This window comes from Octopus sinensis, linkage group LG11 (genome assembly GCF_006345805.1).
Source record: "Octopus sinensis linkage group LG11, ASM634580v1, whole genome shotgun sequence".
NCBI lineage: Eukaryota > Metazoa > Mollusca > Cephalopoda > Octopoda > Octopodidae > Octopus > Octopus sinensis.
Genome location: NC_043007.1, coordinates 28,237,482 through 28,381,660, shown reverse-complemented (window position 1 = coordinate 28,381,660; position 144,179 = coordinate 28,237,482). Strand labels below are relative to the sequence as shown.

Sequence of the window (144,179 nt, the reverse complement as noted above, 5' to 3'; positions counted from 1 at the left end):
GAGAAAGCTGTCCAATATTGGTGTCACTGGAAAGCTGCTGCAGTGGATCAAGTGCTTCCTGTCTAACAGAACCCAACATGTTGTAGTCGAAGGAGTCAAATCCAGCTCAGCCAAAGTCAGCAGTGGTGTCCCACAAGGCACTGTTGGGCCCACTTCTCTTCATCATCTACATAAATGATATTACTGACACCATCAAACACAGTAACATCAGAACCTTTGCTGATGATTCCAAGCTCCAGAAGGTCATCAATGGCGTGGATGACCGAATAAGCCTTCAGTCAGACCTACTGGCTGTTGTCCAATGGGCGGAAAAGAATAACATGTTGCTAAACGAAGACAAATTCGAACTGATCCACTTTGGAAGGGAGGACGCTCTGAAACTCCCATACTCCCTTCCATCTGGAGAAATTCTCATGGCATCCAACAACATCAGAGACTTGGGAGTAACAGTGGACAACAACATAAGCTGGGCTACACATATAAGCAACAAAGTTGACATGGCCCGCAGAATGTGTTCCTGGATTCTCAGACCCTTCCAGTCGAGAGATTCCTACACTATTATCCTTCTCTTCTCCACTTTTGCCCGACCCCACCTTGAATACTGCTGTCCACTGTGGTCTCCCTACACAAAACAAAATATTATGAGAATTGAAGCTCCCCAAAGGTCAATCACAAAAAAGATAGATGGCATGTCAGACCTTTACTGGGGTAGACTAGAGAAGCTGAAACTGTATTCACTCCAATGACGCCGTGAATGCTACATTATCTGTATGATGTGGAAAATATTCCATAAGCACTGTCCGAATGATGTTGGCATTACCTTCAAAATACATCCAAGGCTTGGACCACGTGCCATCCGTCCACAACAAAAATCTAAATCGCATCACATAACGACAATACGGCACAACTATTTCACCTCAATTGGACCCGCTCTCTTCAACATTACACCAGGACATGTCAAAAAGGAAACTGAACACACAAAATTCAAGAAATCTTTGGACAAATTCCTTCAAATAGTCCTGGACAAACCACCAACACCCGAATATGTCTCCGCAAACAATAACTCTCTGCTCGAATGGGCCTTGGTGCCCAAATCCTGAATTGAAAGACTTCGCCAGGTGGTGCTATTAAGTTAGACATGGCCTGGGCCAATACTGGCCAAAACCTTTCTAAGTTATTCTAAGTTATATGTATATATATATATGTATATATATATGTATGTATGTATATGTATGTATGTATATATATGTATGTATGTATATATATGTATGTATATATATGTATGTATATATATGTATGTATGTGTATATATATATATGTATGTATGTATGTATGTATGTATATATATATATATATATGTATATATATATATTCTTTTATTCTTTTACTTGTTTCAGTCATTTGACTGCGGCCATGCTGGAGCACCACCTTTAGTCAAGCAAATCGACCCCGGGACTTATTCTTTGTAAGCCCAGTACTTATTCTATCGGTCTCTTTTGCCGAACCGCTAAGTGACAGGGACGTAAACACACCAGCATTGGTCGCATATATACATATTCGGGTGTGGGTGGTTTGTCCTGGACTGTTTGAAGGAATTTGTCCAAAGACTTCTTGAATTTTGTGTGGTCAGTTTCTTTTTTGACGTGTCCTGGTGTAATGTTGAAGAGAGCGGGTCCAATTGAGGTGAAATAGTTGTGCCGTATTGTCGTTATGTGATGCGATTTAGGAGTGGCTGTGTGGTAAGTAGCTTGCTAACCAACCACATGGTTCCGGGTTCAATCCCACTGCGTGGCATCTTGGGCAAATGTCTTCTGCTATAACACCGGGCCGACCAATGCCTTGTGAGTGGATTTGGTAGACGGAAACTGAAAGAAGCCTGTCGTATATATGTATATATATATGTGTGTGTGTGTTTGTGTGTCTGTGTTTGTTCCCCTAGCATTGCTTGACAACCGATGCTGGTGTGTTTACGTCCCTGTCACTTAGCGGTTCGGCAAAACAGACCGATAGAATAAGTACTGGGCTTACAAAGAATAAGTCCCGGGGTCGATTTGCTCTACTAAAGGCGGTGCTCCAGCATGGCCGCAGTCAAATGACTGAAACAAGTAAAAAAAAAAAAAGAAAAAAAATACATATATACGACAGGCTTCTTTCAGTTTCCGTCTACCAAATCCACTCACAAGGCATTGGTCGGCCCAGGGCTATAGCAGAAGACACTTGCCCAAGATGCCACGCAGTGGGACTGAACCCTCAACCATGTGGTTGGTTAGCAAGCTACTTACCACACAGCCACTCCTGCGCCTATATGTATGTATATATATATATATGCATGTATATATATATTTGTATATATATATGTATATATATATATATATATGTATGTATATATATATGTATGTATATGTATATATATGTATATACATATATATATGTATGCGTGAATATATATATATGTATGCATGTATATACATATATATATGCATGCGTGAATATATATATATGTATGTATGTATATATGAATTTTTTGCGTAATGAGATAAAAAAACCAAGGCATTTTATAGTTATTAGAGCGTTTATAGATAGGTCTTACAGCTGTTTCTAGAATATTAATAATAATATCCCTTCATATATCTCATATATGTATGTATATATATATGTATGTATGTATATAGATATATGTATGTATATATATGCATGTGTATATATATATATATGTATGTATATGTATATATATATCTTTATATATAAAAGGGAGGTTGTGTGTCTGTCTCCTACGATTTAGATTCCTAACTACTCCCACATTTTGCGGTGCAGTTTTACCAAAACCGGGTATCTTATAGTCGTGATTCATATCGAGCCCTTCTGGGTATTAGCGCATGTCTACGATGAGTCTAGGATTTAAAAAAAAAATTATCATCATTTTTTTCCATTTTAATGCATTTTTTCGCTATTATATAAGGGAAGTAACTCTCTAAAAATGTCTACGATGAGTCAACGATTTAAAAAAAAATTTACCATAATTTTTTTCCCATTTTTAATGCATTTTTTTTGCTACTTTTTGGCTATAACTCTCTAAAAATGCTTATATAGTTATTTCCCTTACAAACCCGAGCAACGCCAGGTGATACTGCTAGTGTATGTATATATATATATGTATGTATATATATATATATGTGTATGTATATATATATGTGTATGTATATATATATATGTATGTATATATAAATATGTGTATGTATACCTTCCTTCTTGTGACACTTGTGAAGACCTGTTGAGACAAGTGATCAAATCAAATCAAATCAAATCAAAATAGATGAACATCAATGGAATTTGTATCTTTGTGGTACCAGTGCCGGTGGCACACAAGAAAACCATCCGAACGTGGCCGTAGCCAGTACCGCATCGACTGGCCTCCGTGCTGTGGGCACGTAACAAACACCATCCATCTGGCACCTGTGTCGGAGACACATAAAAACATCATCCGAAGACCCGACAAAACAAGACTAGTCAGGCCATAACCCGTGGCCCCTACCTGGGACGTTGTCAGTTCACCTGTGCATACCTTCCTTCCTTCTTGTGACACTTGTGAAGACCTGTTGAGGCAAGTGAAAATCAAATCAAATCAAATCAAAATAGATGAACATCAATGGAATTTGTATCTGTGGGCACGTAAGAAACACCATCCGATCGTGGCCGTTCGTCAGCCTCGTCTGGCATCTGTGTCGGTGGCACATAAAAACACCATCCGAGCGTGGCCGTTCGCCAGCCTCGTCTGGCACCTGTGTCGGTGGCACATAAAAACACCATCCGAGCGTGGCCGTTCGCCAGCCTCGTCTGGCACCTGTGTCGGTGGCACATAAAATCACCCACTACACTCTCGGAGTGGTTGGCGTTAGGAAGGGCATCCAGCTGTAGAAACACTGCCAGATCTGACTGGCCTGGTGCAGCCTTCGGGCTCCCCAGACCCCAGTTGAACCGTCCAACCCATGCTAGCATGGAAAGCGGACGTTAAATGATGATGATGATGATGATGATATGCTTGTATATATACATATCTATATATATATATATATTATATGTATGTATATATATATATATATAAATATATATTTGTTTTGTTTTGTTCTGACAACGTAATTCCTGGTTTTTCCTGAAGAGAAAGCTGCAATATGGTATCCTTATTTAATCAGAATTTGGAAAATTGTGGCCTTTGAAACATGTGTAGAATGTAATAAAAGGAATTCTGTACAATCTTCGTTCAACTCCATTTCTTCCATTCACTAATTGTGTATACATCTATATATATGTATATACATCTATATGTATGTATATACATCTATATGTATGTATGTATGTATGTGTATATATATATATATATATATATTATATATATATAATATATATGTATGTATGTATATGTATGTATATATATATATATATATGTATGTATGTATATGTATGTCTATATATATATATATAATATATGTATGTATGTATATGTATGTATATATATATATATATATTATGTATGTATATATGTATATATATATGTATGTATGTATGTATATATATATATGTATTATATATATATATATGTATGTATGTATGTATGTATGTATATATATATATATATGTGTATGTATATATATATATTATGTATGTTATATATATATATATAGATATATATGTATGTATATATATATATATATGTATGTATATATATATATATATATAGATATATATATATATATTATATGTATGTATATAATATATATATATATATATATATATATATGTATGTATGTATATACATATATATATGTATGTATGATATATATATATATGTATGTATATATATATATATATTATATATATATATATATGTATGTATGTATATACATCTATATATATATATATGTATGTATATCTATATATATGTATGTGTGTGTATATATATATTATATTATATATATATATATATATATATATATCTATATATATGTATGTATATCTATATATATGTATGTATATCTATATATATGTATGTATATCTATATATTTGTATGTGTGTATATATATATATATAAATATATATAAATATATAAAAACATGATGCCAAGGATTCAGCGGTACATATGTTCCGGGCCTTTATTAGACGGATTTATAACAATGCATAATGTGTGTTTATGGCCTTCTTCAGCCGCGCACAACTACTACCGCAAGGACATGTATTACATCAAAATTTTTGTCCTTGAGGTAGTAGTTGTGCGCAGCTGAAGAAGGCCATAGACACACATTATGCATTGTTATAATCCATCTAATAAAGGCCCGAAACATATGTGCCGCTGAATCCTTGGCATCATGTTTTTATTTTGATTAATTTACTCCACCACCTACACTACCAAACGGTATATACAGGTGCTTACAATTATCAAGTACTCACCCTGAATTTCTATATAAATATATATGTATATATATATATATAAATATATATATGTATATATATATGTATAAATATATGTATATATATATATATGTATATATATATGTATGTGTATGTATATATATATATATATAATGTATGTATATATATATATATATATATATATATATGTATGTGTATGTATATATATATATATATATATATATGTATGTGTATGTATATTATATATATATATATGAATGTATGTATATATATATTTGTATGTATGTATACATACATATATATTCATATATATATATGAATGTATGTATATATATATATATGTATGTATACATACATATATATATATATTCATATATATATATATATGAATGTATGTGTATATATATATATATATATATATATATATATATATATATATATATGCATGTGTGAATATATGTGTATATATACACATACAACACACTTTTATAGAAAGTTTTTCTGTTTTTGATCAAGTCTGTAAAGACTTACATCACTGTACTCTTTTTAGGATTTCAAAAACTAGTGGCAAGAAGGTAGTTACCCTTACAGAGATCTTGCGTTCAAGGGTCAAGTGGGTTTTTTTAAAGCAGGTGACATCTTAAACCAATAATTTGTTCAAGTAGAAATAAAAATATTGAACATGTGAAGTGTTAAGTAATTAATATTTATGTACATATTTATATACACATTAGAATGGCTATAACTGGGCACTCACACACATATAGTATATGTATGTATATATATTTCATCAATAGAGAAAGTTTAAGAACAGTTTTTCATTTCCATTTGATAGTTGATGTGTTCAGCGCATCTATGGCTTTCTGATGTAACTCAGCGTTTGCTGAAAATTTCTGAGCAAATATTTCCAGTTCTCGTCGATCTTTCATTGCAACACATGTTTCAATGAAAGTCTCATAACATTTTAGTTTTTGAGAAAGTTGCAAACACTTTTCATTGTCATTCATGGCCAACAGGTATTTTTTAATGTCAGCCTCCTCTGCTCCGAACTGATACAATAGTTCTGCAACCTTATCAAGTCCTATCACTGCCCTAAGTTTCTTGCCACTGAAAATATTACCTTTTGTTGTTAACATATCTTCAATACTAGGCCAGGCTTTCAAGTAAGCCCTGGCAGTTAAAGTTGTCCATAGAAACTGTTTTTCTGTTAACTGATGTTTGTTGCGCAAGATGTTTGGTGAGGCAAATTCGGCTTCTTTGTCATTGTAATGATACAAAGCACTGTAATATAAAGAATAAATCACAGACGTATCAACAAGAGGTTTTGTAGGTGGAATTTTTTGTAAAATAGTGTTACGTTGGTCACTTTTATCCATACTTTCAACAGTATTTTGCCATTCTAAAAGTGCAAGTTGACTTTCAATCAACCAAAGTTCTGTTGACATACCTGGGTAACTGGATTTGTATTCTTGCAGGCATTTTTTGAGGCTACTAAACTTATTGGCTAAATCCTTACAGCTGATTGCTTGCTTATACATGGTCATAGCAGCTTCCTCGTGCATATCCATTCCTTTTAGAAAATATATCAATTCAGAGTAATTTTTCAGAGCCCGCATATGACTGATGTAATGATTAGCAGCAATGGGATGGCTCTTGAGAATGTCATGAAATATACTATCTTTAAGTGTCTGACGAAGAAATAGGACAACTGTAATAATTATGTTACCATCATGACTTTCAGTAGCTTTATTTAAAATCTCTACCTTGTCTTCACGCGTTCGGTACATATTAATGCCAGAGTGGGCTTCGCCATCTCGAATTCTTTTGAGGGTCTCAGAAATCGGAGGTTTTAACCACTTTTCACGATCAGCTGTCCTTAGTGAGTGTTTTAAAGAAATTACCTCGGCTTCAAGTTTGTGGAGGGATGACGAAGATGCTGTTTTGGGAACAGATTTTTCGATTACATCATCTATGCTTAAGTTAGAATCTGCAGAACTGAAGCCAGGCTTAGGGAATATTTGGCTAGATGTGTGTTGACTACCTCGCCTCGTATTGGCGTGTGAATCAGGTAGAATAGCACTAGTTGTATCGCTTTTTGATCGGCCGTGACCATAGGAAGATGATCCTATTTGTTGTAAACTGTTGCTATTTGACTCAGTAGCTGGAGTCGAAGGAGAAGATGAACAATGTTGATTGCTACCTGGTAAATTAGAGGGTTTCGCTGGTGTGCCTGTTCTCGATATAAGATTCGCTTGGTTTGATTTTAAACTCAGATTTTTAGCATGTGCTAGTGGGTGGTCTCCAGGTGTTGTTGCAGTTTCACAGTCTATGAGAGAAGCAAGACTTTCACTTACTTCATCGTCTTCATCTCGACACGAAAGGATCTTTGAAGCAAAATTTGATGCATTGTCAACAGAGATATCATCATCGAATAAATTAAACTTGTTGGCTGAACGTTCAATTTGTGACACAGCCCAGAAGTCGTCACCGTCAATTGTGTTTTGGCGGCTCCGGCCGCTGTTCAGGTAAGTTGACATCGGCGAAATATACCTGTGTAGATACAACTGAAGTCAAATTATCCGGCTTGGACAAAAGAGACGACTGTAAACAATTCAGTAACGTGTATAGGAAAGTAAAGCGCATAAGACCAGTGGGAGTGGTTCCTCCCTCAACTTGGGAGAGAAAGACAACGTCAATGACATCACTTCCTGTCGACTGCTAACCGTCACCTTAGCGGTTGCCTCCCTTGGATTTCTTTGATGTGTGTGTCTTTGTCAGATGAGATTATTTCTTTAGCTCTGTAATTTTTAGTCACACACCCTCATTATCATCATTAACTAGAGGAGCGTAATGAGGTGTATTTTATGTTATTCATGTCGAGACAATAATAGCACATGAGGTAAATGAAATAACGAGATTTTATGGACATTAAAAGACTTAACTTCACATTACAATGTTGGACTAAGCATATAATTAATTATGAATACCCCTGCTCGTTCGCTTTTTGTAGAAGGAGCAATTTCCGTTTGTCATGAATCCCATCTGTTTCAAACGACCCTTTTTTAATTTTTTTTTTTTTTACCTAACTCATCTTTCTAGCTGTAATCTTATCATTTGGGCCAAAAAGTTGGTGGCACTCTATAGAGAGTCAGTGTATAATATTAGCAATGATGGCCTCAGACCGTCCGGATAGTCTCTATTTGAAAACTTTCAAATCAAGTATTGGGAACAATTACCCACAGTCTTTTGTCTGGCAGTGCCACGGGTAGGGAACATTGTTCGGAATAAACTCTACAGTCATGGCCATGTTTAGAGCTGTTGACAAGCGAACATGTACGCGATACACATAGGCCGTCGAAATTGACTATTACGAACTCGTTCAGTGTTAGTGCATTGTTATGTGGGTTTATGTCGAATAGTTGTTATTATATGTGGGACGGATCTAACTGTTGACCGAGTCTAATATCGAATCACTGTTCATTCGGCAAGGAAATGTCGGTTGTTTTCCTCTGTCTGATGGTTATAGCAAAGGAAGTTGTACGTTTGATATGGTTGAACGGTCTGAAAGGAGGTTTTTTCCTCTCAGAACAATCTCTCATCAACTTCTTCAAGCACCTCTCAGAGAGGAAGAAGAGGATAGAGAGGGAGGTGCTATCCTAATAAATTTCATGAAAGTTGGCTGCAAGAGATGAAATTAGCATAGCTAAATGGGTTGGCATTGCCACGGTAGACTAATGGTAACAACTATGAAAAAGTATTGTCCTTAGGTGTGACACAGTTAGCCAGGCTGGAAGTTGTCTTAGTTATCTGCCCTTCGTCTCAGTTATCTGCCCCTATCGCTCCTCCATGTTGGGACAGTTCAGGTAAAAAAATTTGGATTTCCTGGTTTTAAACTTGTTTCGCTTACTTTTAAGCGGAGAAACTTTTGATAATCTTACAGAAACATTATCTATCTGTCAGATATTCAATGTTTTGTTAGTATTTTGTGTTCTGCTCTCCATTGTGTTTGTCTCTGTAACTGTTTAATGATATTAATTACAGCACCCCATCTCAATCGTGCCACTAACCACTGATTTCGCTATTTTTGGGCCACAGCACGACTTTAATCATCACTGTATTATGCCATATCAACACTGTAGATAAAATATATCATCTGGGAACATATAAAGTCGAAAGTCCAAAGTGTGTGCACTGATTTCTACTTTTCATCGAAATAGTTTCAGTATTTTCACCAGCAGACGATTACATCTCCACCTATTGTTTGTTATAAAACGTATTAAACCAGAGATGAGCGAAAGCAGATCGGGTTTTTGGTGCCTTCTTAACTAACTACTAATCCTATAACGTCGTGTAAATAATATATGCTAATGTGGTGGAGGTGAAAAATACGCACACCACCCGTTTTCGGTGTAACCCTGACTCTAAACCTACCCTAACCTCCGAAAACGGGTGGTGTGCGTATTCTTTACCTTTGCTTATTAATGTTATGAAAACGTCTTTAATCTTGTTAATTTGAACATCTGTAACTAAAATATTTTCAAATGGTCGAACAATAGATCTACTTCCTGCTTTTGCAAGTCCTATTAGAAATAGCAGCCAAATTCCGTTGAAATACAAGAGCAATGGTAAAAGTGACAAATGTCAATAACGAGGGACATAAGGGAAAGGGAGTGATTGTAAGCAATACAGAATGGTGAAGGTGGTGTGTATTGGACACGGATCTGAAGCAATTCCTCTTTATAGGCATCTTGATCGGAGATGAGATAGAAATGTTGAGTAACGATAGGGAGCAAAGGGGATTGAATATGGACAAGCCCAATGTCATTTTTCTTTACTTAGCTAACTTGATGATTAAGAGAGAGAGATGAGAAAATATTGAAATGTTGCAGGGAGCTTGCATGGGTGTGACTGTCTCCAGCATTGCTTATCATCAATTTTCATAGTTCTTTGTTATCTTTGTATGGTCTCTTGAGATCAGTTTTCACCATTTAGTTCCATGTCTTCCTAGGTCTTCGTTTTTTTGCAGATCCCCTCCATTTCATACACTCGGCACTTCTTTATGCTGCTGTGATCATCCTCATGAATATCATGTCTATACCAGAGCAGTCTTGTCTTGCATACTTCATCTGATTCTTCTTGTATTTGATTTTCCTCTCAGCTCATTGGTAAATATTGTCCATATGCCCTTACATTACATATACAGCATGTTTGCATCATTTAGTTCTAATTTTTTCAAATCCGCTGTTGTTTATGTGCTATCATCATCATCATCATTTAATGTCCATGTTGGTATGTTTGGATGGTTTGAGTGGATCTGTAGGGCCCAAGGACTGCATTATGCTCCATGTCTGCTTTGGCAGGGTTTCTGTTACTGAATGCCCTTCCTAATGTCACCTACTTTACAATAAGTACTGGGTGCCATTTTCATGGCAGTAGCGCTATTGAAGTTGCCATGTAGCTTGCAAGACTATGAATCCTGAGGGAGCTGGAGTCAGTTTTATATCAGGGGATGAAGAGTTAGAGTATGAGAGAAGAGAGTGCAAAGCAGGTTCTTGTAGAAGATGTGCATGGTTACTTATATTTAGGGAAGGGTGAGAGTGATCAGTAGAAGCTGTGAAGAAATGAATAGATGAAGTGTCCAGGTGACTCCTCAAGGCATAAGGTAAGTAAGAGTGGATGGGGGAGGGCTATTGCAAGATTGTGTGGGGAGGCAGCCTGCAGCGGTAAAAGAAGCTGGGTAAGGTAAAGGGTTATAACTGATGAGTTATGAATTGGAGAGGAGGGAGATGAAGGTTGCAGGGAGAATGTCAGGATAGTAATGATACAGTTGTCAAGAGGAGGGCAAAAGTGAGGAATGACAAGGTGAAGTTAAGCTGCTAGAGCATGGAGGAGAGGTAAATGTTGTGCATGATGAAATGTAGTTTAGTTTCTTAGTTGGTGTTGACTCAATGTAATGCCAAAGCAGATGGGTTTCCTCAAGAACCTTGTATCACCAGACATCCTGGCCCATTCTCATCTCCTGCGTGAGGCTCAACATCTTGAGATCAGCCCTCACCACTTCATCCTACATCTTCCTGAGACTTCCTCTTGCACAAGTTCATCCACTTTGGCAATCAACACTTCTTTATACAGCTCTTCTCATCTGTATGCATCACATGAACAGAGACCCAGGAACAGTTGTGATGAAGTGGTGATGGCTGATCTAAAGATGTTGAGCCTCACACAGGAGAAGACCAGCCCACTACAGAAGAAGTGAGGTCATAAAAGTATTATGATTATATCTGTACATGATGTACCCTGCACTCAATTTGCCCGTGTCAAAGATTTCCTTCATTTCTTATCTTTCTAACACCCATCCTGTCATCACTCTCCTAACTATGGCATTACTTAGCTACTGTAATCATCTAAAAGTAGACTCCACTCATATTTCATCATCCTTTTTGTGTTACCATTTACCTCTTTCTTCCATAGAACCACTTCCTTTTAAACTCCATCCCTCACTCATCATCCCTGTCCATACTACTTTCTACCAATCACTTTCTTTTTGAGCTTTTTCTTCCTTCATAAGTTACATCTTTGTCTGCCACACCTGATGTTTAACATGTCTCCTATCTGCTATCAATCTCAACACTCTCCAGTCTGCTATCAATATCTCCTCCTTCTACCTTTGTCGCCCCACTCACTATTACCACCCTTATGTACTTCTGACCCCTATCTCTGCCACTGTTCATCATCCTCTCACCCTTCTACTGTCACACCCTGCACATCATCTCCCTTCTCTCTGATATCTATACAGATTTATGATACTCCTGCTCTCCATACTTCCTGTGCTGCTGCTTGTCACTTCCCTCCCAGGCTACTTCTATATCTCTCACCCCTCCCATACTGATATTTACCATCAGTTATACTACCCTTTTTCATCACTCACTACATTCACCTCCATCTCCATCTCTAACCCTCTGTTGTTCTCCTTCTACACTTTTATGAAATTAGCCATCCTTTCCTTTCCTCCTCATCAACTGTTTATACTCTCTTATTTTTAGAGTAGGATCTGGCACCTTATCATCAACACCTTTATCTCCCTTCCAGCTATTCTTATCAACTCACACACAACACTGGATAGCCACATGTCTCCTCCATTGTAAGGCACTTGTGCTTGTCTCTCTGTCATACTTTAGCCTTCAACATCTGGTGTAAAGCCACCACCTCTTCTCCCAAATACATCCCTACTCAGTCAAAGAGCTTTCTCCTTTTGTTTACTTTGTCTTGCAAGTTACAGCATTTGTCAGTGTTTAAGATATGCTTTCTTTATTTTTAAAATATCTAAAAATTGCTCCACATCTAAATTACAGATGGGAGATTGAGTGCCAGATGACCATAAGTCTGCTAGGCACAATGATTGTTACTAGTAATATTGGAAACAAACCAAATTATCACAGTTTGTTAGTGTAAACTTACAAAAAAATTGCTTACAGTTTTGTGGGGAGGTGACACCTGCTCATTGTACCTCCTTACCCAGTACAAATAACCCATACCCAATACATGTCTTACATTATTTAATGACTGTATTACCTTTAAGAAACATTTGTTTATTATCTAAATAAAAAAATTCACCTAGGACAATGAAAAGGATGTTAAATTTTCATTTGCCTGTCAGCTATTTACAACAAGTGGATGGCTATCTTTTGGCAAGTTTTACATTCTGTATGGCAATTCTCATGACTAAAATTCAAACAACTGTACAGTTGAAATTTGGTTTTCCCATAACATCATTTTGTTATCATCATCGTTAATTTGTTTTCCATGCTAGCATGGGTTCGGTTGTTTTACAAGAGCTGGCAAGCCAGAAGTTTGCACCAAGCTCTACTGTTTGTTTTTACATGATTTCTATGACTGGATACCTTTACTAAAACTGACTGCTTTATAGAATGTACTGAGTCCTTTTCATGTAGCACCAACACCAGACAGGTCACCAAGTAAGTTGCAACACAAAACCCCTCAACCGAGCAAAGTGGCTTTGTTTCAGGTGAGGAGAGATTAAAGTATGATAGAAGGATAGAAACAGGTGTCTTGCTGTAGAAAAGATACATGGCTACCCCAGTTGGAAACAGCGAGAAGAGAGAGAGAAGACAGTGAAGATGTGTTGGAGGCATAGCCTTAAGTTACTGGGAGGAGTATATATAAGTTAACTGGTTCAGAGGACTGTTGGGTGAGTAAGCAAGCATGTTCAGAAAGAGTACAAAAGGAGATGGGCAGTGACAGGGAGGGGAATGTAGTGAATGAACGCTGATGGCGGGGAGAGACATTAGGAAGATGGGATATGGGTGGGGGAGAGATTTATCAGGGACAGATTGGGTGTAAGAGCATAGACATAAATGCTATGCCTTAAAACTAAGGGCCTTAGTTTTGCTTTTCTGGATGAGCTTTCTCAAGCATGAAAACTTGTCAATCATGGTCTTTGTCATCTCCTCTCTGGAGCTAATTTTTCGTCATTTTATTCCACACCTCCCTGGTCTTCTTCTTCCATAGATCCTGTTCACATTTAGTGATCTATTGTCTTCATTCATACACATCACATGACCATACCAATGCAATGTTCTCTCTTGCACACAACATTTGATGCCTCTTATGCCTAATCTTTCTCTCAACATATTTACATTTTGTTGTACATACACATTGACATTGTACATCAACAGAGTATGTTCTCTTCATTTCTTTCCACTTTTGCATGTCCTCATTACTATGTAGCATAGTTGTTTATACACAAGCATCATATAATCTACCTTTTACTCTGGTGGAAAGGTCCTTTGCTATTTACTGGCACATAAAAAGCACCATTCAAGCATGATCATTGCCAGTGCTGCCTGACTGACTCCCTGTGCCAGTGGCATGTAAAAAGCACCATTTTAGTGTGGTCGATGCCAGTGCCAGCTGACTGATCCTGTGCTGGTGGCACATAAAAAACACCATTTGAGCATGGTTGTTGCCAGTACTGCCTGCTTGGCCCTTGTGTCAGTGGCATGTAAAAAGTACCCACTACACTCTCTGAGTGGTTGGCGTTAGAAAGGGCATCCAGATGTAGAAACTTTGCCAGAAAAGATTGGAGTCTGGCGCAGCCTTCTGGCTAGCCAGCCCTTAGTCAAACCGTCCAGTCCATACCAGTATGGAAGGCGGATGTTAAATGACAATGATGATGATGAAGACCATTCTGAACTTTCTCCAGAAATATGCAGATTTATATTTTATCCCAGTATGCTGTCACAATATTGTTTTCATATGAACTGAATCCCTCATTTCCCCCTACAAAACCAATTTTAAATATGAGTGTATGATCAAACATTGTTTTTTCCACAAAATATTTAAAAAATAGGGGTGCATCTTATGTGAGACTGTACCTTATATGTTGGCAAATACAGCTTCTGTGGAACTCACTAGTGCTGATGTCACAAAAAAAGCACCAAGTACATAGTATAAATTGGTTAGCATTATGAAACATATTCAGCTGTAGAATCTATGTCAAACCTGATATTGGAGTGCAGCTTGCCAGATCCTGTCAAACTGTCCAACTCATGCCAGCACAGAAAAAGAGATGTTAAATGATGTTGATGATTGTGTATACTCCTGTCTTGACAGCACATGATGGTTGTAAATGAGCATCACTGTCATAAAAGCAATGTTGTTCATTCCCAGTTTTTTGAGGAAAACATGTTTGGTTTTGGAGAAATATTGTGTTGACAAATTCCATTTGACCCACATGAGCATGGAAAAATGGGCATTGAAGGTTGATGATCATCATTATTTTATTAACATCTATATTTCCATGGGTCAGACAGGAGTATGTTAGGGCAGTTTTCTATGGTTGGGGACCCTTCATGATGCCACTTCTAATGTGTTTCTGAGTGAAGTAATAATATCTAAGTCAATTCAACAATAAACAGTCCGGACAAGTTTACATGGAGAACTGGAAATAAATACATCACCATCATCATCATTGTTTAGCGTCCGCTTTCTATGCTAGCATGGGTTGGATGGTTCAACTGGGGTCTGGGAAGCCAGAAGGCTGCACCAGGCCCAGTCTGATCTGGTAATGTTTCTACGGCTGGATGCCCTTCCTAACGCCAACCACTCCATGAGTATAGTGGGTGCTTTTTACGTGCCACCGGCACAGGTGCCAGACGAGTCTGGCAAACGGCCATGATCGGATGGTGCTTTTTACGTGCCACTGGCACGGGGGCCAGGCAAGGCTGGCAACGGCCACAAACGGATGGTGCTTTTTACGTGCCACCGGCACAAGGCAAGTTGGGGCGGCACTGGCAACGGCCACGTTCGGATGGTTCTCTTACGTGCCACCGGCACTGGTATCACAGCTGCAATTTCCATTGATATTGATCGATTTCGATTTCGATTCTCACTTGCCTCAACAAGTCTTCACAAGTAGAGTTTTGTGTCCCAAGAAGGAAAGGTATGCATAAGTGGACTGGCTACATCCCGTGTAGAGGGCACGGGTTATTGTCTCACTTGTCCTGCCGGGTCTTCTCACGCACAGCATACTTCCAAAGGTCTCGGTCTCTAGTCATTTCCTCAGTGAGACCTAAAGTTCGAAGGTCGTGCTTCACCACCTCGTCCCAGGTTTTCCTGGTCTGCCTCTTCCACAGGTTCCCTTAACCGCTAGGGTGTGGCACTTTTTCACACACCTATCTTCATCCATTCTCGCCACATGACCATACCAGCGCAAACGTCTCTCTTGCACACCACAACTGATGCTTCTTAGGTCCAGCTTTTCTCTCAAGGTACTTACATTCTGTCGAGTATGAACACTGACATTACACATCCATCGGAGCATACTGGCTTCATTTCTTGCAAGCTTACGCATATCCTCAGCAGTCACGGCCCATGTTTCACTGCCATGTAGCATGGCTGTTCGTACACACGCGTCATACAGTCTGCCTTTTACTCTAAGCGAGAGGCCTTTAGTCACCAGCAGAGGTAAGAGCTCTCTGAACTTTGCCCAAGCTATTCTTACTCTAGCAGTTACACTTTCAGCACACCCGCCCCCGCTACTGACTTGGTCACCTAGGTAACGGAAGCTATCAACTATTTCTAGTTTTTCTCCCTGGAATGTGGCAGAAGTTGGTCTCAGAGCATTTTCAGTGTTTATTGCTCCTGAGCATCTTCCACATACAAAAACTATCTTCCTAGTTAGCCTTCCTTTGACATTGCTGCACCTCTTATGTGTCCATAGCTTACACTTGGTGCATCTTATAGAGTTTCTACCTACACCTTTTCTACAGATCGAGCAGGGCCATCTACCTGAAGGCGTTTGTGATTTGTCTACCTTCCTACTTATTAGGACTTTGGTTTTAGTTAGATTGACTCTAAGGCCCTTCGATTCTAATCCTTGCTTCCACACCTGAAACTTCTCCTCCAGTTCTGATAGTGACTCAGCAATTAGAGCAAGGTCATCAGCATAGAGGAGCTCCCAGGGGCATCATGTCTTGAATTCCTCCGTTATTGCCTGGAGGACTATGATAAATAGGAGGGGGCTGAGGACTGATCCTTGGTGGACCCGTACCTCTACCCGGAATTCTTCACTGTACTCGTTGCCAACCCTCACCTTACTAGCAGCGTCCCTGTACATGGCTCGCACAGCTCTCACTAACCATTCATCTATCCCTAGTTTCCTCATTGACCACCAGATAAGGGATCGGGGGACCCTGTCGAAGGCTTTCTCCAAAATTTTATTTACAACCAGTTACCACACAAAGCCAAGGGGAAATATCAACTTACTTGTACAAACACACACACACACACACACTCAAATGATAGGTAAGGTGTCCAAGGACATATAGATAATCTGTACATAGAATGAGTGCTCAGGTGAAAGCAAGTACCTAAACTCTGACGTTAAATGTAAGGAAGCAGGATCCCTATGAATAAGAGTTGGCTCTCTCAACAAATAGTACAAGATTGGTAGGAGAGACAGGGTTGGACATCAAAGAAGAAAAAGAAACCTATTTTGTGATGAGAGTTTGGGATTTGTACAAGATGCATTGTTACGTGAGATGCCCACATCCCATGCAAATGGTTGGTGTTTGTCAGGTTACGGCTAAAGGGCATAGATTTAGTAGAGATATTAAATGAAGGATGTTCAAATGGAATGTGTCTGGTTGTTAGGCTATTAGTAACTCAGCAGAAATGTAATAACTAAATTTAGTTAATGTAATTACCTAATAACAATAGAAATAGATCAAAGTATGATCTAAGGCTTGAGGGTAGAATTTGTCATGTTTATATGTGTTTATATAACTTCAGTTTTTATATCTTGTTATTGTTTTTCTATCTTACTCAGCAGGTTATCAATTGTAATTTGTTGATACTCATAATCTCTTTGACTTGAGTAATCTTTGAGTTTTATTCTTACTTTATTTCCTTCTTGGTTAATGTTGTCTTTATTAACACTTTCAGTTACCACATTTTGTACATCTTGAAAGCAAACAATGACAAATGGATACAGACATTCAAGACTTAAAAATGAAATTGTCTGGCGAAGACTTCAACATGAAAGGAGGAAGGGGTAGCCTAGAAATAGTCAGCCTCATTTTTGTATTTACAGCTAATGTTCTCTACTGTTTAGCTGCCTTTACTCATGCTTGGTTCCAGCTGCCACCCCACTCATTTTATGGCTTGTGGTGGGTGAAGTTCTGTGATTACCTTCGATGTCAGATTATCCCAGCGTTTTATGCAGAAGAACCAGGTAAGATATTTCTATAGCTTCTAGAAATTTGTATATTTAACCTATGGATAGGTGACGGAGCACTTCACAGTGATACACTACCTCTTAATAATATGAACATGTAGAGATAAGCCCTTCCTCATTTCCCAGTAAAAGAATAGAAAATTACAACATTAAGGAATAGATGGGAATAAAAATGTTGGCGTACATGAGTTTAGTTGGTGATGAGAAATATGATCTGAAGGGCATTTCTTGCTGTGCCTTCCTTAAACTATTTTTTTGATTAATTGAAAGGTATCATTAGAAACTTTAAGCAGTATCCATTTCTTGTAAGTGTATGAGTTCAAACCTCCTCTAATCATTTGAGTGCTTTTTGCTAAAATATATAAAAAAAATTGTCATTACAAACTTTACATGTCTACTCTATCTCTCCTGTAGTAAATCATGGACTATCTGTGGGAGGCTGGTTTCACTATTTCTCCCTAATACAGGACCATAAAATAGATGACAATGATGACAATGTTCCATGTACACAGTGCCACATCAGGGAAACCCAGCTGATATTTTTCAGACAGTTGGAAATTTCTGAGCAGGTTACCAATGCTTTTGCTACCCTTGCTGCTATATGCTATCCCTCCATGAATTTAAATTCAATTCCCATTCTCCACTAGTAGTAGTGATTGGAACGCCCTCAGGAAAAGTTTTAGATGTCTGAAGAAATCTGGCCTTCTTACCCCTGTTGTTATATAGATGGCCACTAGTCACTGTTGTTCACATCCAGGATGAAATTTAAGGATTTCTGGAATAACATTGCCACTTTGCTATCTCATCTTGACTGACCATAAGATGAGAATGTTTTAGTCATCAAAAATTGTCAAGTGCATGTATACTTCAGAGATTCTGATCTTTCTGATAGCTACCGCATCTATGTCAAGTGACTTGAAATCATTGAGCAAGTGACCTTACTTCTAAGCTGATCCCAGGTTATATACATTTGTACACCACATCCTGACAACAGCCATGTTTGTTGGAAGAAGTCCCTCACCTTAGTCTTTGTGAAGGCTAGGGATTCCAGTCCTCTCTTCAGGTGTATGTTTCTTGAATGGAAATCCCTACACTGGAAGAGAAATTTATAAAAATTCTTTAGACATTTAATATCTTTTTTAGTAACCTGTCTTTGGAAGTTTTGAAGAGGAATTTTTGAAATTCCTTTCCTTTTTGTCTTTCATGTGTGAATGTCTGTTGCTTTTACACATTAGTGAAAGATGGGATACATGAATAAGACAACTAATAAACCTGTATGTTCAAAGAAAAATACTTTATTCTGATTAAATTGCACAGTCGAGTTTGTTAGTGTAACAACTGGAAATATAGTGAACCAGGGATTGGTCATTGGAAAGTTAATTAACAACTCTATTGTTTAGATACTTGATATCATAAAAAGATGTAAAAGAAAGTTGCCAGAAGATAAATCTGTCCTTGGATAAGATGTGACAGCTAAGTTTGCTACAAAATCTGGTATTGTTGTTTTGAGAAGTCTACTGTATCTATAGAATTAAGAGACAACACAATAAGTGTGTCAACTCCCATTAATTCTTGGGCTGATATTTTCACTCAGCCATTTTATCTCAGGTTATCATGTTTACAGACTAACAACCATGCATATTCTTAATAATTTTAATCTGAATATTGATAATTTAGGCATTCTAGAGTCAAAAATGTGCCTATTTTTGTTCTGCAGTATCAGTTGTATTTCTGGTAAGTCAAGACTATCAGTTGAATTAGTTAGTGATGGTCTTTAGTTGCAGGAATTAGATCCTAATGTGAAACGTTACTCTCAGTTTTATCTCATGGGAATGCCAACTGACACCCTTTATACTTTTTATTTTCATTTCAAGCAAGTTTTCTATCATTGATTTAAATATATTGTTAAAATAATTCATCCATATGCTCCTATCTCTTATTTCCTTTCTAGCATGGTACCATGTAATGCAAGGTCTCAGCCTCACTGGGTGGATTAGTCTTGTGGTCTCCATGATGATGCTTTTGTCCAAAAGAATTGATGTCTATCTCCCAATTATTTTGCGAACTAATCGCCAGGTGACTGTGTCTGCTCTGTGTCTCTTATCTGGTAAGTCTTTCGTGTTGTGATTTCTACAGACAAATAACAGCCCTATTCCATCTCATACATACTGTTGGGTAGGTTAAGTGCAAGGCTGGTTACAGTGACTTAAGTTTGTAAATATCTTAAAAAATAAATTACAGAATGAAAGAAACAAAACAAATTTCTTGAGAAAGAACAAAAATATCTTAGATATTTAGCGGTGATGTAACATTGTTGCTTATCCTGAAGTGGATCCTGGATCATATTTACAAAGATAATAATGATAAAAGAATTTTAACTTTGTTGATAGTAGGAGCAATAGCATCTGTTCTTGTTGGAGATCTGTGTCACAACCTATATTGTATACTTTAACAATATCATCATCTTCATTCTCATGTCTGTTTTCTATACTGGCATGAGTTGGATGGTTTGACAGAAGCTGAAGGGCTGTTCAGGCTCTATGCCTGTTTCGGCATGGTTTCTATGGTTGGATGTCCTTCCTAATGCTAACCACTTTACAGAGTGTGGACTGGGTGCTTTTGCACAGCACCAGTGTGGATGCTTTTTTCTCTCTTTTGTGGTACCAGCACTTACAAGCCTGAAGACAATTTTCTTTTGGAGATGTTTGACAAGTGACTGAGTGGAATTGTGGTTGTGGACAGGTCACAGAAGTGTGATAAACTCTGTAATACTTCATAATAGAGGGTCTTATATATCATCATCATCATCTTTTAATGTCTGTTGTCCATACTGGCATGGGTTGGACAGTTTGACTAGGGCTAGTAAGCTGAGGGGCTGCACCAGACTCCAGTGTGATTGACATCGTTTCTATGGCTGGATGCTCTTCTTAATGCCAACCACTGCAAGTGCTCTTATGTGCCACACGATGGTTTGGTTAGTTGTATGTATATTGGTTGTGGGAGGGGCATAGTAAACTCTGTTTACAATTTTGATATGTAAACATATATACATGTGTGCATGCACTCACTCATTCATGTGAACATATACATACACGTACACACAAATGCATATATGTGTGAACCTTTGCATTCACTAATACATAATACATGTGTATGTGTGTGTGTGTGTATCATCATCATCATCACCATTTAATGTCCGTTTTCCATGCTGGCATATATGTGCATATATATATGCACATGCTTATATACATACATACATATCTATACACCTGCATACATATGTTCATATACACACACAAAATATATTTATGCATACATATTACACATCTAAAACATGAATATGAATTCACATATATGCACGAGCACATGTAACTGAATAAATAAGAATAAATGCACATACATCTATATACTTCTACGCACATGAACATATTAGATGTATGCACACAGTAATGTGAAATATAACTGAATAGTGCATAAATACTTACATGAATAAATGTAGAAACAAATAAATGATTAGATTTGATCTAAGTGAAAATAAAATAAGTAAAAGAATAAAGTTTGTATAAATAAATATGTGCAGAAGTAAAATGAAAATGGATAGAAAAGATGGTTGAACTGCAATATAAGAAATGAAGTAAGATATATCAGTCAAGTGTCACTCTGCGTTTGATGAGTAAATGATTCTTCTTTAGTGTAATTGGCTCTATCGTAATAAAAAGTACAGAAGAGAGCAGTATAGCAAACGGTGATGTAAGGAAAGTGGTGTCCAAACTGTAATGTAAAATGTTGAAGCATGAGGTTGGCGTGTAATGTATTGAGTCATACCCATAAATAATGCAGTTTTCTCAATTGCATGAACTAAAAGTCAGAGGGGGATGGGATAAACTACCTGCTTTTATAGCAAGTTTTGAAGAGTGCAGTTCGATTTTAACAGTTATTTTTTCAAAGCTATAATGGAAGTGACAAAGGAACATATTCAGCATATTTTGCATTATGAGTTCAATAAAGGCAACAGTGCAACAGAAGGTGCAAGGAGTATTAAAGCCATATACGGGGATTGGACAATAAGCATAAGCCAGTGTCAACAGTTGGTCCAGAAATTCCGAGCTGGAAACTGCAGCCTAGAAGATGAACCTTGTCTTGGAAGATCTATAGAGTTTGACGAGGATGTTCTACAAACATTGGTGGAGCAAATTCACAGAACTAGCAGAGAAGCTTGGATTTGGTCATTCAACCATTCATCAAAAAGTCAGCAAATTGGGTCAATGGGTTCCTCACAAACCTTCTAAGTCTAATCACACAGAGAGAGTGAATGTGTGCTCTTCTTTGCTGTCACGTCCCATGAATGAACCTTTTTTGAACCAGATAGTGACTGATGATGAGAAATGGGTTCTCTATAAAAATGTCAAGCACTGAAAACAGTAGGTAGGAAAAGGAGAAATACTGGCACCCCAGGCTAAAGAAGATTTTCCCCCACGTAAGATATTGTTATATGTTTGGTGAGACATGAAAGGTTTAGTGAATTTTGAACTTTTAAACCCAAACCAAGCAATAACAAACAAAGGAGATCTACTGTGAGCCGCTTCATTGCTAGAAGGAAAATGACCATCTTTGGTTTCAAGACAAAAGCTGTTCTTCCATTGGGATAATGCTCAGCCACATACAGCGAGAATGACATTCCAAAGACTGGAGCAGTTTGAATGGAAAACGATGCCCCACCCACTATATTCGCTGGACATTGCCTCATCTGATTATCATTTATATCGCAGTTTTCAAAATCATTTGGGCAGAAAAAAATATGAATTCTGTAGACAAGGTCAGAACAGTACTGGAGGAGTATTTTTCATAATGGACATATGAATTTTAGAAGAGAGCCCTTGCAAGTCTGTTAGATAGATGGAAAATGAAGTGTATATTTTAGACTAAAAAAGTACTTTGTTTATCTTAATTTTGAAAAAATAGAAAAGTATAAAGAATTCATTTATGGGATGACCCAATGTATTAAATGTGTAAAGGCTGATATACAACATGGAGAAGAGAACATTTTAGTGGCAAGCTGAGAAAGAGTTTTGAATGGTTAGGGTGAAGTAATGGGTAGAAGAATCATACAAGGAACTTCCTTTGATGGGGACACGAGGAAATCAAGTTTTTCTGCTAAGCTGAGATGACACTCGTTATATTTGGTATGAGCTGGAGCAGATTCTAAAACAGACCATTTGATATTGTAGTTGATTCCTTTGCTTTATAAGCTCCAAATCTATTTTAAAAGTGTTGTTGCAGAATTTTTTCCTTATGTCTGAAAGTATATGCATGTATTTTACATTAGTATAGTTTTCATGACACATTGTCCCATGTATATAAATGTTTAAAATTTTTTTTTAAAGCCAAAACAATGTAAGTTAAAAAATTTAAAGTAAAGTTTGATGGATAGTACTATTAAATGGTAACAGTAATAACCATTGACCTGTATTATGAATTTTTATAATCTGCATTATTTTGGCTTTAAAAAATATTTAAAACATTTACATGTGTGTGTGTGTGTGTGTGTTTGTTTGCATACCAGTTATCAATAATTCCTCATATTACCTGTTACAATTTTTATATTATCATCATTAACTAATCTTTGTCTTTTCTTTCTGTCACCAGTTTCTGCTATCTCCACCAGTATTATAATGTTTTACTCCAAACTAGATGAATCCAGTCCAAAAGAAACACCCCAGATATCTTGGTCAACTGGATTAGCTGCACTTGCATGTTTCTTGGAACTGTTTGCAGCTATGCTCTTGTTGATTATTTCCTGATGGTGCCACTACCAAGATACATATTTCAATAGATGTATCTATCCATTCCAATGGTTGACTTCTTAAAGAGTTTAGCCTGGTGATTGACACACACACACGCACATGCACACACACACACACCACACACACACATCACACACATTGCACATATATATGTGCATAAATTGGAAAGAGTGCTCAGTGTATTATGTAAACATTGTATATTTGTTGGTAAGGCATATGAGTTAATAGTTGCCTACCTTCAAACAAAATGACTCGCACACACACACACACACATGTGTGTATGTATGTATGTATGTATACACACAGATATGCACATATATATAGTTTTTTTTTTTTTGAAACTTAAGCTGAAGGTTTGTCTTGCAACTTGTTTTCTGGGCCTGTTTCACTACATGTATTCAGCACTTCTTTCTCATTTGCTGAACATGTATGTGTGTGTGTGTGTGTGTGTATGTATATATATATATATATATATATATATATATATATAATATATGTATGTATGTGCATATTATGTTTTATATATATATATGTATGTGTATATATATATATATATATATATATTATATATATATATATTATATATATATACACACACACACACATATCTGTGTGTGTGTAAATTTGTATCGTGTGTATGTGTGCACATAAATATGTGTGCATATATGTTATAAAGTATGTTTTGACACTTTAAGTTTTGTCTGATGGTTTATTCAGCCAGAATGGTTCAATAAGCTGTCAGGTGAAACTTAATGCAGTTAATGCAAATTTGATATAAATTTGCCTCTACTTTCAGTTTTGGTTTTCCCCATCAGTGAATAATATGTTCTTATCATTGTTTTAAAATAATAACCCTATACATACATACATTCATATGTATATATATATATATATATATATATATATATATATATATATACGTATATATGTGTGTGTATATATATATATATATATATATATATATATATATATATATATATACATAATACATATATAAATATGTATATACATAATACATATATAAATGAGTATGTATATACGTAATATATACATATATATGTATGTATATATGTATACACACACACATATCACACAAATATATAATGTTTATATACTCCAATCACCAATACCTTTGATCCATTTCAGTTTGGAAACCAAAAGAACATCATTGAAATATTGAAGTATCTTTTTTCTTATGAGACACAATTTGCATACTGACGACATGAGGTGCGTGTGTGTGTGTGTGTGTGTGCGTGTGTGTATGTGTAATATATATATTATACATACACATATATATCTGTATAATATATATCTATATATATTCATACACACACACACATACACACATGCATATATAGTTTAATGACCCTGCTAACAAATAATGGCCCTGTCCATGTTTGTTTGAATAGGATAATGTGTCATGCACATCAGAAGGGCACGTTATGGATCACTGCCAAAGGTGACTGCTATGGAACTCCTGCATGACTGCGAATCAAAAATTTGTCTGGGGAAAATTCACTTTGACAATCCAGATCAGAAGAAATGGATTATTATATATGTGTGGAGAGGAAGGAAAAGACAGAGTTGTATGTGGAGAAAGAGGTGTTGGGAGATAAGAATAAAATATGGACAGAAATATTAAAAGGATGAAAGGCTGAATGAAGAGTCAATTGCAGAAAGCAGAGATGAGAAAGAGGGAGCAATGGTGTTGTTTCCCTAATCCAGACAGGACCGATATTTTAAAATGTATTTCTGTTTGGGTAAAGGTGTAAAAGCTTCTGACTTGTCATTTTGGTACATTTTAGACATGAGGCAGCTCTTAAGTATTTGTTTCTTCTCTGCTAAATACAATGCACATTTGCGACATCTGTTGGAACAAGACTTACATTTGTCCAACGCCTCCATTTGTTGCAGTTTGCAGCCTTCTTAGACTGTCATATGTGCTTCATCAGAGTAATGCTGTTCTACAGCAATGTTGTGTGGTTGTGCAAGCATTTATTGAAGTGGGGGACCTTTGGGATTCTAGTGTAGCACTTTTATGTTGGATGCATTGTTTGACCATCTCAACAGACTGTGCTGCACTGATCATTAAGCAAACAAAGGAATCTCTGCATGAACCACTTCAGTGCTTCACACTCAGCATTCAGAGTGGATTTGTGTGAAAGAAAACTCTTTATGTTTGCTGTGCAACTAATGGCAATCTTAAGCATATGTCTATTTCAAAGGTGTCTATACTTGTGTGTTTGAGGAAAATACTTATCAAGCAAATTAAGGAAGACCTTAACTATACCACATTTAAAATTAAATGCAATATGAACCAGATCAGATTGTGATAGTGTTGTCTTTTGGTGAGTTTGGGTTGTGTGTGTAAGGGATCTCCTGAGAGCTGCTTGCTGCTAGAGCATTGTTGTAATGGGGCACTCTATCAAAGATAGGATGGCCTGGAATCTCAGACCTGTCATCTAGGTTTGAGATTCTTATATTCATTTCCTGAACTAAGTTCTTTAGCATTAGTTCTGGTTGGCAAAACCTGATGTTAAATGTCGGTGAGCTTCCTAATGGGTTTGTAGAAACATTTGTATGACCTAGTACCTAAATATATGGTCACATAACCAGAAGCTGACTATAGTGAGATTGGTTTCTGCTGTGATACTAAACCCAAGGTATTTGAAAAGCTTGATAATGTTGTCGATGAAAGCTTCATACGCAGTGCATCCAATAAGAGCCTCCAATGAGGTTGCAGACATTGGGACTATTAAATGATCTTATTCCCTTGGTTCCTTTGTCATGGGAAGACAAAGGAACTGTTTGTGTTAGATTATTTGGAACATGCTGAATCCTTATCAATGAAGAATGTTTTCTGGTTTGAAATATCAGCAAACTCCAGTCCCTGAGTCAATTACTTTTTGCACAGATAAAATTCTATGATGTTAAATTGAGTAAATTTGGTCCTGCCCTTACCATTGCAACTGATGAGTCATTAAATTACTACACCAGTCCCATGACAGAGGGTGAGATCAGGAGTTTCCCAAATACTAGAGTGTGAAGTACTTTTTAAAATACTGATGCAAGCTGCTTTACAGAAATGACACCTTGCTTCCTTTTTCCCAGCATTGCTTCCCACAGTTATCTATTCAGTCTTTTATCCTTTTGTTATTTCTGTCCTTTTCTCTCTTTCTCTCTCTCTCTCTCTCTCTCTCTCTCTCTCTCTCTCTCTCAATATATATATATATGTATATATAAAACTTCTCTTTCTCACTCTCTGTCCATTTCATTTATGATGTCTCTTCTAAGCTGGATTTCCAAAATGATTTTTCCTTGACATAACTATTCAGTTCCAAATCAAGAGTTATTGTTCTTAAACTCAACAAAGTTTTTGTTTTTGTAAAAAATGTAATTTTTTCCCATTCCCAAAAGTTTTGTGCACAGGACTTCCTAGTAACTTTTCATCAAAATGTTCAGGTTTTATCCAAATTGTACCCTTCCTAAGTGCATGCATACACATACACACGTGCACATTCACATACACACACGCATATATTTACACTCAAGCATACTTGTATGTATGCATGCATACATATGTATCTACAAGAATTACAAGAGTCAGTGAGACATCAGAAGGACAGAGCTCTTACACATTTTATGCATTTTTTGCATAATACTCCAACTTTACCCAAGTTGTCCCTGTATTTTGTATCGTTATTCCCCCTGTATTCTAATCATCTCCTTTGTATTTCTTCGTTATTTCACTTCAGTTGTGTATTTATTTCTATCAGAAAGAAAAATTTAATTAATATTGTAATATGTAAAAATTGTTTTGCTGTCTTCATTTCTGTATTGAAAAATGATTTCTTTTTTTTGTTGTTTGTTATATTTTGTTTTTGAAGTAAACCTTTAGAATTACCTACAGATCCCCAGTACCCTTGAAACTCCTCCATAAATGGTTTCAAACAAACATCCGGTTGTTACATCAGGTGTACAACAATTAGAATAGTGCTGAAAAATTGAAGATCAAATATTCAGCCATTTTCTATTATGAACATGTGCTGTACAACATTGCAGCCCCTTATCTCTTGTTGGATGTAGTGGTGTCCAGCTGTGAATGTCACATGCAGTTTGGCCAAAATTGATACATGGATGATGACAGTGTAGTTTCTTCTGACACAGAGTTTCTCAAGATATCCAAAATGTAGCTCTACTGAAAGACATGGGATGAAATAATGAAGAATGACCTCTGGGTGTTGAGTCTCATGGAAGAGAAAGCAAAGAACTGAGAGGATTGGTAATTTGCTGTATTTAAGAATACTTGTCCATCTAAGCAAATAATGAGATTATGTACCCAATCTGTCCCTGACAAATCTCACTTCCACAACTCTATCCCCATCTCTATGAACCACTATCCTTTTATGCTCTCAAAAACTTAACCATTTATCTCCCCTGCAGCAAGGAACTTGTCCATCTGCCATACTTTTGATTGTCCAGCTTAAAGTCACTTTTTTCAATACCACATTCCACTTCATTTGAGGGACCATGTCCAGCAAGTTGCCTGATAATGTCACTGGTGCTGGTGTCACATAAAAAGTACTCAGTGTGGTTAGCATTAGTAAGAACATCCAGCCAAAGAAACCGTTCCAAAGCAGACATAGGAGTTTAGTTCAATCCCACTGACTTTGGTAGCTCCTGTTGTACTGTGCAACTCTGCCATCATTGAAAACATACAATAAACAGTGATGCTGATGCTGATGATGATCCTTTCGTTTTAATATTACTGAAGGTACAAAGAAAATGCTTATTGCAATACAAATAAAGTACCATGTGTACATAGCTTAAATCATATAGAAAGCAAAATTGCTGCATAATAGAACTGGTTTAACATCCCAAGACCTTGGTGTCGTTAACTTATATGAATAGAAGCAACACAAAATCTTGTTATACAGCAAATTCTACACTTCTTGATCATTATTCTATGTCTTAGACCAAATAATCTAAAATAGGGTTTTTCTTTTTCCTATGTATATAACTTATGGACTGGAGGTAAATTTATTGTTAATGAGGGTTTGTTGACTTTGTATTTCAGAATGAAGCATCTTACTCAATGTCTTCACTTAATTCTCTTCATTTTCATGCACTACATACACATGTATGGGGTATGCATATGTGTGTGTGTGTATTGTCATTTGCTCTTTTGCGTGTCTGGGAATTTAGGTTTGTTGCTGTTGAAGGAAATCTCAGCAAGAAGAAATATATTCACAAAGATATTATCATCATCACCATCATCAACATCATCATCATTTAATGTCCATTGTCCATGCTGGCATGAGTTGGACAGTTTGACTAGGGTTGGTAAGCTGAGGGGCTGCACCAGACTCCAGTCTGATTTGGTATGGTTTCTATAGTTGGATACCCTTCCTAATGCCAACTTCTCCCCGAGTGTAATGAGTGTGTTTACTTGCCAGCAGCATAGGTACCAGCTGCATGACACCAGTATCCACCACAACTATGATTTCACTTAGCTTGATGGGTCTTCTTCTGAAGCACAGCATATTGCCAAAGATCTTGGTCGTTTGTCTTTGCTTCCATGAGGCCCAATGCTTGAAAGATGTTTTTTACAGCCACTGGCACAGATGTTGGTCATAGGAGTGTCCAACGCACTTTGGGTTCCAAACCATCCACTGTAGAATAAGACCGGCAGTCACAGGGGATCAAATTGCAACACTTACCCATATATATTTCTGAATTTGAGTGCTAGTAGTATTATTGCCTCTGGTATTTCTTTCGTTGGCTATGGACCTGCTGTTGTTGTTGTTGCTGTCGGTGCTGTTATTTCTGGGCATTGGATCAGTAGTTCCACTGGTGCTGGCGTGGCTGTCATCTTCGGCTGTAGTGCTGCGGTCGTAGTTGTCGGTATTGGTGTCTCTGCCGCTTAATGTGTTGCTGCTGCCACCGCCTCCAGAGTTATCATTGTTGTTGCCAATGTTGTTGGATGAGCTGCTGCTGCTATTATTCTTGTTGTGAGAGCCAAATACCGCCACTACCTCACATGTGTCGTATGACCCTTCTCAGCCTCGTTTTGCCCTCCCTCACTGGGTACTCATTGTACTCCCTGTATGAGAAACCAGCCCCTACTCACATTTCAGCGGTGTTCACAAGTATTTTTTTAATGTTGGGTGCACAGCTAAAGGAGACTATTAGGTTGTGCCTATTGAACAAACATCCATCTCTGTGTCTGCACGAAATGCTTGTCTACTAAGCTATGGAATATCCTTCCCACACAAGTTTTAATGTTGTGGGAGAAGTGGGATGATGCAAACCAAACTACCTCCCTTTTGTGAGGCCCAGCATATAGGAGATGTGGTCCTTAGACCCACTGAACACCAGGGTCTCACTGTAATGGAGGGCCGATACGTCAAAAATTTCTTGATTTGAGGATAGGTTCAAGATCCTCTTGCTGACATCCTTCACTAGGCTCCTAAACATGATGGACAAGCTGCATGAAGCTGTGTTGATGTAGGACAGCCTCTGGTCTGATTTGCTGCAGGACCTGTATGAACAGGAGCTCAAGTCTAGTGTGACATCCAGGAAGGTTACAATTGTGAAGTTGGTCTCAGTTGTTATTTTGAGTCCCATGGAGCCTGGGGCACTAGTCAGGTACTTCCTAAGTCTGTCAAGAGTGTGCCCGTTGGCTCCTCTAGAGATGGTCATCGTCTCTGTAGAGACCAAAGAGGACTAAAGGGAACTTCTTCTCTAAGGTTTCCGGGATATAGCCCAATTAGATCACAAATGTCGGCGCTATTGTAGGCTCCTCACCACATCAAAACAGCCATTGGGGTCAGTTTGTTTGACCCAGGTCGAACCTTTATTAAACAGCATCATTTTCCTGGTGTGCATAATGACAGCTATGTCTCTATTGCTAATATCAGTGAAGCCCCTAGCAAAGGAAAGTGCTTTGATCAGTAATCCATTCAATATAGACAGGTAAAGTCAACTATGTAGAATTGGGTGAAACTTGCCCTACTTTTCACCTGTTTTGCATTAAACCATGAAATTACTTCATAGGTATTGTGCCCTAGGGAGAGGTTGGAGGCTCTCCTTATGTCGTCATTGATTTTCCTTACACTTATCTCGGATTTGGCCAGGTGGATCAGGCAGCATTTGGAATTAGAAGCAAAGTTTTGTTTATGGTCCTTGATTGTGATGAAGGCATTCCTCTTATATAATATTTTTACCCTGTCAGTTATACCTAGATTGTTGGCTTATTGGCTTCACTGTTAATGTTGTATGTGTGTGTAAGAGATTGTTTCTAATTTTAACCTGGATTTTCCAACATCTTTTTTTTTTGTTCCAGAGATAGTACAGAAAAATTTACGAGGTCAAATTTAGATAAGTTCCTTTGTTTGAGTAAAATTCTACGGTCATTTTGAGGTTATGATAGATAAAGTATATACATTCCTTTGTTGTTGAACACACTTTGAGTTTATCCCATAGGTATAAGTAGGAACTCTGAGAGAACATCAGCGGTCAGTTTTACATTGCTTCCACACTCTGTATGACTTAACCTTTTTGGCAAGCAGATTTTCCTGCCAGACCTATTCCTAAGGGCGAAGTGCTTAATTTCTATTGTACCACTAATCTCCTGACTACCACTAAACCTTGTATACTGATTCCAAGTACGAGTAAACAATATTTTTCCTTTTTCCATGTTGATTATTACTGTCTCGCAGAGTTTGAACAATTTAATTGTAACTTAACCAGTTACATATGTATGCACACAAGCACACACATATCTAAAAGGAAGATCAAATAAAGACATTTAAAACTAGAGAGAGAAGGAAGAATGTGAGAGGAGCATGGAGAAAGAGATAAAAAAACTGGTGGGGAAAATGGAGTCACATGAAACGATCATACTGCATTACCTCTGGATATCCTTGTTGCTTATTTTGATTATAATCACCCCATTTTGAAATTGTATGGATAATACCATACTAAATTCTGGTACCATATTCATCTGAATCTGAATTTTACTATACATATGCATATATGGATACAGGACGTCACTAACAGTAAACAACGTGAAATACAAAAGCAAATGAGTTCAATACGCAAACAATGAGAGAAACAAATGGAAAACAGGACAAGTAACATAAAGAACGGCCTTTTATCAGTTGTCGGCTGTCTGTCTACTCTTCATTTCAAGCATTCAAAATGAGGAGTAGATAGACAGCTGACAACTGATGAAGGATCGTTCTTTATGTTACTTGTTCTGTTTTCCATTTGTTTCTCTCATTATTTGCTTTTGTATTTCATGTTGTTTACTATTGGTGATGTCCTGTACATATATATTTGTGACCCCCTTTGGTCATGAATGACCATGAGAGTGCACCTAGAAAGTTACCCTCTGAGGCACAAGTCTGAGCAAGGTTGTTTATGGAAGACCAGCAGTCGCCCATGCATACTAGTCTCCCCTCTCCATGCCACCGATGTTATCCAAGGGAAAGGCAAAAGGGCCGATACAGCTTGGCACCAGTGACGTCGCAGCTCATTTATTAACGTGCAAGTGGCTGAGCACTCCACGTAGTTCTAGGGGAGATCCAGCATGACACAGAGTGTGACAAGGCTGGCCCTTTGAAATACAGGTACAACAGAAACAGGAAGAAAGAGTGAGAAAAAGTTGTGGTGAAAGAGTACAGCAGGGTTCACCACCACCCACTGCTGGAACCTCGTGGAACTTTAGGTGTTTTCGCTCAATAAACACTCACAATGCCGAGTCTGGGAATCAAAATCGTGATCCTACAACCGCGAGTCCACTGCCCTAAATACCTAGCCATTGTGCCTCCACTGCATATATATATATATATATATATATACATATATATATATATTTATATATGTGTGTGTGTGTGTGTGTATATTAAAAATTACATATCTTTTATTTTTTTATATTTATATAATTTATATTTAATTCTTATTTAGATTTGCAAATCACATATCGTACTTTTCTTCTTTTTTTTTATGTATGAATGAGCTACTCTGCGTTGGTCACCAGAGTGATATTTGATCACTTTATAGAGTGTTTGAATGTCGGTTTGGTGTCTGGAATAGGATAGCTTACCTTAGGGGCAGGTAGAAGCTCTTTAACCTGAGTTGGTAATCTACCTAGGAGAGGGAGATCTCTGAAATAAAACCCGAGGCCTTGGAAGTTCCTGGTTTTTTCAATTTTCATCTCACACCGGTGAAACTCTTCTTGGGCCAATAGGTGGGGATAATGCAGTGCAAGCTACACCGTCTGAAAATTATTCATCTGCACAAGCACTTCTTGTACACCAAATCTTAGTAAAATCATTGAATTGGTTGGTTGGCAGAAACTTAAAAATGCTCTTGTAACTTACTTTAAAATGTCTCAAACAGATTCAGTCGATGGCTAAAAAGGCTTACGAATGTCAGAGTAATAGGTCTGGCTCAGCAGGTGTCTCAGTGTATCACAGGCTGGGCTTGGTCGTCATCCTGCCACTGTGGTCAAACAATCTATCTTTTGGAGAGGCCTATCTAAGGGTCAGCATAGAAAATCTGGTGTTGGGTTTGCTCTCAAGAATACATTAGTATCCTCCATTGCAGAGCTTCCAAGTAGTGTATCAGAACAAACCATGTCAAATGGTAGGTTTCTTACCGTTGTCAGTATTTGTGCATCAACAATATCCCATGCTAATGAAAATTGTAGGACAGTTTTATGATGATCTAGCACAATTATTGAGGAAAGTACCAATTTCAGACAAGCAGGTCATATTAGGAGATTTCAATGCAAGAGTTGGAAAGGACTGCATTTCATGGCCTGTTTTAGGTTGACATGGGATTGGAAAACATAATAAAAATGGAGTAGCCCTTTTGATGTTTTGTACTGAGAATAATCTGGTTGTCACCAATACTCTGTTTAAGCAGAAAATTAAATATAAAACCATCTAGATGCACCCAAGATCTGAGCACTGGCATCTCATAGACTATATTTTGATCAGAAACGGTGATATGAAAGACGTTTCTAGCATTTGGGCCATGAGAGGAGCAGAGAGCTGGACTGACCATCGTCTAGTGCATGGAAAAATAGATTTTTTGATAATGCCTAAAAGTCAACAGTCTGGTCCTAAGGTACCCAAAAAGTTAAATGTTGCAAACTTTAAATTATCAAGCAACTTGCAAAGATTCCACAACGCTATAGAAAGTATCAATCTTGACCCAAACAATCTATGGGAAGATTTCAAAACAAAAACGTATTTCAGGCTATTAGTTCATCACTGGGATTTAAATCACGTAAGTCCAGTGACTGGTTCTCAGATAGTTCAGCAGGAATTCTTGATCTACTTTTAGAAAAACAAAACTTAGGCAATACACTTCTTTCTCAGTCCTTGAACCCCAACTCAAATGAAGCTTACAGAAAGCTGAAAAGGAAAGTGCAGACTGCTCTAAGGAATGGTGGAATGATAGAGCAAAAGGGGCACAAGAAGCAGCTTATAAAAATGATGCCAAGGGTTTGTACTCTTATGTTAAAGAGGTATACGGCCCCCAAAATCTTCTTCAATAGCTCCAGTGAGAACAGCAAATGGACATTTGCTTCTGACTGACACTGCTTCTATTCATAAGCACTGGGTAGAACATTGCTCTGCACTTTTGAATAGACCATCATCCGCTGACATGAGGGCGATAGAAAAAATCAAACACCTTTCAGTTATAGAAGAGATGGCATTTGAACCAACTCTAAATGAGATTTATTTAGCTGTGAATAAGCTGAATAATAATAAGTCTCCAAGGGCTGATGGAATTGTAGTGACGTCATATTCCAGTGTGCGCACACACAACGTCATTCTTCAGTGTGCGTGTGCGGGGTTGGAACCTTCTGGAAAGGCATAAGGAAGTTCCCTCATGCACATGCGCTACAGACTGAAGAAATTCTATCGCATTCCTTAATAGCGTCGTTGACTTGAGACACGGCGATAGAAGAGAACGGACGTATTTTTAAACGTGTGATCAGCCTATTCTCCTGTCCCAGACGCTTAGGATTTGACCTGTTCCGTTGCTGCTGAATTGTAAGAAACTTACAAACGTTAGAATTCAGCCTTGCTGTGTTAAACTAGGTGGATACCAGTATACCATCGTGTTTCATTGTTGAATAAAGAATCATATATATTTTTAAAATTGCGTTTTGTTACCGACTGGTAGTTTCTAGAAACAAAAAGAAAGGAAATTGCGTTGCACCCAAGTTGCACCCCAAAAGTGTAAAGAAGCAACCAGTTCCCTTTACAGAATCTATGCGGAAGTCTTGAAATATGGGGGTGACAAAATGTTTAAACTCATAAATACATTAATTTGTCACTGTTGGAGAACTGAAAAAGTGCCTCAAGACTGGATTGATGCCATTTTAGTCTCTTTGTATAAATTGGGGCCAAAGGATCTGTGTAGTGATTTTCGTGGGATTTTGCTTTTGTCTATAGTTGGAAAGGTACTTGCCTGCATTTTGTTAGAACATTTAAATACCTTCATAGTTCTAAATATTGTATCTGAGTCTCGGTGTGGTTTATTTCCTCCAGGGGCACAGCTGATTGTATCTTTACTATCAGACAATTACAAGAAAAGTGCATTGAACAGAATCTTGCTCTATTCCATTGCTTTGTTGATTTGAGCAAAGCATTCGATATTGTTAATCGAAATGCTCTGTAGCTAATTCTAAGAAAATAGGTTGCCCATAAAAATTTGTAAATATGATCAGGGATTTGCATCAAGATAGGAAAGTTAGAGTTAACTTTGGTGGTAGGCTCTCTGAATCTTTTGCCATGGAAAATGGAGTGAAGCAAGGAGACCTTGATGCATCCACCCTCTTTGCAATATATTTTGCTGTTGTGTTGTCACATGCTTTTTAAAACTCTGAGGAGGATATTTACATAAAATATCGAACAACAATCTCTTGTATCTGCATTTGACTTACCTTGTGATGATTTTGGCTTGACTACCAACTTGAAAAAACAGTTGTAATGCACCAACTTGCATGTAGTGCTGTTAGTAACCCCCACTAAAATTTTTGTTAAGAGAAAATTACTTGAGGTTGTCGATTCGTTTGTCTGCCTTGGAAACTTGATACAGAAATACACCTTCGAATTCAAAAGACAGTAAAAGCATTTGCTGGCTTTGAGTCACATGTATGGTGCCAGAGACATATAAATAAGAATACAAAGCTGGCTCTTTACAAATCATTTGTCTTACCATCCCTGTTGTATTCTTGTGAAACAAGGACTTGTTATGAAAAGCATTTTAAATTGTTAGAACAATTCCACTAAAAATGCTTTCATTGCATTTTAAACATTAAATGGAGTTCTTTTACTCCAAACACAGATGTCCTTGCATCTGCAGGCATCACCTCAATTAAAGCTATGATTTTGAGGAACCAAATGAGATGGTGTGGCCATATTGTTTGAATGGCGGATGAACGCATGCCGAAACAACTGTTTTATGGTGAGCTTGCAGAGAGGAAATGCTATTGGCGTAAACCTAAAAAAAAAGGTTTAAGGACGGCATAAGGACTACTATGAAGTCGCTTGGAATGGTTCCAGAAGATATAGAAACCCTTGCTTCGGATCGAGGTGGATGGTGAACAAAAGTGTGGAGTGGAGTGAAAGCATTTGAAGAGGCCAGGATAACACAAGTAAGACTCAAAAGACATCTAAGGAAGAATGTAACAATCGAGAAGGTGAATGATAATAACGTTTTTGTATGCACAGTCTGTGACAGACCATGCCTGTCTTTAGCTGGCCTCAAATCTCATTTGCAAACCCATGGAAAGCGAACCTCCACCAACTATTCTGCCTATATGACTGTACACACCTTTGAATGCAGTGTATGCCAGAAGGTTCACAAATCTAACGGAGGCCTCAAAAGACATTTTAAGATCCACAAAGATCAGAACTTATCTGCAGCTCTTGGTGGTCCAAATCGGATATGCAATCTATGTGGGTGTCTTTTCAGAACATTGTCTGGTTTAAAAAGCCACATCAAATGCCATGATAGTGCAAAGGAGTAGGTACAGGATGTGGTCAAACTTTGCATAAGGAGTAAACAACCACCATATATATATATATATAGAGAGAGAGAGAGAGAGAGAGAGGGGGGGGGGAAGAGACCAAGTTACAGAGAAGAAAGAAAAGAGGCAGATTAAGATGTGGGTAATGAAAACTGTAACGGGAGTATTTATTCTTGAGAAACATTCTTGTCACTCATTGTTGTTGATGCTGTTGCTCTTGTTAGAGAAACATGGATGATTATGAATATGAATTTTGTTGATCGCTCCCATCTATGATGATAATGATTGTTGTTGATGTTGAGCTGCAAATCCACTCTTATTGAGAAAACATGTGATCCATGTCATTCAGTCACAGTCATGTCTTTGTTAGGCTTATCTAGCATTATATTAACTAATGTGTTCTTTCTGTATTTAAAGCTATGAGACGTGGCATGAAGGAGATTTGCTTACTGTTTCTATCAAGATAGGTTGCAACATAGAAGCTTCCTTCGTCGTTTCATGATGATGTTGCCAAAGATGACAATTATTTATGATAAAAATAACAAAAAATAGAAATGAAAAGAGAATTCTTGTTCCATTCTATTTTTTAGCATTTGGCAAATTTCAGATATTCATTGGTTGTTTCGGTGGGTGGACATCAACCGACAATCACAACTCGACCACGAATCAAAAATAAACCAGTTTTGGTTGGTTGAAAATGATTTTTAAAACGCCATAGCAGCTTTCATGATATGTGTAATTAACTTAAAGAGATCTGACCAAGCTTCTTCAACTTCCAGGGACCAGTGGTCACCAACTTCAGGTTTGATAGCCAGAATGAACTGAGGACCAATTAACTGTAACAGAAACAACAAATCTAGAATTAGGTGAAGTTGTTGAAAATAATCATTGAAAAAGGATGTGTTAATTCGCGCACAAAAAAATATTAATATGCCCATGCCCTTTTGAGTGGGATGGGCTACTTGAAGAAGATTCTAACTTGGCCCCATATGCAAGGTCATGCGCTATTTATCTTGATATGAGATCACCATGTCATGCACATAAGGCTGTGATGCATGTACCTGGTGTACCCTTATCAGAAGGGTTGTCATGATGGGTATACTGGGCTACATATATTTGTGCCCCAGTATCACTTTGATGGCATGCACTGCACTCTCACTCAATAATAATAATCTTTTCTATATTTTTCTCGTACATTATCTTTCAAAATTTTGTCAAATGGTAAAAGTATTTGCAACAAATATTTTGATGACGTAGAATACAAATATGATATTTGCAGTAAGTTTGTAATTTCCAGCATTATCATACGATCAAGCATAACGTCCATACACACACAGAAATAAAAACAAAAGCAGATACACGAGCAAAGTTTTTTTTTTAATATTAACATGCACATGCACAGTGGCTGTGTGGTAAGTAGCTTGCTTACCAATCACACGGTTCCGGGTTCATTCCCACTGCGTGGCACCTTGGGCAAGTGTCTTCTACTATAGCCTTGTGAGTGGATTTGGTAGACTGAAACTGAAAGAAGCCCATCGTATATATATATATATATATATATGTGTGTGTGTGTGTATATATATATATATATATATGTGTGTGTGTGTGTGTGTGTGTATATATATATATATATATATGTGTGTGTGTGTGTGTGTGTGTGTATATATATATATATATATATATATATTACCCAAAAGCCTGAGTAATGATAAAAATGTATGTCTGCATTTCTGTAAAAAGGTGCTAAAGGAGAAAAAGAGCCAACCACTTGAATTAATGAGTGTTCTGTCAACCTTCAGTTGAAGTCCAATTTCTCATTATTACGAGTATATGTGGAGTGGGTTGATGACGTCAGAGTTTTTGGTGGTGGTGTCTAGACCCGATGGATTAAGAGACTGACCAACAAAACAGCAAAACAACACAACAACAGCAAACAACAACAAACATACTTACATCAATGTAATCCACTTTAGCATTGTACATGACATGTCGGGCGCCAAGATTCTTGAGCATATCTTCGAGTCTCCTTGGTTCATTTATACGGGCAAGACATTTCTCAACTGTCCCCATTACCCGAAGAGCATGAGAGATTAAACGTGAGTTCTGCTTCATATCTTCTGCTGCCAGACCACGAAATGGCATGAACACATCTTGAACGTCTGGATGGGTCTCAAAAAGACTGAAAAAAGATATCATCATCATCATCATCATCAACAACAACAACAACAGCAACAGCAGCAGCAGCAGCAGCAGCAGTAGTAGTAGTAGTAATACTGATGATCTTTTATCTTTTACTTGTTTCGGTTATTAGACTGCGGTCATACTGGGGCACCGCTTTGAAGAGTCAAACGACAAGACCCAGTACTTATTTTTAAAGCCTAGTATTTATTCTATCGGTCTCTCTTGCCGAAGCACTAAGTTACAGGGTCATAAACACGCAAACACTGGGTTATCAAGCGGTGGTGGTGGGGAACCACAATGATACACACAGATATATGTGTGTGTGTGTATGTGTGTGTGTATATATATATGTATATATATATATATATATACTTGCAGTTTCCATCAACAAAATCCACTCACAAGGCTTGGTCTAAGCTATAATAGAAGACACTTGTCCAAGGTGACATGCAGAAACACTGAACTGGGAACTGTGTGGCTGGGAAGCATACTCTTTACCACAGAGCCACGCCTCCGCCTTTGGTGATGATGATGATGATGATTTGCTTAATAACCATTAAGAGTTGACAAAAATCATTGGGGGCAGCTGCAGGTGATATAGGGCTAAATAACATAAACAGAAAAGGACAAAGGCAAAGAAGCCAAAAAATCTCAAACTAGGAATAATTCCTGAAAAAGTTGGAGAACTCTGAGGGCTACTCATAAAACCCCCTGAAAACCACGGTCACGCTGACGATGATGATAAGTGCCTTCTGCCAGTTATCTTCCTCCAATCTATAGGCACATGTTCACTTGGATCTTGCTCACCACTCTCAACTTCTTTTCAAGAAATTTTCCGAAAGATAGTACTTCTCTCCCCAGCCTCATTTTTCTTTACAAGTAAAATTTGAAAAGGTTGGTGAGGTTTGGCCACAAACAAAGGTGTCTGCCTTCAGTCCTTTCAATCTCGTCTACCACACAACCTCTTTTGCTAAAATCATCAGACATAAAGATTACCTGCCCTTCTTTGCCAAAGGAAGGTAAAATGAAGATGATCTTCATGCTGCACTCAGCTAACAGCCAGATCCATCCGACACATAACAACAGATATTCACCATAACCCCACAAGTGTGATTTGGTGCTTGCGTGTTGATGTATGGGATTCATTAAAATTTAGTTGCTTGTGTCTATGGCTGTGCAATTATTTATTTCTGTTTTTGATCATATCGGTGTGGTATTCTGGCAGTTGGTGTGTGTGTATATGTGTGAGTGTGTGTGTGTGCGTGCACGCATGTGAATTAGGTTGTGTTTGTGTTTGTAATGTTGGTGATGCTTGTGATGGTGGTGGTGAGGTGGTGACGAAGATGTTGCTGATAGTGTTGCTACTTTGTTGAAGGTGGTATTGGTGTATCGTTGTTTAAACGCAGCTCTCGTCTTCCCTCAAACCTCCCAACCATTTTGTTGGTACAATGTTTGCTTTCCTTCAGTTAGTCGCTTTTTATATCATTCAGAGTCGCACATCACTTTCGGCACAAAATATGTCCGAGTGGTCCAAATCAATAAAAGACATACCTTAGCAGGGGTGAGGGACAGTATCATTGTTGTTTTGGAGCTTTCTGTTGCCTTGGGGTCGGTGCTTCTTTTGTTAATATTTTATTCACAGTTGATGGTGTTTTTACAGTTGTTGTTTCCAGTTTTACAAATGGCACTGCAGGCTACTGTTGCTGCTGTTGTAGTTGTTATTGTTATGATGTGTGTTGGCAGTAATGGAGACCTTCTTTCAGTTGCCACTTTATGTTGTTATTGTTGGGACAGAAGGCCCTGAGAGGACCGATGTACTTGCATTTGTGACATTTGGACTTCTACTCTCCCAGGATGTCTCTTTGATCGGGGACCGTGTCTAGTGTCTCAAGAATTTCCAACCCAATTTTCCTTTCAGAATCTTCATTTCTAGCAGCTTCTAGAGCCCCCTGACATTACATATTTCACTCCCATCCCCAGAAGCATAGTTTTAGTGGAAGGTTAGTGGGGTTTTTTTCTTTTTTTATCCTGGTCACTTTTAGTCCCAGATAAATTGGTATTAGTGTAAATTTGTCACTTCTATGTGGAACTGTTGAGTGCTTGCTTCTGGAATAGAGTCTTCGACTGAACATTCACTTGCTTACAATAATATTGGCTGGAATATGTAACAAAATCTGTTTTGCCAAATGTGTTTCAAGCACAGTTTGGCTTGCTCTAAGGAGGCCTGTTCCTGTGTACGTTGCTTCAACGATGTACAGATGTGCATCATCATTCTTCTGTGCTTTTGCTCTCCTCTGACTCGGTTGATGTGCTGTTGGGATTCTTTCAAGTACTTATGCTTTTTGTCCAATATGACTACTGAAAAGATTTTGTAATTCTAACTCCTGAGCAGCCCTTTTCCATGCTTCTACTACTGCTACTTCTGTTGCTGCTGTCATTTGTGAGAGTTGCTTAAGTCCTGCTGTTACAGTTGTTTGTTTGCTGCCACAGGGGGCGATAGTGTTGGCAATGGACTCCTTTCTCCCACTAGGGATTTTGTGGCTGGCGGCAATGGTTTTACTGCAACTACTTGCTACTCTGACATATTGTCATTGTTACTGCAGCTATTGCTGTTGTTGTTACTGATGCTGATGCTACAGTTGCTGGCCATTACTTCATATATATCTGATATATATTGTTATTGTTGTTGGCATCCTTTTTGTCTCAGGAGAAAATGGAGTTGCACATAAAATAGCTAGTCCGACTTTTACATTTCATGTCCTAATACATCTCCTGCTGTGGCTGTGTAGTCCTATCCTGGACAAACACTCCCTCTGGCAGGCGACGCAGATGTAACAAAGACTTTTCCTGGCTGGTTGTAGTGTCATAGTTTCTTGTTGACATCTTTTCTTGTCTTTCCATTTCTCCTCTCTCCCTCTGTCACACCTTTGTGTTCCCTCTTCTATGGTGCGTCGCCAATCTCCACGGTTTCTGGCAACTGCTTCCCAGTTGGTAATATTGATGTTTGCAGGCCTTCATGTCTCTTTTGCAGATATCCTTGTACCATAAGAACAGTCTTCCAACAGACCTAGTGCCCCTAGCAAACTCTCCGTAGAGTATGTCCTTGGGGATTCTGCCATCTTCCATACGGCTAACATGTCCAAGCCATCTCATACGTCTTTGTGTGAGGAGTGCAAACATGCTTGGTATTCCTGCTTGCTTGAGGACATCTTTGTTGGGGACATGATTCTGCCATTTGACACAAAGGATTTTCCGGAGACAGTGCAGGTGAAAGATGTTTAGGCAACGCTCTTGGCGTGTGTATGGTGTTCAGGTCTCACTTCCATACAGTACAGTGCTAAGTACACATGCCTGGTAAATCTTCACTTTTGTAGTCTTGGTCAGCTTATTGTTGTCCCATGCCCATTTGGAGAGTTGGGTCATCACAGCAGCTGCCTTGCCAATGCATATATTGAGCTCGGCATCAAGGGATAGGTTGTAGGTGATGGTAGAGCCAAGGTAGGTAAACTTCTCTACCTCCTGTAGTCTGTGGTTTCCAATAAGTATGTCTGGGATGTCTGATGTAGCCTGACTCATGATGTTGGTCTTCTTGAGGCTGATAAATAAGCCAAAATCACCACATGCTTGCTCAAAACAGTTGATGAGCCTTTGCAGGGCTTCTTCTAAGTGTGATACCAGAGTTGCATCATCAGCAAATAGCATCTCCTTGATCAGGACACTTCTGATTAAGGTCTTGGCATGCAGATGCATGAGATTGAAGTTTCCTGTCACTTCTACTGTGCAGAAACACTCCATCATCTGATGTCTCAAAGGCATGTGACAGCAGCAGCAGCAAGAAGAAGATGCCAAATAATGTAGGAGCAAGGACACAGCCTTCCTTTACCCCATTCTTTATTTGGAAGGTGGCTGATGTTGAACCATTGTGCTGTATGGTGCCTTGCATATCATCATGGAAAGAATCGATGATCCTCAGCAACTGTAGTGAACATCTGATTTTTGAAGCAAGATAAAGAGGCCTTTTCTACTGACCAAGTCAAAGGCCTTTGTCAGATCAATGAAGGCCATATATAATGGCATTTTCTGCTCTCTGGACTTCTCCTAAAGTTGGCGTATGGAAAGTATCTTCTAAAGCCACACTACGATTCTGGATAAATTCGAGAAGCAAGCAGTTGTAGCCTGGGCAGGATTATGTAGGCAAAGGTCTTTTCAACAGTGCTGAGAAGAGATTCCACGGTAATTGTTGCAATCACCACGGTCACCTTTATTTTTGTAAAGCGTGATGATGTTAACATCCTGCATATCCTGAGGGACTGTACCCTCTTCCCAGCACTGACACAGAACCTCATGAAGGTGCCAAAGCAGGGTGGTGTTTTTACTGGCTTTGATGATCTCTTAGGGGATACCATCTTTTACCGGTGCCTTTGGTGAGCTCTGCTATGGATGGCAAATTGTCAAGTTCGCACATGGCCGGCAAGATCTTGACACTCTTGATTGCAGCTTCAGTGACCGTGGTCTCCTGTGAGTAGAGATCCTGGTAGTACTCCACCCATCTATCCATTTGCTTGCTTTGGTCTTTGATGAGATCTCCAGTAATTGATTTTAGAGAAGCTGACTTGGTTGCAGATGGACTGAAGGCCTTCTTCAAACCAGCATACATCCCACAGGTGTTGCCACTGTCAGCAGCTGACTGGATACTCTGCAAATTTCCTGCCAACACCTATTTGCACAGCGTCTGGCAGTCAGTTGGGTTTTACTTCTTGCTTTTCTAAGTTCTTTGAGTGTTTTTGTAGAAGAATCACTCTTGTATTGCATCAGAGCTGCACACTTTGCTTCAATAACTGGTTCCAACCCTGTGAGTCCAACTCTGAACCAATCTGGGTTATACTTTTCACTCATGCCAAAAGTATCTATTGATGTGGTATACAAAGCTTCCAGGATATAATTCCACCTACTTTCAACAGAGGAGGATGGGCAGCTACTGAGGGCAGCCTTAATAGAAACAGCAAAACGTTGCTGGCCATTACTACATATGTATCCAATATAGCGGATATATAATTGTTAAAGAGGACAACAAACATTAAGGCAAGGCAAACATTTCAAGTCATATACATTATTATCATTGGGAAAAAAATTCAGTCTTATGACTGTTTCTGAGATATCCCAGAGTATGGGATATTCTGTTGTTGGAAACAAATAGGGAAAATGAGAGGTTATAGATTAATGAAACAGCATAGAGGACATGCATACAGGAATAAAGCATCACTGTTATAATTATTATTAGTATCATTACTAGTAGTAGTAGTACTAATAATAGTAGTAGCAGCAGCAGCAGTAGTAGCAATAGTAGTAGTAGTAGCCCTCAAAATAGGAAACAGAGTGAAGCAAAGAGACCTTGATGCATCCACCCTCTTTGCAATATATTTTGCTGTTGTGTTGTCACATGCTTTTTAAAACTCTGAGGAGGATATTTACATAAAATATCGAACAACAATCTCTTGTATCTGCATTTGACTTACCTTGTGATGATTTTGGCTTGACTACCAACTTGAAAAAACAGTTGTAATGCACCAACTTGCATGTAGTGCTGTTAGTAACCCCCACTAAAATTTTTGTTAAGAGAAAATTACTTGAGGTTGTCGATTCGTTTGTCTGCCTTGGAAACTTGATACAGAAATACACCTTCGAATTCAAAAGACAGTAAAAGCATTTGCTGGCTTTGAGTCACATGTATGGTGCCAGAGACATATAAATAAGAATACAAAGCTGGCTCTTTACAAATCATTTGTCTTACCATCCCTGTTGTATTCTTGTGAAACAAGGACTTGTTATGAAAAGCATTTTAAATTGTTAGAACAATTCCACTAAAAATGCTTTCATTGCATTTTAAACATTAAATGGAGTTCTTTTACTCCAAACACAGATGTCCTTGCATCTGCAGGCATCACCTCAATTAAAGCTATGATTTTGAGGAACCAAATGAGATGGTGTGGCCATATTGTTTGAATGGCGGATGAACGCATGCCGAAACAACTGTTTTATGGTGAGCTTGCAGAGAGGAAATGCTATTGGCGTAAACCTAAAAAAAAAGGTTTAAGGACGGCATAAGGACTACTATGAAGTCGCTTGGAATGGTTCCAGAAGATATAGAAACCCTTGCTTCGGATCGAGGTGGATGGTGAACAAAAGTGTGGAGTGGAGTGAAAGCATTTGAAGAGGCCAGGATAACACAAGTAAGACTCAAAAGACATCTAAGGAAGAATGTAACAATCGAGAAGGTGAATGATAATAACGTTTTTGTATGCACAGTCTGTGACAGACCATGCCTGTCTTTAGCTGGCCTCAAATCTCATTTGCAAACCCATGGAAAGCGAACCTCCACCAACTATTCTGCCTATATGACTGTACACACCTTTGAATGCAGTGTATGCCAGAAGGTTCACAAATCTAACGGAGGCCTCAAAAGACATTTTAAGATCCACAAAGATCAGAACTTATCTGCAGCTCTTGGTGGTCCAAATCGGATATGCAATCTATGTGGGTGTCTTTTCAGAACATTGTCTGGTTTAAAAAGCCACATCAGATACAATGATGGCGTTAAGGTGTAGGTACAGGAAGTGGTCAAACTTTGCATAAGGAGTAAACAACCACCATACATACATACATACATACATACACACACACACACACACACACACACGCACACACACACACGCACACACACACACATACATACATATTTCGTTTTTGGATTTGGTTTGCAAAATTCTTTATGTGAGTTCATGTGTTGAAGCTTATTCTGTTGTGTCTGAGGTGAGTCATTTTCTTACAATTTTACACACTCACTACTATTGAAAATGCTGCAAGACGCAACAAAAATTTTAGAAAATAAGAATAAGAAATAAGTGGAAATTTTACTTTCAATTCTAATCCTAATCAATAATAATATTCTTATGTGTCCATAGCTAACACTGGGTACATCTTATAGATTTTCTACCTACGCCTCTACTACAGACCGAGCATGGCCATCTACCTGAAGGGATTTGTGGTTTGCCTGCCTTCCTACTTATTAGGACTTTGGTTTTAGCTAGGTTGACTCTAAGGCTCTTCGATTCTAATCCTTGCTTCCACACCTGAAGCTTCTCCTTGAGTTCTGATAGTGACTCAGCAATTAGAGTAAGGGCATCAGCATAGAGAAGCTCCCAGGGGCATCCTGTCTTGAATTCCTGTGTTATTGCCTGGAGAACTATGATGAATAAGAGGGGGCTGAGGACTGATCTTTGGTGGACCCCTACCCCTACTCAGAATTCTTCATTGTACTCGTTGTTAACCCTCACCTTACTGACATATATATATATATATGCTGATATGAGTACAGGTTATCACAAATTGTAAACAACATGAAGAATGAAAACAAATGAGTTGAATATGCAAACAACAAGAGAAACAAATGGAAAACATGACAAGTAACATAAAGAACGACCCTTCATCAGCTGTTGGATGTCCATCTTTTCCTCATTTCAAGCCTATATATTATATAAAATCTATTCTGTCTGTCTATTTGTGTGTCTTCTTGGATACTCCATCCGATTGTGCTCAAATTTGATATGTAGATATCGACGGTATTATGGTGTGTATAAGTCTTGAAAAAATTACAAAAATTGATTCTAGGTGAGAATGCGATTGATAAAGCCGTGGGAATGTGCATTTGTATGTGCAAGTACATCAGCTGTTGTGATTGATACTATGCGTACACGAGAAAAATGCATGTGCAGTTTGCGCAAAAAAAATCATCATGCTTGTCCCTCTAGATTTACCTCCACCTAACCCATTTTCATGCATCATTTTTGTCCAGCTTTTCTTCTGTCAACCTGTACATAACTGCACCTTCCACTTTTTGTTGTTTTTGTACTGTTTAAAGGCATGTTTCTTTCCTGCCAAGCTTACTGGTGTCTCAAATTTAGGTTACATCAGTGTTTCTCAAAGGAGAGGCCTATAGGACGGTCAGACAAATTGTTTTAAGGAAATTTGGTTTAAATGTTTGACAACTCTGCACCGTCCATTGGACAGGGGTCATTTTGCTCGTATATATATATATATATATATATATATGTATATATATATACAACAGGCTTCTTTCAGTTTCTGTCTACCAAATCCACTCACAAGGCTTTGGTCGGCTCAAAGCTATAGTAGAAAACTCTTGCCCAGGTTGCCACACTGCGTGACTGAACCTGGAACTGTGTGGCTGGTAAGCAAGCTACTTATCACACATCCACTCCTGCGTGTATATATATATGTAAGAGTAAATATTTATATACCAATACCCATAATCACAAAAGATTAGGTACAGATATATACATATGTGCACTTACATAGATGCATACATGCACGCATAAATGTGTATATATTTACATACCATCAAAGATAGACATCTACCATGAGATGTGCTATATATATATATAGCACATCTCATGGTACATATATATATGTAATGAACACTCAAGTGAAATTCCTCTCTCCCCTTTATTATATACACATGCATTCAAACATAGCAGGTAACAGCTAGCCTTTGGCCTCTACTTGGATCCCGTTGTGTCCACTACTCTGATTGGTTGGTATTGGTGCAATTTGTCTCTTACTTTGTTGTATCAATTTGCAGCGTATAATCAATCAGAGCTTCTAAATAAAATCACGGGAGAAAGTCTGTTCTCAATTCAGTTTTGAGCCTATAGCTCCTTATAAAAACCCTGATATTCCTCATCTCAACGATTTGGTTCCAGACCTTTTGAGGTCTAGCCACTGACCACACAAGATACAGCCAGTTCCAGTGACAGTAGCCATGTTGAGACTTACCAACTTCGTCCAACACCATTATGGTGATCTCTTTCTTCGTCGCCACCATCATATTCTTAACTTCGTCAACATTATCTCTACATACACAGCTCACAAGCAACTCATCCTGGTTCCAACACCTCACTGTTCATGAATTACTTCACCTTGGATCAACAGCAGATATACAACTTGCAAAAACTCCTGTACCAAGTGACCAAGGCAGCATTACAGCCACAACTTCACATACAACATGTACAGCAACCAACTCATTCTTCTAACTTTTTGACTCCTTCACTCTCTCCTTCATTGCTATTCCTATATGTACTTAACATACATGCATACATCCATGCCTATATACACATACATTTTGTTCTCATGACAGCCTGTCTATTATTCTATATACATGACGTACACACACACACACACACACATGTTAACATATCCATAAATCTTCTCTTAAACATTCTACTCCGTTCTGTTTTCTCTTTTTCCCTCTGGCACATATATGTAATATTTATATTTATTGTAAGGGCTGTGTGATGTACCTGAGACTAATTCTCATTACCTTGTATTGCATGGTCTTTACATATATATATATAAAACGATGATGATGTTATTGCCTTCACTGCTATACCTGTGCATATTTCACATACCAACAGATACATATATAGCACGCGGAATAGAACCAGCGAGGGGGTGATAACTCGATCTATGAGAAATAGCAACATAATTTTCTAAAGGAGTTCAAAATTGGCTTCAATAGAGAGAAAAAAGGCAGTGTGAGTTATGGATGAAGTCATCTAAATAACAATAATGAAAGGTGACACACATTTCCACCCATATGCCTATCCATTTAGAAGTACATATATATCTCATAAATATATTCACACACATATCAGCTACACACTGGCATACATACAGTTTATGCAAAGATGCAGACACATATACATTATAGGTAAATAAGGGGCTATCAACCTTTTCTGATAGAAAATCTGATATCAGGTAACTGAGCATATGACAAAATAAAAATGTGTGTGCGTGTGCATGTGTGTACATGTATATATGTATGTATATGACATACACACATAATATAGAATATATACAGTTTATAACTTACTTCATGAACATCACAACACCAACTCTGGTCATGTTGCACTGGACTATTTTCCATGTTTCTAGAACGAGTTCCTTTTGTTTGTCAGTAATGTAATTTGCCACATTATTGCTCTCAGACAAGCCATAACTGGCCTCACTAATAACAACTGAGTGACTTGGTTCAGATGGTTGCACTTTGCTTGACACTTTTCTCTGTTTCAACTTCCGATTCTTTGAATAATCGCTGCCCATATTGATGGGAGTCCATTCCTCGGTACAAACTGGTACAAAATAATTTAAAATGTTGGAGTTATCCCTATAAAATATTCTCTGGGAATAATAAAATAATAAGAGTGAAAATTCAGTGTTTGAAATTAATGATAAATAAAATTTTAAAGACTGTGTATAAATATTTGCTTATTTGTAGGGTGATATGAGGCATAACTGAATGTGAACACCTGAAGTAGATTGTATAAAAGACACTTCACTAATAAGTTGTGTTGTGATCATTATTGTTTTGATATTCCAATAGGAATGGTGTTAAATATTAACTCAACACAAATATAAATATTCTTTCCATCCAATGTAGAATTCCTTACATTTATTCCAACAACCCTATACCTTTGGAACACTTGGATTCTTACTACATTATATACTGAGCCATGCCTTGGTAGATTTGTTCACTCTACTTACATGATACATGTGTAAAAACATGGAATCTGTGACAGTCACCCGAAAGTGAAAGTAAGACTGTCTAAATATAACTACTCCTCTTTTAATGTTATTAGTACAGTTGTTGTTGCTGTTGTTGTTCTTATTGCTTATATTGTTGCGGTTGTATTAGTTGGCCATCCATAATTCTATTATTATTTCTACTGTTTTCATTATCAGTGGTTTTCTTATTGTTGTTTTGCTGTTGCTGTTGTTGTTGTTATTGCTGCTTTGTTAATGTGCTTGTTCTTGCTGTTACTCTGGTTATTGTGGCTTTGGCTGCTGTGGTTGTTGCTATTGTCGTAATTCTGCTGTTGCCATTGTTGTTGTTGTTACTATTCTTGCAATGTTAAAGCCTCAATTCTTACGGCTTTTTGATCACGAAGCATCCTTGCTGGCATTGTTGTTGGATTTTGTTTTATTTTCATTTTTTGTTTTGTTGCATTTATTATTGTTGTTGTTGTTGTTCTCCTCTTCCTGCTGTTGCTGTTGTTACTCTTAATCCAGGCAATGTTGTCGTTGGTGGTGTTTTAAATCTAGAGAGTTTGTTGTTACTGCTACTGCTGCTGTTGTTGCCACTGTCAGTGTTGCTGCCACTGCTGTTGGTGCTGTTGTTGCTGCTTGTTCAACTGAAGCTGCTATTGCTCTTCATAGTGCTGCTGCATCTGCTGCTGCTGCTCATTGTTTCTGTTGTTAATGCTGCTGCTGTCATTATTGATAACTTTATAATGGCAACATAATATATATATAAAGCAGCCCTTTTTAGGATGGCACTGCTTTCCTCTTCATGGGGAGGGGGTCTATAAAAAATGACCTAAACATTGCTTACTTGCTCTTGTCTCTGTCATCAGGTGCAGATGTCTGGGCATCCAATATTGCACCCAAATCAAAAGTAGAAAGAAAATACATGGAACAAATATGTTCATTGTGTCTTGGAATGTGAGAACACTCCAAGATAACAAAAAGAACCCTGAATGAAGAACCACTATCATAGCACATGTGTTGAAGCATCATAAAATTGGTATTGCAGCTCTTTCCAAAACCAGGTTTGCTGATACGGGACAGTTAGAGGAAGTTGAAGGTGGGTACACTTTCTATTGGATAGGAAAAGCAAGATCTGAGAAACGTGAATCTGGTGTTGGTTTTGCCATCAGAAGTGATATTGCCAAAAATCTTGACTCTCTGCCTGTTGGTATAAATGACAGACTTATGTCCTTGCGTGTTGCGGTAGGAAAAGACAAATATGCCACATTTTTTAGTTGCTATGCACCTACACTTAATTCATCTGATGAGCTAAAAGAAAGTTTTTACTCCTCTTTACGTGAACAGATTAACAAGGTGTCGATTCAAGATAAGCTGTTTGTCTTAGGTGACTTCAATGCTCGTGTAGGTAGTGATACACAATCTTCGAGCAATGTCATTGGTTCACACGGAATTGGTAAAGTCAACTCAAACAGTGTTCTTTTATTGTCTCTTTGCAGTGAGTTTGAGCTTTTGCTCACTTTCAGCTACCTAATTGCAAGAAAGCCAGTTGGAAGCATCCCCGGTCTAATCATTATCATCTCATTGACTATGTCATTGTATGTCGTTCTGATAGACAAGATGTAACTCTTACATGCTCTTACAGTATAGGGAAATGTTGGTCAGATCACAAATTGATCTGCTCCACAATCAAGATGAAAATCAAATGCCCTGTTTGAAATCAACGTAGTTCTCTCATCAAGAGAATTGATGTGGACAAGTTGAAGGTTAAGGAGACCATGCACTCGTTTCAAACGGTTACTGACGAAAAGCTGTCCTCCATTATATGTGGGAATGACATTGAGGCATCTTGGTCAGAGTTTAAAACTGCAGTGTATGACTCTGCCAAAGAGTCATTAGGTTATGTTCGAAGGAAGAACCAAGATTGGTTTGATGAAAATGATCCAACCATCCTCCCTTTGCTCAGAAACATGCATCAAACCCATCAAGTGTGGATTACTGACAAAAATTCTTCAGTGAAACACAAGGCTTTTCGAATGTCCAAAAAGTTGGCACAATCTCGACTCCGGGAAATGAAACAAAACTGGTGGAAGTTGAAAGCCCAGTCCTTACAAGATGCAGCAGATAAGTGCGATTTTAAATCTTTCTACCAAAATGTCAAAGGTGTCTTTGGTCCCATTTCAAAGGGGGCCTCTCCAATATTTTTGTCAGATGGCACTCTCCTCACCGATATGAAAGAGATTACTAAGCGCTGGGCTGAACATTTTTCAAATGTTTTAAACAGAGAATCGACAGTGGATCAGGAAGTGATTGATAATCTTCCTCAGAAGCCAACCATCGAGAATCTTGCTGACAGTCCATCCATGTCGGAGGTCGAAAAGGCTATAAAGCAATTGTCAAATCGTAAGGCTTAAGATACAAATGCGGTGGTCTGGTCATCTCGTAAGAATGGATGACTCAAGAGTTCCAAAGTAGCTTTCTTATGGGCAATTGACAAATTCTTCCCGTCCAACAGGGCGTCCTCTTCTTCATTACAAGGACAAACTAAAAGACAATCTGAAGCGTTGTGACATTGCTCTGAGCTCCTGGGAGAGTGCAGCAAGGGATTGCAGCAAATGGAGGAAAATGTGTTTTCTAAAGACTAGAGAATTTGAAAGTAACTGCCTTCGTCATAGGGACGCCCTTTGTGCAAATTTGAAAGCAACACATCAGCAAAATCCACCAAACAATGATTGTGTGTGTCACTGTGGGTTCCAAGCACGAAGCAAAGCTGGGTTAGCTGTCCACCTGAGAAGACATTTTGAACCAACAAATACATGCAGGTATACCATTTGCGAGAAAGTGTGCAAGACATCTGCTGGATTGAAGGTACACATGCGGTGTCACAGGGCTTAGGAATTGTTGAAGGTTATTTAATGAACCCTCATTCATCGTCTTCGATGAGAGAATCCACCATATATATATATATATATAATCAATATAGGGTGGCAAAAAATTTTGTAGAATTTTTTTGCCACCAGCGGCCTAGTGGGAAAAAATTAAATAGTCATAGACCATTTTTAAGTTCAACATCACAATCAAGGAACGGCCATAATAGGCCTTTCACCCACTAGAAATAACAGCCAAAAGCTTCAACCGCAAAATAACATCAATTCCGTAAACCAGGAGAAAATTAAAAAACATTTACCCTGTAATTTCTTATACGATGCACCGTTTCATCTACTGTTTAATGGTAAACTAACCTGATTAAATTAAATCAAGCCAATCTACCATAAGCCCTTAGATTCATCAGTAAGAAATAGCCAAGTCGGAACCGACTTGGCTATTTCTTACTGATGAATCTAAGGGCTTATGGTAGATTGGCTTGATTTAATTTAATCAGGTTAGTTTACCATTAACCAGTAGATGAAACGGTGCATCGTATAAGAAATTACAGGGTAAATGTTTTTTAATTTTCTCCTGGTTTACGGAATTGATGTTATTTTGCGGTTGAAGCTTTTGGCTGTTATTTCTAGTGGGTGAAAGGCCTATTATGGCCGTTCCTTGATTGTGATATATATATATATATATATATTTATAATAAGATTAGATCGTATACGAGTGGGTATATATTTGTAAAAAAGAAGTTTGAAAATGCCACTATATTAGATAAATTTTAATTTTTACATGTTTCGGCTCTTGAAATAACGAACCTTACCAAAAAGAATTTTTTAATAATAAAGAGTATAATGGAATAGTTCATAATTGTTTCATACATTCAATAGAATCCATGCTATATACATTCAATAGAATCCATGTTCTTGAAAAGGCGAAAAATATATTATAAGGTGTAAGTCGTTCCTTACTGTTTTGTCAAGTGTAGTGCAGGAGTTCATTATAGATTTTACCTTGTGTTCCGATGGGAGCAACAGTAGTGATTCTTGGTTGTCGTAATTTTAGTCAACTAGTGATTGTTGGGTTTATATCAGTTAAGTCAGTACTCTTGCACTGTTCACTGACGTCATATAATTCCAAACCAATCAAAACCAAGCTTCAACGATTCTAAGGAAAAGACCCCCAACTGTATCCTGTTTAGGAAACCAGCCAAGCAGAACGACAAGTTTTACCACGGAAGAAAAACGTCATCAATTTTTTAGCGAATCGAAATTAGATCTGACCCATAATTGTATCCTGTTAGGTGGCTAGTTTGACCACGGAAGAAAAACGTCATCAATTTTTTAACGAATCAGAATTAGACCTAACCCATAACTGTATCTTGTAGGGAAACCAATCAAGCATGGCGACAAGCTTGACTACTGAGGTAAAACGTCATCAATTTTTTGACTAATCAAAATCAGATCTGTTCACAGAGAAAAAAAATTCTTTTTATAAATTTTTCCTTCCCTAAGACATACCACTGCCAGCGGGAGTGACTGTTTAAGGATCTGAGAAATTGTAATTGCCCCCACCTCCACTATTTTAATTCTCTCACTGTTGCCGTAGTAACAGTGACCACATATATATATATACATATCATATATACACATACACACACATACATACATACATATACACATACACACATACATATATATATATAGTAGAATAATAAAAAGTGGTTCTTGGTGCAGTATAATATATTTGAAATATAGATATATATATACATACATGTACATATATATACATACATTTATAAATACACATATCATCATCATCATCATCATCGTCGTTTAACGTCCGTTCTCCATGCTAGCATGGGTTGGACGGTTCGACCGGGGTTCTGGGAAGCCAGAAGGCTGCACCAGGCTCCAGTCTAATTTGGCAATGTTTCTACAGCTGGATGCCCTTCCTAACGCCAACCACTCCGTGAGTGTAGTGGGTGCTTTTTACGTGCCACCTGCACAGGTGCCAGGCGGGGCTGGCAACGGCCACGGTCAGATTGGTGTATTTTATGTGCCACCGGCACGGAAGCCAGTCGAGGCGGTGCTGGCATCGGCCACGAGTCGGATAGTGCTTTTTACGTACCACCAGACCAGGGATCCTGGCTGGTTCAATTCGATTTCGATTTCGCTTGCCCCAACATGTCTTCACAAGCAAAGGGGGTTGGCAAGGGTGCCTGTCGTACGGTCGCATTGGAGTATTTTACGTGCCACGGCCACGAGTCGGATAGTGCTTTTTACGTACCACCAGACCAGGGATCCTGGCTGGTTCAATTCGATTTCGATTTCGCTTGCCCCAACATGTCTTCACAAGCAAAGGGGGTTGGCATGGGTGCCTGTCGTACGGTCGCATTGGAGTATTTTACGTGCCACGGCCCCGAGTCGGATAGTGCTTTTTACGTACCACCAGGCCAGGGATCCTGGCTGGTTCAATTCGGTTTCGATTTCGCTTGCCCCAACATGTCTTCGCAAGCATGGGGGGTTGGGATGGGTGTCTGTCGTCGGATGAGGTTCTATATCGACTTCGCTTGCCTCAACCGGTCTTTGTGTCCAAGGGAGGAAAGGCATTCATAAGTGGGCTGGGCTCACTTGTCCTGCCTGGTCTTCTCACGTACAGAATATTTCCAAAGGTCTCGGTCTCTGGTCATTTCCTCAGTGAGGCCTAAAGTTCGAAGGTCGTGCTTCACCACCTCGTCCCAGGTTTTCCTGGGTCTACCTCTTCCACGGGTTCCCTCAACTGCTAGGGATTGGCACTTTCTCACACACCTATCTTCATCCATTCTCGCCACATGACCATACCAGCGCAATCGTCTCTCTTGCACACCACAACTGATGCTTCTTAGGTACAACATTTCTCTCAAGGTGCTAACGCTCTGTCGAGTATGTACACTGACATTACACATCCATCGGAGCATACTGGCTTCATTCCTCACGAGCTTACGCATGTCCTCAGCAGTCACAGCCCATGTTTCGCTGCCATGTAGCATGGCTGTTCGTACACACGCATCATACAGTCTGCCTTTTACTCTGAGCGAGAGGCCTTTAGTCACCAGCAGAGGTAAGAGCTCCCTAAACTTTGCCCAGGCTATTCTTATTCTAGCAGTTACACTTTCAGCGCACCCACCCCCACTACTGACTTGGTCACCTAGATAACGGAAGCTATCAACTACTTCTAGTTTTTCCCCCTGGAAAGTGACGGAAGTTGTTTTCTGCAGATTTTCGGAGGTTAATGCTCCCGAGCATCTGCCACATACAAAAACTATCTTCCCAGTTAGCCTACCTTTGACATTGCTGCACCTCTTATGTGTCCATAGCTTACACTGGGTACATCTTATAGAGTTTCTACCTACACCTTTTCTACAGATCGAGCAGGGCCATCTTCCTGAAGATATTTGTGGATTGTCTACCTTTCTACTTATTAGTACTTTGGTTTTAGCTAGGTTGACTCTAAGGCCCCTTGATTCTAAACCCTCCTTCCACACCTGGAACTTCTCCTCCAGTTCTGATAGTGACTCAGCAATAAGAGCAAGGTCGTCAGCGTAGAGGAGCTCCCAGGGACAGCCTGTCTTGAATTCCTCCGTAATTGCCTGGAGTACTATGATAAATAGGAGGGGGCTGAGTACTGAACCCTGGTGGACCCCAACCTCTACTTTGAATTCTTCTGTGTACATGTTGCCAACCCTAACCTTACTTACGGCATCTCTGTACATGGCTTGCACAGTCCTCACCAGCCATTCATCTATCCCTAGTTTCCTCATTGACCACCAGATAAGGGATCGGGGGACCCTATCAAAACCTTTCTCCATGTCAACGAAAGCCAGGTACAGGGGCTTATCTTTGGCTAGGTATTTCTCCTGCAGCTGCCTTACCAGGAATATATACATACATATATATGTACATGCATATATATATGTATCTGTGTCACCTTACTGGCACTTGTGCTGGTGGGACATGAAAAAACATTCGAGCAAGGTCGTTGCCAGTGCAGCTGGACTGGCTCCTGTGCAGGTGGCACATAAAAAGCACCATTTGAGCGTGGTCATTGCCAGTACCACCTGACTGGCCTTCATGCCGGTGGCATGTAAAAGCACCCACTACACTCTTGGAGTGGTTGGTGTTAGGAAGGGCATCCAGCTGTAGAAACTCTGCCAGATCAGATTGGATCCTGGTGCAGTCATCTGGTTCGCCAGATGTCAGTCAAATCATCCAACCCATGCTAGCATGGAAAGCGGACGTTAAACGATGATGATGATTATAATGATGACATATATATATATATATATATATATATATATATATATATATACTAAGTAATTAAGGGTTTAGCAACGATTTGCCTCACCACACACCGAATTTAGAAATAGCAGTCAAAGAGTTATAGCTATTCTTTCTACTAAAGGGGAGATCTCAGTAAAACCACAGCACTTGAAAGGCAAACACAGACAGGCAAGAGAGAAAGAAATGACGGCAATCTATCATACAATTTTAAGTCACCTACGGACGTCATCATCATCATCATCATCGTCGTTTAGCGTCCGCTTTCCATGCTAGCATGGGTTGGACGTACGTTTCGAAATTAAGTTTTAGGAAAGCATAAGAATTAGATAATTATGTCTTACCCAACTTTTTTTCTCATCAGCGTAGGACACTACAATTATGAATAATTGTATATTAAAGATCTCCCTTTTAGTAGAAAGAATAGCTATAACTCTTTGACTGCTATTTCTAAATTCGGTGTGTGGTGAGGCAAATCGTTGCTAAACCCTTAATTACTTAGTATTACTTAAACTTTCCTCGAATGAGGCTTTTACATGCCGAAATCTACTTGGTGAAATTAATGATTATTCCAAATTAATTAATTTCACCCTATATTATTACTGATAACCATATATATATATATATATATATATATATCATCATCATCATCATCATCGTTTAACGTCCGTTCTCCATGCTAGCATGGGTTGGACGGTTTGACCGGGGATCTGGGAAGCCAGAAGGCTGCACCAGGCTCCAGTCTTATCTGGCAATGTTTCTACAGCTGGATGCCCTTCCTAACGCCAACCACTCCGTGAGTGTAGTGGGTGCTTTTTACGTGCCACCTGCACAGGTGCCAGGCGAGGCTGGCAACGGCCACGGTCGGATTGGTACACACATATATATATATATATATATGTATATATATATACACCGAATTGATAGAAGACAGATTTCATGAGGTCAAGGTTCGAAATTCACTGTCGAAATCCAAGGTTCGAAAATCGAATTGTACAAAAATGGAAATCCAGATTTTATGAAATCCAAAATTTTTGGAATGCTATTTTTTGAAAAACCAAATTTCTGTGAGGCCAATTTTTGGAGCAGGCCTTCTTACTAATGTGTAGTTGGACAAACATGAACAAACTTAGGTGGGGGAACTCCAGCTTTTTCAAGATTCTTCACAGTGAATTTCTATTAGCCGTGTTACAACTTTCCATCACATCAAAGAAAACTTGGTAAAGGATAAATCTCTGTTCAATGCAGGATTCGTAGTGTCTGTACAAGAGCGAAGTCAAAAGCGAGGCTTTTGGATAATAACAAAGTGTAAGTATGTCAATAACTAATACAATATCAGTAAGGCGAATTTATTACTGCAGTTTGTCTAGTAATGATCTGCCCTTGGGCAGGTCCTGTGTATGTGAACCTTCTACAACACTCTCTATACCATGACTAAACTTAGGATATATCCTAGAGTGGTTTCCTTTTGCCTTCACCATTAATGAGATGACATAAAAGTTACCACTGTTGTTATATTATCACTGTTATCATTGTCGTCACAACTGTCCTTAGTATGACATTAAACTACATACGGTGTTGAGGCACCAGTTCGGGAGTTCTGGAGTTGTGGGAAACCTATAGTCACCCCTTAATTACCATTATTCCCAGATCTGTTCTGATCTGGAATAGTAGCATCTGTCAGTCTCCCACTTATGGATTAGATAGATTTTTGTAAGGGTAGATTAATACCCATTTCCATCATGCCCTAAGCCAACATAGAGGAGTATTGCTGACGAAATTAACATGAGGTATGTCCAATAACATACGTTCATACTATGGAAGCAATTATCTCAACTAGATCCCATTCTCTGCTGCTCATACTATTGTTGTTACCACTGTTACAAATACTGCTATTACTACTGTCCTGGCTATGATATTAAATTGCATCCAGTGTTTAGGTTTCAGTTTGGGTATTCTAGAGTTGTGGGGAGCATACAGTAACTCTTTAATTTCAATCATGCAATAGCCTCACCCACTTTCACTTACCTTGTGACTCATGGGACCACCTAGACATCTTATCTCCTATCCTTCCCTTCACAGTTCCTCCTTGTTTTTTCTCTCTCTCCAACTAAATGTGGGCAACCATTCTTCAAGAACTGGCTCTGTACCCCCACTTCTCTCATCCCATAGCATAAAATCGGCTCCTACAACCCTCAGGGTTTGTAGTCTTGCATGTTGAATGGTGGACTTGATAGTGTTGGTGGCATGAAACAGTACCCAGCACATGCTGTAAAGTCATCGGCCTTAGGAAGCGCATCCAGCTGTAGAAACAGACATTGGAGCATGATGCAGTTCTTGGACCTATTGTGTCCTGGCATTTTCTCCAACCAATAAAGAAATTGAGCATGCATGTTTGATGATGATCTCTAATCCTTCATTTATTTCCAAACTGAACATTAATCCAAGGAAGATCAGCATGATGATGATGATGATGATGATGATGACAGATTCTCACATCTGTCTTGTTCTTTTATTTTGTTCTATATTATATTCCTTTTGGTTCTCATTCTTCTTCATAGTTTTCATAGCTTCATCACATTCACTTAATCTTTTCCCCTAAGCTCAATCTTCTGTCAGTGTCCTTTGTATCTAGTAAACTCCAGCCATTCATAATTATGTACATTAAACATCTTTTCAAACTTGCACAGCTCTAATCTTTAATTATCTGCAAGATCATCAACTAAGACCACTACTACATATTCTACGATGTTTCAAGACTATTCTAACTTCACAACCATACCTGTAGCTTTCAATCTTCCTTCTCACAATAAATGCTTTATTCTGCAAACAACTGGTCTTGTCGAGTCCTTCCATCACACCAATTCATTTTTTGGGTAAACCTACTCAGTAAATTACCAAAAGTAAAAATACATCTGCCAAGTGCAATTTTCAACAATATTGGCTGTGAACCGCTTGTGACATTTCTGTTACAGGCAGAATAAATCCATACAAGAATTGTCTTTTCTTCCAATCTACCACTTACCCAGCACTTTTACACGAAGACACCCAAAATGATGTTCCTCAATACATGAAAATATAAAATTAAAATGTCTTAGTATTAAATTAAATATAAATATGGATATGTCAATGTCATAGAGATGTAGCAAGCATTTGGTGAACTGAGAATGGAAATACCAGTTTCTTAAATTGAAAGGGATTTACTATATGTTGTACACTTGTTTTCAGGGTTTCTGCTGCTACATATTTTCTATTTCTGATACAGTTGTTTTCTGGACCATTGGTCCTGCAAGTAACAACACTCCAGCTGAGAGCATTCATCTTCCTTAAACTATACGGTACCGTGCAAAAGTCTCTGGCCACATTAAATTTTTCTAAATTTCTACTAATTGCTAACTTATAAGCATTTTTTACAGATGAAACATTGACCCTGCTGGAATCACTTCCATACCCAATTATATTTTGTAGTAGGGTTCTGAATGACAGGGAAATAAGCGGGACAACCACCAAAAATGGCTGTGCAAAAGTAGTCAGTCACCTCACATAAACCAATCAAGATATAGGGAAATGTGTCTTTAAGGTTGGTGTTCTTGTGGAAATGGAATGTGTGTAGTGGTACTATATGTATAACCTTTGCAGGCGGGGGGTGGGGCATACACATCTGTGTTCATTAGTATGTTTTCTTTCGTGGGGCCTTATGTGTGCCTGCAGTGTGTGTAGGGTACAATATGTAAGGCAGCTTATATTAGGGGTATGAATAAAAGTCTGGGTAGGTGTCTGCCTTGTTGGGGCATGTGTGTTTATTTGTGGGTGTGTTAGTGTATGTTCTGATCAAACTCTTTGTGGAATTCCCAGGTATTGGTAGAGGGCTGAAGTTGGGAGACTAGTGGTTATAATCATGATGGGGCATGCAACTATGATAGGATGTACTTCCTTTCATCTGGGCAAGGATTAAAAATTTCACTTCTGATATTCAGGTAAATGCCTGGGAGTTGGGTGCTCTTTATAATTGCTCTTTTCTCAGCTGAGCATAATCTGCACTTCCTACTGCTGTTGAAGTATACTTTACAGTTCTGCAGAATCTTCCATTTTATGCTGTATTCAGTGGTACTTTCTTTCAATAACCATACGTGCTTGGTCAGGGTTGTGGTGTAACATCTTTCCAGGATGTTGAAGGAGGAATTATGGTTGTTATAGTGGGTTTTGAAGGGCTCTTCAGTTGTTTCCATGTTCTTTCACATGTTTGGTTTCCCATTTGGTCTTATCTCTGTCTCATATACAACAATCTCTATTTTACAATGGCCATTCAGTGGATATGTTGTTCTTATTCCTACATGAGTATCCTGCCTCTATCTCAGGTGTGGGCCTACCTACTAAAATCTTTTTTACATTGGGTGCACAGCTAAAGGAAATTTTTGGGGTATGCCTATTAAATATTTTGCTAAACCTTTTTGTATGGGGGGAAGTGCTTATCTATTAAGCTAAACAAAATCTTACCAATCTTCAAAGTGTTTCTTCCATCTGGCATTGACAGCAACATTAGATTTAAAGGTGGTGATATCATCACTTTTGAGAGGAGCCTGATCATGCATTGAAGAATCAAAGAAGGCATTTCCTTTGTTGTTGAGTTATTGAAGCTGTTCATAATTTTCATCAAACCATTTTTGATGTCCCCTGGTCTTGAAACCAAGTGTTTCTTTGCAGGTGGTGATGATGGAATTTTTTGGTTGGTTTTGAGCAGATATTCTTGGGGATTTTGCTGGAATCATTTAGCATCCTGAAATTTTTGAACATTAAATTTCTTGCTGCTGTTCTGATTTTGGTGTTTCCTTTTTTGTGGAATCTTCATTTTCATGGTGGAGGAGATGAGATAATGGTCTGTTCAACATTCATTTGCACATGTGACAGCTTGGGTTTTCAGCATATCTTAATGGTCACAGAATCTTATAATGATACATTGAATCAAATGCAACATAAGCTTAATTTTCCTCTTGTTTTGAACATTAAATTTCTTGCTGTAGGAAGGAGAAAATGCTACACACCAAAAAGGAGCAAACATGAATGGAAGAAAGGAAGCAAGGGAGAATTAAAGAGGAGGATTTTCATAAACCCAGACATCTGAATCAGTGAGCTTAGTATCAACCGATCTTTCATTAAAGAGTTGGAAGCAAAATGAGAATCTGAACTAGGGACATGATCTCAGAATGTAAACAAAATTAAGAATAGGTAAATAATTCCTAAGAATACAAAAAGCCTTGATGACATCCAGAGCCGGATTAAAGACCCATAGAGGTCCTATGTGTTTAAAAGATTTTGGTGCCCCCATATATATGGAATTCAAAATATAAATAATAATAAACATAGTATAAATTTTCATTTTTCAAAATGAATTAAAACTAACAGTAAGAAGGAAAATAATGTTTATTTTTGTCTACTTCCACTTTATTTAGATTTGAAAAGTTTTTTCCCACTTTTTTTAATTGCAGTCTTTGATCAAATTCTCAAAACTAATCTCACGTAACACATCTGCTTCTATACTTAGTAGAGATAAGGCACCCCGAATATTATTTTAGCAAGTTTAAAGTGATTACTTTGTACCATAAACCATTTACCAGTTCTGTGGTGCCCTCTCCTTCTCTTGAGTCCTAAGCATGTGCTCATTTTGCTTAATGGTTAATCCAGTGCTGATGACATCTCTGGCTAATTGATTGAGCTTTCATACCTTAAAAAGAGAGATGTGTTCTTCAAAAGTGTGCTTGGAAATTGGAATTCTAAGACAATCCATACTGAGTGGGAGGAACCATGATGGAGAGAATAATTTGGTGATCCAAATCATTTGCTTCAAAACTAATTTCTTCAATCAACTTTGCTGTTGTATGCAGCTTGTCTGGGGATTTCCCTAAGCAAGTATCAACAAGCAAGCACATAGGAAATTGAAATTAGCTATATTATCAATATGCAGTGCAGGACCAAGTGGATTATCCTGTTGATTTCCCAAGACAGGAAAAACGAGCTAGTAAATATACTCAGCAAAATGCTTGAGCTCTTTATTTTGTTTATATATTTAATGATTTCTTTTTTCCTTAGCTTATTTTTAGAGTAATTTTTTTAAAACTGTTTATTTTCGAAATCTCTGTACTCTTTCGATAAACTGAGTAATATGGACCTTCACAGTTAATGCCCAATAGTCAAAAATCCTGTCGATAAAATGTATCGTTCTCGATAATTAAAATGCTGGGTATTTTTTCATTACTAATTGTAATATAGTAAAAATGTTCCCTAAAAGGGCGCGGAATTAAATGTTTTGAATAAAAAATATCACTAGAGAAGGGAACAACTACTCAATTTCTGGTAATTTACTTCCCTCGTGAGGTAGCGAATGCTATTTCGACCGCCTGCCAATCGAAGTTTAGACCTGACCTACAAGGTGAATGTAAATAATACAAAATTACCAAATGACGAAATATAGGAAAATAACAACAACGAGCCAGATGGGTGTAAGAGACGAAGGAAGAGAGAGGGAGGGGAAAAGAGAAAGATAGAGAGAGAGAAGGAGAGAGAGGAAGGGAAAAGAGAAAGATAGAGAGACAGAGCGGGAGAGGGAGTGAAAGAGTAATAGCAAAAAGAAAAAAAGAAATTGTTGTGTTGTGATAAAATTAGATTCGTTTCCACGTAAGAGAAAGAAAATTCTGCAATAAATTAAGTAGAAAAGCAGTTTTGCAGTCATTATTAAGCCTAATTAACGAATCATTTTACTGGACATTGTATTTTAGCCGAAACATATTGTTTTGTTGGTTCCGGTTATTTGAACTTTCTACAATTTTCTCGTATTTTAATCTTTTCCAGAGAAGTTGGTAAGTTTTTCTCTCTCTTATTTTTCTAACTTTTACTTTATGTCACAACCTTAATTAGCCAAAACTGTTAATTCTATTTACAGTAATTAATTCTATTGCTCTTTTTCTTTCTTTCTCTCTCATTATCCACTTTTTTCTTTCCTTTATAAATAAATAAACAATGACAATAAACGATTTCAAATTTTGGCATCAGCATTTTTTGAGGGGATGGGCAAATATCGATTCCGGTACTTGACTGCTACTTAATTATTGACCCCGAAAGGGTGAAAAGTATAGTCGACTTCGGCGGAATTTGAACTCACAATAATATTTTTACTGTAATAATATAATGCGATTATTCGGGTTAGATTCCAGTTGAACTTTGACGGCGAATAATTTAAAATAAACATTTATTTACACAAAAGGAAATTATCGGAGAACTTTCATCTAATTCTTCCAAATCTTTCTGTTTAAACTGTATTGAAACCATTTGTGGGATTTTTCTTTTATCACAGCAATTTCTTTCAAATATCAAACTTACTGTTTGAAAATTTGATTTTATGTTTTATAATTATTAATTTTATAATTAACGAAACACTTTACCTTGGACATGATAATAACAATTACCATTAAAACCGTCTTACATGCTGTAATTAACAATATTAATGTTTTATTAATAAACAAATGCGTGTTTCAAGTTTAAACCTGCTGATACGACAGGAAACTACTCAACCTGGGTGTTACTCGCTTGATGGGCAGCTTGTTTTTTGTTCCTGACTGAAAGATTTATATAAATAATTAAATTACAATTAAACAATGTCTGTATCCCAAATAAATCTAACGAATTTCAACTTTTTATTCTCGAACAATCCTTTATGATATTGTTACTGGTGTGCTGGTGATGTTAAGACCTCCTCGATATTTTTATATCATCCGTGGCCCCACACAATGTAAATGTAATTCAAGCAATAGAGGCAAACAAATCCATGCCCGAAAGGTAAATATGTAAGATCTTGTACAAGATGGTTTAATTCTGAAAACTGACGATCGATAAGAAAACAACTTGGCCTTCCTCCAGTTTTGTGTCAATATTACAACATTGGAATAAATAACAAAAAACTTGCATGGAATCAAGTACCCTGACCTCCCAATATGTTGCAAATCCCTTATTTTGGTTTGGAATAAAAGGTCGGCGCCGATGGGTATACCCCTCGGCGCCTTAATAACGAACCATGTATTTCACACTGGAAAATTTATTTCTGTAAAATGTTTTTTTTTTCTTAAATACACAAGATATAGTCTATAAATTTAGGATGTTTTTGAAAGATACTATATTTTATCATCAGAATATATATACTTTATCACACAACAATTAAGATATATTTATTTTAAATCATTCATCTTTCTCCCCCACCCCAGAAATTAGTTTGGGCGCGATTATTTAAAATTTTTATGAGGGTGGGGGTGAAATTTCAGAGACCTCCACCTCACCCCACCCCACCCCGTTTTTCGGACCCCCCAAAAGGGTTTTGTAGCATATTATAGGGGGTCACTGGAATTCATTCAACGAAAAAAAAAAAAAATTCCCAATGATTCCGGGATGGGAGGGAGGGGGTTTCCGAACCAAAATAAAAGATTTGCAGCATTTTAGGAGGTCAGGGACTTGATTCCACGAAAAAAAACAAAAAAACAACAAATCGAGTTTTTTTTCTTTTCTTAGTGAAAATCGTGCGGGTGTTAATCTAAAAATTTACCAAATATTTAATCGAAATATAAAAATGTACGGGTATATTCCTGTTACTGTGGGTTTGATAATGAAATCAAAACAAGCCAAGAAATTATAAAAATACACTCGGGTGTCCCGAGCAAGCGAAACGAACCGCAAAATTAAGAATAAAGTTACACAAATTAATACACTACACTACATACATTCCTCAGAGTCCCGGTGCAAAGACTTCAAGTTACCCCCATTTCGAATTATCTCCCTGTAATCTTAAATCGATTTCAAATTACTTCTGCACTGTTCACATTACTTCCCTTACACACACACACACACACATAAAAACATACAAACACGAATATGCAGAATAGATACATACAAACGTACACACATATATACATGCATACACGCACTTACATGCATACATACATGTGTATGCGCACACATGTGCACAAACAAACAAAAGAACGCAGCTCGGATTTGCAAAGGTTGCAAGACATACCAAAAATTTTAGGATAAAATAAATAAGTAAATGAGTGGAAACTTACCAGTGAGTGTGCTAAAAAAGTGAGGCACTAAAAAAAATGACTCTCCCCAGACAACAAAAGACAAAACTCCTTGGATGTGAAGGAGGAAAAAGACAGATGCAAAGAGAGAACTGTGGTAGTCTTACCTGTCGGTCTGGAAAAGGGTCGCTTTCAATGTCCACGTGCTCTGTCTCCATCTGCAAGATTCACTCAATGTCCATGTGAGCTATCTGTCACTGTACAGTCTAACATGTCTGCTCTGATGCACTGTTTACTGTCAACTGACTCCTCATGCCTGGCTGACCCTGCATGCCCACCGCGGCCCTTCTGGTAGGATCCACAGGCCCCACTTCCGACAGGATATGCCTACTCCCTCACTTTCGATCCTTCCCTACAACACAGCCTGGCTCATAACACCACACACCCTCCCCCCAGATCTGAAGATCATTCAACCAACCAAACTGCCCACACCCTCTCCTCAACCCTGACCACACACCTTAACTTGTCTCGCAACCAGTAAGGAGGGCACTGCTCTCTGTGTGACCCCCGTGTAACTTCCGGACTGGCCTCAGTTTCTGGCATGTTGCTGCTGGTTTCATCCTCTTGTCCATTACTGTTGGCCCCATCCTCTGTCGCAGTGATGATCCTGCACACATCCAAAACGTGTCAGGGCATGCCATCTATGGACACATTGTTCCTCGAATTTACTGTGATGTGCACTGCGCATTTGGGAGTTTAACCCAGACTTCTTTCCTGACCTGTACAAAGGCATGCTCTATCTCTTCTGTGGGATGTGATGATGCAGTACATGAATGTCTCCACTTGTACTTGAATATTGCCCTGTGTGGCACTGACTCATCAGCCTGTCCTGTCCTAGGCGACATATACATGTCACTTGTCTTGCATTTCTCCCAGTACATCATCATCATCATTGTTTAGTGTCCGTTTTCCGTGCTAGCACAGGTTGGACGGTTCAACTGGGGTCTGGGAAGCCAGGAGGCTGTACCAGGCTCCAGTCTAATCTGACAGTGTTTCTACAGCTGGATGCCCTTCCTAACGCCAACCACTCCGTGAGTGTAGTGGGTGCTTTTTACGTGCCACCGGCACAGGTGCCAGGGGAGGCTGGCAGCGGCCACAATCGGATGGTGCTTTTTACGTGCCACTGGCACGGAAGCCAGTCAAGGCGGAGCTGGCATCGGCCACGTTCGGATGGTGCTTTTTACGTGCCACCAGCACAGGTATCACAACTACTATTTCCATTTGATATTTCGATGTTCATGTACTTGACTCAATAGGTCTCCTCAAGCACAGCAGGTCATTCTGCAATCCAAGGTACTTTGAATGGGCTGGGGCTATGCGAAACTGGTGCAGGAAACAGCCCTGGTCTTTGCAGTCACAGCATATCTCCAGAGATCTCGGTCCTTCATCATTGTCTCTGTGAGGCCCAACGCTCGGAGGTCATGCTTGACTACCTCGTCCCATGTCTTCCTGGGTCTACCTGTCCCCCTGATACCTTCAACAGTTTGGGAGCGACACTTCTTCACACATCTCTCCTCATCCATCTGCAGTACATGACCATACCATCGCAAGCATCTCTCTTGCACACCACATCTGATGCTTCTTATGTCCAGCATTTCTCTCAGGGTGCTTACACTCTGTCATGCGTGCACACTGACATTACACATCCAGCGGATCATGTTAGCTTCATTTCTTTCAAGTCTATGCATGTCCTCTGCAGTCACAGCCCAGTTTTCACTACCGTGAAGCATGGCGGTTTGCATACATGCATCATACAATCTACCTTTCACTCTGAGTGGAGACCCTTTGTCGCCAGTAGGGGTAGGAGCTTTCTAAACTTTGCCCAGGCTATTCGTATTCTAGTGGTGACACTCTCTGAGCATCCACCTCCACTACTAACTTGGTCACCCAGGTAGCGGAAACTATCAACTACTTCTAGTTTCTCCCCCTGGAGTGTGAGGGAATCTGTTTTCTGAGTATCTGTGGTATCTATTGTCCCTGTGCATCTGCCGCACATGAAAGCTATCTTATCAGTTAATTTCCCTTTGATGTTGCTGCACCTCTTATGCGTCCATAGCTTACACTGGGTACATCTTATGGAGTTTCTACCTACACCTTTCCTACAGATCGAGCAGGGCTACCTGCCCGAGGGGGTGTGTGATGAGTTCGCCTTTCTGCTTACTATAACTTTGGTCTTTGCTACATTTACTCTAAGGCCCTTTGATTCTAAACCTTGCTTCCACACCTGAAATTTCTTTTCTAGTTCCGGTAGTGATTCTGCTATGAGGGCCAGGTTATCAGCATAGAGAAGCTCCCAGGGGCAACCTGTTTTGAATTCCTCTGTTATTGCCTGGAGGACTATGATGAATAAAAAGGGACTGAGGGCTGAACCTTGGTGGACACCTACTTCTACCTGGAATTCTTCACTATACTCACTGCCAATCCTAACCTTGCTGACAGCCTCTCTGTATAGGGCCTGTACAGCCCTTATTAGCCATTCGTCAATCTCCAGTTTCCGCATTGACCACCAGATAAGGGATCGGGGGACTCTGTCAAAGGCTTTCTCCAAGTCCACGAAAGCTGTGTAGAGGGGTTTATCTTTAGCTAGGTATTTCTCCTGCAGTTGTCGAACCAGGAATATGGCATCAGTAGTGCTTCTACCCAGCACAAAACCGAACTGCATCTCATCTAAGCAAATTCTCTCCCTAATGAGATGGGTTATGACCCTCTCTGTGACCTTCATCACCTGATCCAACAGTTTAATACCCCTGTAGTTATTTCTATCTAGAGCATCACCTTTACCCTTGCAGCAGTTGACTATGGTGCTGCTACGCCAGTCATTGGGTATGACTCCATTATGAACTACCTGGTTTACAATGCGGGTGACTAGGCCATAGCCCACACCACCAGATGTTTTAAGCATCTCAGCAGTGATTCCTGATAGGCCGGGGGCTTTACCTGGTTTCATACCCTTAATTGCCTTAACTACTAGGGAGCTGTCTATTCGGATAGCTGGTCCCTCTACTGGGTCAACATTTGGCAGGCCCTCTTCCTCCCATTCATTCTCCACATTCAGCAGTCTCTCATAATGGCTTCTCCAAGCCTTTTTCTTTTTAGAAACATTGAAAGCAAGTGCACCATCATCCATGCGGACGCATTTCTCTCCTGTGACATCACTATTTTCTCTCACACACTATCTAGCAATCCGAAATACCTCAGTTCTTTGGTCCTCACGTCGCTGGGTATTGGCAAACTTCTTTTTGCTTCACCCTTGGCTATGTATACCAGCCGCCCAGCCTCCCTTTTGGCTACCTGGTACAGTTCCATGCTACCCCCATCCCTCCAGGCTTTCCAGGCCTGTTTCTTTGCTCTAATGGCTTTGTCTACTGTACTATTCCACCACCACGTAACTCTAGGTCTGGAAGCGACTTTGCACCATCCGCAGACTTGGTCTGTGGCACTCAGCAAACTGTCCTGTAGGAATTTCCAGCTACCTTCTATGTTCGACGTCTGTAGCTCCTCCTCCCTCTCATCAAATTTCTTGATGAGGATGTCCCTAAATCTCTGACCATGTGAAGGGTTCTTTAGCTTCCAAATCCTTCTTTTCTAGATTGGTCTGTTTCTTGGTATCCTGGCCTCAAGCCTAAAGTCACTAATGATTATCCTATGCTGAGGTGTACATTCTTCACCCGGGTGGGTCTTTGTATTTAAGAGCAATCCTGCATCCTGCTGTCTATTTGGCTAGCGGAGTCCTCTGACTGATAGGTTATGAGGTGGCAGTCTGGCTTCCTGAAGTTAGTGTTGCAGATTAAAAGGTTACATGCATCATAGAAATCCAGTGGTCTAGTTCCCTTATCATTTCTGGTGCCAATACTATAGCCACTATGTACCCCAGTGAAGATACCCGATTCCTGCCCAACATGCCCATTAAAGTCTCCAGCCACAAAGATGAGGTCTTGCCACCCGTCTTTGAGGTAGCCTGTAGAAGGGTATCATAAAAGTGGTCCTTCTGATCATTTGGTAGCCCAACATGTGGAGCATAGGCAGAGATAATCGTAGCTGTGCTGTTCTGTAGGACTAACCTGAGCTTGAGCACTCTATCGCAAACCCTGACAACCTCTATGACCTTATCCACCCATTTCTCCGCAAGGAGAATGCCTACACCCCCTACACCATCCATGTTACCTTGCCAGAAGACTTTATATCTATGTGCCTTGCCCGTGAGGACCCTAGCTGAAGCACCTCTCCATCTTACCTCTTGTATGCAGTATACATCAACCTGTCTTCTTTCAAGCATTTCTACAATCTCACTAGATCTATCTTTCAGTGTACCAACATTGACAGTGCCAACTCTGAAAACTGGGAAGGTAATGTGGGGTGAGGTTTGAGGAGGAGGAAGGATGCAATTCAGCGCCTGAAAAGAAGAGGTTGTTGTGGTGATCGTTTTTTAGGCATTTTTCATCTGTTCTCTCTTCCGACCTGACAACATTCAAGCATTTAGGCATGTTAAAGTTGTGGCCCCTGCTGTAGGCAGGAGCTGGTGTTAGCAGCGTTGTAAGCATAAGCATTAAGGTCATTGATGATGTAGATGTAAGTTGTGTGGCAGAAATACTGATATTCCAGGTGTTAGTAACATTCTAAGCAAGCATTATAGTCATTGAGTGACTTAGTTTTAAGCAGCGTAGCAGAGACATGGATATTCCAGTGTTGGGTGGGGGGTGGGAGGGGGGTTCAGCTGAAAACTGGTTGCATTGCGGCGGGGAAGGGTTCCGGCAGAGAGAAGAGAGATAGAGAGAGGGAGAGAAAGTGGGGGAAGAATGGAGGAGAGAGAGTGCAGGTAATATAGGGAACAGCATCAGTGAAGAGGGGGAGTTAGGAGAAGCGATAACAGGTAGGGGTGGTGGCAGCTTCTAGACAATGAAACGTAGGATATCATGAGTGAGGGAGGAGACTGTAAAAGGAGATAACCGGTTGAGGTGGTGACAGATTTCAAAACGGAAAGAAACGTAAGATAACTGGTTAAGTGGGACGGTTGATGAGCAGCTGCGCTAGCTGCATCCGTCATAGGGAAGAGAATCAAGGGTAATACATAGTGAGTACATAGTGAAATAGCATATTGAGGAGGAGGGGTTGGAAGAATAGACACATGTAATGGTGGTGGGAGAAGGGATATCCGGTGTAGATGGTGTAAATATAGAGATATCCAGTATTGGTGGTGGGGGTGGGAAAGGGCGGGCACACCGTGAATGGCGAAGTTTTGATTCGGGACAGAGCGGGAGATACATGGAACTAGGAATGAGAAGAATTAAGCAATCGGGGTTTGATAGGGGACAGTACAAATTATGGGAAATAAGAATGTGAACTGAACGAGGAGGAACGAATAATAGAGAAACGAACAAATTATCATCATACAGAGACGAATAATTATCATAATAAGCTTTACGAGATAGGACTAAAATGAAAAAATTATATTTGGGGGGACAATATCAACAGTTAGCTCATGAAAAAACAAACAGTTAGTAAATAGATAATACATTTTAAGTGTTAGTGGCGAATGTAGTACAAGGAGTCGAAAGAAATGAAATGAGTAATTCTTAGCTCGCTTTGGACCTCTGAACGAAAAACAGTGCCATTGTCTATAAGCAGCTAATCCATGGAGCCTCATTCTAGGAATATCTCATTTTGTATTCTTGTGATTTCCTCCATGGTCCCCATCTTCATCTCCCTCCATATGGCCAACCATCCTGGTCTGCAGTTGACTATCGAGAAGTATGTCCCCTGCATCACATCCACTGCCAGTTGTTTCCAGTTGTGTTCCACTGGAATGCTTCCTGCCTCATGCACACTAGAGCAGGGACAGAGGACTGGCACCTGTCACAGCTCTCAACTACTCTTTGCACACGCTGTCTGGTCACATCCGAGTCAACTTTTCTGGCTAGGAACAAGGTCCTGTCCACCCCCATGTGATGCATGGTATGCAATCTCCTTAGCTCCAAGTCACTCAGTTGACATACTGTAGCCACTCCATGCTCCAGATCCTCTGGCACCTGCAACCAGGCTTTCTTTATTCTGGTCAGGACGTCCGCTCTATTCCTCTCAGAGAGCACAAAAACCACACTCAGCCTCAGGTTAAACTCGGTGGCTAGCTTGCCCAGAATTACCAAATGGTGTTTTATCAGCATCTCTGTGCTACCTTTGGTTCATACCCTCCACTTGCTGGTGACCACTGATCCTATCCATCTTAGTACAGTGGCTGAATTGGTCTAGATCTCAATGGTACGCAGCCCCCACTTCAGGGCCAGGCTCAGCCCCCACCTCTGGGCCAGGCTCAGCCCCTTCAACATAGCATCCAGCTCCACCACATTGATGTGGTTGCAGTCGTTCTTCTTCCTAAGCCAGGCCGCATCCTCCACCACAACACCTCCAATTGCCAGGACAACTCCCGTTGCCATGCTGCTGGTATCACACCACATGATCCCATTCTTCAACTTGGGCACATACCAGTTTCCTCTTACTAGGTCCTCCACAGTCATTCTCTCCAAGACTTCTTGCATCATGGCAGTTGTCTTCTCGCCCACGTTATCACTCCTTTAGCTCACCTCTTGATAAAGCTGCATGCTGTCTGGAGCCATCCTGCAATCAGGTAGTGTCCCAGAAGCTTCCCACACATAGAAAACAGTTCCTGTCTACTCATCTTGGAGTCCAGTTCTGGGATCTCATTCCCTCTCCAAAACACCAACATGCCAGCCTTGTCTCTCTGTAGCTCCTCCTTCCATCGCCTCCGGTGGTTTGGCAGTTTGCCCCAAACTCTTCAGGTGGCTTATGACCTCCTTTGCCAACACTGTGCTCTCATCCACCAGGATGTCATCAATATAGGAATTGGTGGATGGCGGGGAGCTGGAAGAAATGTTAGCACGCTGGGCAAAATGCTTAGCGGTATTTCATCTGTCTTTACATTCTGAGTTCAAATTCCGTCCAGGTCGACTTTGCCTTTCATCCTTTCAGGGTTGATAAATTAAGTCCCAGTTACGTACTGGGGTCGATCTAATCGACTGATCCCCTCCCCCAGAATTTCGGGCCTTGTGCCCAGAGTAGAAAAGAATATAGGAATTGGGAGCCTTTTTTCACTTTGTCTGCCTTTCCCAGGATGGTTTTGAGAATCGTCGTCATAATCTTCTTTGCTGAATTTAGCCTGAATCCCAACCTGGTCAGGCAGTATGTCTGTCCCTTATACCTTACTAACTGGTATCTCCACAGTCTGTCAGCCACATGCAGCTGCAAGTATGCTGACTTCAAATTGACAATTGTGGAGGCTCCTGTCATCTGCCTCCACTCTCTCAAGGTTTTGCTGCCAATGTCCATAGCTTTGCTGCCCGTATGGCACAATATGTGGTCGTTCAGCTCTCAGAAATACAGTACTGGCCTGACATTATGCTTTGTTGGCTGCACCACTATCATCAGTGGTAGCACTCCACTCTCCACTTCCTCATTCCAAGGAATCAGAATACCTTCTTTGATCCACCAGTCCACCTCTCCTTTGAACTCGCTTCTGGCATCCCCTTTCAGGGTATGCTGATAGCAGTCTACTGCATTTTTCAGTGTGAGAGGATCTCCCTGTCCAGCCATCGAATGCAGCTTGAAAATCTTTGTCTGTGATATGTGCAGCATATTTTTCTTCACAGCTCTCACCACTCTCCTGTTGCAGACTCACAGTGCATCACCAAATGCTACACCAACTTCATTGACCATGGCACCCACTAAACAGGCAATGGCATCCATCCCCATCACCATATCAATTCCATCCACCACGTGGTTGATCATGATCACATGCAACCTCAATCTTGTTTCTTGTACCACCATCTCCACATCGCTACTTCATCTGCATTCAACTTCCATACAATCAACAGCCCTTACACTACTCACTCCACTCCATTCTTCTACCACCTTCAGAGTCATTAGGGTTGTTGAGCAGCCTGTGTCCATGAGGGCTCGTGATACCTTTCTGTTCACCACGACTTCTACTACTGGCAGTGACTGTATACTCACCTCTATTCTTTTGATGGGATGACTACCAGTGCAGTAGTCTCTCTTAGACCGTTTCCCTGCACACATTCACTAGCGATGTGGCCTATTTGTCTGCATCGATAGCAAATTACTCCAGGCCTGGGTTCCTTGCCTGGGTTCCAGTTTCTCACCATGTGCAAATCCTGACACCGAAAACACTGCCCTTTCAAGGGTTGTGCACGTTCCTTGTTCGACCCCTCTCCACCACTCTTTGTTTGACCCCTTCTCATTGTTGCAGTTGCTGCTAAAGGTGTCATCCTGCAACACGAGACGATGGCTCTGGCCCAAGATATTACCTCTCCCATTGCCATGGAGTGAATATTGTGTCAGCTTTTGCAGTTCAACTGAGACATGGTCAGGAAATCCTGTCACAAATGCTAATTTAACAGTTTGTTCCAATGCATCATCTCTATATCGCACGAGTCTCGCCAATCTGATTTCATTGGCAAACACATCGACCTGTTCACCCATCCACTTCGCTTTCCCCAGTCGACCATATGCCATAAATGAGCCCTTCTGTGAAAGTCTCCATCAGCTGGCCTTCTATTTTCTCTGCACTTAACTGGTCCTTCTCCTCCATTTCCAGGTATAGTGCCAACGCCGTTCCATCAAGATACAACAGTATGAAACTCGCTAGGTCATCTATACTTTGGAGTCTTGCCACCAACTTAAGTTTTTGCAGCCAAGCGGTGACACCTCCCTCACCACAAAATGGCCTAACCATCTCATTCGAAACATGGACCATACCCATCATTTTTTTTGTTTTCTTTTTGAGCTGAAATAGCTTGTGATGTGAAGGAGGAAAAAGATGGAAGCAATGAGAGAAATCTGGTAGTCTTACCTGTCGGTCCAGGAAAGGGTCGCTTTCAACATCCATGTGCTCTGTCTCGATCTGTAAGATTCACTCAACGTGTGCTATCCATTGTTTTACAGTCTAACATGTCTGCTCTGATGCGCTGTTTGCCGCTGACTGACTCTTCATGCCTTGCTGACCCAGCATGCCCACCGGTGGGACCCACAGGCCCCACTTCTGAAAGGACATGTCTACTTCCTCACTTCTGATCCTTCCCTACAATACAGCCTGGCTCATAATACCACACTCCTGATAAAGTTTATACCATTAAACTTGTGTAACATTTAAGATTGTAGGCTAATGTCTTTAAAAAAATCAGCTGAAAAAAAAAAAAGGAAAGAAATTTAAAGAAATAAAAACATTTTACGGAAATTACTTGACAAATACTGCAAGGCACCTTGGGCAAGTGTCTTCTACTATAGTCTTGGGCCGATCAAAGCCTTGTGAGTGAATTTGGAGACAGAACCTGAGAGAAGTCCATCGTATATATTAAGTGTCCCACTCTTAAGGGATCGATGCTAGCTGTGTCAAAACACATTGTTATTAATAATATAAATTCTCATATATTACATCTTCCATCTTTCATTTACCACACACATACATGCATTTACATACATATCTGTATATGTATGTATATATATATCATCATCGTCATCGTTTAACGTCCGTTTAACAGTTCGACTGGAGTCTGGGAAGCCAGGAGGCTGCACCAGGCTCCAGTCTGAACTGGCAGTGTTTCTACAACTGGATGCCCTTCCTAACGCCAACCACTCCGTGAGTGTAATAGGTGCTTTTTATGTGCCACCGGCACATGTGTCAGGGAAGGCTGGCAGTGGCCACGATATATATATATATATATATATATATATATATATATATATACATGCATATACATACATATGTATATATATGGGCCTTCTTTCGTTTTAACCAGCATGCCATATGCTATATCCATATGGGGTCTTGTTAAACTGATTCATAAAATGAGCTTCCATTTAATTTTGCTCAGATTGCTTTCAGTTTTGGTGTATCGATGCAACTCTGAATTTTGATTACGATCAACCAATTACCTTATCTTGTGACAGTACATTTTACATATTTTTCATGGCGATCTTTATAACCTTCATGATATTTTACATATATTTCATGAAGTTTTTCTGTGTTTACATTCGTTACAACAAATGTCCTTCAGTTTAAACTCAGGTCAGGCCAGAATGAGCCAGTCTGTATTTTTATTGAAGATGTAGGACATAGAGCATAGTGTGAGGGTGATTTGACTTTCATTTCTAGCAAATTGAACAACCACACTGAGGTTACCTCATTGGCTCATTTGCTGATGTGTATAAGTAAACAAAAACTAAAGGAAATGGATCATCATTCCAGTTGTATGATCAACTGAACTGGTTACAGATTCAACTGGTTCTTATATTATCAACCCTTAAATAAAATAAGTACCAGTTGAATAACTAACAGGGCCTAAAAGGTCAAAACTTCATTTAATTTAGAAAATTTGAAAATGTAACACCTGTGCCTTTCTATTTCTGTTATGCTTCAGTCTCTTAACACCTGGAAAAAAGCTCTACCCCCACCCCACCTTTACTGCTCCTCCCTCCAGCATCCCCTCAGTGAAGGGGACATTTCTGTTTTTGTGAATTACTTGGAAGCCTCTCTAGTGCCAGTGCCATGAAAATAGCACTGAGTACACATTATAAAGTGGTTGGCATGCTAGGAAGGGCATCTAGTTATAGAAACGGTACCAAAATAGACATTGAAACTTAATGATGTCCTCAGTCCATACCAGCATGGAAACCAGTTGTTAAGTGATGATACCAATGATGGTGAGAAGACGACCAGCATGGAGGAGAAGGGTCTGGAAGCTTAAAGATCCTGCGAATGGACAGAGATTTAGAGACGTATTACTCAAAGCCTTTGACGAAATAGAAGGGGATATAGCTTCACATCTGGAGGTTCCTATGGGACAACCTGCTAAGGGCCACCGACCAGATCTGTGGATGGTGCAAAGTCCCCTCTCAACCCAAAATAACGTGGTGGTGGAACAATGTTGTTGACAGGGCTATTAGAGAAAAGAAACAGGCTTGTAAGGACTGGAAGAATGGTGGTAGTAGGGAATCGTATCAGACTGCCAGAAGGGAAGCTAGGAGACAGGTTTATTTAGCCAGAGGAGAAGTAGATAAGAAAAAATTTGCCAATGTTCTGTGCCGTGAGGACCAAAGATTTGAGGTATTTCATGTTGCAAGACAATGCGTGAGAGAGAATTGTGATGTTGTAGGAGAGAAATGTGTCCACATGGATGATGGTTCACTCACTAAATGAGGCTGCAAAGAGAGAGGTTTGGAGACGCCACTATGAAAGGTTGCTCAATAAAGTGAATGAATGGGAGAAAGAGAGTACTGCCTGACTGGCCCTCGTGTTGGTGGCGCGTAAAAGCACCCACTACACTCTCAGTGGTTGGCGTTAGGAAGGGCATCCAGCTGTAGAAACTCTGCCAGATCAGATTGGAGCCTGGTGCAGCCATCTGGTTTGCCAGTCCTCAGTCAAATTGTCCAACCCATGCCAACATGGAAAGCAGACGTTAAATGATGATGATGATTGTTACTGTTTAAGTTCTCCACTAAAAAAAAAGGTTCCAATTAACTTCTTTGTCTCCTATAGCTAGTTTTGTGCCCAAAATTAATAAAGTGAATTTATATTTCAGATGTCTTGAAATGACTGCTTGTGTGTCACAATGTCAGTTGATGATACAAAGAAAGAGTGTGAAACAGAGAACCGTAAAAAAAAACGGGAAAGTTTGATACAAGAAATACTTGATACTGAAACTAACTATGTCAGTGACCTAAAGTGTTGTGTTGATATATTTTTAAAGCCTTCTGATGCAGACAAAGTAATTATTATTTAATACTCTGTATATTTTCTATTTCTTTTTTTTTCTATACTTCATGGTACGTATAAAAAATAGAATAACTGAGAGTCAAAACCGATCTGACAAAGGCACAATATTCAGAAATTAAAAAAAGTTTCCATTGTTAAATTAATTACAACATAATTCACATGAATATATAAATGTGAGTCATGGGCCCTGAGTGCAGGGGACATATGAAGACTAGAGAGGTACGAAGCTAGTATTCTCCACTGGATGTGCAAAGTTAGTGTGCATGTGTGACAAAGTACTAATGTATTGAGAAAAAAGTTAGGTATTAGAGGAATCCAGGTGAGGACAGTTGCATAAAGTAATGATGATCACTTAAAGTGGATAGAACTTGTGGAAGAGGGAGACCTAAGAAGACAAGGGCTGCAGTATTGAAGGAAAATCTCGAGATGCTGAGCATTATGGAGGAGATGACAAAGAACTGAGATGACTGACAATCTGCTGAAGTCGAGAGGACTTGTCTATCACAATGAATAATGATATTCTAAAATCAATTAGTATGCTTGTATGTATGGGGCCCTGATCCATCAAGCATTCCCCCCAATTCTCGTCCTGCAACACTTATCACTTCCCTATCTGCAGTACCACTTGGCTGCTGTAATCAACTGAGAGGGATCCTCTGGACCTTAACAAAAGAATTCAAGACTGGCTGCCCCTGGGAGCTCTGTTTCACTGATGACCTTGTTCTTACAGCTGAATCACTACCTGACCTGGAGAAGAAATTTCAGGTGTGGAAACAAGGCCTGGAATCTAAAGGCCTTAGAGTTAATTTAGCAAAAACTAAAGTCTTAGTAAGTAAGAAAACAGGTAAATCACAAGTCCCTTCGAGGAGATGGCCCTGCTCAATATGTAAGATGGGTGTTGTACCCATTGCAAGCTTTGGACACATAAAAGTTGTAGTGGTATCACAGGGCAGTGAAACATGGACTTTGACTACAGAGAACTTGTGAAGGTTTGAAAGAAATGAAGCTAGCATGCTCCATTGGATGGGTAATGTCAGTGTGCATGCATTGACTGGGTGTATGGAGTATGAGATGGTGTGTGCAAGAAAGAAGACTGCACTGGTTTGGTCATAGGATGTGTATAGATGAGAACAGCTGTATAAAGAAGTGTCAATCTCTAATTGTGGAAGGGGTAGACCCAGGAATATGTGGAACAAATTGGTGAGAAAGGATCTTCAGATGCTGGGCCTCACTGAGGAAATGATAAGGGACCAAGTGTTGTGGCAATTTGCTGTACTTGAGAGATACATCAAGCTAAGTTAAGTCACTGTCATCCATACGAACAGGCTTGACCTTCATAGGTGCCAGGGTTACATGAAATGCACTTGTGCTGGTGATCTATGCCAGTGGCACGTGAAAAGCACCCAGCACACTCTGTGAAGTGGGTGTCATTAGGAGAGTATCCAGACCATGCTACAACAGATAACTGGAGTCTGGCCAGCTCCTGTCAAACCGTCCAACCCATGCCAGCATAGAAAACGGTTGTTAAATGATGATGATAGTGATGATCTTTTTTATTTAACCATTTATCTGTCTATAAACCCAGTCAGCTAAATATATGAATGTTGTTTATGACAATTCTGTTTTCTGTTTTGTTAATCAACTGCTTAGTTCAATTCTGAAGGAGTTACGATTGACCGACTTTTCTTAAACTTTGAAAACATTTGTGAAACTTCTGAGAAATTATTAAAGCTTCTGAACAAAAATGTGAGAGGATTTGATTTTGACCAACAAATTGTTGGTAAGTGAATTATTTTATTAATTTTTTTTTCTGCTTCTCATTTGTGATTTCTTACTTTTGTTTAGCTCTGGTCTTTCATGCAATACAGATAAAAACTAATCATTAAATGCTATGAATACGATCTTTTCATTTCAGGATTTCCACTTCAGTTATACTTGATCAGTTGCCAACTTATTGGATCAAACAAGACTTTCAGTTAGCTTGTTGCTCCTATTTACTCTTTCCTTTGTTTCATTTTTCACATTGTCATTTCTTTCTCTCACTCCCTCTGTCATGGCTCTTACTCTCATTACTTCTTCACTGTATTTGTATTTAATCTCCTCTCCCTTTACCTCTCGCTCACTCAGTATATATATTTGGATTATTTTTCCATTTGAGAGCGGTTGGGTTCATTTTTAGTATTCTCGTTTGCGAGAGCGGTCGATTTTATTTCAGATATCCTCGTTTAAAAAATAATCTTCGGTTAACCGTTGAGAGGACATTGGTGTTGCCTTGGCAGAGGTTTGCACTCACTGAGTGCTCTTGTTTTACTTTACTTTACATGAAGTATTACGATCTTACATTGACTTTCAAGTCTTTCTCTGATTATCTCCCTTGAAAGCATGCTCATAGTTTCCATGTAAGTTATGGTAGCATTTCTCTATTTTCGTTCCTCTATTATTAATTTTTCTCGCATCTCTATCTTAGTAGAACCTGATGGATAAAGAAATCAAACTACATAAACAAATGGCTGCAAAACCGCTCAGAAATTAAATAACACAAACATATTCAGTAACAATAGTAAATTAAATTTATCCTCAACAATTTTTTACCAATTTTGAATATATCGCTCCTGTTTAAAACTTCTTACCTACTTGACAATTGCATTTCTAGCTCTCCCTTGAAGGAAGCTTATTTCTTGGACTCGCATTTTAGTACACAACAATGTTGTTAAACCTCTGTTAACAGTACCGTATGCAGATCCTTTCCATTTTCTTTCATGCATGGATAAATTTTTCACCATAGATCTTAAAGGTTGTAAAGACATTATATCAGTGGATAAATTAAAAAAGGTTCCTGTTCCCACTGCAGACGACACACACACAGCATTACAAACACACTCCACATACCCCACTTCACATTGCATGACTATCATTGGGATCGATCAGGTACTGCACAAGGATTATGGAATATTTTTCCAGTGTTTTCACTTAATTTTTGAGAGTGGTCAGGTTCATTTTTAGTATTCTCATTTGTGAGAGCAGTCAAATTTATTTCAGATATTTTCATTTTAAAAATCCTCTCCAGCTAATTGTTGAGGATGTTGGTGCAATCTCACTTTAGTTGCTGGGTCTTAATCACAGCGTATCTCCAAAGGTCCCGGTCTCCTGTTATTGCCTCTGTGAGACCCAATGTTCGAAGGTTGTGCTTCACTACCTCATCCCATGTCTTCCTGGGTCTACCTCTTCTACAGGTTCCTTCTACAGTTAGAGAATCGCACTTCTTCACACAGCTGTCTTCATTCATACATAACACATGACCATACCAGTGCAGTCACCTCTCTTGCACACCACATTTGATGCTTCGTATGCCCAACTTTTCTCTGAGGGTGCTTACACTCTGTATGCACACTGACATTACACATCCAGTGGATCATACTAGCATCCAAGGCCCATGTTTCACTGCCATGTAGCATGGCAATTCGCACACATGCATTGTACAGTCTACCTTTCACCCTGAACGAGAGGCCCTTAGTTGCCAGCAGAGGTAGGAGCTCCCTGAACTTTGCCTAGGCTATTCTTACTCTAGTCGCTACACTCTCAGAGTAACCACCTCCACTACAGACTTGGTTGCCTAGGTAGCAGAAGCAAATAACTAATTCTAGTTTTTCCCCCTGGCATATGATGAAATCTATTTTCTGTACATCTTCAGTGTTTATTACCCCAGTGCATCTACCACACACAAAAACTATTTTCCTGGTTAACCTTCCTTTGATATTGCTGCACCTTTTATGTGTCCATAGCTTACACTGGGTACATCGTATGGAATTTCTACCCATGCCTTTTCTACAGATTGAGCAGGGCCATCTATCTGAAGGGGGTTGTGATTTGACAGCCTTTTTACTTACTAAGAGTTTGGTTTTTGCTAGGTTAACCCTAAGACCCTTCAATTCTAGACATTGCTTCCACACCCTTAACTTCATCTCCAGTTCTGGCAGGGACTTGGCTATTAGAGCAAGGTCACCTCCCAGGAGCAGCTTGTTTTGAATTCCTCTGTTATTGCCTGGAGGACGATAATGAATTAAGAGGGGGTTGAGGACTGATCCTTGGTGAACCCCTACTTCTACTCGAAATTCTTCACTATACTTGTTGCCAACCCTCACTTTACTGACAGCATCCCTTTACAGGGCTTGTACAGCTCTTACCAGCCACTTGTCTATCCCCAGTTTCCACGTATATATATATAATATGTGTGTGTGTGTTTCTTTTGCATGTATTACCCTACCCCATTGAGATGCTGTTGCTTTTTCAAATTATAGGTTTTTCTCAATACTTACACAGTTATACATTAATATTGCTTGCCTAGTAGGCCATATACATCTCATTCCTCTGAAGCTACTGAGGTTTCCGGCATATTACATTGTCATAAATAATAGTTGAAATTTAACTCTATCAAATGTTGATTTTGATGGTAATTTTTCCAATCTCACAGGTCAGTGTTTCCTGGAAGTGTCAAAGGATTTAGAAAGTGTATATTCTTATTATTGTGTCAACATCGCTTCTGCCCTGGAATATGAAAGTGAGGTAAGTCTCTTGGACGATACAACTGTATAATTTGAATGATTATTTTAAGATGTATCCTGTGTCAAAACATTTAGCTCGATAATTCTATTATTTTTTTTCTTAATCCTTTGAATTTTTCCTTGTTTTATTGCTAGCAACAGCTCTACCACTTCACTCAGCTCTACTCCATTTCCAGCAATAATCTTCACTCCACCAACCGACTCAAACTGCTTCTCTCCTATTAATACTCACTTGATGCCTACTAATACTATGATGATCTCTCTTTTAAGTTGTTATTGATGTTGGTGGTAGTGGCCAAAATAAGTTTGTATCCTGGTTGGTGGCACAGTGGTGGTTGCACATAATGAAGCAGTTTCAGTGTCAGAAACTTGAATTTAGAATAAATATTGCACGAACGGACACCATAAATTGGGGAGAAATTAACACCATGGTACAAATTGTGGTTTAATTGAAATTTGTTTTTCTCTTTAGGTAGCACAGCATCCTCTGATTTTGGACAAAATCAAGCAGTTAACCGATCATTACCAGAACACAAATCAAATAATTGCTCTAAATTCCTTGCTAACAAAGCCTGTACAAAGAATCACTAAATATCATTTATTACTTGAATCTCTGCTAGAGGTGAGCCTTAATTTTACTATTGGCAACACTTAATTTCATATATTTATTCTGTACTGTGACATTGTTGAATAGATAAGATATTGAAGTTTCAGCATAGAGGGTGTGAACCCCAACTGGAATTTCACTAAATAGAATATCAGTCGACAAAGTTTGGACAGATGTATTATATTGACTAAATGTGCAACAGCAGTTATCCTAAATGTTCACTACCATTTTTTTCTGAATAAGTAAACTAATTGGCCCTATCCTCAGTAGCTTTTTAAAAGTTTAAAAAAAAAAACAGTTCAAGGCCTACCCACTTGATGTTGGCCTTGCTTTGTCTTAGAATATTTTATTTAGATATCTGGTGATTACACTTGCCATTCATTAATTTTCTAAAGAAAATTTGTTTTAGTATTTTTGTTTAATTCATGTAGCTGACATGCCCTGATCAAAAGGTGAGTCATGAGAATCTTCAGTTGTAGATTAGGTCTTATGTACAACTTTCTGAAGTATTAAATCTTTGTTTTTCAATGTTTGAAATTATCTGTCATCCAATGTATTGTACTACTGCATTGTATTACCATTTCCCATGTTATATAACAGCCAGTTATAATTTTTTTAAATGTCACACTAACGTGCCATGCATCATGTTAATATTAAGTGACCTATCTTATTTCTTTCCTGGTGTGCTATAATTCTTTTCTATATTTTATGCTACTGTTGTCTTTTCTTAGCATATATGAACTGTGTGGATTATCTTATCAAAAGAACCTTGTTTTTAGGTTACTGAAGAGAATCATATTGACTTCAGAGAACTGGACCAAGCCCACTTTTGCATGAAGAATGTTGCCAATAATGTGAATGAGAGTATACGAGCAAAGGAAATTGGTAAATACAAATTTTTTGTTGTTTTGTTAAACTAGAATTGATTTCACATCATATATTTGTATGAGACAGATGTGGTAACATTTATTTTTATATATTTGTATCAAAAACAGTGAACTGACTTCAGCTGGAGAGTGAAACTAGTTCTTACATGTATTTGCTGTGAGTTTTAGACTCTCACTTCTTAACAAGTTCAGGGACTGGTAGCAACAGAGACGGCAACCCACTTCCTTTTTCTCATTTTCTTTCTCATCTTCTTGCATCAAATATGGTTTTTATGATCATATCGATCTATTGTGCATTGACAAAAAAAGATTGGGGGACAAAATCAAGGTTCACTTCTATAATCAAGTTAGTATTACTCTATATTAGTATTTGTATAGTTCAATTGAAGAATTAAAACATTAAACAGAAAGCTTTATGATTATAAAAATAGTTATTAGTTTAATTGGGCTAGGCATCAGATGTAGTGTGCAAGAGAGACAACAGCACTGGTATGGTCAGGTGATGCATAGGCTGTGGACAGCTATGTGAGGAAGTGCTGATCTCTATTAGTGGAAGGAAGCTATGGAAGAGAGAGACTCAGAAAGACATGAGATGAGGTGGTTAAGCAAGATCTTCGAATGTTGGGCATCATGGAGGCAATGACTAGTGACTGAGACCTTTGGTAATAAGTCATGCTTAAGAAGATTTGTCACGCCAAGTGAAATCATAGTTATGGCTGTTGTTGCTATCATGTAGCTGACACCCATGCTGGTGGCATGTAAAAAGCACCTTTCAAGTGTTGGGCCTCACGGATGCAATGACAAATGACCCAGACCTTTGTCAATATACTGTGCTTGATAAGACCCATCAAGCCAAGTGAAATCATAGTTGTGGCAGATACTGGTGTCACAGCTGGTACCCGTGCTGGTGGTACATAAAAGCACCCATTACACTCTCAGAGTGGTTGGTGTTAGGAAGGGCATCCAGCCATAGAAATCATGCCAAATCAGACTGGAGTCTGGTGCAGCCCCATAACTTTACAGCTCTGGTCAAACTGTCCAACCCCTGCCAGCATGGACAATGGACATTAAATGATGATGATGATGATGATTGCATTATTATAAGTATATTTATTATTATTATTATTATTATTATTATTATAATTATTGAGTGAGAGAACAGCGCATGCCATCAAAGTGACACTGGGGTAAAATATATGAAGCCCAGTATACCCATCATATACCCGTCTGATAAGGGTGCACCAGGCACATGCATCACAACCAGTTAGAATTTTCTTCAGGTCGAGTAGCCCATCCTGCTCAAAAGGTCCTTGAATAAGGATTGTTTAAGGATGTTGAACGAAACACCCATGTTTCCAGAGGTAAATTATTCAAACCCCAAAGAATTCCTCTCCACACATGGCTATGATGCTCCCCCACTACTTCTGCTCATGATCAGAGATGCACATATCGTCAGCCGCCAAGAGACATTCTCAAGTGATTATGGTCAAACAACTGACAAGCAAATCTGTGGTATTGAGCAGAATATTTGCTGTAGCCCATCTTTTATACCAACACAAAACAATGTACATGATAACACTTCCAATCAGTTAAGATCAGAAGCCATGAGAGCCACTGTGTGGTTCTGCATCAGGGTATTTATTACTACTACTACTATGCTGACGACGATGGTGGTGGCGATGACGACGACGATAACTGGGTTCCAACCTGGGCCACAGTAACAAAGTCCACTCATCACACTTTTCAGTGCAACATGAAGGTCTTGGATACATTCCATGCCAGTGTCTGTGATCAAGTTGTCACTGTAATTGTGGCATTTTCCTCTTTTTACATCACCATAAAGTGGATTCCACAAGACTAATTTGGATGCTTCCATATAGTGACCAGATAGTTACGGTCCTCTTTGCCTGATCTTCTCACTATCGATTGGCACGTCTCCATAAAGTACTTAGGTGTTTGGGTGAGCAGTTCAGAAGCAGACATCAAGATCAGGAAGGCTCAAGCATGGACAGCATGTCACAAACTAAAGAAGGTCTGCCACTCTAAATTACGCAGGCAAATCAAAATCCAGCTGTTCATTGCAACTGTTGAATCAGTGCTATTATATGACAGTGAAGCTGCTGTGTGTTTTACTTTGCCTTATCTAGGGAATAGGGCATCTCAGCCATTTTGGGTTGGTCACAAGGGTATCACTGCTGCACCCTATAAATTAACGCCCTTAAGTTCCTCTACCTCATATTTGTGATACCTCATGAAGTGAACATTACAAAGAAAAATGTTCAGATAACTTTTGTTTGTCCAACCTAGCATACTTTTCAGTGCTCTTATTATTATTATTATTATTATTCATTTATTTATCTATTTACCTATAAAGCTTTGTCTATTTCATGTGATATGTTATAGTAAAGAAATCCAAATGTTCAGTTCTGTTTCAGTTTATAGCACTCGTATTATTATTATTATTATTATTATTATTAGTATTTATTCACCCATTTTATCTATAAAACTTTGTCTATCCTATACTGTATATTATAGCAAAGTTAAGAAACCCAAATGTTCGATTTTGTTTACTGTAGCCATAAATCTTGTTAATTTTAATCTCTTCATTTGTTTTGTTACCCACTCTCTTATCCAAATGTTCTATTGTTTCCTCTACTGTAGCCCTAATTCTTGAAAATTTCATATCTCTCTTTCTCTCTCCCCCCCTCTCTCTTGATGTCTATATATATTCGCTTTGTTGCCTACTACATTTTCACTCACTCATATTATGTCTGTATCTTTGCTTTCCCATGTTGAATGTTAATTAGCAGCTTTTGCTTTGTTTGTGGACACTTCACATTGCTAGGGAATGAGGCAGCCAAGGTGTTTCGTTGTTTTCAGTGCACCCTCCCCCCACCACCTGCACTGGAAATCTTCCTCATCTAACCTCTACCAGAAGTTTTTCTCCTAGCACCTCTAATGCTTACCTATATGGTACCCTCTCTCCTGTTTCCATCCATATCTAGTGACTATCTCTTAGTAAATGTAACAAAAATGTACATGTGTGCTTTCTTTTCAGATGCAAAATTATGTCCCCAATCCCTGTGTCTCCCCAGCGCCTCCCCTCCACACCTTTAGAGTTCGCATACTTAATGTGAGTACATTGAAAGGTAGGTCTGGTGAGATTGTTGAGATGCTTGAGCAGAGACCTGTAGATTTAGCTGCATCCAAGAAATAATGTGGAGAGGCAAAGAGCATAGGTATAAGATTTACTGAGAGGGGAAAAGTGATAGAGTTTGGGGTGTGGGCAAACTCCTTGTGGAGAAGTGGGTCGATAAGATAATTGAGGTAGTCAGAGTTTGTGATAGAATACTTAAGCTTAGAATGGTGCTGTAACATGGAACAGCAACCATTATCTCTGCCTATGCCCCTCAACCAGGTCTACCTGATGAACAGCAAGACTGGTTTTATGACACTCCCTTGCAGACTACCTCATCGATGAATGACAGGGACCTTCTCTTTATGGCTGGTGACTTCAATGGGAATGTTGGACAACATTCTGGTAGTTACCATGGTGTGCATGGTGGCAACGGATTTGGTTCCTGCTATGAGGAGGGAACCAAGCTGCTGGAGTTTTGTGATGCAAAGACCTTATGATATGCAAAACTGACTTGAGGAAACCTACCAGTCCAGTGGGCACACTAGTTAAATTGACCACATTCTCACCAGGAAATGGGGAATGATGGCTGCTTATAAAGGCCAAAGCTTTCTCAGGTGAAGAATGCATGCCCTCCCCAGCATAGGTTAGTTGCCAGCGATTTCAAGATCAGGACTAAATGGCTGCCCAGAAGACAACCAGTGTAGAAAAGAAGGGTCTGGAAGCTTAAAGATCCTCTGAATGGACAGAGATTCAGAGACATATTACTTAAAGCATTTGACAAAAAAGAGAAGGATATAGTGACATATAATGTTGAGGACAACTGGAGGTTCCTTTGGAACAACTTGTTGAGGGATATGTGGCTGGTGCAAAGTCTCCTCTCAACTGAAGGTGACATGGTGGTGGAACAATGTAGTTGACAGGGCCATTAGAAAAAGGAAACAGGCTTGGAAGGACTGGCAGTCTGGTGGTAGTAGGGAACTATATTAGATAGCCAGAAGGGAAGCAAGGAGACAGGTATACTTAGCCAGAGGGGAAGCAGTAAAGAAGTTTGCTAATGTTCTGTGCTGTGAGGACCAGAAACTTAAAGTGTTCCAGATTGCAAGACAGTGTATGAGAGAAAATTGCGATGTCATATGAGAGAACTGAGTCTGCAGGGATGACAGTTCACTTGCATTTAATGATACTGTAAAGAAAGAGGCTTGGAAATGCCACTATGAAAGGCTACTAAATAAAGCGAATGAATGAGAGGAGGAGAGTCTGTCAAATGTTGACCCAACTGAGGGACCAGCTATCTGAATCGACAGTACCTTGGTAGATAAAACAATTAAGGATATGACCCATTAGGAATCACTAGTGAGATGCTTAAAATATCTGGCAATGTGGGTTATGGTCTAGTCATCTGTATAGTTAACCAAGTGGTTTACAAAGTGTCATACACAATGACTGGTGTAGCAGCACCATAGTCAACTGGTACAAAGGTAAAGGTGATGCCTTGGATAGAAATTATTGCAAAGGTATCAAATTGTTGGATCAGGTGATGAAAATCATTGAGAAGGTCATAGCCCAACTAATTAGGGAGAGAGTTAGTCAAGATGAGATGCAGTTTGGTTTTGTGCCAGGGAGAAGCACCACCAATGCTATATTTCTGGTAAGGCAGCTGCAGGAGAAATACCTAGCCAAAGATAAACCTCGATACTTGACTTTTGTTGGCTTGGAAAAAGCCCTTGATAGGGTCTTCTGCTCCATTATATTGTGGTCAATGCAGGAACTAGGGCTAGATGGGTGGTTGGTGTGAGCTGTACAAGCCATGTACAGGCATACTGTCAGTAAGGTGAGGGTTGACAATGAGTATAGCAAAGAATTCAGGGTACAAGTAGGGGTTCACCAAAGGTCAGTCCTCAGCCCCCTCTTGTTCATCATAGTCCTCCAAGCAATAAGGCAAGCTGCCCCTGGGAGCTCCTCTATGCTGATGACCTTGTTCTTATAACTGAATCACTACCAGAACTAGAGAAGAAGTTCTAGGTATGGAAACAAGGTCTAGAATCAAAGGGCCTTAGAGTTAACCTAGCAAAAACCGAAGTCTTAGTAAGTAGGAAGGCAGACAAATCACAAATCCTTTCGGGGAGATGGCCCTGCTCAGTCTGTAAAAAGGCGTAGGTAGAAACTCCATAAGATGTACCCAGTGTAAGCTATGGACACATAAATGGTGCAGCAATATCAGAGGAAGGTTAACAGGGAAGATAGTTTTTATGTGTGAAAGGTGCACAAGTACAATTAACACTAAAAATGTACAGAAAATAGATCCTATAACACGGCAGAGGGGAAAACTAGAAGTAATCAATAGCTTCTGTTACCTAGGTGACCAACTTAGTAGTGGGGGGTGGATGCTCCAAGAGCATAGCTGCTGTAATAAGAATTAGTTGGGCAAAGCTAAGAGAGCTCCTATCTCTGCTGGTAACAAATGGTCTCTCTCTCAGAGTAAAAGGTATGATGCCAGCATGTAAACAGCCCTGCTACACAGCAGTGAAACATAAGCTGTGGTGGCCAAGAACATGCACAGGCTAGTAAGGAATGAAGCTAGTATGTTCTGCTGGATGTGTAATGTCAGTGTGCATGCACAACAGAGTGTAAGTGTCCGAGAGAAAAATTGAGGATAAGAGGTGTTATACATGGTGTGCAAGAGAGACAACTATGTGTATGGTCATGTAATGCATATGAAGGAGGACAGCTGTGTGATGAAGTGCCACATTCTAACAGTGGAGGGAACCTGTGGAAGAGGTAGACAAGCTGTTGAAGCATGTTCTTCAAATATTGGGCCTCATGGAGACAATGACAAGTGACCAAGATCTTTGGTGATATGCTGTGCTTGAGAAGCCAAGTGAAATTGTAGTTGTGGCTGATGCCAGTGTTGTGTAACTGGCACATATAAAGCACCCTTCAAAAGTTGGGTGTTAAACTGTGCTTGAGAAGATCTGTCAAGCCAAGTGAAATTGTAGTTGTGGCCAATGCCAGTGGTGTCTGACTGGCACCTGTGCCAGTGGCTCATAAAATGCAATGTTCGAGCATTTGGCTTCATGGAGCCAGTGACAGTTGACTAATACCTTTGGTAGTATACCATGCTTGTATTGATCTGTCAAGCCAAGTGAGATTGTAGTCATGGCCGATGCCAGTGTCACATCAGTGGCACCCATGCTGGTGGAATGTTAAGAGCACCCACTACACTCTTTGAGAGGTTGTTGTTAGGAAGCTTATCCAGCTGTAGAAACCTTGCCAAATCAGATTGGAACCTGACACAGCTCTCTGGCTTACCAGTTTTCAGCCAAGCCATCTAACCCATGCCAGCATGGAAAGTGGATGTTAAATGATGATAATGATGATGCTAAATGGCTGCTACCCAAGGATGCTACGAATGGCTCTAAATGTGAAATAGAAGCAACATATGGCAAACAAATGCCTTTAGGTGTATTGTCATGTCAGAGTCACATATATCATACATTATCTGATGCTGAACCCACAAACTTTTTCTTCTGAAAAAACTGTGACCATGTTAGAAGAGAAGTAAAAAAAGAGAATAGTAAGTAGTCAGGTATGAGCACAACACCAATTTACATAAGAGTAGAAGAGTAATTGTTGTTTAACTTTCCAGTCAGACTTGTTTAAATAGTTAGCATCCCATTATCCAATGTTCTGTGATGTAAATAACCTATTGATCTGCAACACCAACCAGCCACCTGATAATCTACCATTCACTTGATAACCTACCAGTCAGGTGACTGTGTTAGCCAGATCAATTAGATTCTCACCAGACAGTGGGATGCATGGTTGCTCTTAAATGTTAAGACCCTCCTTGGTGAAAAATGTACCCCCCCAGTGACTTCAGACTCCAGGCCAGAAGGATGCCAAGAAGCAGACTAATCTAGAAAAGAAGGATTTTGAAGCTTAAGGACCATTCATATGGTTAGAAAGGGAAGAGGAGCTACACACTTGTGACACAGAGGGCAACTGGGAATTCCTGTGGAACAGCTCTACTGAGTGCCATAGACCAAATCTGCAGATGGTGCAGAGTCCCATTAAGACCTAGGGCAATGTGATGTTGGAACAATGTTGTAGACAGGGCCATTAGAATAAAGAAACAGGCTGGAAGGCCTGGAAGAGTAGGGGTAGCGGGGAACTATATTAAATAACCAGAAGGGAAGCTTAGAGACGAGTATACCTAGCCAAGGGAGAAGCAGAAAAGAAGTTTGCCTATGTTTAGTGACGTGAGGACCAAAGAACTGAAGTGTTTCAGATTGTAAGACAGTGTGTAAGAGAAAATTGTGATGTTATGGGAGAGAAATGTGACAGCATGGATGATGGTGCACTTGCATTTAATAATTCTACAAAGAAAGAGGCTTGGAAATGCCATTATGAAAGACTGCTGAACATGGAGAATGAATGGGAGGAGCAGAGTCTGCCATATGTTGACCCAGTTTAGGGACCAGCTACCCGAATCGACAGTACCTTGGTAGATAAAGCAATTAAGGATATGAAGATAGGGAAATTCCTCAGCCCATCAGGAATCACCACTGAGATGCTTAAAATATCTGGTGGTGTGGGTTATGGTCTAGTCATTCGTTTTATAAATCAAGTGGTTCATGAAGGAGTCATACCCAATGACTGGTGTAGCAGCACCATAGTCAACTGGTACAAAGGTAAAGGTGATGCCTTGGATAGAAATAACATTGATTTACAAAAATTATTTTTGCTCTGAGGCAAGGATGTAAATCAGTGCTTTTTACTAATTTTGATGTGGTGAATTTGATTTTCTGAACAGTTTTGCTCTATCACCTCTGTTTTTGTTTTTGTTTTGTTTTCCCATATCCCATTTTAATTATACCTTATATAAATTCAAAATATGTGTTTATTTCATCTGTTACAAAGGCATATTACAGAAAAAATACAGCATAGATACAGGACATTGATGGACATTAATACAATACACACAAATCATAGTACAGCAGACAGAAGTGAGTTTTTTTAATGATCTTGTGTGCTTTGCCTCAAAAGTCCCCCATCATGCTGGGGTTCCACTTGCTTTGGTAGTTGCTCTCCATCTTAGTAATATATTGGTGGAACCTTTCTTCATTCTCATCACTCACTGCTCTGAGCTTTGGAGGGAAGAGGTTGAAGTGGAAAAAGTGAATTTTCAGTGACATTCGACATCTCATATCTTCATAAGACTGTAACAACTTCTCAATACACTCTTGGTAATCTAGTACCCATGTGTTACCAAGGAAGCCATGGCAGATTGACTTTAATGCTTCTCATGCATTCAGTTCTTTTAAGGTAAGAAGCTCTGCAAAGTCCTTGTCCAATGAAGATGTCCTCCTTGAGCTTAGCAGAACTTGAAGTGGGAACAGAGTGCACAAGCGTTGGAAGGTAGCACCACTTTTATCCATGACTTTCATGAAATTCTTCATTAAACCAAGCTTGATATGAAGAGGAGAAAGAAGCACCTTGTTTATGTCCACCAGATAATTTTCTTGGACACTGTGTTCACCAGGCATGAAAGTGCTCCTAGATCCCCAGTCCTGCTTGTAGTGTCCCAGAGACAAAGAAAGCAACAGTACTTTGTGAAGCCTGCTTGCATACCCATAAGGAGCTCAATGACCTTGAAGCCCCGCAGAGACTCCACTGGTACCGGTTATATTTGACAGCTTCCAAAAGGAGTACCATATTGTCATACAACTCTTTCAGATGGACTCAGAAGGCAATGGAAATGTTGGGGTATTTATTCCCATTGTGCAGGAGCACAGCCTTCAAACTTTGCTCGGAAGAGTCTATGAAAAGATGCCGGTCTGAGGGATTGTGTGGGAAACCAAGAAAGCTAAACAAACCAGGGACATTTGTGCAGCAGCACAACCTGTTTCCCATGTCTAAGAATGAAGCAAAGTCCTCGTTCCATGTCCTGAAACTGCTGATCCTTACATCTGCCTTGACCACGTTCCACTGCTTAAGCTGGGATGCCAGGAGCTCTGACTGCTGCTTAGATAGATACAAATCATGGGCAAGGTCATTCTGGTCTTCCTGTGTGGTCCAGTGTCTCCTGAATAAACAACAGAAATGTTGTCTTCAGAAGAGATCAACTTGGCAGGATCTCCCTCTGAAGGCATTTCTTCATCTGATGAAAGAAAAAGGTCCTTATTTGGTGGGGGTGTAGGGACAGGAAGATAATCTGAGTAGGGAACAGGTTTCATAGCTGAGAAAAGGTTGGAATATTTGAATTGTTTTTCAAGAAGAAGCAATGAAACCTCTTACATCTGCATGGTTTTGTAGCTCTCTCCAGTCCACCGGGACAGCAAAGTTGAAGGTTGCTTTCTTGCCCTGCAGTCAGTCCATTGTAGCAGAGTTTACAACAGATGTGTGGGGTCCAAGATTTGTCCTGATCTTCAATTTTACAGTCAAAGTAATGGAAGTAGCAAGTTCTCAGGAGGGAAGTAATTGTTGCGCAACTGTTGTGAAATCCCCTCGTATTTCGGAGAATGAATTTACCTTGTTGATGCATCCTCGATGTTTTGAAGCCATTGTAGAGATGTATCATCTGTATCACAAAAATCTGGAAAACAAAATAAAAATTTATCATATATGTGGTTACGTGGATTGTCACAAAATCAGTAATGTATATCTCAAAAACTAGAGGTGATGAGTGAAAACTGGTTTTGATCTGAAATCAGCACCTCAAAATTAGGCTACAATAACTATTTTTATATTCGCCTCAATTTCTCTGTTTAACAAGTGTAATTACAAAGTTATCAAATTGTTGAATCACATGATGAAAGTTACAGGGAGAGAGTCATAGCCCAACTAATTAAAGAGAAAGTCAGTCTAGATGAGATGCAATTCGGGTTTAGTTTCTGGTAAGGTAGCTGATGTTTTATTTCTGGTAAGGTAGCTTCAAGAGAAATACATAGCTTATGTTGACTTCAAGAAAGCCTTCGACAAGGTCCCCCAATCCCTTATCTGGTTGTCAATATGGAAACTAGGGATAGACAAGTGGTTGGGTTGTGGAGAGCTGTACAAGCCATGTACAGGGACACTACCAATCAGATGAGAGTTAGCAACGAGTACAGCGAAGAATTCAGGGTACAATTGGGGGTCCACCAAAGATCAGTCCTCAGCCCCCTCTTGTTCATCATAGTCCTCCAGGCAATAAGACAGGCTGTCCTTGGGAGCTCTTCAATGCTGATGACCTTGTTCTTATAACTGAATCACTACTAGAACTAGAGAAGAAGTTTCAGGTATGGAAGCAAAGTCTAGAATTGAATGGCTTAGAGTTAACCTAGCAAAAACCAAAGCCTTAGAAAGTAGGAAGGCAGACAAATCACAAATCCTTTCAGGTAGATGGCCCTGCTCAATCTGCAGAAAAGGCATAGGTAAAACTCCATAAGATGCACCCAGGGTAAACTTTGGATGCATAAAAGGTGCAGCAATATCAGAGGAAGGTTAATAGGGAAAATAGCTTTTGTATGTGGAAGATGCACAGGTACAATAAACACTGAAAATGTACAGGTAATGGTCTCCATCAACTGCTATGGGAGTAAGCTAGAGGTAGTAGATAGCTTCTGTTCTCTAGGTGACCAAGTTAGTGGTGGAGGTGGATACTCCGAGAGCATAGCTGTGAGAATAAGATTAGGTTGGGCAAGGTTCAGAGAGCTCCTACATCTGCTGGTAACAAAGAGCCTCTCTTTCAGAGTGAAAGGCAGATTGTATGATGCCTGTGTGTGAACAGCTATGCTACATGGCAGTGAAACATGGGCTGTGACAGCTGAGGACATGCGTAGGCTTGAAAGAAATGAAGCAAGTATGCTTCACTGGATGTGCAATGACAGTGTGCATGTTCATCAGAGTGTAAAAATTTTGAGAGAAAAATTGGGGATGAGAGGTGTTAGACGTGGTGTGCAAGATAGACAACTGCACTAGTATGGTGAAGCACTTGGACAAGGACAGCTGTGTAAAGAAATGCCAGTCTCTAACTGTGGAAGGAACCTGTGGTAGAGGTAGACCCAGGAAAACATGGAACAAGGAGGTGAAGCATGATCTTCAAACTTTGAGTCTCACAGAGGCAATGACTAGTAACTGAGGCCTTTGGTGGTGTGCTGTGCTTGAGAGGACCTGTCAAACCAAGTGAAATCATTGTTGTGGCTGATCCTGGTGTCTCATTACTGGTACCTATGCTGGTGGTGCGTAAAAAGCACCTTTCAAGCATTGAGCCTCATAGAGGCTAAGTGGCTGAGCGCCTTTTGAGTTTTTGGCCTCACAGAGGCAGTGACTGATACCTTTAGCATTATGTAATACTTGAGAAGAAGACCCATCAAGCCAAGCAAAATTGCAGTCATGGCAGGTACCAGTGTTACACAAATGGCACTCATACTGGTGGCATGTAAAATTACTCATTGCACTCTCAGAGTTGTTAACATTAGGAAGGGCATCTAGCCATAGAAATCACATCAAATCAGACTGGAATCTGGTGCAGCCTTCCAGCTTGCCAATCCTAGTCAAACTGTCCAAGTCATGCCAGCATGGACAACGGATGTTAAATGACAAAAATGATAATGATGTTCTTTCTTTTTCTAAGATGATACAATATTTGCAGGATGTATGGGTGTTATTTACAGAAGATTACGCGATTATATAGAATTTTCTGTGATATTTCACAAAGTTATAGTCTGTTGGCTTTAATGTAGGTCTTTTATTTATGTTATTTCTGTCCTTTCGTGTGCAGCAGATGCACAGGGGCAATAGATACCACAGATACTCAGAAAACAGATTCCATCATACTCCAGGGTGACAAACTAGAAGTAGTTGATAGTTTCCGCTACCTAGGTGACCAAGTTAGTAGTGGAGGTGGATGCTCAGAGAGTGTCACCAATAGAATACGAATAGCTTGGGCAAAGTTTAGAAAGCTTCTACCCCAACTGGTGACAAAGGGTCTCTTGCTCAGTGTGAAAGGTAGATTGTATGATGCATGTGTGCAAACTGCCATGCTTTATGGCAGTGAAAACTGGGCTGTGACTACAGAGGACATGCATAGGCTTGAAAGAAATGAAGCTAGCACGATCCGCTGGATGTGTAATGTCAATGTGCACACACGACAGAGTGTAAGCGCCCTGAGAGAAATGCTGGACATAAGAAGCATCGGATGTGGTGTGCAAGAGAGACGTTTGTGCTGGTATGGTCATATACTACGGATGGATGAGGAGAGATGTGTGAAGAAGTGCCACTCCCAAACAATTGAAGGTATCTGAGGTAGCGGTAGACCCAGGAAGACATGGGATGAGGTGGTCAAGCATGACCATCGAACGTTGGGCCTCACAGAGGCAATGAATAAAGACCGAGATCTCTGGAGATATGCTGTGACTGCAAAGACCTGACAAATAATGTGAGTTCATGGCTGTTTCCTGCATCAGTTTTGCATAGCCCCAGCCCATCCAAAGTACCTTGGATTGCAGAACAACCTGCTGTGCTTACGTTGGATCATAGGGTGACCTGCTGTGCTTGAGGAGACCTATTGAGTCAAGTACATCAACATCAAAATAAATATCAAATGGAAATTGTAGTTGTGTTACCTGTGCCGGTGGCACATAAAAAGCACCAACCAATCGTGGCCGTTGCCAGCCTCCCCTACCACCTGTGCCGGTGCCATGTAAAAAGCATCCACTACACTCATGGAGTGGTTGGCGTTAGGAAGGGCATCCAGCTGTAGAAACACTGCCAGATCAGACTGGAGCCTGGTGCAGCCCCCTGGCTTCCCAGACCCTGGTCAAACTGTCCAACCCATGCTAGCATGGGAAACGGACATTAAACAATGATGATGATAGTTAAAAGACAAAGTAGAGCTCACCAGGATCTGAATATGAAATCCACCTAAAGGCTTAACTTCATTAGTCCACCAAACAACTATTTCTGCCAATTTACAAAAATATCTATTGTAACTTTTTAAATAATGTAAATGTTGTTAAACTTTTATTTTTCAGTCACTAAATATCTTCGACCCAATAGTGCTAGCTTCCGCGATAGACTTGCCAGTATCTCTTCACATGCAGTTCAGAAGAAATTTAGACGACTCAAAGGAGTTGTTGTTTCTAAAATTGGATTAACATCCACAGTGAGTTATAAAATTATATCACCTCTGTTCTATGTATACTAGTTTTAAATGTTATTGTTTTAAGATCAAATAAATATAACCAGAAAGCTCTAAAAGTCTTATTGCTGTGTTTGGGACAATATAACCTGTTGTTTTTGTGGCAACAGATTATTATTGTTGTGGCATGGAATAAAAGTGTATCTGTAGACACTGCAGTCTGTTTTCCCTGAGAATAATAGTCTGTTCCCTCTATAAATACTACAGTCTGTTTTTGTGAAATGTCCTGTTTGTTATATCAATGACACTAATGTCTGTTGCCTTTTTATCATGACAGTGTCATGTCTGTAATACTAGTTAGGTGTCTATGACATTAATGTCTTGTCTCTGTGAAAATTATAGTTATGTCTACTCTGTAACACTACAGTCTGTTATCTCAGTCACAACTTCAGTTTATTTTGTGTCTGAACATTTCAGTTTGTGTGCATGAACATTACAATTTATTGCTTTGATGGAAACTGAAGTTTGTTATCTCTGTAGAGATAATTTTATCAGTTAACAATTTACTTTGTGTCTTTGAATACAAGTCTGTTGATCCTGAGGATACTAGTCTGTTGTCATCTCTGGATAGTCAAGTCTGTACCTCTGTAGACACTTCAGTCTGTTGTCTGTGAACACTACAGCTTGTTGTCTCTTTGAACATTACAGCTTGCTGTCTCATTGTGAACACTAAAGCCTGTCATCTCATTGTGAACCCTAAAACCTGTCATCTCATTGTGAACACTGCAACCTATTGTCAATGTGTGGATCCTACAACCTGTTGTCTTTTTGTGAACACTGTGGCTTCTTGTTTCTTTGAACAGTACAATCTGTTGTTGCTCTAATAGCTGAGTCACTACCAGAACTAGAGAAGAAATTTCAAGTATGGAAGAAAGGTCTAGAATCAAAGGGCCTTAAGGTCAATCTAACAAAAACCAAAGTCTTAGTAAGTAGAAAGGTAGACAAATCACAAATCCAGTCAAGTAGATGGGCCTGTTCAGTCTGTAGAAAAGGCATAGGTAGAAACTCTATAAGATGTACCTGGTGTAAAATACAGACACTTAAGAGGTGCAGCAATATCAAAGGAAGGTTAACGGGGAAGATAGTTATTTTATATGTGGCAAGTGCACAGGAGCAATAAACAGCAATGATGTACAGAAAACAAACTGCATTATTTGCTAAGGAGAAAAATCAAGTAGTTGATAGCTTCCGTTACCAAAGTGACCAAGTTAGTAGAAGTGTGTAGCTGCAAGAATAAGAATAAGCTGAGCAAAGCTCAGAGAGCTCCTATCTCTGCTGGTAACAAAGGGCCTCTCACTCAGAGAGAAAGGTAGATTGTATGATGCATGTCTGCAAACAGCTATGCTACATGGCAGTGAAACATGGGCTGTGATTACTGAGAACATGTGTAGGCTTGAAAGAAATGAAGTTAGTATGATCCACTGGATGTGTAATGTCAGTGTGCATACACGACAAAGAGTAAGCACCCTGAGAGAAAAGTTGGACATAAAAAGCATCAGATCTGGTATGCAAGAGATATGACTATGCTGGCATGGTCATGTGTTGCATATGGACGAGGGCAGTTGTGTGAAGAAGTTTCACACTCTAACAGTGGAGGGAACATGGAAGAGGTAGACCCAAGAAGACATGGGATGAGGTGATGAAGCATGACCTTTCAATGTTGGGCTTTACAAAGGCTATGACAAGTGATCAAGACCCTCCACACATTGACAATAGGATCCACACATTGACAATAGGTTGTAGTGTTCACAATGAGACAGCAAGCTGTAATGTTCAAAGAGACAATAAACTGTATGAGATATGCTGTGCTTCAGAAGACCTGGCAAGCCAAGTGAGATCATAGCTATGGCCAATGCCAGTGTCACATAACTGGCCCTATTAAATGTGCTTGAGAAGATCTTTTGTGTCAAGTGAAATCAATCATAGTCGTGGCCGATGTCAGTGCCACCTGACTAGCACCCATGTTGGTGGCACATGAAAAGCACCATTTAAGTGTGGTCAATGCCAGTGCCACCTGACTGGCACCCATGCTCGTGGCACATAAAATGTACCATTTGAGCATGACTGATGCCAGTGTCACCTGACTGGCATTTAAAAAGCACCATTCAAGTGTGGTCAATGACTTGCTCGCATGCTGGTGGCACATAAAAAAGCCCCATTTGAATATGTTCGATGCCAGTGCTGCCTGACTGGCTCCCATGCTGGTGGTACATAAAAAGCACCCACTACACTCTCGGAGTGGTTGGCGTTAGGAAGGGCATCCAGCTGTAGAAACCTTGCCAGATCAGATAGGAGCCTGGTGCAGCCTCCTGGCTTGCCAGTCATCAGTCAAACTATCCAACCCATGCTAGCATGGAAAGCAGATGTTAAATGATAATGATGATGATGATGTTGATCTCTTCAGGATTGGTAGTGGATTCTTGATTTCATACAGATTTCAAGTATTCAGCCTCTCTTTTCATCTTTGCTACTTAAGTATTTTGACCCATTGTTAGGAAGAATAGTTCTGTGCTGCCCTTTTTTGGACCAAATACACCTTTCATATTGTCATGCAATGCTCTCAGGCTGCAAGTTAGCAGCCTGTTCCAATTCTTGGGGCTTTTTTTTTTTTGCCCACCAAGAATTTTTCATCTTACATCTTAGAGGAGATGTATAGGAATCTGAGTTATTGTTTGAAATCCATGGCTTGTGTTTTCTCTGCACAATTTCTAGGAGAGGTTTGATTTGAGAATCATCTTTATTGAACCTGTCTTGCATTTGATGAATCCTAGAACTTCAGCAGATGATGTGACACTGTCTTGAATATTATGCCACAAAACTTCAGTATCTTTGCTTTCATCTATATTCTCAAGTTTTGAATTTACAAACATTTCAAAATACTTTGTTATTTCTGAATTTTTTTGAAGAAGGCACAATTATTCTTGGAGGTATATTAGATCTCAGTGGCCTCTTTGCATATGGTTTAGTAAACACCTTAGTGTAGGTCTGGCCAACTCAAATTACATAGCAGGCCACTTTAATCAGAGAAAGTTTTTTAAGGGCTGCTTGTATACTTTATGCTCTAATAGTCAAATAATCAAATTACAGAATCAAGAATTTTTCATACTTTTCGTTTGTTTAAAATTATAAAATTGTAGGCTATTGCTTTATTGCCATTTATAAATTTTAATTTTGAAACAAATGTTTTACACAAACAATTTTACACTAACAATAATGAAACTATTTTGAAATTAAACACAATACTTCAAGAAAGTATCAAGCAGGTTGCAAAAAGCCTCAGGTTGGCCAGCGCTTCCTTAGTGTAAACCATTCTGTGATCCAACACTCAATAGTTTTATGAGCTCTGGTTCATCTGAAGTCAATGCAATCTTTGCTATTAGTTATGATATAGTCAAGCATGTGCCACTTAGCAGATTGGTGATGTTTTCATCACCATCACCACAATCATTGTTTAATGTCTGCTCTCCATGCTAGCATGGGTTAGACAATTTGACTGGAGTTGATGGAGAGCTGCACCAGGTTCTTGTCTTATTTGGTAGGGTTTCTTCAGCTGGATGCCATTCCTAACACCAGCCACTCCAGGAATGTAATGGATGTTTTTATGTGCCACCAGCACAGGTGCCATTTAAATGATGTAGGCAACAACCATGACTATGATTGACAAGTGGGTGCCATTTACATTGTCCTGGCAACGGCCACAACTGCAATGCACAGGTGTCATTTGCATGGCACCAGCAGTGACCATGACAATTCATGGGTGCCATATGCAATAACTACAACTCATGGGTGCTGTTGACATGGAACCACCAACGATCATGATTCCCAGGTGCCAATGTACAGGATACCCTCAATGACCATGACTACAATGCACAGGTGTCATTTGCATGGCACTGGCATCAACTGCAACAATTCACAGGTGCCATGTACATAGTACCGTCAACAACCTCAACTATGATGCATGGGTGTCATTTATACAGCACTGGCAATGAACGACTACGATTCACAGGTGCCATTTACATGACACTGGCATGGCCACAACTATAATTTCATTTGGCCTGACAAGTCTTCTCCCACACAGCGTATTGCCAGAGCTCTCAGTCCTTGTCATCACCTCTGTGAGCTCCAATGTTTCATGTGGTTTTTTTGTATTTATCTGCTTGCTGAAACACTTTTTTTTGTGATTGACCAAACTGTTGACAGCAGTCATAAACCATTTGCATTCATCTTTCATGTTCCATGTTTTCCTATTACTTTTGATCACACTGTGTGTGTTATCTGTTCTGGCATTAAAATTGTCCGGATCTTTTCAGTTTGACCGGCAGTTTTTTAAAATAATTTCCACGTAACTAAACACTTTTAAACTTCGTATACTAGTAGAATGTATTTATAAAACATTTTTTCTCTTGGCTTTATTGAGAAAATCCTATAGTTTGTAAGATATTTATTGTTTTTTCTCTTCAATTTCTGCAATTTCAACCAATCAATGACGTCTATTGAGGTGAAAACATTCTGTGCCGTATGAATATGTCCCTCGTTTAAGAAACAGATTGGGTTTATTTACATTTCTGAATAAATAAAGATACCTTTCCCCCCACCCCTAACCCTAACTAACCCTAACCTTAAAACAGATTGAAATGCAATAGATCGATACTAGGGTCATAATTATAGGTGACAATTTCATATGACACCGCTAGAAAAAACTGCCGGTCAAACCGAAAAGATCCAATTGTCCATTAATATGGCTTTGTCATGATATGAAATTTTATTGACAACTGTCTGTAATTCAGAGTAGATGTGTTCTTGTTTGGATGCTGAAAAAGTAGGTGTATATGCACTGATAATGTGCAGTGATGAGGAATTGCCTATGGGTATACGGAATGTCATGAGATGCTAATCAACAGCTTGAGGGATGGATGGCAACATGCAATGTAGAGTTGATTTAATAGCAAAGCCAACACCATAAATTCTTGATTTATTTGCCGGCTTTCCACTCCCCCAAAAATGTATAGCCTCTTCCAAACTTCTCATTCACCAGTGTCTACAAACCTGGTTTCACTCAGAACAGCAATATCAATATCATAGGAACCAGTTACCTTTGCAGTTAGTATTATTTTTCATTCTAGACTGTCTTTGCTGTCTTATTAAATTCTTACAGTCCAACAACCAAAGATGAGCATGTTTCTTTTTCTTATTTTTATCTCAACTGTAATAAACTAGATTACCAGAAATATCTGCAGTTAATGCCAAGCTTATTGAAAGCAAGACTTTTCTTTAGGGTTCCTTTTCTCACTCCACCTCCGATATCAGAGAAGTAGTGTTACACCTAGATAGGATTGCTTGCCACACAAAGGAAAATATGAATCTTGCAGATGCTTTTGGATTCCACAAAGTGATGGCCATCACCCTCTGTGCCACCTATATGTAAGACTCTGGCTAGGAACTTCCAGCAACACTCTGCTTGTTCCTGCCATCATAGGACTTTCAATTTGTATTCAAAGTACCTACACAATGAATTTGTTTTAAGTGGTATGGGCTTGTGTCACCTGTCACACTCTCTCATCCAAATAGCCTAGACTCCAATATATATTAATGTCATATGTGGAACAGGCTGGTGGCTTGGGAGTGCTGAAGATGGAGTTTGATCAAGCTTTAATAACAGATGAAGCCCCCACACTTAATACAAAATAATAATAATATTAATTAGAATAATCATAATTCTTTCTAATATAGGCACAACTTACATTGACTTTTGTGTTTAACCGGTACTTATTTTATCAATCCTAAAGGATGAAAGGCAAAGTCAACCTTGGCAGAATTTGAACTCAGAATGTAAAACTGGAAGAAATGCCTATAAGTATTATATCCCATTCACAAATGATTCTACCAGTCTGTCACCTTAATAGTTTCAAATTTGGTAAGCAATGAGTAGTTTTTAGAAGGAAGGGCTTAGTCGATTACATCAGTCGTAGTTATATGACTGGTACTTTATTATATTGACCCCAAAAGGATGATGGCAAAAATCGACCTTGGCAGAATTTGAACACAAAACATAAAGCTGGAAGAAATGTTGCAAGCATTATGTCTGGTGTGCCCCTTTTTAGTCAACTTTCCTCCTCCTTTTCTGCCTCTCCTTTTTAATATTAATAATAATAATCACCATCACCACCACCACTACTCCATCACTACCTTCATCTTCACCACTACTCCATCTTCAACACCACAGGAGCATTTAAAAAAGTACTGCTACCAGCATTTCCCCCCCCCCTCAAGAAGCACATGGAAGAACTGTTGCTCAACAACAACTACTCCACAACTGCACCTCTACTACGAAAACCAAGGCAGTAGTAACATATCTGACAGTGACAGTAGTAACAAAAGGAAACAGGAGCAATAACAGTAGTAGCAGTAACAACAACACAGCCTGGCACACAGGAACAATAATAATTTATCCTGGTAAGGTTATATAGAGATGGTATTTCAATAAAAATATTCATGGGAAAACCCCATAAACCATTCTCATGGAATCATAATGCTAAACAATAATGAAATAGTTAATGGCATGAATGAAACTGGAAGCAATTTTGGTGAAGGTCTCTTGACCAACATGTCTCAAGTCCCCCTTAACAGGGGAAGGGATTTGGCTCCAGATAACCATTTTAAGCAATATATTACTTACAAAACGTTCCCACAGCTAAACACAAAGGGATGAAGTAAGAGTCTGTGGCACTTCTTGAATATCATGAAAGAGCAAAACTGAAAGGAAGCTGTGGAAACTTTTGAATGGAAAAGAATGTGTTTTCAATGTCAGAAAGTTCTGGAATGGAATATGAGGAAACACTGTGATGCATAGAAGAGATACCAAGGGAATAGAAACCATCAAGACAGAATTGTGAAGAAGAAATAGAGACAAAGCTATTACCATAAGCACAGTTGATGTGAAGAATCAAATGGCCAAGAAACTAAACTGGAAAACTCCCAGTCCAGATGAGATCTATGGCTTTTGGTTCAAGAGATAAAATGTGGTTCATGAAAGACTGGCAACTCAATTGAAAGAATGTGTCCAGACAGATGCGGTTCCCTTTTGAAAGATGCAGGTAGGGGGAAAGTTGTGGGAAACTACCATCCTATAGCATGCCTGAACATAATGGAAAGTACTTACTGGAATATTTATGGAGAAGGCATATACTTTGCTTTTATAAGAAGAAATATTACCAAGGGAAAAGAAAAGGCTGTAGGAAGAGATTTCAGGGTACCAAGGATCACCTGGTTATCAATAAGACAGTTTTGAGGCATTGTAAAAAACATCATACCAACGTGTCTGTGGCCTGGTAAGCAATGTATTCCTTGGAGAAGTAGAAATTAAAAGGAGTATTTTTCAAAGTGACTTCTTTTCCCCTTTACAGTTTGTTATAGCACTTATGCCTATAACACTGACACTTAGGAAAGTTGAAATCGGTTACCAATGGGGAAAGAAGGGACCATTCTTAAACAATCTTCTGTCAATGGATGACCTGAAACTGTTGGGGAAGTCTGAAAGATTATTTGGTTAAAACAGTCCAAGTATGTAGTAGCGACATCGGTATGGAATTTAAGATTTTGAAGTGCTCTGAACTCAATATAAAAAGAGGGAAGAAAGCTGTGTGTAATGGATTATGGCTACCATTGAAAGAAACCCTTAAGGAACTAGATGATAGTGGATAGAAGTATTTGGGGATTTTAGAACTGGATATTTTACATGCAGAAATGGAAGAAAATATCAGGGAGATGTATTTAAATAGAGTAAAAATGACTTTAAAATCCAGCCTGAATGTGAGAAATCTATTCACTGCAATGAATATTTGGGTAGCTGCAGTGGTCAGCTAGAGTGTATCCATCCTCAGGTGGACTGGAGAAGAAAATTCAAAGCTGGATAAAAAGACAGAAAAGTTAATGACATTGTATAGAGCTTTATATTCGAATGCAAATATAAATAGATTGTACACAAAAAGAAAGAATGATGGTAGATGTCTCTACTATGTAGATTACTGTATAAGGAGTGAAAGGAGAATGTAGAATATTTGGTAAACTGTGAAGAAGGGCTGCTACAATATGCAGCAGAAGATATGGATATAAATGCAGGTGAAATCTTTGGTAAGGGACCTTTTAGCCAAAGAGTTGAAGAGAAGAGAAAAAGTATTCAGAAAATGAGAATGCATGGTCATTTTGAAAGAAATGCACAGATTATCAAGGATAAAAAACATTATGGATATGGCTTAAGCAAGGCAATTTAAAGCCTACCACTAAAAGCCTTATAATTGCAGCACTGGAGCAAATTAAATTTTTGCTATCATTTTGGTGAAGAGTAATATCTACAAAACATCTGACACCCAGAAATGCAGACTCTGTGGAAAGGATGTTGAAAATGTAACCTACTTGGTAAGTAGATGTGAGAGCCTTATGCAAAAAGAATACAAGTGCCATTTGTACTTACATTGGCTTTTTATTGTAAATAGCAATACAGACTAACAAAGAACTGGTATGAGTATGTACCTAGAATATGTAATGCTGGAAGTTAGGAAAGCAGTGACATTCTGGGATTATGATTTTCTGACTGATAGGGTAATTGAGAATCACTGACCAGATATGGTTGTATTGAACAAGAAAGACAAATACTGTCAGATCATTGATTTGGCCATACCAGATGACATGAATATTGCAAGAAAAAGTCTGCAAGTATTCCAAACTGAAAGTAGAGGTGATACCAGTTGTGATCAGGGCATTCAGATCAATCCCACTGAAACTTCAAGACTTCTTAAAGCAGTTGAGAATACCATGCGAGATTGGTGTTGTACAAAAATCAGCTTTGTTAGGTATTGCACACATTTTAAGGAAATTATGGTCTGTCCGAGGTCCTTGTAGTGATTTGACAGATGACTAAAAACTCCTGTGCATTTTCCATTTACATTGCATGACAAAGTAATAAAAGCAATAATAATAATGTAGAGTTTGAATAATTCTTGGAAACGGGTGTTTCATTCAACATCCTTAAGTGACCTTTATTCAGGGACCTTTTGAGCAGGAGGGGCTACTTGACCTGAAGAAAATTCTAACTTGGTCCCACCTGCAAGGTCATGTGCTGTTTACCTTGATGTGAGATCACCATGTTGCACACATATGGTTGTGATGCATGTGCCTGGTGTACCCTTATCAGAGGGGTAGTCATGATGGGTATACTGGGCTTTATATATTTTACTCCAGTGTCACTTTGATGACATGCACTACTCTCTCACTCAATACTAATAATCCCCTTAATTATGAAATAACCCGGCTATGGAAACTGAAGAAGGTGAAGATCGTGCCAATTATTGTTGGGTTCTTGGGAACAGTATCAGAAGGCAAAAGAAATTGGAATAGAGTGTCCAGTAGAACTGTTACAAAAGGTTTGCCTCCTTGGCATAGCCAGAATAATCAGGAAAGTATTAGATAGCTGAAAAGAATGAATAGCATAGTGCCGTAGGCTGCAGGTAGCAAGCCTGCTGTGCATGCAAGAGTCCAGGAATTACAACAAAACCCGAGATTAAAAGAATAGATAATAATAGTAATTATCTTTTCTACTATAGGTGCAAAGCCTAAAATTTCGAGGCAGGGGTCAAGTAAGTTATGTCAACTGCAGAACAGGTACTTATTTTATTGTACCTGAAAGGATAAAAGGTAAAGTTGACCCTGGCAGAGTTTGAACTTAGAATGATAAGTCAGAAGAAATGCTGCTAAGCATATTGTGAAGTGTGCTAATGATTCTGCCAGTTCACTACCTTAATAATAATCATCATCATCATTTAACGTCTGTTTTCCATGCTAGCATGACTGGGGTGTGGAAAGCCAGGAAGCTGCACCAGGCTCCTGTCTGATCTGGCAGTGTTTCTACAGCAGGATGCCCTTCTAACACCAGCCACTCTGAGAGTGTAGTAGGTGCTTTTTATATGCCACCAGCACAGGGGCCAGAGGAAGCTGGCAACGGCCATGATCAGTTGGTGGTTTTTACATGTCACTGGCATGCAAGCCAGTCAAGCCGGCGCTGACATCTGCCACGTTTGGATGGTGTTTTTTACGTGTCACTGGCATGAGTATCACAACTACAATTACCATTTGATTTTCATTTTGATGTTAATGTACTTAACTCATTAGGTCTCCTCAAGCACAGCAGGTCGCCCTAGGATCCAAGGTACTTTTGAATGGGCTGGGGCTTGTTATGCGAAACTGGTAGGCATAAGGCCTGAAATTTTGAGATTAGTCTGTTACATGAATCCCCAGTACCCAACTAGTACTTATTTTATTAAGCCCCACCAAAAGATGAAAGGCAAAGTCAACCTTGGTGGAATTTAGACTCAGAATATGAAAACGGACAAAATGCCACTAAGCATCTTCTCTGGTTTGCTAACATCTTAATAATAATCCTTTCTACTAAAGGCACAGATGGAAAAGAATGGCACAATCTTGGAAGAAGGCGGCAGAGAGTTTCATGAGAAGGACGTGAGAGAGGGAGAGAGAGAGTAAGTGACGACGTTCATAAAAATAAAATGTAAAATGTTTTGTTTTTTCTTAAACACGAGATATAGTGTTCAAATTCAGGATATTTTTGAAAGACACTATATTTTATAATCATAGTATTATACTTTCTCACACAACAATTACAATATATTTATTTTAAATCATTTATTTATTTTAAATCGTTCATCTTTCTCCCTGCCTCTCTCTCTCTCTCTCACACACATTACTTTGGGTGCGAAAGAGTTTTGTTTTTATTTTACGCCAAGTAAAAAAGTGTTTTGTTGAGAATCCATGTATTTAACAACAAAGAAAGAAAGAGGTAACAATTTGTCAGTGAATTACACAATATACACAGGTACAATTTCCGAGGCTTCCACCACACCCCACACCGTTTCATGGACCACAAATAGGGTTTTGTAGCATATTAGGATACCAGAGTAGTTGATTCCATGCAAAAAAAAAAACGATTTTTTTTCTTAGTGAAAATCGTGCGAGTGTTAATCTATAAATTCAACAACATTTTTTCCATTCATTTCTGTTTATGAACATCTATGCATGCACAAAACATGCAATAGGTGTATGTACGTATGTGTGTTCGTGTCGTTGCCCATATATATTTATATTATATTATATTTTATATATATAATATATATATATAATATATATATACAATATATATATGATATAACCAATTTCAACGGATTTCGCCCAAATTTGACATCGATATTACTTAGTTTGGTTTGAAATAAAGAACTTGATTAGCTTAATAACCGTAACTTAATCCCGGGCAAGGCCGGGTTATACTGCTAGTTATTATTAATTATGGGGGAAGACATACAGGCAATCATTGAACGAGCCAATTTGATAGTCATGCCATTTCCCAGAGCTTGTCCAACAGAATTTGTTTTTTGATTTTTTGTTTTGGGATTGTCTGAAAGTAACTGGCACATTGAAGGCAGATAGAAAATAGTTCTCCCCTTTTGTATGTAGATGGCAGATGTGATTCTTAGGGTACTGTTTTACTTTAGAACTGTGACTCATTCTGTTGCATAATTCACGCATACACGAAGCCATAACAATTTTCTTTTTCTGAATAGCTGTAAAATGGTCATAAAAAACTAAGAATAGCATGCTTATTAAACATTAGATATTTTCTAAATATCGTACTTGCAATGCATAAATGTGCATGCATGCATATATTTTATACATTTGTAAGAATGAAATGTGGTATACTTGGATCTGAAGTATATTCCTGGAATATATGTAGTTCACTGTGTATAAATGAATTCTGTGATGTAGCAGTCATGACATGTTTATTAATATTGTTTAAATAAGAAATTGTGATGACACATTGGTCACTATAGTGTCTCACATGTAACGTGAGATTTAGTTACATTCATTATGACTACATATGGTTATTTTGATCTGAATTATTTCATTAAAGCAGAATTAAATTCAAAATAATATTTATTGGTCAGAAAATAACAACAGTATATGTGCTAGTTAAAAATCAGTTTGAATTCTGTGATTTAGTTTTAAATTTTGGATGTGTTTGTTGAGTTTTTGCTAAAGACTCTCTTTTGTTTACTCTTGTTACTATGGAAGCAAATGTTTTATAATTCCTTCCTACCCAACAAAACTTGTTGGTTGATAACTTGAACCAAATTCAGTTTGGCACTGTGCTGTTTCTGCCAATGAATGTGTTTTATTCAAACCATTCTTCTGTCAAGGAAACAATCCATTATTGCCACTATATAATTTTTCATGATCATTATCTTTTGGTTTGTCAATGCACTCTTCTAACTTTTTATTTTCATTGTTTCATGAGACTCAATCATAAATGAGGAATTATCTTTTAATATTATAGGTCGAAGATGAAGAATTTGATTGTAATCTGCAAAAATTTATTTCTGTTCAGAAAACTGTGTCTGATTTAAAAAAGAACCTTGAAGATTACCTCAAAGAATTTGAGGTAAGCTTTTGTCTATGTTTAGTTTTGTCATTATAAAGGAGATTTCATAACTTATTAAATTGTTTGTTACCTTAGTTTTATTTCTAAGGCAAGTCATCTTAGCCTGCCGTATCTTTATTTCAGCTACACTTTTAAAAAGACTGAAACTTTGTTAATGAAATACCATATCAAATATACTTAACTACTGTTATTGTACCAACTAATAGTACAGTTTGTATTGAAGTATTTGACACTTAAGTCTTCTGGCCAGAGACTCAGTACTATTGATAAGAAAAAAATTCATGGATTCACATAGCAACTGGTTACTAATGTCAAAACACAGGCTTCAACTTGTCAGACTTTACATCATTCTCTTAAAACCTGTTTCGTTTTAAAGTTTTCTGTTCTGTATATGTAGATAAGAAAAAAAAAAAAAACCAGCCATCAACATCATCATTACATATCCACATTCCATGCTGGTTGGTTTGGCTGGTTTTGACTGGTTTGATAGGAGTTGGCAAGCCAGGCAGCTGTGCAAAGCTCTGCTGTCTTCTTTGGCTACTTTCTACAGTTGGATGCTCCTGTTAAATTAAAGAGAAATAAACGAAACTTGTTCAGCTTGAAATTATATAGATTAATTAAAATCTTTTGCCAGGTAAAATAGCTTTAGTGTGTGGTAGATGCACAGATACAATAAACACCAAAAAATGTACAGAAAATAGATTCCATCAGCTGCCATGGGGGTAAGCTAGAGGTAGTAGATAGCTTCCGTTACCTAGGTGATCAAGTTAGTTGTGGAGGTGGATGCTCTGAGGGCGTAGCTGTTGGAATAAGATTAGGCTGGGCAAAGTTTAGAGAGCGCCTGCCTCTGCTAGCTACAAAGGGCCTCTCTCACAGTGAAAGGCATTTTGTATGATGCTACATGGCAGTGAAACATGGACTGTGACAGCTGAGGAAATGCGAAGGCTTAAAAGAAATGAAGCCAGTATGCTTTACTGGATGTGCAGTGTCAGTGTGCATGTTCGATAGTGTAAGCACCTTGAGAGAAAAGTTAGATGTAAGAAGCATGAGATGTGGTGTGCAAGAGAGATAACTGTGCTGGTATGATCATATGGTGTGTATGGACAACTATTGGGAGGTGGCTGCAGATTTACCAGGGTGCCAAGGATTTTTTACTGTTCCAGTTACAAAAAAAGCTAGATATTATAATGTGGTGTGAAAGAAAGAAAGTAGGGAATCAACTTGAGTTAATGGTTCTTTGTGAAGATAACATGGATGCCGCTTGGGCTCAAATGATTGCCCGTCATGTAAACCCCCGTGAGGCAGGAAAGCAGAGCATTTTCCATATGAAATTGGATGTAGAAGATTCATTGGACACAGTGTGAGGTGACTGTTGTTATCATTAGGCCTAACTCATCATAAAGTAAATACCACCATGAACGATATCCAAACGACAGTGGAAAAGGCTGGGTACTGGATTTGGTTAAAAAGAGATGATGAGCAATGGCTAGATGAATATTGAGCTTTATTTGATAACCAGTTGATCTAGCAAGCAGGGTCTCATATCAATGAGAGGGGCCGGTGCTCATTGATGCCGTCGAGAGGTAGGTCCCAAAATGGCGTGCATTCTCTCCTGATGATCCCATACACTTGCTGGCTGTGTGCATTCGACTGGTAGCATTTGCATGTGAAAGTTGTCTGCAAAGCTTCAATTTCAGGTTTGTTAAATGATTTCTCATTGATTTTTTTTTTGTGTCCCTAAATTTCCTATGTTTTTATACAATGTCCAAAAATCAATTACCCATTGATGTTTGTTATTTTAGCTTAGTGTAGATTTTCCAAAAAAATTACTGTTTGAAAATAACAAACAAATTTTTATATCCTGAAAAGTAGTGTTGCCAGCTGCATGAACCATTCGAGTGTGGCTGATGCCAGTGCTGCCTGACTGGCACCCGTGCTGGTGACATGTGAAAAGTACCATTTGAGCCTGGCCAATGCCAGAGCTGCCTGACTGGCACCCGTGCTGGTGACATGTAAAAAGTACCATTTGAGCCTGGCCAATGCCAGTGCTGCTTGGCTGGCACCCGTGCTGGTGACATGTGAAAAGTACCATTTGAGCCTGGCCAATGCCAGAGCTGCCTGACTGGCACCCGTGCTGGTGACATGTAAAAAGTACCATTTGAGCCTGGCCAATGCCAGGGCTGCCTGACTGGCACCCGTGCTGGTGACATGTAAAAAGTACCATTTGAGCCTGGCCAATGCCAGGGCTGCCTGACTGGCACCCGTGCTGGTGACATGTAAAAAGTACCATTTGAGCCTGGCCAATGCCAGTGCTGCTTGGCTGGCACCCATGCTGGTGACATGTAAAAAGTACCATTTGAGCCTGGCCAATGCCAGTGCTGCCTGACTGGCACCCGTGCTGGTGACATGTAAAAAGTACCATTTGAGCCTGGCCAATGCCAGTGCTGCTTGGCTGGCACCCGTGCTGGTGACATGTAAAAAGTACCATTTGAGCCTGGCCAATGCCAGGGCTGCCTGACTGGCACCCGTGCTGGTGACACGTAAAAAGTACCATTTGAGCCTGGCCAATGCCAGGGCTGCCTGACTGGCACCCGTGCTGGTGACATGTAAAAAGTACCATTTGAGCCTGGCCAATGCCAGTGCTGCTTGGCTGGCACCCATGCTGGTGACATGTAAAAAGTACCATTTGAGCCTGGCCAATGCCAGTGCTGCCTGACTGGCACCCGTGCTGGTGACATGTAAAAAGTACCATTTGAGCCTGGCCAATGCCAGGGCTGCCTGACTGGCACCCGTGCTGGTGACATGTAAAAAGTACCATTTGAGCCTGGCCAATGCCAGTGCTGCTTGGCTGGCACCCATGCTGGTGACATGTAAAAAGTACCATTTGAGCCTGGCCAATGCCAGTGCTGCCTGACTGGCACCCGTGCTGGTGACATGTAAAAAGTACCATTTGAGCCTGGCCAATGCCAGGGCTGCCTGACTGGCACCCGTGCTGGTGACATGTAAAAAGTACCATTTGAGCCTGGCCAATGCCAGTGCTGCTTGGCTGGCACCCATGCTGGTGACATGTAAAAAGTACCATTTGAGCCTGGCCAATGCCAGTGCTGCCTGACTGGCACCCGTGCTGGTGACATGTAAAAAGTACCATTTGAGCCTGGCCAATGCCAGTGCTGCTTGGCTGGCACCCGTGCTGGTGACATGTAAAAAGTACCATTTGAGCCTGGCCAATGCCAGTGCTGCTTGGCTGGCACCCGTGCTGGTGACATGTAAAAAGTACCATTTGAGCCTGGCCAATGCCAGGGCTGCCTGACTGGCACCCGTGCTGGTGACATGTAAAAAGTACCATTTGAGCCTGGCCAATGCCAGGGCTGCCTGACTGGCACCCGTGCTGGTGACATGTGAAAAGTACCATTTGACCTGGCCAATGCCAGGGCTGCCTGACTGGCACCCGTGCTGGTGACATGTAAAAAGTACCATTTGAGCCTGGCCAATGCCAGTGCTGCCTGACTGGCACCCGTGCTGGTGACATGTAAAAAGTACCATTTGAGCCTGGCCAATGCCAGGGCTGCCTGACTGGCACCCGTGCTGGTGACATGTAAAAAGTACCATTTGAGCCTGGCCAATGCCAGTGCTGCTTGGCTGGCACCCGTGCTGGTGACATGTAAAAAGTACCATTTGAGCCTGGCCAATGCCAGTGCTGCCTGACTGGCACCCGTGCTGGTGACATGTAAAAAGTACCATTTGAGCCTGGCCAATGCCAGTGCTGCTTGACTGGCACCCGTGCTGGTGACATGTAAAAAGTACCATTTGAGCCTGGCCAATGCCAGTGCTGCTTGGCTGGCACCCGTGCTGGTGACATGTAAAAAGTACCATTTGAGCCTGGCCAATGCCAGGGCTGCCTGACTGGCACCCGTGCTGGTGACATGTGAAAAGTACCATTTGAGCCTGGCCAATGCCAGGGCTGCCTGACTGGCACCCGTGCTGGTGACATGTAAAAAGTACCATTTGACCTGGCCAATGCCAGGGCTGCCTGACTGGCACCCGTGCTGGTGACATGTAAAAAGTACCATTTGAGCCTGGCCAATGCCAGGGCTGCCTGACTGGCACCCGTGCTGGTGACATGTAAAAAGTACCATTTGAGCCTGGCCAATGCCAGTGCTGCCTGACTGGCACCTGTGTTGGTGACATGTAAAAAGTACCATTTGAGCCTGGCCAATGCCAGTGCTGCTTGGCTGGCACCCGTGCTGGTGACATGTAAAAAGTACCATTTGAGCCTGGCCAATGCCAGGGCTGCCTGACTGGCACCCGTGCTGGTGACATGTAAAAAGTACCATTTGAGCCTGGCCAATGCCAGGGCTGCTTGACTGGCACCCGTGCTGGTGACATGTAAAAAGTACCGTTTGAGCCTGGCCAATGCCAGTGCTGCTTGGCTGGCACCCGTGCTGGTGACATGTAAAAAGTACCATTTGAGCCTGGCCAATGCCAGGGCTGCCTGACTGGCACCCGTGCTGGTGACATGTGAAAAGTACCATTTGAGCCTGGCCAATGCCAGGGCTGCCTGACTGGCACCCGTGCTGGTGACATGTAAAAAGTACCATTTGACCTGGCCAATGCCAGGCTGCCTGACTGGCACCCGTGCTGGTGACATGTAAAAAGTACCATTTGAGCCTGGCCAATGCCAGGGCTGCCTGACTGGCACCCGTGCTGGTGACATGTAAAAAGTACCATTTGAGCCTGGCCAATGCCAGTGCTGCCTGACTGGCACCCGTGCTGGTGACATGTAAAAAGTACCATTTGAGCCTGGCCAATGCCAGTGCTGCCTGACTGGCACCTGTGTTGGTGACATGTAAAAAGTACCATTTGAGCCTGGCCAATGCCAGTGCTGCTTGGCTGGCACCCGTGCTGATGACATGTAAAAAGTACCATTTGAGCCTGGCCAATGCCAGGGCTGCCTGACTGGCACCCGTGCTGGTGACATGTAAAAAGTACCATTTGAGCCTGGCCAATGCCAGGGCTGCTTGACTGGCACCCGTGCTGGTGACATGTAAAAAGTACCATTTGAGCCTGGCCAATGCCAGGGCTGCCTGACTGGCACCTGTGCTGGTGACATGTAAAAAGTACCATTTGAGCCTGGCCAATGCCAGGGCTGCCTGACTGGCACCCATGCTGGTGACATGTAAAAAGTACCATTTGAGCCTGGCCAATGCCAGTGCTGCTTGGCGGGCACCCGTGCTGGTGACATGTAAAAAGTACCATTTGAGCCTGGCCAATGCCAGGGCTGCCTGACTGGCACCCGTGCTGGTGACATGTAAAAAGTACCATTTGAGCCTGGCCAATGCCAGTGCTGCCTGACTGGCACCCGTGCTGGTGACATGTAAAAAGTACCATTTGAGCCTGTCAATGCCAGTGCTGCTTGGCTGGCACCCATACTGGTGACACGTATAAAGCACCCACTACACTCTGAGTGGTTGGCGTTAGGAAGGGCATCCAGCTGTAGAAATCTTGCCAAATGAGATTGGAGCTGGTGCAGCCTCCCAGCTTGCCAATCTTTAGTCAAACCCTCCAACCCATGTCAGCACGGAAAGCAGAAATGATGCTGATGATGTTCATTATCTTCTGAAAAGCCATTCATAACCTGTGTTATTTTATTAACATTAATGGTGAAGGAATGGTTTGAAACACTAGATTAAGTGCTTTGCTGGAAGTATTTACTTTCTGCTCTTCTGTTCTCATTGTTTCCATCTTCCCTAAGTTGATAAAATAGATATTAATCTGACCAACAACAAAGTTGTAAGTGATATAAAAAATCAGTTTTCTATCATATTTTTTTGCTTCTGTTTCAGAAATCAATGATTACTTTCGATGAACTTGTTAGTCATGTTGTTGTTTTATATGGAGACGAAGCAAGGAATTTATTTGTCTTTCATTTACAAGAACTCAACAAGTCTTCTTGTTCTATTTGTCAATCAGTAGTAAGTAACTTGTTTAATTTTTCAATTTTTTAGCAATTGAGGTTGAGGTGTTTGATGATGTCTAAATAGACATCAATAAGTTTCAAAGTATTTATGGTGTCTAGTTCTGAAAAAAAAAAAATAATTTCCCCACTCATGTTAACATAGAAAATGGATGTTAATCTGTTGTAATATCTGAAAAAAAAAGTCTGCTGTAATATCTGAATTTATTCTTTTTTTTCAAATGCTTTGATCATATCTACTAATTTTTGTATTGGAATATGTAATTAGCACTATCTTGACTGTCTCATAAATTGTGTAGAAATACGGTTTAAATCCTATTTTTATCACATCTGTATTCATTCCCCATTTATGGATAAGATATTGTACAAGAGCTGACAGGATTGTTCCCAGTCAAGTCGAAATATTGCCTATCGAGCTAATCGTTTCCCCTTAATTTGTTCAAGTGATGATTATGGCCACAACACAATTCTTGGTAGTTTTGTTTATCAATAAACAGATATCATTGATTGATAAAATTCCTTAATAACAATCAGTGGTTAGTTGTTATTGTTAAAAAAGCAGTATTTGATATTAAGAAGCTCCATTTGGATGTTTCAAAGTGAGCTTTGGTACATTATCATCATCATCATCATCATCATCTTCGTTTAACGTCTGCTTTCCATGCTGGCATGGGTTGGACGATTTGACTGAGGACTGGCGAACCAGGTGGCTGCACCAGGATCCAATTTTGATCTGGCAGAGTTTCTACAGCTGGATGCCCTTCCTAACGCCAACCACTCCAAGAGTGTAGTCGGTGCTTTTACGTACCACCGGCATGAGGGCCAGTCAGGCAGTACTGGCAATGGCCACGCCCAAATGGTGTTTTTTTTTTTTTTTCATTTGATGAGGCTGCAAAGAGAGAGGTTTGGAGATGCCACTATGAAAGGTTGCTGAATAAAGAAAATGAAAGGGAGAAAGAGAGTATGCCGAATGTCGACCCAACAGAGGGGACCAGCTATCCGAGTTGACAGTACCTTGGTAAATAAAGCAATTAAGAGTATGGAAACAGGGAAAGCCCCCGGCCCATCAGGAATTACTGCAGAGATGCTCAAAATATCTGGCAGTATCGGCTATAGCCTAGTCACCTATATAGTTAACCACAAAGTCATACCCAATGACTGGTGTAGCAGCGCTATAGTCAACTGCTACAAAGGTAAAGGTGACGCTTTAGATACAAATAATTACAGAGGTATCAAGCTGTTGGATCAGGTAATGAAGGTCATGGAGAGGGTCTTAGCCCAACTAATTAGGGAGAGAGTCGGTTTAGATGAGATACAGTTTGGGTTTGTGCCAAGGAAAAGCACCACTGATGCTATATTTCTAGTAAGACAGCTGCAGAAAAAGTATCTGGCTTTTGTTGACATGGAGAAAGCCTTTGACAGGGTCCCCCGATACCTTATCTGGTAGTCAATGAGGAAACTAGAGATAGATGAATGGTTAGTGAGAGCTGTGCAAGCCATGTACAGGGACGCTGTCAGTAAGGTGAGGGTTGGCAACGAGTACAGTGAAGAATTCAGGCTAGAGGTAGGGGTCCACCAGGGCTCAGTCCTCAGCCCCCTCCTATTTATCATAGTCCTCCAGGCAATAACAGAGGAATTCAAGACAGGATGCCCCTGGGAGCTCCTCTATGCTGATGACCTTGCTCTAATTGCTGAGTCACTGTCAGAACTAGGAGAAGTTTCAGGTGTGGAAACAAGGATTAGAATCGAAGGCCCTTAAAGTCAACCTAGCTAAAACCAAAGTCCTCATAAGTAGGAAGGCAAACCACAAATCCCTTCAGGTAGATGGCCCTGCTCGATCTGTAGTAGAGGCATAGGTAGAAAATCTATAAAATGTACCCAGTGTTAGCTATGGACACATAAGAGGTGCAGTAATATCAAAGGAAGGCTAACTTGGAAGATAGTTTTTGTATGTGGCAGATACTCTGGAGCAATAAACTCTGAAAATGTGCAGAGAATAGCTTCCATCGCATTCCAGAGAGAAAAACTAGAAGTAGTTGATAGCTTCTGTTACCTAGGTGACCAAGTCAGTAGCGGGGGTGGGTGCGGTGAAAGTGTAGTTGCTAGAATAAGAATAGCTTGGGCAAAGTTTAGAGAGCTCTTACCTCTGCAGGTGAAAAAGGGTCTATCACTCAGAGTAAAATGTAGACTGTATGATGCATGTGTACGAACAGCCATGCTACATGGCAATGAAACATGGGCTTTGACTGCTGAGGACATGCGTAAGCTCACTAGGAATGAAGCCAGCATGATCCGATGGATGTGTAATGTCAGTATGCATACTCGACAGTGTAAGTACCTTGAGAGAAAAGTTGGACCTAAGAAGCATCAGATGTGTGCAAGAGAGACAACTGCGCTGGTATGGTCATGTGGCGAGAATGGATGAGAATAACTGTGTGAAAAAGTGCCATACCCTAGCAGTTGAGGGAACCTGTGGAAGAGGTAGACCAGGAAGACCTGGGATGAAGTGGTGAAGCACGACCTTCGAACTTTAGGCCTCACCAAGGAAATGACTAGTGATTGACACTTGGAAATATGTTGTGCTTGAGAAGACCTGGCAAGTCAAATGAGACCATAACCTCGTGGCCTATGCCAGGGGTGTAACCAGCCCACTTATGCATACCTTTTCCTTCTTTGGACACTAAAACTCTGCTTGTGAAGACCTGTTGAGACAAGTGAAATCAAAATCAAATTTGATGACTGGCATCCGTGCTAGCGGGGTACAAAGAGCACCATACGAGTGTGATTGTTGACAGAGCAGCTAACCGGCTTCTGTTCCAGTGGTACATAAAAGGCACCATTTGAGTGTGATCGTTACCAGCGTTGCCTTACTGGCACTTGAGCCCCATGCTAGTAGGGTGCCAAGAGCACCATCTGAGCGTGTTCATTGCCAGAGTGGCTAACTGGCTTCTGTGCTAGTGGCACATAAAAAGAACCATTCAAGCATGATCGTTACCAGCATCGCTTTACTGGCACCTGTGCCGGTGGCATGTGTAAAAGATTCAAGCAAGGTTGTTGCCAGTACCACCTGACTGGCTCCGTGCCGGTGGCACATAAAAGCACCCACTACACTCTCGGAGTGGTTGGCGTTAGGAAGGGCATCCAGCTGTAGAAATTCTACCAGATCAAGATTGAAGCCTGGTGCAGCCATCTGGTTCGCCAGCCCTCAGTCAAATCATCCAACCCATGCTATCATGGAAAGCGGATGTTAAATAATGATGATGATGATTAGTCTTTGTGCATTATGTATGATGAAGACACTGGCCCACTTCATTTAACAGTTGTAAGCCAATCAGGTTTAAGTATATTATGTAGAAACAAGACAACTATATAACTAACAAATATATCAAACCTGAAGTATTGAGTTCAAGAGGTTTCATGGACTTGAGCTTCAACATATTACTGGCTTGTCTATCATCTTACCTAATTGGTCTCAATAGGAACAATCCATTTATTATGAGGTTACAGGTTGTATAGTGGAGAACTCTTTTCATAAATCTGTCTCCAATACAGATATACCCATCTGGATATACTTCCCAGCATATATCCATATATACCATTAGATACTCTGTAATACCATGATATAGTAAACTTATTAAGAATGATATCTCCTTGGGTTTACAGGATTGTTAAATGAGAATTCTTTATAACTTTTAACAGTTTAAGTAACCACTAACATTTTCAGCTTTATGTGATGTTTTGATTGGCTGATAAAGTGTTTATCAAGAGTAATTAACTCATCTGAAAGTTAAACATGTTCTAGGTTGAACACTTTACATTACCACAGTGATAAAAGGGACGTTTTATGAAAGAGATCTAATCAAACAAGTAGTATACAAATATTACTACAACTGGAAAGGAGAAGCTGTGTTGGATGTATCATTTTCCTAAACAACTACGTGATTTGTCCAATCTTCAATTGACCGCTCAACAATTTTGTTTGATTTTTTTTCTTGATATAATTGATCAAATTAACTGATTTGAATTTTACTTTTTTTGTGAATATTTAGGTAGAGAAGGTAACAACTTTGCTTCTTCAACCCCTAATTGTGTTAATTAAACTATATGAAGGACCAGAGGCTCTGATAAAAAAACGGAATGATAAATTAATGGAGATACATGTAAGTATGAAATTAATGAAGAGGCAAGAAAGTATATTAAGATGAAATGGGATTTGTTGCCATACAAGGTGGAGTGTTCTGTATCATGTAAAACATAGAGTATTTTGGTGAAGTGAAGTTGGATAGCATGTTGAGTCAGACATAAGAGAGTGGAATATGATCAGATTACATGAGGTTTGAGTCAGGTGAGGAATCTTCAGATGCCAAGATGTAGCACAAGGTAATCAAATCAAACTAAGATATATGTTAGTAATTTTTCTAATTCATGTGAAGCTGCAAATGTTAATAGTAGATGTGAGAGATTAAGATACTGGAATGCTGCCAGTTGAAACCTTGCTGTAAACATTTGTTTTGCCACTGATTGAGCAAGCCAGTGATTAACAACAGGCTGCTTGTGCCCATCCCATCTTATTTAATGAAGGGTTAGGGTATGAGTTGAAAGAAATAGGGCTGCTATTTCTTGCAGGTTAAGCTATCATGCAGATACTTGGCTTGGAATTTATGTTGAGGGTCAATTACTTTGCTGGATGCAATCTGCCTGACTGAAAAGTATGTATTTCTTCAGATGTCAATGGAAAGGTATCCCTCTGTACTAAATGAAATACATCCTGGCAATAGTAGTATTTAAAGTGAAACTAAAATTGAAAATATTGCCTTTATTTTTTATTGGATATCAGATAATAAAAATAGTGTGAAAATATTTCTTTCAATTTTTAGGGTAATGAATCTTTGGAGTTGGTAAAAAAAGAATATGAATCCTTAAACTGTCAATTGATAAAGGGCTTGCCAGATCTGTGTAAAATATCATCAGAAGTTATCTTGGACATTATTGTAAACTTCATACTGCTTAAGAATTACTATCAAGAACTCTGGGTTACAGGATTGAAGAAATTTATTGAAGTAAGGAATTTAAGATTTTTATTGTGATTTGAAAAAAATATTTAAATGAATAGACAAGATTCTGATTATTGCTATTTTGTAGTCCCACAACCTCTAAAGGATTATACTTGTGGTCGTAGTAGTTGCTGTCAACTCAATATTTAACAGTATTTACGAATACATTATTGAGTGAATTGGCAGCATCTTTAGTATGAGACAAAATGCCTTGCTGTATTAATTCCAACTCACTGTGATCTGAGTTTAAACTCTGCTAAATTTCATTATTTCAGAATCAGTAATATCAAAGTTTGGTAAATTAACAAAATTATTAATACTGTCAGACAAGATATCACCTTGGATTGGCTCTAGTATTCCCTTAGATGGTAAACTTAATCTGCCACTCATTTTAACATCACAACCTGGTCATTGGGTGCATTTAGTGCAAACAGTTAGGCCAGGTCTCTAATTAGAGAATAACTTCCTTCCACAAGTCATAAAATTTCTGAAAAAACAACAGGGTTATATATCTTGCAACATTATATACATTTTGTCATTGACCTAGTTGATTGAACAATCAACACTTTCTCCTAGAGTTGTCAAATTAAGTGTCATTTAGAGATTTTAACAATCTCCACTGAAAATAAAATAATGATGTATAAATATTAGGCTTGTAAGAAATGAAGCTAGTATGCTCCGCTGGATGTGTAATCTCAGTGTGCATGTATGACAGAGTGTGAGTGTCCTGAGAGAAAAGTTGGACATAAGAATCATTAGATGTGGTATGCAAGAGAGACAACTGCACTGGTATGGGCATGTGATGCATATGTGAAGAGGTAGACTCAGGAAGACATGGGATGAAGTGGTGAAGCAGAATCTTTGAATGTTGGGTCTCACAGAGGCAATGACAAGTGACCAAGACCATTAGAGATATGCCGTGCTTGAGAAGACCCGTCAAGCCAGGTGGGATCATTGTGATGGCTGATGCTAGTGTCACCTGACTGGCACCCGTGCTGATGACATGTAAAAAGCACAATTTGAGCATGGCTGATGCCGGAGCTGATTGGCTCCTGTGCCAGTGGAGATTGTAGTTGTGGCCGATGCCAGTGTCACCTGACTGGCACCCGTGCCGGTGGCATGTAAAAAGCACCATTCAAGTGTGGCCAATGCCAGAGCTACCTGACTGGTATATAAAGGGCATCATTTGAGCGTGGCTGATGCCAGGGACGCCTGACTGACACCCATGCCAGTGGCTCGTAAAAAATAACCTACTACACTCTGGGAGTGGTTGGTGTTAGGAAGAGTATCCAGATGTAGGAACCTTACCAAATCAGATTGGAGCTTGGTGCAGCCTTTTAGCTCACTAGTTCTCAGTCAAACCATCCAACCCATGCGAGCATGGAAAGCAGACGTTAAATGATGATGATGATGATTAAACTTGTCCGAGCAACATGTTGAAATGGATGAGACTTAATAAGACTACCAACTAAAATGCACTGCAGCCTTTTTGATGTGTTTTAAGCAGAACAGTTATTACAATGCAACTCACCTAATTGTTGCAAATAATAATAATAGATCTTGAAATATTACTTGTAAATAACTAGCATTCTCTCCAGGATGATGCTTAATCTCCCTTTGATTACATCTTCATCATGACCTGCTTTGATTGTTGGTAGAACATAGATGCTGAACAGCAGTCTTCAGTTGTGTTCTGTCTTGTACTTTGCTTTTCACTTAATTCCATATCATTCTTTTCTTTTATCCTCAGTTTTTAACCTGCCAGTCTCTAACAAATGAGCCTTTGTTGTCCTGCCTTTCTCTTTTCCTCTGGGTTCCAATTCAAGGCTCATCTTGCCAAACCTCCTTCTGATATTTTAAATTTGTTGCTTACCTATTTCCACTTATATCATTTACTTTTATGGCGGATGGGTTCCTGTTTGTGTTTGGCCCAAAGGTTTCCATTGCTCACAATTTTTTCAGGGCATCTAATATTTAGTGGGTTTCTGATGTACCCTTCCATGAAAGTTTGTATCTTTTTGAGGATATTTGAATTCATTCACCATAGCCTTGCATCACATAGCAGGATAAATTTGATGTTAATTGAAAGTTGTCAGTGTAACATATGGATAAAGCCTTTACATTTCCTCTATTGAATTTAAGTTGAATACTTAATTTATTAAAAGAAATTTAACATTTATCATTAACTGACTTAAGTGATATCAAGAATTTTGGTTATTATCAAATCAACAAAGATAAGCAGAACTGAATTTAATTGTAAGCAAATTGATCCAAGCAGTTAGTTAATCAGTATGAATGTCTGTTTGGTAATCAATCCAATATTGGGACATCTTTTCATAAATTGTATAATTTTTATGGTTAAACACAGAGCTGAAGAAATGTGGTAGTTGTTTATGCAGTTCTCAAAAATATTAAGAAAGTGAATGAAGCTGTGTCAATGAAGAATGGAAAAAATTTGCACCATTTACTAAAACTTTATGAAACCACAGAAAGCATCTATTGTAATACATAATTTCAGTTAAATTATATTAGAAATAAATAGCCATAGGCTGGTCCTATGGATTGTTAGAATATGGAGAAAACAAGTGTGAGTAATATGAAACAACTATACATGCAACTGAGTAATTATGTCATCGAATACTGAATGGTAGAATAAGAGTTGAAACAAACCCACGTAAAAAAAAAATTAATGAATTGCTTGATGACATTGTACTGCATTTAGTTAATGTTTCAACATTCAATAGTTTGAGTTTTAAATAGCTAAAATGATGATTTTTTAACAAACTTATAGAACCATCCAACTAAGGCTGTCATAGAAATCGTTTTAAAAAACCATTAAAAAATATATTTTAACCCTTTACCATTTAAAATTATAATATTTACCCCAAAATATTCTACCTGTTTTATGTTCAAACCAGCCAGGTTCAGCCTCTCATAACTACCCTACAATGTAATCCTAAAAATAAACAATCACATCAAAATCCCAAATCAACAAGATAATGCATGATTAATTCAAAATGATGTGCAAAAATAAGCATTACATTTGACAGAGTAATTTGCATGCTAAACAGTTAAAATGAATGAAAATACTCTCTATCATTAAAATAATTGTATGTGTAAAATGAATATGATCTTTGCTTTGTTTTCAGTTTATTGAAATGAAGGACGACAAGAATAAAAATGAACCCAGCAACTGGCAGGTACAGAAAATATTTTCTGAGTTGTGGTTTCAACAGTTTGATGTTAATCGTGTAAGTTTATATCATCATCATCATCGTTTAACGTCCACTTTCTATGCTGGCATGGGTTGGATGGTTTGACTGAGCACTGGTGAGCCAGAGGCTGCACCAGGCTCACTCTGGTTTGGCAAAGTTTCTACAGTTGGATGCCCTTCCTAATGCCAACCACTCCGAGAGTGTAGTGGGTGCTTTTTACATGCCACCTGCATGAGGGCCAGTCAGGCGGTTCTGGCAACGACCACACTCACACTCAAAAGGTGATTTTATGTACTACCTGCACGAGAGCCAGTCCAGTGACACTGGCAACGACCATGCTCGAATGGTGCTTTTCATGTGTCACCGGATTGGGAGGCAATCCGTGGCCCTGGCAACAATCATTCTCAGATGATCATGCATGAGTGCCAATCAGGTGGTATTGTCATTGGCTACGTCAGCAATTTTGGTTTGTTTACACTTGCCTCAACAGGTCTTTGCAAGCAAAGTTCATTGTCCAATGAATGTGGAGTGGTTACACCCCATGTTCGGATGTGCTTTCAATGTTCCACTGGCACGAGTGCCAATCAGGCAGTACTGTTGTCAGCCACGCCTGCAATTTTGATTTTTCTATTTTATAGCAACTGCTTAGTTAAAGTTTACCAGAAAGCTGGTTTAGGTTAGAACCATTGTTTGGCTTGAATTAAGTCTAGTTAAGGAATTAGGGCAGAAAATGTTTCATAAATAAAATTTGTACAATGAATTTGGTATAATTTTTGAGATCTTGAAACTGGGATATTGTGCATAACACTAATCATAATAGATGAATGAGTAAATTGTGATGGCAAAGAAAAACTAATTTTAACTAAGCAAAAATGTTGTAACATTATTAGTCTCTAACATATTTTTCTAAAAATCAGTTATCACCATTTATTTCAAAGATCCATCAAACAGTCAGAAATTTCAAGATGTTCTGATTAAAGCATTGAACAAGAAAGAGGAGTAATAGTGATGTATAATGTAGAAGACAATGGAAAGTTCTTACAAGACAACCGTCTGAAGACGGCAGATCAAATCTGTGGCTGGAGCAAAGCCCCAACTAGTCAGAGGATATGACAGTGGTGAAATTGTAAGGTAGATAGGGGCATAAAAGTGAAGATACAGGCTTGGAAAAACTAGAAAAATGGAGCTGTATCAAGTAGCTAGGAAGGAAGTTAAGTGACAAGTTTATCTATCAAGGGCAGAAATAGAATGGAAGAAGTTTGCAAACATCTTACAGCATGAAGATCGGAGACTGGAAGTGTTCCAGATTGCTAGTCAGTGTATCAGAGAATCAAATTGTTGCATGAAAGACATGTATATGAATAGTATGCTTGTACTTAGTGACTCTGAAAAGGAAGAGGCATAGATGAACTACTATAAATGACTCTTAAATGTAGGAATGCATGGAAGAAAGAGTCTTTCCAGTGTGAAACCAAAAGAGGGACCAGTTATTTTAGCTGACAACAGTATGATAAATAAAACAATTAAGGATATGAAGATGGGGAAAGCCTCTGGCCCACTGAGATGCTTATAATATATAGTCTAGTTACCTCTATAGTTAATCAAGTTGATATTTAATTGCTGGACCAGGTCATAAAAGTTACAGAAAGTGTTATAACCTGATTAATTAAAAATGGAGTTAGGCTTGATGAAATGCACTCTGGTTTTGTGCAAGCAAGAAGTACTACTGATGCTATCTTCTTAGTCAGACAACTTCAGAAGTAGTTAACTAAAAATAACTATTGTACTTGACAATTGATGACATTGTGAAAGTCTTTGACTGAGAACCTTACTCTGCAAAATACTGATCTCTGAAGTAGCTAGAGATAGATGATGGACTTGTGAAAACTATACAGGGATGCTGTCAGTAGGGTAAGAGTTAACCATGAGCACAATGACAAATCTAGTGTACATGGAGGCGTTCATCCGGGCTATGTTCTCTCTTCCTTCCTATTCATCATCCTCCAGAACATAAAAGGATTTTAGACTGGCTGACCCTAGGAACTACTATATGCTGATGATCGTGTTCTCATACTGGTGTCTGTAACAGAATTAGAAAAGAAATTCCAGGTGTGGATGCCAAAGCTAGAATAGAAGGGCCTTAAAGTTAACTGAGTAAATGCCAAAGTTCTAGTAAAGAAGAAAATAGATAAGACTCTACCTACAACAGGTAAACGGCTCTGCTCAATATGTAGGGAAGGTGTAAACAGGAATTCCATACAGTGCAAGCTATGGACACACAAGAGGTGCAGTAGAATTACAGGAAGGTTAACGAGAAAGTAGTGTTAGTGTGTGGAATATGCACAGGGGTCATAAAGACTATAGATACACAGAAAATTGATTTTTCTCAAATACACTGGAGGCTCTCTAGAGGCAGTAGATAATTTCTGTTACCTAGGTGACCTAATTAGATGTAGAGGAGCATGTTCTGAAAGAGTACTTACCAGAATAAGAATAGGATGGAGAAAATTAAGAGAAATTTTACCTCTGTTGGCAACAAAAGTTTTCTTTCTCCAAATGAAAGGAAGATTGTATGATGCTTGTGTATGAGCATCATTGCTACACGGTAGTGAAACGTGGGCCCTGAATGCAGAGGACATGCAACAACTAGAGAGGAATGAAACTTGTATACGCCAGTAGGTGTGTAACTTCAGTGTACATGTATGACTGAGAGAAAAGTTAGGCGCAAGAGGAATTAGATGCAGTGTGCAAGAGAGATGACTGCACTGATTTGGCCAAGTAATGCATATTTAAACAGTTCCATAAAGAAATGCTGATTCCTTAAAACAAATCAAACTATTTGAAGAGGGAGACCTAGGAATACTTAGGAGATGTATTGAAGGCCGATCTCAAGATCCTGAGCAAGATGGTTGGTGTTTTGCTGTGTTTGAGAGGACTCATTCACCTCAGCAAAAATCATCATCATCATCATCATCGTCTAATGTCCGTTTTCCATGCTGGCATGGGTTGGACGGTTTGACTGAGGTCTGGAGAGCCACTGGCTGCACCAGGCTCCAGTCTGATCTGGCAATGTTTTTACAGTTGGATGCCCTTCCTAATGCCAACCACGGGAGCCAGTCAATGGGTAGTGGCATTGGCTGTATTTGGACGGTGTTTTTCCTGTGCCACCAGCACAGGGGCCAGTCAGGTGAATCTGGCATCAATCACATTCAGATAGTGCTTGTTATGTGCCACTAGCATGGGGGCCAGTCAGAGGGTATTGGCATTGACCACACTTGGATGGTGCTCTTTACATGCCACTGGCATGGGAGCCAGTAGGGGACACTGGCATCGATTACGTTCAGATGATGCATTTTATGTGCCACCAGAATGGAAGCCAGTCAGTTGGCACTGGCCACAGCTGCGATTTTGGTTTTATTTTACTGTCCAACCCATGCTAGCATGGAAAGCGGACGCTAAACGATGATGATGATGATGATTCACTCAACAGGCCTTCTCAAGCATATATCACCTGAAGCACCTAGGATACTCTTAAATGGGCTGAACATGCAACACTGACATTGACCATGGCTGCAATCTCACTTTAGTTGCTGGGTCTTCTCAATCACAGCAGATCTCCATCCTAAAACTACTTTGGTAATGTCTGTACCTGAGGGGCCCTGCCCCATCAAGCATTTCCTCCATATTGCATCCCCTTACACTCATCACTTCGCTTTCTATACTATAATCATCCAGGAGCAGAATAGGCACATACTACATTTCCTCCCTTTTGCTTACCTTCCTCCCCACTAGAACCCATTTCTCATTATCTTCCCTGCCCCCACTATTTCCTTTCCACTCCTTTGTATGCTTTTAGCCATTTCTCTCTCCCTTCTGCTACACTCCATCTTTAACATCTCTCTTATCTGCTCTCACTCTCACTGCTCCCACATATCTATCAGTCTCACTGAGTAACCACCATTTGCTTCTTCTCCATCTCTAATCATCTCTCCTCACACTCTTATTATGAAACTTCCCCTCTGTCTCCTCTGCCCACTCACCCAGTCCAATCCTCTCTACATCTTTCATTTATAGTCACCTCTCTCTCTATCTTCACACATCTCCAGCACCATCTCTCTTTTTCACTCTTTCTCTGTACCTCTCTATCTTCCTTTCTAACTTTCTGCTTTTCTTCCCCCATAGGAGTAGCCATGTATCTCCTCTACAGCAAGACACCTATCTCTATCCCTCAATTATACTTTTATTTCTTGTCAATATGCACAAAGTCAGTATGCACTGCCATCAATACAACCCCACCTCCCAGTTGAGGGCTGTTTGTCTTGCAAGTTACTTAGTGACCTGCTTGTGCTGATGCCATGTAGCCAGTCTTCTGTGTAAAATGTTTGGCATTAAAAAGAGCATCCAGCTGTAGAAATCATGCCAAAGCAGCTGATAGAGTCTGGTGCAGTGCTCTGGCTAGCCAGCTCCTGTCTGGCTGTCCAACCCATGCCAGTATAGAAAACGGATGTCAAATGATGATGATAATGAAGATGGTATAATTTTTACTATTCATTATTTCTATAATGAATTTTGTATAGTAAATAATATTTGAAAAATTAGCCATTGCTGGTCATGTGGATTGTTAGAATGTGGAGAGAATAAGTGTCAGTAATATGAAACAACTATATATGCAACAGAGAAATAGTAATTACCTCATCAAATGTTGAATATTAGAATAAGGGTTGAAGCAAACCAATAGAAAATATTTACTGAGTTACTTGAGGAAATTGTACTACTTTTGGTTTATGTTTCAGCATCTAGCAGTTTAGATTAAACATTTTTTTCACTAAACTCACTCTAGATTATTCTCAATTCCCATTTGCGAAAGATATGAATTGACTTTGGGTACTTGTCATCCCTATACTCCTTTTCTCATTAACAGAGATGGTTGCATCAAATATGGGTATCCATAGTAATATTCAGTTGTAGTCATGTAGTTTGCATAGTTATATGCATGTATATATGAATTTATTTTTCAGGTATTACTTAATGTACCTGTGTTACCTTCTGAAACATGCAGGTATAGTTTGCCTGTAAATACAAACAAAGCAACTAGACCTAAAACGGGTATGAATACTGATCATTTTCCAGTAACAGGTGAGTCACTTCAATTAATCAGCTAATAAAAATTTGCCTCTTACTAATGACAGCCAGCAGAATTAGTAAGCTGAAAAGCACCTGTCATATTTCAATAATTACCACCTTAAGACAAAATGGATCTCCCTTTCACACACATACTTGATTAAATTTACATAGTTAAATGCTTCTTTCAATGAGTGTATCTGCAAGTTATACTAATTAGGTGAAGCCACACATGTAAATGTTTTGTAATAATAACCTTAATAATTTCTACTATTTTTACTGGTGAACTGTATCGTTATTTGGTACCTGTCTGCAGCTATGAGGGTTAGTTAGCAATAATTATATTTGCTATGGGTCCAATGCAGTGTCAGTGATGAGATATGAACTGGATCACTTCAATAGGTTTGGTACTTTATCAATTCAGTCAGTAGCATCTCTCAATTTTTTATTAATTTTACAGAAAATTGAGCTCAAATAATTCTTTTGTAAATCAAGAACTACACTATCTCATGTATACATACACACACACACACACACATACAATAAATAATTTAAAGAAAACAGAGAATAATCATCATTTTTGTTTAATGCTTGTCTTCTATACTGTTACTGTTTCTGCACCCCCCTCCCCCAACAATAAATCTGTATAACTTCAGTAAGAATTGTCTTGGACTCTGATGAACTGCCCAACCCATGGTGGCATGGCAGATGGACTAACCCATTCTGTCACTGGGTCCACCTACTTGACCCACCTCATCAAACTGTCTTTCTTGTGTGAACATGAAAAATAATCCTGAAATAATAAATGGTAGAGCGTGATTTGCGGGAGATTTAGCTGATATTTTTAACCAGACCAACAACTATGTAGAGGTTTCCTCATTTATGAAAATTAGCATGTGTCAGATCAGTTATTTTATGGTACCTAGTATAGTGCACAAAAAGTATTTCCAATGCCTTGTAGTGTAAAAGTAGCTGATTTTTTTGAGGTATTGGATGCACTGGATTAGCTGTGTCTAGTATTAACATTGACCTGCTATGAAGTGTTCAAACGGTTCACTTGAAGCAGTTGATGTGTTTTGTTAATGATGAGATATAATTAACCTGTAGTAGCAATCCTCTCTCTCCACCAAAAGAACCTAACCAACTTTGTTGAAAACAGAATATATTTTAGTCCCTATGTGGAGGTAAAATTGTAAGGATTCACTGTATAAATTTGTGTTCCTTAATTAACTTGAAATATGGCTAAGAATGCATACTTGATGAACAGGTGCCATTTGCTGGTTGTGTAAAATACAGAGGATAAATTAGATTGAATCCAAGAAGATACATCATCAAAATTCATAGAGAAATGCTGTATTTCTCCTTGAATTTTTAACTTGATGTATTTCAAACTTGTGCTAACTTTAGAAAAACAAACTTTAAAATGATAAGAATGATGAAAATACTAAGTCCAGCATAATAGCATAAAGGTCATTTGCCCTACAAAATTTATCACTCATACTTCATGTCCCAACTAAAAACATGAACCTGTGCCTCTTCCTAAGCACAAGTTAACATTTTGTATTTTATCCATAGTGAAAGAAATTTAGAAGTATTTGTTACCTAGCAACATTTTCAATAGGCTTAGCAATCATTAAAATCACAATGACAAGGTTAAAAAGGGGGAAATATCATCTAAAGGAAGCAAACTTTTCATAGTCAAGGATGTTATTTGGGAAATCTTACTTGATTCTGGAACCCTAATAGTCCGTCAGACATTTAGGGTTGCCTATTGGTTTTGCATTATGGATGGCCTAAACTTCAGTCTGATTTGAAACACCATTATATATTCTATTATAGAGTATTTAACTGTGACATGAAGTGTTTCCAAGAAATGTTTGATCCAGAATGTTATTCAATCTTGTATTTGTATTATTAAAGACTGATAGTGACTACAATCTGTTCGTAGTAGCTTGTCTCTGTGTATTCTTTTGTAAAATATTTTAATTGATTCATTTTATTTATGGTAATCAGGTAATATTGAGCTGAAGCAGTCACTGATGATTGATGAAGATGATGGTGTAAGTAAATATATACATTTGAAGTCAATCAATTTCCTATAATTTTTATCACAATTTAGAAATACATAAGGGCTTTTAGTAATATTTCCTTATAACTATGCTAGCTAACAGTTATGATCATGGCTACTTGATTTTAAATGTTCAATAGCAATTGTTGTTTTCTTATAGCTACAGCAATAACTATCGAAATGAAAAGTACCATAATTACTTTGTCATCTCTCTATATATAAAACTGGGAATGTGTGTGTGTGTGTGTCTGTCTGTCTGTATGTTTCCCTAAAACTAACTACACAACCAATTTCATTCAAATTTTACACATGCCTTACTTAGGGTCCTTGTAGTTTCATGGCAAAAAAAAATGTTCAACTTCTTGCCTAGGGCGAGCCCATAGCAATATCATATCTTCTCCACTCTTTCAGTATTACGTGTTAAAAGTGAAACGAAAACATTTCTCTATTTTATGTCAGATACTTTGACTTTAACAATAAAAATTAGTGATAATAATAACAATTGAGTTATATGTAGTAAGTAATAATTAAAATCAAACTAAAGTATAATATAATAATTAAATCGTAAACTAACAAAAGTAAAAATAGCAATTGGTATAAAATTGCATCAATGACTTGAACTTGAATAAATGGTTTCACATGAATGGGAATAAATTAAAAATAAAATTAGTGTGCAGAAATGGAATAGTCTAGATGGAGCTGTGCACATACCTTTTACCACGGCTTTTACATTAGATTATTTGCTAATTAGCTAGCATTAAGTATCTACATGAAGTTTGGCTATATGTGATGTCTGTTTTCTCAAACAGCCGCTTCTACTGAGTACTGCTGTTGGTTTATTTCTTATACATAAAGGACTATAGCTTCAACTGCGTACTGCTTTTTGATTCACCGTAAGGTTTGTTGTTATTATTATTTCTGTTTAACTATTGTTATCACGTTTGTTGGTTCCTCGAAAGGGAAACATTGTTGTGTTAAATAATTGTAAACCGTAACCCTCCCACTCTAGGAAAAGAAGCTTTGGTTATTGTTTAAAAATTGAATTGTGTCCCTGTTTGGGAAAATTGACAATATTTTCACCGTTTATACGGAAGCATTTTTGTTAAAATGCCTTTGATAGAAGAAAGTCGAAAATGAATTTCACTGCAGCCATCAGCAGGTGCGAACTCATTAAAATTAAAATGGAAGAAATACAAACCTATTTCGGATTGATCACCGACAAAGATGGTGAATCTAGGATAACACCACCAAACGAAATAAAAAATTAAATTAAAGAAAAGACTATTGTCTATAAAGTACACTATGTAGAGAAAAAAAAAAATTTGAACACCTGGAGGAAAGCACCATCGAAAAGTGTCTTGGTGCAAAGATATCAAATATCTAACCAGAGGTGGTAAATTCACCACAATAGAAGCAAGGTTCGAGTCAACGTAGCGTGCAAGGGAGTACTCGACTCAAACCTTGCAAAGTGGAAATATTTTATTTTTACCTTTATATCTGGGACGTAGGACGTCCTGGATAAAAATTAAAAATGTCCCCCCAGAAGTAGAGGTAGGCTGGATTGTAGCCACACTTCTATACAAGAGGGAGGACAAGATAAAATTTGATCGAAATTGCAAGAGACGGGCCTACAATTCCAGTCTGTTATATATTTCGAGTATTGTTATCACTAGCGATATCAAAATATAACTTTGTATTTTATGTGTAGATGTATATATAGATGTACATGTAATATGTACACATATATATACACATATATACATGCACTAGCACTATTACCTGGCAACGATGGGTCATAATGCTAGTAGTTAATAATTATCCAGGACAAAAAGCACCTGATCCAAAAGTTATTCCTTCACCCATTTTCACAGTTGGTTATTGAGTATTTGCAAGTATTTGAACCTAGTTTCCAGCCCAGAGATAACTTTCTCCCTTTCTACTACTAGTCAAAGAATCTTTCTTTGCAAAAATGTTATGGATACTGCTCTTCCTTCTCTGATTAAGCCATTTATTGTATGTAACTTGTCTTATTCCAAATTATTTAACAGATGAAATTTCATTATTATGAATACCAATAGATCAAAGTTTAAGTTTCAATTTCTGATTATAATCTTAATGAAAATGTTATATGGGTTTTGATGTAATGAAAATCATTACAACAAATATTTTTAGTAGTATCAAACAAAATTTTAACTTCTAGCTGTTAAAATTTCTTACTTTAACAAAAATATTTTAGAGACAGTGGTCTTGAAAATCAAGTGTACATACAATATATATTATTTTTTTTCTACTCTAGGCACAAGGCCTGAAATTTTTGGGGAAGGGACCAGTCGATAGGATTGACCCCAGTATGCAAGTGGTACTTAATTTATTGACCCTAAAAGAATGAAAGGCAAGGTCAACCTCAGCAGAATTTGAACTCAGAACATAAAGACAGACGAAATACTGCTAAGCATTTCGCCTGCATGCTAACGTTTCTGCCAGCTCACCATCTTATACAATATATATTATTCTTTTCTATCAAGGCTTAAGGCCCAAAATTTTGGGGGAGGGAGCCGGTCAGTTGGATTGACCCCAGTATGAAACTGGTACTTAATTTATTGACCCCAAAAGGATGAAAGGCAAAGTCAACCTCGGTGGAATTTGAACTCAGAACATAATGACAAACGAAATACCGCTCAGTATTTCGCCTGAAATGCTAACGTTTCTGCCTACTCACTGCCTTATACAATATATTTTATTGGTTAGACAATGTAACAGCTAGAAGTGAGTGAGGTATAGTATTAAGATGCAATTCCATCAGTTGAGTGCCCTGACTACTAAGTTGTCTGTATTTTCTTAGTATTCTTTATTTCACAGACCAAATCAGTAATTTGGCAAATCCAAAACAAAAGAGTTTGATGTAGTTTTTTTGTTGAAGAGGCACTAAATTAAGCAAATTTCAGTGGTCAGGTCACCAAAAAATCAGAATTTATTCATGCAGTTATCAAACATAAGTAAGAATGAAACTTCTAGCTGTGGCCAACTGGTTGTTTTTATTGAAGCAATTATTTCTTTAAAATTTTCCAGTTGTATATTTTATGGATTCAGAAATATTTGCTGCATTAGTAAGAATGGAAGTGTTCTAACTGCAACCAGCATATCTGTTTTCAAATTTAAATTCAGAGACAATACAAATGAAAAAGAGATATTTTTGCCGACATTTATTAAAGATATAACATCTTTTCATTATCTAAATATGAATAGCCAGACTAATAAAGGAAAGAAAAGATTTTATTTGCTTATTTTAGCCTTACAAAATTTCTATACAAATATCCAAATCTTCAAACTTTATAATATCCATTGTCAAGTAGAAGATTTGAACTACACCCACACACCACTTTTTCAAACTAATTTTTATTTAATTCCAGTATGACTTTGGATTTTATCAACATCCTAACACTTGTAACCCCCACCCCTCCCCATCTCAAAATCTTATATCCTGGTGACATTTAACTTCAGAACATAAGGTAATCAAAACACTTATCAATTTGTAATACTTTAGAAGAGCAAAGTAAAAGAAAATGCTAGCTTAATTTTATTTGAGTATTTTGTCCTTTCTTCCCACAATCATAAGTTGTTTTAACACAATTCACTTTGCTTTCCATCTTTTTGTGGGTATTGATGCAAACAACTATACTTCTCAGTTAAATACAATTAGCTATATCACCGTCACCACCATTGTTATTTAGTGCCGCTAATGGGTGATGAGTGGCATCTAGTCACATTATTTATTTGTAGCTTGAGTGAGTAAAATGTCTTGGATAGAGACACATCATATTGTTGGAACTTCATTAGAACCAAACATTCTGCTAGGATATACATCACCAATAATATGTAACTGCTGCATTCTGACTTGATCACCTGCACTGTGGTCATGATCAGAATGTACAGGTAGAAGAAAACTAATAAGGAAGGATGATATAAGCTGATAAAGGTGGAATGGTTGGAATGCTTTCGATCATAGGTCTGCATCCAAAGCCCTAACCTGGGCAACAACAATGGCAACAACATATTCTTTTCTACTCTAGGCACAAGGCCCGAAATTTTGGGGGATGGGGACAGTTGATTAGATTGACCCCCAGTATGCAACTGGTACTTAATTTATTGACTCTGAAAGGATGAAAGGCAAAGTCGACCTCAGCAGAATTTGAACTCAGAATGTAAAGACAAAATACTGCTAAGCATTTTGCCCAGCGTGCTAACATTTCTGCTAGCTCGCCACCTTAATGCCAACAACATATTTCATTATTGCCTACAGGGGGCTAAAGATAGAGGGGATAAACAAGGACAGACAAAGGGTTTTAAGTCGATTACACCAATCCCAGTGCATAATTGGTACTTATTTAATAGACCCCAGAAGAATGAAAGGCAAAGGCAACCTCAGTAGAATTTGAACTCAGAACGTAATGGCAGACGAAATACTGCTAGGCATTTCGCCCTGTGTGCTAATTTTTCTGCCAGCTCGCCACCTTAATGACAACAACATATTGCTAATAGAGGATACAATAGGAGCTAGCAAATGGATTGACACTGTTAAGTTAGCCAGTTGACAATAGTTACTGCAAGATATATTACCTAAACATTTTTGAAGTGAAAAATGTAAAATATATATATTTTAAAATTTTCTAAATGCTTTACAGTTCTTTGAAAGCAGGACTCTTTAAATTTTTATAACACTACATTTATATTCATTTTAAAAAAAATATTAACACTAATTGTTGTAAATAAAATATTTCTTGATGTCTTTCCCCTCTCTACAGTTCTACTTTGCAAAAATCCCTTATGATGCACACGCTAACCAACCAGAAGTATCTCTCTATGAAGGACAGTTTGTTACAGTCATTACAAAGAACGATGGAAATGGAAATACTGAATGGTGGGAAGTTGACACAGGTGACAATGTTGGATACTGTCCAGCTGTCTGCTTGGAAAAAGCAATCAATTTCATGGAAACTGAAGAAATACTTTTCTAAGATATTACCAATGTAGATACTTTCTATCATTAATTGTAAAATTGTATTTATAGTAATAAAATTATAATTGTTTACATTCATTATTGATATATAATTAATCATATTAAAATTCTCTCACTCTCACACACACACATACACACACACACACATACACACACACGCACACACACACATATATATATATATATATATATAATATGCGTGATTGTTGCCAGGGCTGCTGACTGGCTCCTGTGCCGGTGACATGTAAAAAACACCATTCGAGCATGATCATTACCAGCATCGCCTTACTGGTGGCATGTAAAAGACAACATTTGAGCGAGGTTGTTGCCAGTACCACTGGACTGGCTCCTGTGCAGGTGGCACGTAAAAACACCATTTGAGTATGGCCATTGCCAGTACCACCTGACTGACCTCGTGCCAGTGGCACATAAAAGCACCCACTACACTCTCGGAGTGGTTGGCATTAGGAAGGGCATCCAGTTGTAGAAACTCTGCCAAATCAGATTGGAACCTGGTACAGCCATCTGGCTTGCCAGTCCTCAGTCAAACCGTACAACCCATGCCAGCATGGAAAGCGGACGTTAAACAATGATGATGATGATATATATATATATATATATATATATATATATACCAATTGGTCCAGGAAACTTGATAGTAAAATGTTTTTATTTTTTCATTTTGTTCCTATCAAATTTTATCCCTAATTTTTGTGGTTATAGAACCTAGCTGTTCTTTCTAGCGTGTTAAATCCCACGAGTGAATTCCTTATGTGTTTAAATGTACATTGTATGTTATGACTAATACATAGTCTTTGGACTAAATTTTTACACGTTAGGCCACTGGAAATGAAAACTGAGACATTAGAGCTCAGGTGAATCCTGTCCAACTCGTGCCAGCATTGAAAGTGGATGTAAAATAATGATGATTAGTATGTTTAGTGGTATGTTTTATCAAAACACACGTACTAGTATCTTTTCAGTTTTTACCAACAAATTTACTCATGAGGCTTTGATCAGCCCAGAGCCATTGTAAAATGTACTTGCTCAAAGTACTGCACATCTAAGACTACATTATGTAGTCAAAACTAAGTGATTGTGAATGTCTTAATCACACAACCAGTAGCTCATGATATGATTATTTATTCAGCTAAAAACCTACAATCTCAGTTTAAAAAGTATAAAGAATAGATGTTTGTATTTAAAGCAAATGGCTATCCGCCAGTTTTCAATCTGGATATCTTATACATCTAGATTGGCAGTTCCATTTCATGAAACCAACTGTGGCTAGTTTTAAGAAGTGGCCGTATCATTAACCTGATTTAGCCAGTTTAAATGTTATAGGATTAACAACATAGATTTTAATTCAACATAAAGCCACTTTTTGTTATGGCTGTTGATTGAACTGATCTGTAATATATCCTTGAGATTTATTCTAACTATTACAAGGATGAAAGACAAAGTCAAGCTCTGTAAGATTTGAACTTGGAATTGTGGTAACTCTGCCTTTTCTATGAAGTAACAAAACCTGTTAATATTCATGTCTTCTGACTTACCTTTCTGGTTCTTCATGCTGAGAATTACCACAAGGCTTATACCAAGACCAGTTGCAAGAATGCAAAGGGAGATCATAACAGTTCTCATTTCTAACCAAATAAAGGGCCGATTGCCTCTTTTCGTTGTTGTTTCAAGTCTGGAATATAAAGTAATTAGTACAACTCTCTTTAATTAACAAAGAAAAAAAACAAGAAAGTAAAGTGTTCAGATTTCAAATAATTTCTTTAAGAATGAATGTATTTTTATTGTTTTAATGTAATATTCTTGGATAGGTTCTGCAGGAATGGGAAGTTGTGATATTCACACCTTTTCTTTATTCTATCAATATGAGCAAAAATGAATCAACAAGAGGCCATCTATTTGGTTGTTCAACTACTAGAAATAACCAAATCTCCCTAAAATGGGATACATTGAATAATGTAATATTAAATATACAAAGCATGATGGACATATCTGAAACTTGTTTAATTATAGTCCTACTTCATTAGGGCTGACCTGGAGTCAAACAACATTATGAAGGAAGAACTCATTACATAATGTAGTCTTAGATGTAATATGTCTGAATAAAAGATAGTATGATCACTGCTGGAAGTCTTTGATCATAGATCTGCTATATCAAAGTAATCCTGGGGCTTAGTCACCTGCATATACCACTGCAGTAACATATCCATAAATCTACAATATTCATCACCTGCAGGTCCACCATATCCATGATGTTAAATGACATGAAGTTAAATGACATGACGTTAAATGATATTAAATGACATGACGTTAAATAACGTTAATGACATGACGTTAAATGTGGTTAAATAACATGAAGGTAAACGACATGTTCTTTGATATGACGTTAAATGTAGGTAAATGACAGGACGTTAAGTCACATGACATAACGCTAAATGATGTTAAATAACATGCCGTTAAATGACATGACGTTATATCACGTTAAATGAAGTAAAATGATACGACGTTAAATGATTTTAAATGACATGACGATAAATAACGTTAAATGACATGACGGTAAATGACTTTACATGACGTAAAATGACAAGGTTAAATGACATGACGTCCAATGATATGACGTTAAATGATATGATGTTAAATGACACGACGTTAAATGACTTTAAATTACATAAGGTTAAATGACATGAGGTTAAATGACATGACGTTAAATGACATCACGTTAAATGACATGACGTAAAATGATATGACGTTAAATGGCATGACGTTAAAATATTTAAATGACGTTATGGACATGACATTAAACGACGTTAAATGACATGACTTTAAATGTCGTTAAATGACATATGATGTGAAATGATGTTGAATGACATGACGTTAAAGGACGTTCAATGACATGACGTTAACTGACATGATGTTAAATGACATGACGTTAAATAACTTTAAATGACATGATGTTATATAACGTTAAATGACATGACGTTAAATTACATGACGTTAAATGATATGATGTTAAATGACATGACGTTAAATGACATGATGTTATATGCCGTAAAATGACATAACGTTAAATGACATTAAAAGACATGGCGTTAAATTACTTTGAATGACGTTAACGTACCTGACGGTAAATGACATGATGTTATATGATATGACGTTAAATGTAGGTAAATGACATGACGCTAAATGACATTAAATGACATGACGTTAAATGATGTTAAATAACATGACGTTAAACGACATGATGTTATATTATGTTAAATGAAGTAAAATGACACGACGTTAAATGATTTTAAATGACATGACGTTAATTGAAGTTAAATGACATGATAAACAACGTTAAATGACATGACGTTAAATGACATGATGTTATATTACGTTAAATGAAGTAAAATGACACGACATTAAATGATTTTAAATGACATGACGTTAAGTGAAGTTAAATGACATGACGATAAACGTTAAATGACATGGTGTTAAATTACATTAAATGACATGACGGTAAATGACTTTACATGACGTAATATGACATGAGGTTAAATAAGGATAAATGACATGACGTCCAATGATATGACATTTAGTGACATGACTTTAAATGATATGATGTCAAATGACATGACGTTGAACGACGTTAAATGACTTTAAATTACATGAGGTTAAATGACATGACGTTAGATGACATCACGTTAAATGACATCACGTTAAATAGCATGACGTTAAATGACATGACGCTAAATTACGTTAAATGACATGACTTTAAATGACGTTATGGACATGACATTAAACGATGTTAAATGACATGACTTTAAATGTTAAATGACATGACGTTATATGATGTTAAATGATATGGGAAATGACGTTGAATGACATGACGTTAAAGGACGTTAAATAACGTTAAATGACATGATGTTAAATGACGTAAAATGACAACGTTAAAGGACGTTAAATGACATGACGTTAAATAATGTTAAATGTCGTTAAATGACATGACGCTAAATGACGTTGAATTATGTTAAAAGACATGACGCTAAATGACATTAAGTTAAATGACATGACGTTATATTACGTTAAATGACATGAAGTTATATGACGTTACATAACGTTAAATGACATGACGTTAAATGAATTTAAATGAGATGACGTTAAATGGCGATAAATGACGTTAAACTTACATGATGTTAAATGACATGACTTTAAATAACGTTAAATGACATGACATTAAATGACGTTAAATGACATGACGCTAAATGACATGACGTTAAACGACGTAAAATGAGGTTAAATAACGACGTTAAATTATGTTAAATGACAAGACGTTAAATGACTTTTTACATGACGTGAAATGACATGACTTTAAATGACGTTAAATGCCATGAAGTTAAATGATGTTAGATGATATGACCTTAAATGACGTCAAATGATATTAAATGACTTGACGTTAAATTACTTTAAATGACATGACGTTAAATGACTTGACGTTAAATGAAATGACATTAGATGACATGACGTTAAATTATGTTAAATAACATGACGTTAAAAGACATGACGTGACGTTCAATGACATGACGTTAAATGACGTGACGTTCAATAACATGACGTTAAATGACATGACGTTAAATAATGTTAAATGTCGTTAAATGACATGACGCTAAATGACGTTGAATTATGTTAAAAGACATGACGCTAAATGACATTAAATTAAATGACGTTAAATGACATGAAGTTATATGACGTTACATAACGTTAAATGACATGACGTTAAATGAATTTAAATGAGATGACGTTAAATGGCGATAAATGACGTTAACTTACATGATGTTAAATGACATGACTTTAAATAACGTTAAATGACATGACATTAAATGACGTTAAATAACGTTAAATGACATGACGCTAAATGACATGACGTTAAATGACATGACGTAAAATGAAGTTAAATAACATGACGTTAAATTATGTTAAATGACAAGATGTTAAATGACTTTTTACATGACGTGAAATTACATGACTTTAAATGATGTTAAATGCCATGAAGTTAAATGACGTTAGATGATATGACCTTAAATGACGTCAAATGATATTAAATGACTTGACGTTAAATTACTTTAAATTACATGACGTTAAATGACTTGACGTTAAATGAAATGACGTTAAATGATATGACGTTAGATGACATGACGTTAAATTATGTTAAATAACATGACGTTAAAAGACATGACGTGACGTTCAATGACATGACGTTAAATGACGTGACGTTCAATAACATGACGTTAAATAAAGTTGAATGACATGACAGTAAATGGCGATAAATGACGTTAACTTACATGATGTTAAATGACATGACTTTAAATAACGTTAAATGACATGACATTAAATGACGTTAAATAACGTTAAATGACATGACGCTAAATGACATGACGTTAAATGACATGACGTTAAACGACGTAAAATGAAGTTAAATAACATGACGTTAAATTATGTTAAATGACAAGACGTTAAATTACTTTTTACATGACGTGAAATTACATGACTTTAAATGATGTTAAATGCCATGAAGTTAAATGACGTTAGATGATATGACCTTAAATGACGTCAAATGATATTAAATGACTTGACGTTAAATTACTTTAAATTACATGACGTTAAATGACTTGACGTTAAATGAAATGACGTTAAATGATATGACGTTAGATGACATGACGTTAAATTATGTTAAATAACATGACGTTAAAAGACATGACGTGACGTTCAATGACATGACGTTAAATGACGTGACGTTCAATAACATGACGTTAAATAAAGTTGAATGACATGACAGTAAATGACGTGAAATTACGTTAAATGACATGACGTGACGTTCAATGAAATGGCGTTAAATGACGTGACGTTCAATGACATGACGTAAAATAACGGTAAATGACGTTCAATGACATGACGTTAAATGATGTTAAATGACATGCCGTTAAATAACCTAAAATGACATGACGTGAAATTACGTTAAATGTCGTTAAATGACATGATGTTACATTACATGACACTAAATGACGTTAAATGACATGACGCTGAATGACATTAAGTGAAATGACGGTAAATAACGTTTAATGACGTTAAATGATGGTAAATGATATGACGTTAAATGACATGACGTTAAATTACATTACGTTATATTACGTTAAATGACGTAATATAACGTTAAATGACGTGACATGACATAAAGAGAGGTAAAATCACGTGAAATGACATGACGTTAAAAGACGTTAAATGACATGAAGTTAAATGACGTAAAATGACATGAGGTTAAATGACGTTAAATGATGTTAAATGACATGACATTAAATGACCTTTGATGATATGATGTTAAATAACGTTAAATGAAATGACATTAAAGGACATGACGTTAAATGACTTGACGTTAAATGGTGTTAAATTATGTTAAATGACATCACTTTAAATGACGTAAGATATGACGTTAAATTATGTTAAATGACATGACGTTAAATGACTTGTTAAATGACTTTAAAAGACATGACATTAAATGACATGACGTTCAATGACATGACGTTAAATTACGTTGAATGATATGATGTTAAATGACATTAAATGACATGACGTTTAATGTTAAATGACATGCCGTTAAAAAACGTTAAATGACATGACGTTAAATAAAGTTGAACGACATGACGTCAAATGACGTGAAATTACGTTAAATGTAATTAAATGACATGACGTTAATTGACGTCAAATTACATGACGCGAAATTACATTAAATGACATGACGAATAATGACGTTAAATGACATGACGTTGAATGACGTTATATGACATGACGTTATGTTCCGTTAAATGATGTTAAATGACATGACGTTAAATGACGTTACATAGCGTTAAATGACTTTAAATGACATGACGTTAAATGACATGACATTAAATGACGTTAGATGACATGCTGTTAAATGACGTTAAATGAAATGACGTTAAATAATTTTAAATGACATGACATTAAATGACATGACATTAAATGACGCTAAATGACATGACGTTAAATGACGTTAAAAGACTTGACGTTAAATTATGTTAAATGAGATGACGTTAAATGACTTAAAATGACGTTAAATGAAGTTGAATGACGTGACGTTAAATGACATGACTTTAAATGACGTTAAATGACATGACATTCAATGACATGATGTTAAATGACGTTGAATGACATGATGTTAAAAAACGTTAAATAACATGACGTTAAATGTCATGCCGTTAAATAACGTTAAATGACATGACGTTAAATAAAGTTGAATGACATGTCGTTAAAGAACGTTAAACGAAAGGACATTAAATGACGATTAAGTACGTTAAATGATAGTAAATGACATGACGTTAAATGACATGTCATTATATTACGTTAAATGATGTTAAATTATATAACGTTAAATGACGTTAAATAACGTTAAATGACATTACGTTAAATGACGGTAAATAACGTTAAATGACGCTAAATGACATGACGTTAAATGGTGCTAAATGACATGAAGTTAAATGACGTTAGATGATATGACGTGAAATGATGTTAAATGACATTACCTTAAATGACGTTATATGACATGACGTTAAATGAAATGACGTTAAATGACACGACGTTAAGTGACGTTATATTATGTTAAATGACATGTCGTTAAATGACTTGACGTTAAATGACATGTCATTCAATGACATGGCGTTGAATGACATGACGTTAAATGTCATGACGTTAAATGACATGACGTTAAACGACATGCCGTTAAATAACGTTAAATGACATGACGTTAAATAAAGTTGAATGACATGACGTTAAATTACATGACCTTTAATGACATGACGTTAAATGTCGTTAAATAACATGACGT

The 144,179-nt window shown here is 38.7% G+C and overlaps 4 protein-coding genes and 1 long non-coding RNA gene across 8 annotated transcripts; 2 read left to right on the top strand and 3 right to left on the bottom strand.

The window, feature by feature from the left end:
• Positions 1–6,196: 6,196 nt before the first annotated feature.
• Positions 6,197–8,156, bottom strand: LOC115217365 (spermatogenesis-defective protein 39 homolog). The gene has a single exon (XM_029787039.2). It carries the CDS (start codon positions 7,960–7,962, stop codon positions 6,244–6,246), a length of 1,719 nt encoding a protein of 572 aa, XP_029642899.1. The 5' UTR covers positions 7,963–8,156; the 3' UTR covers positions 6,197–6,243.
• Positions 8,157–8,528: 372 nt separating this feature from the next.
• On the top strand, positions 8,529–24,221 carry LOC115217314. Of its 2 annotated transcripts, none has more exons than XM_029786966.2 (4): positions 8,529–9,288; positions 17,891–18,179; positions 20,134–20,289; positions 23,829–24,221. In XM_029786966.2, the coding sequence occupies exons 2-4, from the start codon at positions 17,930–17,932 to the stop codon at positions 23,981–23,983; spliced, it is 561 nt and encodes a 186-aa protein (XP_029642826.1). In that variant the 5' UTR covers positions 8,529–9,288; positions 17,891–17,929; the 3' UTR covers positions 23,984–24,221. The 2 variants fall into 2 exon arrangements, with proteins under 2 accessions (XP_029642826.1, XP_036363165.1); XM_036507272.1 differs by lacking the exon at positions 8,529–9,288 and adding an exon at positions 10,452–10,590.
• Positions 20,836–29,308, bottom strand: LOC118765359. The gene is made up of 2 exons (XR_005001197.1): positions 29,258–29,308; positions 20,836–20,990 (listed from the first exon to the last, which is right to left on the bottom strand). It is a non-coding gene; the product is annotated as an uncharacterized LOC118765359 (long non-coding RNA).
• Positions 29,309–37,174: 7,866 nt separating this feature from the next.
• On the bottom strand, positions 37,175–50,449 carry LOC115217156 (non-symbiotic hemoglobin-like). The gene is made up of 4 exons (XM_029786777.2): positions 49,639–50,449; positions 49,174–49,436; positions 38,997–39,222; positions 37,175–37,879 (listed from the first exon to the last, which is right to left on the bottom strand). The coding sequence occupies exons 2-4, from the start codon at positions 49,401–49,403 to the stop codon at positions 37,748–37,750; spliced, it is 588 nt and encodes a 195-aa protein (XP_029642637.1). The 5' UTR covers positions 49,404–49,436; positions 49,639–50,449; the 3' UTR covers positions 37,175–37,747.
• A 13,174-nt stretch (positions 50,450–63,623) lies between these two features.
• LOC115217154 (rho guanine nucleotide exchange factor 38) lies at positions 63,624–136,296 on the top strand. Of its 3 annotated transcripts, XM_029786774.2 has the most exons (16): positions 63,624–63,891; positions 77,769–77,954; positions 79,613–79,742; positions 82,434–82,525; positions 82,997–83,146; positions 83,911–84,016; positions 97,171–97,301; positions 109,732–109,836; positions 115,680–115,808; positions 119,860–119,970; positions 120,688–120,870; positions 124,014–124,115; positions 129,098–129,215; positions 131,214–131,260; positions 134,679–134,777; positions 136,071–136,208. In XM_029786774.2, exons 2-15 carry the CDS (start codon positions 77,799–77,801, stop codon positions 134,754–134,756), a joined length of 1,638 nt encoding a protein of 545 aa, XP_029642634.1. In that variant the 5' UTR covers positions 63,624–63,891; positions 77,769–77,798; the 3' UTR covers positions 134,757–134,777; positions 136,071–136,208. The 3 variants fall into 3 exon arrangements, with proteins under 3 accessions (XP_029642634.1, XP_029642631.1, XP_029642633.1); XM_029786771.2 differs by lacking the exon at positions 134,679–134,777 and having other exon boundaries at positions 63,628–63,891; positions 136,071–136,296; XM_029786773.2 differs by lacking the exon at positions 134,679–134,777 and having other exon boundaries at positions 63,630–63,891; positions 124,014–124,064; positions 136,071–136,296.
• Positions 136,297–144,179: the final 7,883 nt, after the last annotated feature.

Bases quoted from the DNA above. Each gene is read 5' to 3' on its own strand.
- LOC115217365 (XM_029787039.2), bottom strand. From the start codon at position 7,962: ATGTCAACTTACCTGAACAGCGGCCGGAGCCGCCAAAACACAATTGAC.
- LOC115217314 (XM_029786966.2), top strand. From the start codon at position 17,930: ATGGATACAGACATTCAAGACTTAAAAATGAAATTGTCTGGCGAAGAC. The intron at 18,180-20,133 runs GTAAGATATTTC...TTTCCTTTCTAG, and splicing joins GTTTTATGCAGAAGAACCAG to CATGGTACCATGTAATGCAA. The intron at 20,290-23,828 runs GTAAGTCTTTCG...TTCTGTCACCAG, and splicing joins TGCTCTGTGTCTCTTATCTG to TTTCTGCTATCTCCACCAGT.
- LOC115217156 (XM_029786777.2), bottom strand. From the start codon at position 49,403: ATGGGCAGCGATTATTCAAAGAATCGGAAGTTGAAACAGAGAAAAGTG. The intron at 39,223-49,173 runs GTAAGTTATAAA...ATCTTTTTTCAG, and splicing joins GGTGTTGTGATGTTCATGAA to TCTTTTTGAGACCCATCCAG. The intron at 37,880-38,996 runs GTAAGTATGTTT...TTTCTGTTACAG, and splicing joins CTAAAGTGGATTACATTGAT to TTAATTGGTCCTCAGTTCAT.
- LOC115217154 (XM_029786771.2), top strand. From the start codon at position 77,799: ATGTCAGTTGATGATACAAAGAAAGAGTGTGAAACAGAGAACCGTAAA. The intron at 124,116-129,097 runs GTAAGTTTATAT...TTTATTTTTCAG, and splicing joins AACAGTTTGATGTTAATCGT to GTATTACTTAATGTACCTGT. The intron at 129,216-131,213 runs GTGAGTCACTTC...TATGGTAATCAG, and splicing joins TGATCATTTTCCAGTAACAG to GTAATATTGAGCTGAAGCAG.